We start from the raw sequence: 144,179 nt of genomic DNA on the forward strand, positions 1-144,179 counted from the left end.
TAATAAATAAATAAATCTCCAGCATTTAGGACAAAAAAACAAAAAACCCGTCAGTTTAACCAAACACCATGGTTTGCAATAAATGGGGTGGGGTGGGGTGAATCTGCCCTAAGCTACTCCATTTTAACTATCTCCTGTATTTGGCACACATTTTGTATTGGTTTATGAAATTTTATAAAGCTTTCTCATGGCTCTGGGTGGCGTACAATATGAAAGCCAATTTAAAACACTACAAAAGAACAGTGCCCAGGAGGAAAAAACCCTGAACACTCCTAAAAGCCGTTTGTGGCACAAAGGACCCACCATTCATTCTAGATGCAAACTGGATTGCAACTGTTACACATCAATATTTTACCTTTTTCTGAATAATTAACGTGAAGGCAGTGCCAGAAGCTCTGGGAACGGTCTAGCTAAAACATGATGGCTCACTTAGAAAAGCCAAGCTCCAGCTGGATACTGTACCCAGATATGCTGACCTGGGTTATTTACTTGGCTTTGGATTAGCGTGTTGTGCAAATTCAGCTGTGCTTTTTTTTGTGTGTGAACGATGAAAGCTTCACAATCTTGCCAGTTTTCTCATCCCAGATGAGAAAATGATGGCATTTGCAGCTGAGTTTTTTTCCCCTATCCACACAACCCTGAGATCGCTTTCCTAGTTTTCCATCCAATTAGATTACATGAGGAATTATACTTATGCACTCCAAATGTAAATTTACTATTTTACTTAGCTTATAAAAACAATGTAAAGCTAACTCCTACTATACTGACCTCCACGATCTAACAAAGTTGCAGATCCCTTAAAAACTAGATTTGGACATGAATCTTTTTTTGCTAAACAGCAGAGGGCAAAATCAAAAGGAGAATGCATAGTTTATAATAAATCTTGAAGAAACACAATGAAGAATAGACAATTGATTGCTAGGTACGTTCTAATGGAAAACAAAGGTTCTTTAGCATTTCCCATGGTCCTGGGCAACTTTCATAGCCTTCAAACATTTGGGGTCACATCCGTTATACTCTTAGCCTCCATGCTGGAAATTTCAGAGTGAAACCAATGGAAGAATTCCCTTTTTTTTCCTGTGAAAAAAAGAATACTGGGAAGTGAAGTAACATTTCATGTCAGGTAGTTCTCAACTTACAACAGTTCGATCAGTAACCAAAGTCACAAAGGCACTAAAGAAAGTGACTTATGGCCGTTTTTCATACTTCTGACTGTTGCAGCATCCCGATGGTCACGCGATCAAAATTTGGATGTTTGTCAAAGGGTTCATATTTATGACAGTTGCAGTACCCAGCGATTATGTGAATCCCCTTTTGTGACCTTCTAACAAGCAAAGTCCATGGGGAAGCCAGATCCACTTAATAACCGTATTACTAACTTAATAACTCTAGTGACTCACTTAAGAACTGTGGGTTAACAAATGTCTCACTTAGAAATTTGGGGCTCAATTGTGGTCGTAAGGTGAGGGCTACCTGACTTGTAGTATCCCCTGCCCTGGTAAGTTTTCAATCACCTGCATTTGCAAGGAACAGTTATGCAGAGAGCTGTCAATGGGCATAATCTCCATAACCGCACAGTATGGAGCTCTCCTCACTACCAATCTAGGAACAACAGTGATTATTTTAATCTTCGGCAAATGTGATTTGGGGCTAAGGTTGCAACTTCAGTACATGTAACTGAAAAAAAAAAACCATCTATCATTAGTATCAGGAGTAATTTATTTTGTCCATTACAATGTTAACATATTTATATATTACATAACATTTGGACCATTACAAAGATTGTACAAACAGTATTAACACTAGAAATTAGTGCAACCCCCCCCCCATGAATGCAGCTTCAATTGAACTAATAGAACCAAAAATATCGTCTCCGAAGCAGTTGATGATACAGTTAAACATCACGTGCAATTCAACATATATACATGATTTGATTAAAGAACACTGGGATAAATTAATATTTTTATTCAATTTACAAAAAAAGTTTTTCAAAAGATCAAAATCCTCCCCACATAAGTAGCTTGACAGGTTAGGCTGTTTCTTTTTTAAACTCATTAGATCCTAATAGTTGTAAGAGGTTCAGTTCCACAAGGGAGGAAAAAGCAAACACGGAGTAGGAAGACTGTCAGGTACATCGGCCCATCCATTTGCCTTCTGTAATTCTTGTTCTCGATGTATTAAAATACTAGGGCTTGTCCTCCATATGGGTAAAAATCTAGAAATGCTACATTAGATAAAACATACTGTGCATGTATAATATTTGGTCTCACATTAATTTCCAACAGGATTTCAGGGATTTGAAAATATTATCAAATTATGAATTTGGATGGATTGAAGGCTGCAATTTCTCTTCTCATTGCCTGAAAATGGAAAAGAGAATACATAGCTACAATCAAATAACACTTTAAATTAGCTGTGTAACTTCCTTCTATTGTTGAAGTATAGTTTTGAATTGTAGTTTGTGTTGCAGAGGTTTGGTGGGGCAAACAATCATTATCTTCTATTTCCCTTCAAGGACAGATTCCTTTCTTATCTCATGAAATTGCCAGCATTTGCATTTCAGGTGAAGTCAGAATTCTGAAGAATTTTGACCTAGCATGAATGAGCTTCACCACTTCAGGGTGGCTCTTTTGATAAGACACAATACTGGTTCTCTGGTTTGTTTGCCAGATACCAAGCCAATTGCTCAAGTTTCCAGCTCTTGTTTTCTTGGAAGAAACAAAACAAGACTGGACTGACACATTAAAAGAACAATTGAAAGTTCTGCTATTTATTCACCATCACGACTTAGCTATCAAAGCAATGTCATTTCCAAATTTTCAACATTTAAAAGAAAAAAAGTTAGGTATAAAGAAACGTTATTTTGGAGAAATCAACCAAGTTTCCCCAATTTGGAGGCAAATGCAAATTATGAGACAATTTTTGACCAATTAGCAGCTATAACTAAAACAAGGCGGAAAATTTTAATTCTAAACTTAAAACACACACTTTGTTTGAATGGCAGGTGCATGTGAGTGCAGGCTCCCACCACTTGTACAAGTGCGAGCACCCGCCGCAAGTGGAGCTGCCCAGTTCCAAATGGGCCACAGCCCAATAGTGGGCGGTGGCTCAGGAGCTGGTCTCCCCAGATATAAAGCAATCTCATTTAAAGGCATCAACTCTCAGTAACGATTTAAAACCAAAGATAGTTTGTAATAGCAAAGGCTTAACCAACATCCACATGGAGAACCGAACTGCTATGGAATAGTTCACTACACAAGGAAAAGAGCCCTGGTGGCACAGCAGACTAAAGCACTGTTATTAACATCAGCTGCCTGCAATTACTGCAAGTTCAAATCTCACCAGGCTCAAGGTTGACTCAGCCTTCCATCCTTTCTAAGGTAGGTAAAATGAGGACCCGGTTTGTGGGGGCAATAAGCTGACTTTGTATAAATATACAAAAGTATGAAGGCTATTGCTTAACGCATTGTAAGCCGCCCTGAGTGTCCGGAGAAGGGCGGCATGTGTGTGTGTCTGTGTGTGTGTGAATACAAGACAGCCAACAAGATGTTTATAGATTGTAAGCAGCACAATTGAAGCATGCTTCCTCCAAATGTAAAATGACAAACTTGGAATCACATGCCCCAATAAATGCGTATGTATAATTACTCTTTTGACTTTTTTTTTTCAAACGACAGACTAATGCACTAGTACAGTGATGGCTAACCTTTTTGTCGTTGTGTGCCGAAAGCGGGGGGAGTGCGGTGGGGGGTCACACACACACGTGTGCCCTCACCCATAATGCAATGCGCCCCTCACGCCCCACCCCCCTTGCACATGTGCACACATCTCCTGCATATGCCCCACCCCCTGCGGCAGAGATCTGAAAATCAGCTGGCCAACAGGAGGCGCATGCACATGTGCAGTGGAGCTGAGCTGGGCGACAGCTCGCATAGAGGGCTCCGTGTGCTACCTGTGGCACGAGTGCCATAGGTTTGCTATCATGGCACTAGTACAACGAGAGCTGCAATAAAACACAATACAAACTTCGATATCTACTATGAAAGAATACTACTAATATATAATCAGATGCAGACTTAAATTATCACTAGAATAACAATCATGCAAAATATTGTACCTCAATCAATTTGCTTTTGTCATAGTCTCCACGATGTCGGTAAATGCACTGACTGAGTAAGGCATAGAGTTTCTCCAACTCAAGTATCGTGTAGGCTCCACATTTGTCAACAACCACATTCAGTAATTTCTGGAGAAAACAGAGTACTATTATTTATTCCTTCAAATAAGACCAAGCATTTATTAAATCATTTTCTTCAAAAGGCTGGCTATGCTTCCATACATTCTGTATATACTCGCAGATAAGTAAGAATTTTCAGTAACAAAATACTATACAGCCCCCCCCCCCCAACAGGCTTATGAGCAAGTATGTAGAGCAGGGGTGTCAAACTCAAGGCCCAGGGCCCAGATCCGGCCTGCGGGGCCACCCTGGAAACAGCCACAGACTGGCCCGTGCCAGCAAAAATGGATCTCTGTTTTCACTGGCAGAGGGTTACAGGAGGTCATTGCAGCTGAAAACAGAGCTCAGGAGCCTATTTTCGCTGGCTGAGCACTTGGGCCACCACAGGCGCTCCCGACACGAGTGACATTGAGCTGGCCACGCCCACCCATCTCCCCGAGGTCAAACACAACCCTGATGCGGCCCTCAATGAAGTCGAGTTTGACATCCCTGATGTAGAGAAATACTTTTTAGAAGTACTTGTATATTTTGTATATTTTAGAGGATAAGTCTATTCGTGGATAAGCAGATCTTGAATTTTTAACCAAAACACCATAAAAAATGCATCACTCATGATAGGCCAACTGTCAAAATTAAAAACACATGAATATTTGAGGGTTGGCATATCTCAAACATAGGAGCAATTTCCTATATGCAATAAAAGGACATTTAAAAAATAAAATAGATTTCTTTTATGATCTTAGCAGTGAAGCTATTTGTAAACCTGAGTGTCTGTTCTCCTTTCCCAAAACTATTTAACATCTTAGTTTGTAACTTCCAAAATATTGTTTTGGTTTGAGTACCAACACATTTCAATCCACTGAGCTGGAAAGTGTTATTGTTTAGAAAATACACAGCATAATTTATACTCCATTTATGATTATTAGAAACTGTGACCTAATAGCAATGTTAATTATTTAGCAGATTTAACATTATAAATTATTCAGGAAAAAAGACCCACCCATCCCCATGCTCACAACAGAAGGCAAGACACTCTGCACTCAGGTGTAGACTATATTAAGATACACAAAAGTAAATAATGGAGAAGGAAGACTGCCAATTCAGTAACAGGTTCTCTGTAAAACATACATTCAGCTTGTCTTGATCCACAATGAGTGGTGGTGTTTGCTCTGACAGAATTTCCATGGCTTTCTCAACATCTATGAGATGCTGCTGCTCTACCTGTGAACGCCTTGCACGGGTCATACGAAGCATACATATATCTAGAATAATAAAAGGAAAAGTAAGATTTATTGCTGCTAGAAGACATAATGAATATACAGTAAATGAATAAGTCTTGTGATGCTTAGAAGAAATATCTAGTGGTAGAGTTTCTATAAAATAGTTTAGTCTACCTACAGTAGTATCCTATAATATCCCATTTGAAGCCTAGCAATATATAGGGTCACATCGAATAATTAATCGTTGAGATGATTCATCTTATCTTATTATGGGTGGAAAACACTGAAAGATCAGGGTTATATCTTGGCCTACAGACATTCTAGGGAACCACAAGTAGCCACTTGATGTCTGTGATATATATATACATTGAAAAATACAGTTTTAGAAAGGCAAAGTTGCAGACCACATGGATCAAGAAGCTTCTGGGATACATATTTTGATACCCTTTCTTAAAATCTTGGCATCGAAATCTGCCCACTATTATTGCCAAATTTCACTAAAAGAATTTGGAACTGTTCTACAGTCAACAAATGGGGATATTAGAGATTCCCAACCAAAAGTGCCCTTACTTTCCTAAGGCTTTCTTTTCAATGATTCAGATGTTGGTTTCTGTGTTTTCAGGGGAAGGTCTTCTACCTAAATGGGCCACATGTAGAGATTTTGGTCATCATATATGCAATAAAGTCTTCCCAAAGCAAAATATTTTGGAATACTATTTTTTTTTTATTTTTATGCTATTCTGTAACTACCCCATCAATAAAACATTAATTGTAGCAATATAATTCTAATCAAATAATCACAATTTCACTGAATAAAACTAATTAACCAATATTGTTGGACAGGCACTGCAAGGTGAATTTAAACTTAGCTGGCAGAATCACTAAAATGGAGAGAGCACTACAATGTTTAAGAGAATGTGAGGTAGAATTAAAGACTCTCCTTAAAGCAGGGATCCACAACCCCCAATCTATGGACTGGCACTGGTCCATGGCCTGTTGAGAACCAGGCCATGCAAGCAGCAGGCGAAGGCACAAAGCTTCATCTGTGCATGTGCGGAATCTAGATTGCACATGTGAAACCATCTCCCTACAGCCAGTCCATGGAGCCAGAAAGGTTAGGGACCCCTGCCGTAAAGTATATTTTGATACTTTCCACTCACCATTAGCATCCCTATCTAATGAATGTTCTGTTGCATCACCATTACATGCTTTTTTTTGTTCTGAAAGTTCAGCGTCTTTGTTGCTCTTGTCAAATTTACACTTAGCATCATTGTGAATGGTTGGCTCATTTTCTGCATCAGATATACTGATAAACTGCTCTGGAGGCCCAGGTTCAGAGTCATCCAGAGACGTCTGTGTTATTTCAACTTCAGTCTGCTCCATACTGGAGTTATTATTTTCCATACATTCTTCTCCATCACTCTCTGCTTCATCTGGCTCTTCTCCTGGGGCTTTGTTCTCCTTATTGAAATGCAAAATCTTTTTCCGCTTTGCTAGGTTGCCCAGGCACCATCGACTCTTCCTTCTTAGTCTTCTCTTTGATAAGGCTACATTAAAAAATACAAACAAATTGACTAGTTTTTCCTTCTCTTAAAATTAACAAATTCAGAACAAGTTTGGGGAGTATTAAGGGAAACCACCATGGTATTTATGTTACTAAAGATGAAAAAAAATCTGCATATGAATTTGCACGTAAAAAGATGATTTGCCTTCTCTGCTGTATTAGTTTAAAGAGTTTCAACATCTTCCTTGTCTGGGAAAAAACATATTGATATTGTTTAGATAACCATTCATATCTTTCAAAGACATATAGCAGTAGCATGCTTTATAGATGCTATTTCTAGGATCAGCATATGAATACAAAGACATTTTTAATTATTTTTTTTAAGAAGAGAATTTGGAAGAAGGGTAAAATAAGAAACAAACAGACAGACATTCTCTCTTCTTGAAAGTGCCTCAAGCTATGGTTTCTGCTTTCCTATTCATTTTTATGCATTTTTCAAATTAAATATGAAGAATTGTGCTTACAACACTATCAACACAATGTAATAGTGCAGAAAAAGAGAAAATCTGTTTAAATTCTTAAAATACAACTTTAAAAACTCTCAATCCCATTGCTTGAAATATTTTCTTGTCCCTCTCCAGAAAAGCTGAAAATCAGATATAGATTCCTTCTTTGTGTTTTAACAATGTTGGAGCCATTTTCCCCACACAAAAAGGCTACACATATTAGTGCAGATAAATTCTAATATAAGCACATTCCAACCAAAACACGTTCATTTCTGATACACGATTTCAGAACAAAATGGAATAACAAATGGAAAAATACGGACTGTTATGGGAATGTTTCCATTCCTGAATCTCAACTCCATCATCAAGGTGACCGCAACTAATTATTGTGAAAAGGCTATGCAATGTCATTGTTTTACAACTGCCAGAAAAATACTATGGGTTATGTTGTTTAGCTGCTGCAGCAGCTGCTTGCAAAACTCTTTTGCAGCTTGGAAGTCCCTTGGCCTTTCCTTGGCTGAATAACCAAGCATTGTGTCAGAATAAGTAATTGAAGAAACGCTGCTACTAGTGTCATGCAGCTGTCACTTTGAGGCCTAAGGAGAGCTACTCTTTTGCCATGAGGTCTTAGCAGGGGGTGAGATTAGGGTTGATTTATTCTCCCTGCCCCTTCCCCCCCACCCCCTGGAATATGATATCCAGCCAGAAGAAAACAGAGATTTTGACAACTTGGTAAGAAAATGAAAGAGACTCTAAGGAACTCTTTTACATTCTCTGAAAGAACCAGATACATTCCATGTATAGTAGTGGCCAAAATTGTGGAACCCTTTTGGGAAAAGTGTATTTTTGAGGTTTGACGGCTAATAACACCACTTTTTTTGGAGTTTCAAGATAATCATATTCCACTGCTGAAATGGCCCAGGAATAGCCCAGATCTTAACCCAATTGAAAATCTATGGAGCCGACTAAAGAAACTTGTCAGAAGTGACCCAGCAATAAAAATAAAAATAGAAGCAATCATTCAATTTTGGTTTCACATTATAACAGCTGTAGAACTAAAAGACTTGGTTTACTCCATGGGAAGATGTTTTAAGGCCGTAATTCATGCTAAAGGTTACCCAACTAAGGATTAACTGACAGGGTGATAATTTTTGTATATCTCATTTTTTCTACATGTTTCACTTTTCTTTTTACTGTAACTGCTATTCTAATAGCAAATCCTTCATAAAAGTTATTGCATTACATTCTTGATTAAATTATCTATTGAGATATAATTTTACTCCATAATAGCTCTATTGAGATATAATTACTCCAAAAAATAAAGTGGTGTTATTAGCTAGTTTTAGAAAATACTTTTCCCAAAAGGTTTCCACAATTTTGGCCACTACTGTATACCCTGCTCCTCAGCTTTTTAGTTGAAGGTCAGGTGTATACAGGTAGTCCTCGACTTACAACAGTTCATTTAGTGATCATTCAAAGCTACAACAGCACTGAAAAAAGTGACTCATCGTTTTTCCACACATACGACCATTGAAGCATTCCTATGGTCACGTGATCAAAATTCAGCTTCTTGGCAACTGACTCATATTTATGACGGTTGCAGTGTCCCATGGTCAGGTGATCCCCTTTTGCAACCTTCTGACAAGTAAAGTCAACAAAGAAGCCAGATTCATTTAACGATCATATAACTAACTTAACAACTGCAGTGATTCACTTAACTGTGGCAAGAAAGGTCGTAAAATGGGGCAAAACTCAATATCCCTCACTTAGCAACCGAAATTTTGGGCTCAATTGTGGTCATAAATCGAGGACTATCTGCACATTTACAAAGAATGTAAAGATTTGAGAGATGGGTTTTTTTTGGGAGGAAGCACAACCTACCAGCAACCAAATATTCATGCCGAATAAAATGCTTATTGGGAGACAGAACTTAAAAAGTTTTCTGCAGGGTCTAATGGTCAATTTCCTTTCTCAAATTATTCCCATAGCAAAACGATAGCATTTCAAGAAAGAAACCAGAAGAAAGCAATCCAGTAATCATTTTTGTTGTCGTTTATGTGACTAAATAGTAAAATGATTCCAGAGTGCCATCAGTGGGATATGAGTAGATGTGAGATATAAAAAGCTTTCATGCACCCTCTATCTATAGGCTAAGAAACCAGAGGAGGAACGATCCACTAAATTAATGATTAGTAGAAATAGACAGTAAGAGAAAATTCAAGCATGTCCATTCTTGGCTTACAATGCAAGACCAGATAAATTAGCACTTACCATTAGGAATGAAAGGAGAACTAGAATCCAGAGGCATTGGTGGGCATTTCATCTTATCACCACATTCAGAATCCAATTTCTTGTCCTGCAATGCGGTATTTTGCTTTGGCATGACATGGTAATAGGATGGAGCATATTTTGAAGAACTACAACCTTTAAAAGTAAAAATACATTGTAAGACTCCTTTACCCACTTTGTTGAATTATTCTAATATGTTGTGTACAACAAATACATGTGGGGAATGATGCCACATTCTAAAGACAGGGATTCTGGCAGAGAGGCATCTCATACCGTGGTGGCATAGTGGTAAGAATGCAGTACTGCAGGCTAATTCTGCCAACTGCCAGCAGTTCAGTTCTCACTGACTCAAGTTTGACTCTGCCTTTCATCTTTCCGAGGTCGGTAAAATGAGGACCCAGATTGTTGGGAGGCAATGTTGATTGTATAAACCGTTTAGAGAGGGCTATAAAGCAGCGTGAAGCGGTATATAAATCTAAGTGCTATTGCCATTGCTATTGATACTGTTTTTAAGTCTTCTAGCCTGAAATACTGTAAAATGTTTCTTATACCCAGAATATGCACATATATATATTCATTCTATTTTAGTTACAGTAATGCAATATATTATAAGTGTTAAAATCATATTGTAACTGTTTTTTTAAGTGTCAAATCAAATTGTGAGAAAACCCACCTCTCTTTTTGCGCGATTCCTGAATTTCTTCACAAAGTTGTTCAAAATTTTCATCCATTTCTTCCTTTATTATAGCATAGGCAGTATCTTTGAGAAAACAAGCTCTATGTCTAATCAAACGATCTAAAACAAATACACAAGAAAATACTTTGTCATGAAATTAATAGTTACGCAGAAAAGTCCGCGAATATTTCATAAATAGTATGAAGTTTAATACCTTTTCATAGTACAATTTCAGCTTTAAATTACAATACTCTTAATTCCTTCTTTTTTAACCTGATAGAGAACAAGTTGGGTACCACAGGCTTTTAAAACAATATCTGTTTATTTAACATCCTTGACTTACAAAGTTTGTTTAGTGACCTTTCAAATAGCATTGAAAAAGTGACTTCTGATTGTTTTTCCCAAGTACAATTGTTACAGCAATCTCCATGGTCACGTCATCAAAATTTGAATGCTTGGCAACTGGTTCATACTTATGACGGATCCAGTGTCTCAAGATCATGTGATCACTCTCTATGATCTTCTGACAAGCGAAGTCAATGGGGAAGCCAGATTCACTTTACAACTATGTTACTAATTTAACAACTGCAGTGATTCACATAACAACTGTGGCAGGAAAAGTAAACACTGGGGCAAAATCCACTTAACAACTGTCTCACTTAGCAACAGAAATTTTGGGTTTAATTGTGGTCGTTAGTCAAAGAGTACTTGTATCATAGTTTGCTTGTGTATAAATACTAAGGCTTACCTCCAGGATCTCTATCAGGATTGTACTCTAACGCATTGCTACAGATGAGGTCAATATCTTTTAAATAATCTTTGGCAGACAGATACAAGTGAAGATCAATTTTTGAAATAATGGTTGAAAGATCCATCGGCTGCTTGATAACTGTGACATAGTCTGGTACCTACAGGAGCATTATATTAAAAAAAGCCTGAATATATTATCTGCCTTCAGGAGTAAAATAAGTTTACATTTCTGTATGTTTTAAGAATGGTTGATACTGAAAATGTTGGCATTAATGCTTCTGAACTACCTTTAAAAGATAATTCAATTTTTTGGGTGGGGAAACCAAAAATCTTTTAGTCAACTGCACAGTTCTGGAAATGTAACCAATTACATATGACAACCTGGGAGAATAGGAGTCCACAGGCCAAATATAACTCCAGCTCCCATTTTAGAGCTTCCGGAGAAACTATGAAGCAATCAATTTTTTAAAATGTAAATTTTCCTGATTTTAGAATAAAAATAGAGATTTATCCAATCAGGTCAATTTTTCTTTTAGAGGAGAGAATCAAAAGGAATATCTTATACTATCCCTTGGTGAGCCTAGGTGGCTCAGTGGTTAGAGTGCTGTGCTACAGGCCACTTCTGTTGACTATCGGCTGCCTTGCTTACTATTGGCTACTATTTGGCAGTTCGAATCTCACCAGGCTCAAGGTTGACTCAGCCTTCTATCCTTCCGAGGTGGATAAAATGAAGACCCAGATTGTTGGGGGCAATATGCTGACTCTGTAAAACCGCTCAGAGAGGGCAGTATGGAGCAATAATAAGTCTATGTGCTATTGCTATTCCTCAAAAGCTGAAGGCATTTATTTCATTCAGAAGCCTGCCTCTCAAACTGGTTGAAAGGTTTGATTCTCCTATTCAATTGGAATCATTGTATCACTGGTTATGATCCCTACAGCTCCTAACCACAAGGAAGTTGCTCACCCATAACATAAGATATATAAAAATTGAATAAAAGAGAACAGAAGAAAATAGGACAAGAAGTGGGTAACTGTCCTGCTGGTCAGACCAAAGATCTTTGTCATTTTTAATGTCTGTCAAGCATATAATTTTTCAGAAAGAGTTTCATCAAGAACTGTACAGGTTGTTCTACTGAGACTTATTTGAGTTTTGAAAAGTTTTATTTATGTTTTGAAAGGAGATATACAAAGCATGTGCCAAAAACGCTTTCTTCTCCAATTCCCAAGACTAAACTCCTTTTGAGAAGAGAGAAATGAAAAACTTTCAACCTATGAACAAGAAGTTCTAAAAAGAGAAATAAGAGAGTAGACAGAAGGCAGAGGATATAAGCAGAAATGAAGAGCAAGGAATGCTAGCGAACGAAAGATGGGAAAATGCCAAGCAGGTTATGATCAAATAGAAAGCGACCGAGGGAGACAGAACACTTTTAATAATTCGAGATCTCTTGATGCCTTTAATGAAGATGGCACACATCCCAAAATTGCTTTCAAACTTTGATATTTTAAAAACATGTTTACCATTTACAGTATTCACCTTGATCAGTTCTGCCTGCATTCATTACTTTTTCTAACTGATACAGTTATAACCATATGATACAGTGATCCCCAACCCCTGGTCCGCAGCCCAGTGCCAGGCCACAGTCCATTCAGAACTGGGCAGCAGAAGTGGTGGATGGTTGAGCACAGGCAAAGCTGCATTTGTGAAAGTGGCATCACACACACACACACACACCATTCGCCACCACTGCTGGTCTGTCAAGCCAGAAAAGTCGGAGACCGCTGATCTAATAGCAACATTTGGGAAATTTCAAGCTTAATATAATCAACAATAGTCAATGATTGCACTGAGGGATGTACAGGAGAAGAAAACAAATTATTTTGAAACTTGTTACCTCATGAAAATCAACGGGTTTTGTAAAGGCTCTGAAGCGTTTATCAATGGCAAGTCTGTGTGTCACATTTCTTAAAAAAATTCTGAGTTCACGTAGAGTATCTTCTTCCTGCTCCTCAAGTTGCTTGACCTCCTGTTCTGTCAGCTGCCGTGGTTCAGGTGGGGGAGCTACTGGCAATACCTCTAATGCCTGCAAAACTTAAAAAGGAAAACAGATTCGTAAACGTGTAGCTGTTTACAAATCCACCTACAATAAGCTTTATCTGATGTATTTGAAGCACATCTACCTGCTTTCTTTTTTGACACCGGTGGTTTAATTGCTTGATGGAGAATTAAACTCTCAAAAAATTTTCTTATTTCTTCCAAACTAGGCAAATCAACATCAAAAACTTCTCCAAAACCATCAACAAATAATTCCTTTACCTAAAAAAGATGCATCAAAGAAAACAAATTAACAAAAGAAATGTATAAAACAAAAACTAAAGGGTAACTGAAATGACTGTATCTGTAGCCTCACAAAATTCTACAACTGTTGAATTACTATTGCTTCATGCAGAAAGTCTTAATGAAAACAGAGAACATTAAAAATACAATTATGGGAAACATTTAGACAACTTAGCAGTTTATTATAGATTTATCAATCTTTGCTGCAGCAATGCAACAATTTTTGATAAGCAAGCACCACTTAAGTATGAGGCAGGAATGTGTGTGTATACTTTTTTTTTAAAAAAAAAAAACCCATCCTCTTAAAAAACATTAAGGTGTGAATTAGGATGGATTTTTTTATTTCCCTATCCTAAACTTGACTGTGCTGCTAGATAAGGACAAAATCAGATACAATAAAATACAGTGGATTATCCAATGAACAAACTGCACATACCTCATCTGGCAGAGCTTCATGATGTGTATCTGATGTTGCAAGAAGAAAAATAGGAGCAAAAGATGGAATATTCTGTAATAGTGTAGTAAAGGTTGCTTGCAATGTGTGTCCAAGCGTTCCCCACCATATGTGAATATTTGGAATGTATATTATACTTGGCGCTGTTCTCTTAGCTTCACAGATCAACTAGAAAAAGAAGTCATTTTAATCACTTTTAAAAATGCAGTTGTCCACTTTACTAATTACCTAGTCATTTAACAGATTGTAATTTAAACTATACTTATATTCCCCTATAACAGGGGTCAGCAACCCGCGGCTCTGGAGCCGCATGTAGCTCTTTTACCCCTCTGCTGAGGCTCCGTTGCTGGTCAGCTCCACAATTGATAGGGCTTTTGGTTAGGACAGGTAGAGGAAAAAGGATGCCACACTAGGAGGAGACTCTATGGTGGGGGAACCAGACTTCCAGTCGGCTCCAGAATTGAACAGGGGCCTCCGGTTAGGACCTTTGTGGCTCTTTGAGTGTTTAAGGTTGCTTACCCCTGCCCTAGAATTCATGAGTCAATTATGATGGCTTCAGTTGATAAAATCAAGTTTTTAAATGCATGAAAGACTATGGAAAAATGTAAGAGAGCAGACCAGTTTAATTTTAAAAAGGCAACTGGGTCCAGAAATAGAGCTATGGGAATGAAGCATTTTAAAGAGACTTGGCTTCATAGTGAGTCAATTAAGCCTGCTTAGGAATTTACACTTACAATTTCCCAAGATTATGGTTTTACTCGTGATTAACATTAAAGATACCTTTCTCAAATCACTCTAGTTCTCACTTAGGCTTGACAAATCTGGTCCATATCCTGTTTTGGCATACTAAATTCAAGTTGCTGTTTTGTCTTGTTCTTGAAAAAAATAAACTTGAAGGATGGGAATGAATCTTTGTTTTGAACTATTCAGTGGAATATAGCCACAATTTTTGGAATTTAATGTTAGATAGTATAAAGACAGATAGTAACAGACTGGGCAAGTTACAACCAACAGACTTTGTCTGGATTTCAGTCAAAAATGACCCTGATGTGACAAAAGACTCTGGCATGGAAGAGACAAATTCTCCAACCTCCAGCCTCTGCCCTCTTAAGATTGCAGGCAGAATTACTAAGAAGTTGGCAGAGGCAAACAGTGTATGTTGGGAAATGAAAAAACTGACTCTGTTCTCCAATCCGTTCATATTGAAATCTTCAAGAAGAAGCAATTTCTACTTCCTGGAAATTTATCTTGGTAACTCCTGGAAGAGAGGTAGCATCAGTTTCCAAAGTTGATATTCTCCATAGAAATAGGGGAAATATTTATAGGTAGTCCTTGACTTACAAAGGCAATTGGAACCAAAACTACTTAAAAGAACTAAACAGTACAGGATAATGAAATACCTGTGCACATGTTTCTTCAGGGGTTTTGGAACTGACACCAAAGAGGATAGAAAGGTCTAGTGTATAAACAGGAAACTTTTCTAAAGCATGTATAACTGCTGGAGCCAAATGAGAGGCTTGTCCATATTCTGGCTTCCCACTAATTAAGAGTCTTGGTCGACAAGATGTTGGTTGGTGATAAGCATTTCTATTAAAAGAAAAAAAGAAAACAAGGAGCTCCAAACTGAACTCACATATTACCTTTTCAATCATGTAAGATCCAAGATCAGCTTGAAACTTCAAGTAATTATTTTTGCTTAACACGTTTTAGATATTCAAGTACTATTTTTAAATCAAAACAGTAAAAGGTATAATAAAGTATTTCATATATAGGTCCCATGTTTTCCCGAAAATAAGACCCTGTCTTATATTTTTTTGAACCCTGAAATAAGCGCTTGGCCTTATTGCCATGCACTCAAAAGCCCGATTGGGCTTATTATCACGGGATGTCTTATTTTGGGGAAAACAAGGTATATGTAGTGCTTCAACAACTAAGCAATAAAAAACTGGCAGAAACTGCAAGCATATATGACCTGTATAGTTTTAATAAATAATACCCATATGCACACAAAAAATTTGAAGCTAAATAGCTCCGTTTTTTCTCCCTAAAAATTAATCTGTGATAACATCACTAAATATTCTTTTCTCACTCTGCTTTTCAATGTTCTAATTCAGATTTTTATGTACAAGTTCATCCAAAAACTCTGCAAAATAATACCCTTCTTTTAAATTTTAATACTGATCAAGGAACAGAAGGCAACAAATAAATCCTATTCAGTAGGGAAGAAAATCCTACTGAAACATGCATGAAAATAGTAAATGTTAGGGTAGGATTTTTTTGTTTGTTTGTTTTTTTCGGGGGGCAAAGATTGCCATTGATCACGCACCTATTAAAATTAAGAAAACGTGTCCGCTTTTCAGAGCCTTTCTGAAAATGTCCAGTTTCAAATACTGTTGGTCCTTCTTCATCGCTGTATAGCAGATCAGGTTCTGACACATGATTAGCAAAATCTTTAAATGAAACAAAAAGAGGCAAAGGTTTTCATGTGAATATCGTATTTTATTTCTAAAGCTAAGATTTTTTTTCTCTCACTGGGTCACTGAATCTTATTTTTAAGGCCAATTTTAGATTTTTATTTAAACACAGGCAATTAAAGGGAATAAGTTGTCAAGAAGCCCGATGCCAACTTTCTAGTGAAAAAATGAGAAAAAAAAAAGCCTCAGGGTAGAATTATATGCTATTAAATTACAGGTCAAATGTATGTGTTTTGGTTACTTATCTTTGTTTGCTCTTACATTTTAAATAGCCTGGTTTATTTAAAAGAATATGCTATTTCACAAAATAAAATGTGCCTGTAATTTTGATGGAATTAGAATCACAACCTTTAATTAGTTCTCATGGTTTCTATGTAAAATAGCAGGATAACTAATGTTGGGAAGCAATTATTCATTAAGGGCCATATTAACTGCAGAGGCGTTTCATCATAGGCTAGTTCGTAACTCTTCTAGATTCCCCTGCTGTGTGCTGCATTATGGGAAAAAGGAACAACAGACAGAGCCATTTGTTTCACTGGCAAACCTATTTGGCCTAATCAATGTTATTGTGGTTTCTTGTATCAATTTTTTCCTTTTTCCTTCCTTTCTTGTATCCAATTTTTTCCATTGATAAAATACAGCAATATATTGGTGAAGGAATAACTGAATAATGGATCATGTTATTTTGTATTGTCCCTCTAGCTTGCCAGGAATTATCATCTCCATTCCTTATTCAATATCCTTGTCTTTTCAACTTGAATTGTTATTATCACATTGATCTCATTTTACTTCTTTGCAAGTCATATTTCTTTAAAATACTGTTTAAAGACTGTTCTATAGTTTGCATAGAACTACAGTATTTCTTCTAACCCTTTTTAGATATTTTAAAGGTTTCCCTGTCCAGTCATGACCGACTCAAGGGTGCTCATTTCTGATTCTCAGCCGAGGGAGCCTGTGTTGTCCAAGATGTTTCCATTATCATGTAGCCAACATGAAAATACAGAATGCAGTAACCTTCCTGCAGAAGTAGTACCTATTTATCTACTCACATTTGCATGCTTTTGAACTGCTAGGTTGGCAACAGCTGGAGCGAGCAATGGGAGCTCACCTGAGGCTCAACGGCACTCAGGTCTCGAACCTGGGCTGTCAGCTTTCCAGTTGACAAGCTCAGTGTCTTAACCGCAGAGTCATCACACACCTCCTTAAATATTTTATAATATTTTCTTTTTTATCCTAAATAATTGTGATTTTTTTGGTTTTATATGTTGGACAATGACTGTATAAAATTGATTAACTAATTGTACAATATACATTCCTATTATTAGATCAATATTGATAAGAAATGAGGAGGAGGAAGGAGTTTCAGCTAGCAAAGAGGGCATGATTACTCCTTTGTCAATCTATGCTTTCTTATGAAAGTAGGTATCCAGTATGGGTGACTGAGATGATAAAAAAAAATTCTGTGATAAGTACACCAGATAATTGAATTAAAATATCCAGATGAGTTTCATTGTTAGTTCTCAGCTAAAATTGATGCTACCTTATTTTATTTATTTACTTATTTCTATCCTGCTTTTATTATTTTTACAAATAATTCAAGGCAGAAAGCATATCCAACACACTTTTCTCAATTTTCCCCACAACAGTGATCTCTGATGTGGTTGGGCTGAGAGACAGCAGTTGGCTTTCATGGCTAAAGTGGGATTGGAACTCACGGTCTCCTACTTTCTCGCCTGGTGCCTTGACCACTAGACAAAAATGGCTCCATTGTCCAGCATCTTGAGTCTATTAGTAATTTGTCAATGGCTACCATTAAAACTTCTCCAATTGTGTGGCTTTCAAGTTGCTTGGAAAGCCACAAAGCTGTACTCTTATGGTAAAACATCTGGACTTGAATTAGGAAGGATATGTTAACATTTTAGCTTGTACAAAACCCATTCTATACCTCTATCCAAAACTGCAAGTAAATAAACTTTATTGAAACTTAAGTGTTTTTGTGAATTAATCTGGTTAACTAAAAGATCAATCTGCACAGATTCTTTTCTGCCCCTCTCTTCAAAGAGAAGAAAAGGCAAAGTCTTTCAGTATTAGTGTTTTATTAAAATGAAGGTGACTTAACTATCAGTCCTAAATTTAGATAAAATATTCTGTTTCAGAAAATAAGAAATTTAAATACCTGATTTATTCCCTCCTTTCTGTGCCAGTTCTGCATGTGGAAATACATTTTGTACAACTTCCAAAATTCTTTGCAGTACATTTTCAAGCAGTGGTTTTGAAATTGTAGAGAGCGCTTGGCCAGGTGATGTTACTGCCCGCTGAGAAGCAGGTATAGTCTTTTGCATAGCAACCACAAAATCCTTAGCAGTTATGTTGATAGAAGAGATATCTAACTGCAGCTTCACACTGCTGGTGTAAATCTGAGGATAACGTCGCCGCAAGGCACACAAGGCTGCCTCAGTACATATCGATTTAATATCAGCCCCACAGTACCCTATAAAGAAAAACATTTGTATTAAATATCTTTAAAACAAGCAATTTAAAACCATCTAATGATATATGTACCGTGTAAGAAATTGGAAAAGTTCTTTTCTCTCTGAAACAAAGAATCGACCATCACAAGACCTACAACTGAATATAGAAATGTTTTATCTTTTTTTTTTTTTTAAATCCACCTGGGCATTATGCTTTACAGAAGTTTCTAAAGTGGTGTTTCCCAACCCGGGCAACGTACAGGTGTAAAAAGTGAATTTAATTCTCCAATTCACATTATCAAAAGCTTTTTGTGCATCTAAAAATATCAAAGCCATCTTGTATGCATATCTATCATGCTACTTATTAGAATAAACACTGTCATGTAAAACAGCCAGATTGGTATGATCATTAAGGCATGAGGCTAGAAACCGAGACTCTTGAGTGTTCCTGAGGCACAAAGCCAGCTGGGAGCCTTTGGGCCAATCTCTCTTTCTTAAGACCTAGGAAAAAAAGGAAGAGCAAATCCCTTCTGAAAATCTTGCCAAGAAAACTGCAGGAACTAGTGCAGGCAGCTGTGATGAGCCAAGACTGACTAAAAAAAAAACCTGCATAAGATTAGTAAGTAACCCCCCTCCTTTTTTAAAGGTATAATGATAAAAAAGAAAAGAAAAAAGTATAGTTACACTGATTATATTATCCTGCAAGCCATCCTTGCTTCTACAATGCATTTTAAAAACTTCCTTCCAAGGAACTCATGAACTCCTCCAATTATTATCTTCTTGATCTTCATTCCTCCCTCATATCTTGCAATTCAATCCTAATTTATTCTTTTAAATAATGAAATTACTTCAAATATTTCTTTACACTAGTCACTTGCTATTTGTATTTAAGTTCATATTTAGTGTTCATTTCTTTATGATTCCCTTGTTTAACGATACACATTTTTTGTATCTGCCAAGCCATCAACATACAAGTCATTTTTATGGTTCCCTTAACATATCTACCTTCCATTTCACTATAAAATTGGATAGAAAGATGGTCTTATGGGCTTTAGCATACTTTAGTAAGCCTTCTACCACAATTAGATACAATTGTCAAATTGCACTGCTATTTATATATAATCATTTCATTTCATAGCCTTCATTTATATATAATTTACAATCCCTCAGTCAATCTTCTGCCAAGCACTGAAGAATAAAAGCAGGCCTACACTGCTTCCTGGCAGTCAATTAAAATGGGGGATATATATTATATGCAATATATTAGAAATTTTTCCTTGTATTCTGTTTAATACGTTTAGTTTACTAGGAAAAGTACACAGCATCCACCTTCATCTGTTGGAATCACCATTGGCTCTCCCTGTCCTCACCCTCTGCATGCCAGGGCTGCACTTTCACCCAGCACCTGGATCCCAGATCACCAGCAGAAGGAAGAAGATGGCAAAGGTCAGTTGAGGTGGGGGGTGTAGCAGTATTTGTGGCAAAATATAAGGTACCCAAAAGTGTAGAGCTGGGGGCCCAAATTTTAATCATGTGATTGGGGGCCAGTTGTCACTTTAAACAATCGCTGGACAAATGATCATAAATCAAGGGCTACCTGCATCCCTTGCCTAATGGTTTTGTCTGTTAAAAAAAAATACACTTCTACAAATCGTGGCAGAAATTATTCTGAGCTTTGTATGCACATGGCTAGCTTCCAGCTAATACTAGAAAAACTCTTTACAGCAAAAGCAGATAAAGAGTGGGAGCAATTGCTTATGCAGCAGTAGTCTTTCATTATTGGATTTAAGGAGAATCAACAGTTCTTACTGTTATATTTATAGCCCATCTTTATTCTGTACAACTCAAGACATACTGCTTTCCCCTCTTATTTTCCTGATAACCACCATCCTTCCAGTGAGGTGAGTTGGGCTAAGAAAAAAACTGACCCAAAGTTGGCTGGCTTTCATGCCTAGGGGGGAGGACCAGAATTTATGGTCTCCCAGTTTCTGATCCAGCACCTTAATCACTGCACAAAAATAGATGCTCAGAGATGATGCTAATCATTAACTTGTGCTTAACTCATATAATGAAGTACCTGCACACAAATTCTAAATAATTACAAAAATCAGGTCAAAGCAAAATATGTACAGCTATATTTCCAAGCAACTATACAAAACAATACTCTTTAGAAATGGATTGTGCAAAATATTTTGCATTCCTGTTCTTACCAACACATTTTTCAGCAACCTCCTGTAGAAACATTTCTGATGGTTTAGGGCTCCATTCGCGTGTGTGGATCTTAAGGATCTCCTTTCTTGCCTAAAAACATAAAGGTTTTTTTTTTTAAAAAAAGGTTTTAAGATTTCTTAATCTTAAAATATCAAATATTCCAGTTCCCATTCACGAATGCTCTATGCTTACATGAACACTAGTTTTTATGTAGATGAAAACTACTGAACTATTCATTATTATAATTCCTCAATATAATTGTAATTATATAACAAAATAACTTTGGAAAAAAGTAACAGACTGTAAGCTTTATGTGATTTTTATCTTCATGCAAGATAAAAACTCAAGTGGACAGAGATGTTTTCTAGAAAAATCTCTCAAACTAGGGAAATAAACAAAACAGCAGCTATGAGTAACATGGCTCCAATATTAGAATATTAAAATAGACTGAAAAATGGGACTTCCTGCATTATAAGCCCATTATGCAAATCAATATGACGTAATTTAGAATATGAAAAGATCATTGGACCATAATTTAAAATAATGGGAACAAAACAAAAATGATTAATTCTTTATACTTTTGTTTAACATAATAAATATAACATTGATAAGACCACTCTCTGCTTTAAGTGTAATTATATAGCTATATATAATTTTCAACTGTAGAAGATTGATATCTGTTGTTCAGAAGCGAAAGACAGAATTATTTTGGTCTTCCCAAAAGTATTTAGCAACCCACAGTGGTACACAGAGCTGGATGGAATTACAGTATGAACAAGATTGTTTCCTGTGATGTCCTATAGTTTTCCATTTCAGTCTAATTATTTTCTTCATAAGTTAGATTTTAATGGACTTATTTCTAACTGAAGAGTTGTTGGGAAATGCAAAGAAAGACAGCACAAAGTTAAGTACGCTACCACCTTAGGATGAAGCATTTCAGAAAACCATTCCACTAGTTACAATGGAATGTATTTCAATCTGATGCATTATGTGTTTTGATGAGTAGATTGATGGAGCAAATACAGGACAATGTTAACTCTTCTTCTAGGAGGCAGGGGGATCTCCTGGGGAGAAGATCCCTTTGAGCAGCCAATTTAAGAAAAATGTACAACGAATCTACAATCACAAAATTGGTGGCACACCAAAGAGAGCAGAACAGAATGCATACCAATAGCAATTATACCCCGCTCCATACTGCTTTACAGAAATTTCTGAGCGGTTTCAATGTCAGCATAAAAGTATACTTTCTTGATTTCTGATGATGGACCAAATGAAAAATAAAAGACAACATAGGAAATATATTTATTAGAAACATAGTGATATCTCACTCTGCACAACCCGAACTTGTTTGTCATAACAATTATAGACATCCAGTTCAATTCAAATGAATGCTGTACATTCCAGTCCCTAACTGAAAGACTGATTTAGACACAGCTGCTCTGTAGGCCTAATGTTTATTGCTCTATACAATGCTCCATCGTGGTAAGCCAAAGCTAATTATTCCTCTGTAGTAGAATTTCTTACCTCTTTATCTGGTAACGTAAATAGGAATTCTCTGTCAAAACGTCCTGGTCTTCTCAAAGCAGGGTCTATGGAATCCAATCTGTTTGTAGCACCGATCACCACAATCTCACCTCTATTATCTAAGCCATCCATCAATGCAAGCAACGTAGACACAATTGAGCTTAAAAACAAAATTTTAAAATGTTACCCGTTACATGGTAGAATCCACAGGTCTTATATATAATTATTACATATTAGACTCTAAAGGAATGACAATGTATTTTTGCAACATTTTATTACTTTTTTTAATATGTAATATGCATATTACTTGATCAAAAGTACTGTTGTTTATGTAAGCAAATAACTAAATACTATGTTTCCTTGCTTATTTAACAATTTTTGTCCTAATTTTCTCAAAATGGATACAAGGTCAGATTATACTCTACAATCTTTTGAATTTAACCCGTCATATTGAAGTTCAAAGAAATGTTGAAGAGCTAGAGTTTTTAATTACACAGCACATACCTGTGAATCTGATCTTGTCTACTGGACCGTACAGGAGCAAGGCCATCTATCTCATCAAAGAATATAATTGAAGGACGCATCTGAAAGGCCTAAAAAGAGACATTCAAATTAACTATGATTCAAATAATTGTGGGAAACACAAAACACAAAGAAAGCAAAATTACCTGATCAAACAGCAGACGAAGCTGTCGCTCAGATTCGCCCACCCATTTACTGAGACAATCAGCACCTTTTCTCATGAAAAATGCTATTCTTCTGTCTCCGTGGCTGCACTCATTAGCAAGTGCCCTGGCAACAAGAGTTTTTCCAGTCCCCGGTGGACCGTAAAAAAGGCAGCCCCTGGAAGAGTTCAAACTTGCAGTTAAAGTAATTATTTTAGCATACTCTACCTAATCACTTTAAGACTTTGGCAACCAGATTTTTAAGAAACACCTTCAAGCAGCACACAAAAGGTACAGGAGCTTATTACACTGATGTCCGAACATCGGTGCCTATGAATTTGGAGGTATGAGCATGCTAATTAATAATCATATCCTCAATGGTCAAAAATGCAGCATAACGAACAGTTAAAACCACATATAAAAAACCCCAACAATATAGGCACTCTATACAAATGACTTAAGAACAAATCAATATTAAATAGTGTAGAAATAATAAAAATAACGAGCTCAGCACTGGTGCTATCTGAGTATGTCTCCATTCAAAAATTTCCCAGAATGCTAGATTTTATATGTACATAATCGAGAGATCTCAGAATTTCTCCACTTGAAATTCCATGGGGAATCTGAAGATTCTAGTTAAGGACCTACAAATTTCCTGTAACAGATCCCCAAATTTTTAGGTTATAGATTAACGAGCCAGACACCAAAGGCAGGTGTCAGGTTTTGATGTCATCTCAAATAACTGGCAGCATCAGAATGCTGACATCAGGTTTTTGTCCATGATTATGGACTCAAATGCTGATGCAGAATTTTCTGTGAACTTCTTCTCATGAGTTCAGAATTAAGAGGTGGCAATGGTGCCTTTGGACATAAACCCTTTTCCAAAATTACAGAAATGATCATGAAAGATGAATAATGCAGAACAACAGGACTGTACATGCTACGAAGACCAAAGGTGGCAATTTTAATCATTTTTATCTTATATATCATTTCAATTTTCTGAAATGTTTGTATGTGTTATCCTTTCTTATTACTAACAAGCTTTCTGCATGAATAGGAAGTTATTCAAAAATATTAAAGTTGTTGTTGAAATAACACATAGGTTTTTGATATGCATCAATTATCTGATTTCAGGAGTTCTAGGAGAAGATGCAGACATGAGATAGAATGAAGTGAAACCAAAATTATCAATTGGCTGCAGCATTTAATGAATCTTTTGTGGCTCTTCAGAAGGAGGCAACATGAATGGATTTCCCTCTAGAGCAGGGGTGTCAAACTCAAGATCTGCAGGCCAGATGCGACCTGCGGGATGCTTAGATCCGGCTTGGAAATAGCAAAGGACCGGCCCATCCTTTCAACTAAAGCTATTCTGAACAGTTTTCTGACAAAGGCTGTGAACAAATGTGAAACCCATATATAGCATTTAAGATTGTTCCTTCGTTCAAATTTTTTTAATGGTTATTTTCTCCTATATTTGGTGCTTTCATATTGACTGCTATATTTATATTCTCTTGGCTCTAATAATTATTTCAATGTTTAACCTCTGTAAATAATTTGGTCTTTCTTAATTAGGAATTGTTTATATTTTGCATTATCTCTTGTGGAAGCCTGGCTATAATAATATATTAATTTGAAATTACAAAAATTTACACAAAAATAATTCAAGGACACTTTCAGGTTCCTTTTAAGATTTGGGTACTTCTTAATATAATATAGTATAAATTAATATAATATAAACTAAGAACACGTGTATTTTTTTGCAAATTACTATGACTATAGTAAACCTTGTCAATTTTAACTTGCAAGACAAATTGATCTAAACAGTGCATCAAAGTGATATTAGGAAGTGATCTTGTCTAAAGATCTTAAGAAACTATCTATCCCAAGAAAGTCCAAATTTTAAAAAACCTTCAACATCCAATAAAAGGAAATAATTTAAAGTACTACCTTGGAGGTTGAATCTTGAATCTCTCAAACACTTCTGGATAAAGTAGTGGGAAAACAACCATCTCCTTTAAAGCTGAAATATGATCAGAAAGTCCACCCACACAATCAAATCGCACCTAAAAAGGGTGACAGTTGGCAAATGAAAATAATAAAAATCATAGCCAAAGTAAAAGCTAAATATTACCTATGCTGTCCTCACAAGTATCTTTTAAGTTTATTATCAGTATATTAAAGAACAGCTCAATCTACATGGTGTCCAGGAGTCAACGATGACTTGATGCCACATAATTAATCAACCAAAAAAGTTACATTAATTTTAAAGGTAAAGTTATCTACATTCAATTTTTATGTCAGAACACAAGACATCAAATCCTTACTGAAGTGTCTATTTGCATTGGATCAACGTCAGCCAGGCTTGCTCCAATTTTCATTCGATCTCTGTGGATTCCCTTCAACTCATCTTTTTGAAAATTTAGCGGAAGGCACCTAATATGAGAATTAATAGTTGTTGAAAGTGCTGAAGTAGAAAGTACAATTTAATTTAGCCAAAGTTTAAAACCCTGAATAGAAAAATAGATGTAGCTTCATAGTTAATGTTAAATTTGAAACCTTGTTTTATATATCAGTGACTATATAATTCCAATGTGACATACAACTGTTAAATCCTGGTAACATTTAATTATGGAAAGCCAGAATTTACCATTTTCTCACTGACAACATTTTAGACAAAATCCTCCAATGTAATCTATGGAAAAAATACACTATCCACTTTGAATAAATACCTGCTCAGTGCTTTGTTGCGACTTCTTTTCCTACGTCTTTCAAAGCGTTCTTCATCATCAGATGATGACGAGGTTGTGGAATCACTGTTATGAATTGCATGCTTTCGCCTATTTAAAAAAAAAATAAGTATGAAAATGCATGTTGTGGAAATATTAATGTATTAGTAAATATATGCTGAATATGAGTGTAGGTATGAGTGGTTGAGCCGAGTAGAAAAAGGGTGGAAGAATAAGGAGGTGTAGTTAAAATCCAGATTGATTTCTTCCATGAATCTACATTGGCTGGATACATAGTTATGGTTTGCCACTCTGACAAACATAGACTAACAAGCAAAGCATAATTTTAATTTATACTAACAAGCTGATATTTGACTCTGCATAAGACAGTATATAAACCAAATCTCTCTTGAAAACATTATGAGGACATATATGTAGTTCTCACTTAGCAACCATTCCATTACAATGGAGCTGAATAAGGAGACAAAAGTTCTCAAAAATCTTGAAAAACGTACAAGATACTATCTTCCAGATTCACATGAAGCCAGTATCTTTCTTCCTTATTTATGTTGACTGGTATTTGTGCTTACAAATACAGGTAGTCCTCAATTTCCAACCATTTGAAAAAGTGACTTACAATCACGGCAGTGTCCCCATGGTCACGAGATCAGACAGTAAAGTTTATTCTATAATAAACTTTTGCTAAATTAATCATTGGAGGAACAAGCAGCATCTGAAGCATTGCTACTATTGTATCTCTTGCGCACACAAAAACATACCTATTTATCTTTTTACAGAAAGGGCTCCGTGGTCCTACAGGACTAAAAGGGAAACCTCGTCTTACTGGAGAGGCTGCATCATCATAAAATAATTTAGGCTTCTTCTGATGCCTGGGCTCTGTTAACAATATCAAACATTTTTTTTTAAAAAAAAGAGGTTCATATTCTTGCTTCTACAATAGAGAATCAGAAATCATATAGCAAATCATTTGTTTACAAAAAGCCAAACATGCCTAATTTTAACCTGTACAAAGTTCATTTGTTAACTTTCTGAAAGACAATTAGAAAATAAATCCCAGGCAATATTGGCTGAAAAGTTACATTATTGTGACTTGTACAACTGCATGAAATGTTAAGATGGCAACGCCCCCCCACCCCCACAAAAAAAAGCAGATTTACGGCACAAAGAAACTTTTCCAAGTAATATATTCACAACCACAAATAGAGGACATATGAACCGAATTTAAAAATAACTCAGAATGTTTTTTAAAACTTCCATCCAAGCAATACAAGCAACAATTAAATGGATTCTAGCAATCTGGCTAGTCTGTACAATTACAGAACAGAGCCAACAAAGAGCCAAATGAGTTAATTTCAGCAGCCATGATCAAGGTTATAAAAGCAAAACCGAAATTTTCTGGTTAAAGGCTTGAAGCATCTTCCTAATTAACATGGTTGCACGATATACAGTTCTGCATTTAATCAGGCCTACAAAAACAAAGCCCAGTAAATCTTTATGAAATCCACAGGTATGCTATGCTTTTGCGCTTGAAAATCTTCCATGAGAAAAAAAGCATACCACACAGGAACATAACATTACAAGCCACAAGCTCTAAACTTCCAAAAAACATTAAAACTGCAAAATTTATTAGAAAAATTGAAATCTTTTTTTCTTGTGACCAACACAGTATGTTCAGTCCTTAAGTATGTGCTTAACCAAGCACATCCTCCCCCATCCTCTTTAATTCCAAGCAGAGAAGGAATAGAATCTGTCACTGATTTATTAATGACTTTTTGAAGTTTCAATAAGAAAAAACATTTAAAAAAAAACTAATCATGGACCTTAAAACAACATGGAATAAAATGCCTTCAACTTAGAATGTTTATGAGGAATTCGGTTCAGTATCAACACACATCTAATAGATATTTTGATCTTGGAAATTTGAAAATTTATAATAAATAAACGAGACTTCCAGGAATGGTATAAAAGAAACCTACTTTCTGGTGGGGCTTGATAACGTACAACAGTTTTTCGCTGTCGGAGATCATAGCGCTTTTGGTTTTCTTCTCCATCTTCATCTTCATGGTCCCCAACTTCTTCTGAAGATTCTACTTAAAGAAAATAAATTGCTCTAACTTTAATAAAGGGTTCTGAACCCATAAGAAATTTCACAATTGTTTCATACAGCTTTATTACCTACTTCAGCTGGGAGCATACACATTTATCAGTTTTATTTTTTGCTAGAAAGAATTCAGCTTTCAATGTCCAAATCAAACCCGATCCAAGCTACCTCAAAGTTTTAATAATGATCTGAAGGAAACACAGATAATTTCAACCCTTGGAAGAAGGTAATGGCAAACCATTTCTGAAAATGTTGCCCCCCACCATTGAAAATACCATCCAAAAACTGCAGAGACCTGGTCCAGGCAGTTGCCAGGAGTCAAAACTAACCTGAAAATAGGTATAGACACATACGCAAAAGTGAAATATAGTAAAGAAGAGTTTTAGTGAATTCTGAGAGGACCACCAAGGATTAATCTGAAAATTCTGAATAATCAATTCATAAAACCACCTGTAATGACAGAACCAAGACCTATTCTATTTAGATGTTCCTACAGAAGCTAACCAAACACTTCTCAGAAGTTTCAATCAAAACATCTTTCATTCATTTACCCGTAAGTATATCCCTCACACTTTACCCACACTTCAAATTGTCATATGTAACAGTACAGTTCTAAAAAGTAAAAGCAGCACAATAACCTGCACTTCCATCCTGATTGTCAGAGGTTTCTTCATCAGTCCTTTGGATAGCTGGTTTCCCTCTGGAGTACATATCAAGGTTTCCCTGGAAATAGCATAAAATCTCATTCAAGTAATCTGTCATTACATGATACTTCGATGTCAATTTCAGTAGATACATTAAATGAAATCAGTACAATTATTGGACTGTGCAAATCTGTTGAAAAAGATGTTTCATAATGTACAGATGCACACCTTTATGAGCTGTATTTATCTCATACAACTGCTTTGGAAGCCACAATTGGTTGCTTGCACATGTGTTTGGCGTTTGGCCTGATCTAGTTTGAGGATGCAGAGAGACAGCTCAAAGCCGCTTCCAAACCCTTACAAACAGTACTTCTAGTTTAATGATGGGGGGGGGAGGGAGGGGGATCTCCTGCAGTTATAAAGTGCATCTTATAATTATTTAGAATTTGCTCAGGTTACATTGAAATTATCAAAGCAAAAGCAATAAAAAATATTGATACCTCCACAATAATGAATATACACTTACTCCTTTTCTACCATTGAACACCCCAAGGTCTTCCATCATTCGTCTACGGCGCATCTTCTTCATATCGTCCATTTTTTGCAGTACAGCTTCTGCAGTACTGACAAAGTATGCAACGTATAATTAAATAAAATATTAACGAAGAATCAGTTAAACAAAGAATGCCACAATATTGTATCTTCAGTTCATAGAAAGCTAGAACTATTAATAAATGCAGGTCCAATCCTGTGTATATCAACATACTGTTTGTTTCTTTGTATGTTGCCCATTCCAGAAAGTTTGCCCTTTTCCTTACTCTTGGAAATACTCTTATCAGAAAAAAACAAAACACCAAATACATAATTCCCTGCCATTTTGGAGTGAAAAAAAGAAAAACTAAAATTATAATGTAGGTGTATGTAATATTTTCCAAAAGAGGTATATTTGGAATTTTGAGAGTATGTGGTAGGTACGCTGAGAGAATGATTATCATGGCAGGTATGGTTCGTCATAAGCGCTCATTTACCAGAAAATAAATAATCTGGATCTGCAAAACTCAGGAACATTCTAAAGCCACATCCCAGACATCTCCAACTAATTCCCAGTCAGAGAAACTAGTTCAGAAAAGTGCCAAACTACTCCCAGAAAAACATAATCAGTGGGTAATGGGGGAATATTCCAGAGGTATCCAGAATATTCCATGCTCGAATTAGCAAAGCAGCTATTGGTGTTTGCTATGTAGCATTCCAATATCTTACTGATTTTTATTTTATTAGAAGCTTATTTAAGTTGGATGGTGTAAGGATCGACTACATCAAACAAAGTATCTTGTGGAAAAAAAAAATGTCCGTAGGCACCACACTACAGGTAGTCCTAGACTTACAACCATAATTGAGCCCCAAATTTGTTTCTAAGTGACAGTTAAGTGACATTTGCCCCATTTTATGACCTTTTTTGCCACAATTATAAAGTGAATCACTGCAGCTATTAAGTTAGTCACAGTTGGTGTGTGACTAACTTAATAGCTGGCTTCATCATTGCCTTTGCTTGTCAGGTCGCAAAAAAAGGATCACATGATCCCAGGATTCTGTAACCATCATAAATTTGAAGCAACTCTCAAGCATCTGAATTTTGGTCATATGACCATGGGGATATGCCACAATCGTCGGAAGCATGAAAAATGATAAGTCACTTTTTTTTCGATGTAACTGAAACAGTCAGTCACTAAATGAATGGTTAAGTTGAAGACTACCTGTATTTAGTTCTTAAAAGTGTCTGTTTAAGAAGCAAAGAACTTCCCCTGGAAGCAGAGCACTGCCCCTCCATATATAACCCCATTTAGTTTGTGGTCTTCCAAAATGCTTGCCACTTCCAATATATAAAAAAAGGAAGATAGATTAATCAACTGGAGCTTCCTATTTTTTATAGAAGGAATCAATTATGGAGGAAATAAAAAGATAAAAAACAACTTACTTTGTAATTAGTCTGTCAAACAGAACCGACTGGTTCATAGTACTGTAGCGACTTTGTCTAATTCTGCAACTGCGACGGACTTCAACATCGCCATTTTCTTCTGCAGCATGTTCTTCAGGCTTCCCATCTACTCCCTTTTTCAGGGATCTGGTTACAGGAACTACAGCTCCTAAAGGAAAATAAAGAATTTTCCTTTGCTGCACTCATCTTATTTCCTAAATCAAGGATCATCTCAATTAAATTTAAATTTACTTTCAATCTTTATGTTGAGTTCTTTTTAAAATTGTGTCTTCAAGGATACAGTTCCCCAGAATATCTGAATTGCCTGTAAATTTGACAAGCGTTCCCCACCCACATATCTCATCCATGTAATAAATTTAGTAGCTTTTCAGTTTAAGAGTAACTTTCTCAATGGAAACAAAAATACTTTATCACAATAATGAAGTAATTTTGTTTCTAAAAGAATACTTTTCTTTTCCAGTCTTTTTTTCTATTGCAGGCTTCTACTTAACCTTTCACAAAGCTGATTTATCCTGATTGCAAAAAAAATTTGTTGAATGGCATAGCACAAGGCATTAAAGGTTGCCGTGGTGGTGGGAAATCAGAAAACTTTAGGAACTTGATACTACATGAATGGAAGTACAGGTAGGAATAGACATACATACATTCCACCCTTACAATTTTTGAGTCTACTTTTCAGTTTCAGCTGCACATCTCCACATAAACTGTTTCCATACCACAACATTAATTATCCCTACCACTTTGGCCATTTGCTGTGAAGCTTCTCTGAAACATCTTATTTCCTTTTCAGAAACTCATTCACATAAGTACTTTTACTAATTAAATTAAAATGCATCCATTTGTATATGTATTTATTGAACCATGGAAAATAGTATCAAACTCATTAAACATTAACAAAGTGTTATTTTAAAAAACTCTTATTATCAAATAAAAATCAGAAGAGTGACATTATTTTAAATGTTTGCAAATATTTTCAATACTTGGCAAAAAAATTTGATATTGTGAACCTCTTTGATAGCGTGGAGGGACTCAGGGGTTCTTTGGCCACACTAAGAAACATTATTCTAAGGTATAAGCTTTGGTACAAGATGATGAAAATAATATATAGATATTTCAGAGGACAAATATATGAATAGCATGTAGATTGATAATTAACCAATGTACTGTTAAATTTATTAAGAACTCTGAAGCCACATTTTGGCACAAGTAAATCCCAAGAGGTTTTGGCTGATTTCCAGATTTCAGATGAAACGACATGCAGCTGAGCAAGGAGTAATAAGGTTGATAAATGTTGTCTCCCCTCTCCAGTACTAGGGGGCATATCCTTCCCTCTTTCAGCCATTGCTATCACACCATGTCTCCAATCTTTCTGGAGACTTCCTTTTCTCTCCCTTTTACCACCCAACTTCTGTCTGGAAAAAAAAATCAACCTTTATATTTCATACAAACTAAAATACTGGAAATCTGCATCCTCCCCGCCAAGTTTGAACATAGTTTGGCAGAAATAGAATATTTTGCATATTTCAAACCTCCAGCCACCAAGGCCACCTTTGTAAAAGCAAACCCAAGAATGTTTTGTAAAAACGATAATTCTCTGAACCAGAAATTTCAGTCAATGTATTTGAACCGCTGCAGCCTATCCACAACAACATGTGTATTTTACTTGATTTACCTTCTTCACCATCTTCATTCTTTCCATCCGCCTGCATCCTAGCCAGTTGTCTGCACAGAAGTAAAGGTATCAAGATTTTATCAGCTTGACATCCAATTTATAGCTTTCATTTGGGTCAGTATTGGAATAAGATTTAGTATCAGAAGAATCAAGGGGACTAAAATAAAATGGTTTGTGATGTTTCAGTTTCTATATACTTCCTTCAGTTTCTAAATACCTCCTTACTTATTATGATTATTCCATTTTTTATTTGCTTTATTATCTTGCCTCTACTATATATTTTCTTTTAATTCTGTTTTTTCAGAGTTTTTTCTGGTTTTGGGAATAGTTTTTGTTTATTCAAAAACAAAAAACACCTTACCGAAAATTGGTTATGTAGTTTTAGTTTTCACTGAAATACAGCTGTATTGCAGAACATGGACTTCCAATTTTTTTTTTTGGGGGGGGGGGGGATGTAGCAAAGGTGGTTTTTCAAAAGATACAATAAAATTAAAATGTTCTAACAGTATTGTAGAAGATAAAATATTAAGTATCATTTTAATTTGCTAGTCTTCCAAATACCCTTTTAAAACTTTTCTTAGTTACTATAAACACTTGTTGGAATGTACTTTTTTTTTTATTTCTGTAAGCTGTTCTTAGAAAATAAGTAGGTTTTTAATCAGAAAATTATTTCCAAGCCCTATAACACTGCTGTGCTCTAAAAGATCCAAGTACAACATAATTTTACCAAGTGATCTGTAAAAGAAAAAAAAATACCTTGTAAAGTGTTTCCTGTTAATCCCATTCTCACTCAGTGTTGACATTTTTTTGTCAAAGCTAGGGCTTGAATAATGCGGATTATTTTTCCTCATAGATCTTAAGGTGTGCTGCCTTGTGAAATGCCCACATTCTTTGTCTGAAGAGAACTCCTGAAGCAATACAATAAGGATAATTAAGAACGCAGTTAATTATGTTCTAACTCTGATGTGTAACAACTTTATTTGAAATATTTATGCACATTAATTCTGATTTAATACTTGTGTAAATTATTAAAACAAAGTAAAAATAGCAGAAGTGATCTCTCAAATAACTATGTCTTAAACTGCTTAAATTTTAAAAGACAAAACCAAAATTAGGTTGTACATATACATTCACAACTCCAACTAATATACCTCTGGTATTTCCGTAAGTATTCTTATACGATTATCCAAAAATTCATTAAACAAGGAGACAATTTATATTCCTGTTTTATGACCTGCTGAATATGGAGCCAGTCACTAAATTCCATTTATGTATCATTTACCACCACCACATACAGTTCTTATTGCATCAGAGCAGATGGCTCAGAAAAAGTAAAAATGATTCATTAAAAGCAAGTTCGGTAATCAATGTAGAACCTTCAATTCCATATTCTTGCAGAACATTTGGTAATCCTCTATCACATGTATGTAACACATTATCTGAGAATATGACAATTTATTTTATATTTGTAATTCACTTTTGTATTTCAACTATATTAATTATCCAATCATTCTGACACTACCTTTTGTTTCATAAACATACAGGTAATTCTAAAGTTATGACCATTCATTCAGCAACCATTCAAGTTAGAGAGCCATAGTTTCCAAAACCAAGCCCTCACACAATTTGGACCAGGGTGGGGTGGGTGAACAGCCTCTGGAAAAATGCCCGGCATAGCCAGCAGCTGCCTCATGAACGGCTGAGCTGGGCATACTTTGTCAGCAGAAGCAGGAAGATAACTAGGATCAGTTTGGTATCAGCTGTAGCTGTACCAGGGCCCATAGGTACACGGCAGCAAGGGCAGCAGAGTGGAAGGAGGCCAAAAGGTTAGATTTGGGGTGGGGGTGGGGGAGAGAGACAGGTAGGGAAGTTAAGGAGATCAGTGATGGCGAACCTATGGCATGCTTTATTCAGATTTAGTATCCATTATTTAGATATATCAGCAAACTATTCAGAAAATATCTATTAAAGTTGAATGAGCTCAAAAGATTTCTTTAGAGTATCTCTGTATACTATCTCTATGTACTTAAGAAACTGCTTAAGTTACTTTTTTAAAGATAAGGGAACTAGAAGCTTCTAGTTTGCATGAATGTGTAGAATATTGTCAACTGAAGAATTAAAATTTGGATTTAAATTTGATTGATAAAATTTCCCATCTCAAATGATATGTAGTTTCTGTTGCATTTAACAATTATACTTTTTCATAATTACAAACCATTTTTCACTCAAAGTAGTCCTTAAGTATAGCATGTTTTATAAAATATATTTCTGACTACAACCTTTTCTAGAGAATGATATAGTACTACACAATTTGTCTCTTAATATTTTTTATTCCTTCGTTACTCTTCTGTCCTGCTACTCAGAACAAGAATTTGTAGATTACTTAGTTTTCTGAAATAATCTCTTCCTAGAGGCAGATAGCAGACTGGGACATATATTTTAATAACTTTAGTAATAAAATACAAGTTGGAATATTCTCTACAATAGAAATGTGTATTAAAAAATTCAAAAATTAACATATGTTAATTGTATGAGCAGTATTTTTTAAAATTAGTTTCCCAATTATGTTGTGCTTAATTTTAAATGTACATTGCATATGCATTACTGTTTAAATCTGTTCATGAGCTTTTTCAAAATTTCACACATGCAAGACATTGTAAATTTCTAATTAACTTTATTTAACAGTCATACTGCAATATAGAAACATATTTTGGCACTCTAAAAACAATGTAACCTTGTAGTGCTAGGAAGTTTTACTTTTAGCAGGTACAAAATTGCAACCTAAAAAGTTGATTATAAAATTGTAGAGATCAGAAACCAACCTCTCTTCACCACAGATTAAAATATGAGTCTATTTTACTACTTCATGAATTGATGTGTACATTTATACATGAGAAAAAGTAGGTGGGTGAGTTCTTAAAAACTGTAAAATAAAGTGTGTTATTCCTATCGGATGTTTTATAAGCAAATGTATCGAATTCTATTATATGCCCATCACATATAACCCATCATATATAACCCATCACAATAAGATTAATTAGCTGAAATAATTGGCTGCTGTATTTTTTGGCTAACCAAATTTTGCTGGCTGCTGTTTACCAGTTCCTGATAAAAATGTTCATTTTTTTTTTTAATGATTATCACAAATTCCCTGATGGAACAATAAAGTTCTAAACAACAATTCAGAGTCCATAGTGGCAATATTCTTGTTAGGTATATAAACTGTGTGTACCCAATAAAACCCCAATTTGCATGACTAAAGGCTCTTTAGTGATTCATACAACCATGTAAATTGAAACAACTGCAGCTTAATTGCAGCTTGGAGGCACATTAACCACCACCCCTTTTCAAACTTACATTCTTGATGAAAAATTCTTCAAATAAGGCAGTTACAATCCTGTACTTCTGTAGCCTAACACAAATAATGGATCCCTTGTCTTTCTTTTTATATCCAGCACTTTGTTTAAAACAAAATTAAATCAAAAGGTTTCTAGCTGGAATCACCACTCCAGCTATTACGAAGTTGGAAGATTATGGGAGTGGATAGAATAGCTACAAAAAATAATGCCAGCAATAGAAAAGTTCGTAAAAGTTCTAACCAAACAATGCCAGCAAATCTGGAGAACACCACCATGGTTAACAAATTGGAAGGTCAATTATTAAAGAGTAAGAAAAATGACCTTGATGGAAATATTAAAAATGACCTATGCAAAGGGGACTGAACCACTTTTTTTAGCTGCAGAGAAAGGAGATAATATTCAGAACCAACTCAAGCAGATGCCTCCCTCATTCCAGACCTGTATACTGCATATAAGTCAAAAAGTCAAAAAGAGGGCTGTGAAAATATTTACAGACCCCTCACATCCTGCACATAAACTGTTTCAACTCCTACCCTCAAAACGACGCTATAGAGCACCGCACACCAGAACAACTAGACACAAGAACAGTTTTTCCCAAACGCCATCATTCTGCTAAACAAATAATTCCCTCAACACTGTCAAACTATTCACTAAGTCTGCATTACTATTATTAATCTTCTCATCGTTCCTATCACCCACCTCCTCCCATTTATGACTGTAACTTGTTGCTGTATCCTTACAATTTATATTGATAGTTTCCTAATATGATTTGATTGCTTATTTGTTCCCTATGACTATCATTAAGTGTTGTACCTTATGATTCTTGATGAACGTATCTTTTCTTTTATCTCCACTGAGAGCGTATGCACCAAGACAAATTCCTTGTGTGTCCAATCACAGTTGGCCAATAAAAAATTCTATTCTATTCTATTCATCCTAATATAAGTTTATCTCACAATCAGACCTCTGCAGGATTCTGTTATTACAGCCTACATCAATAAAGTAGTAGTCTTCCTATGGAGAGGATTTCCAGAACTGGTTTCACCTGGGAGAAGCTGACATCACTACACCTATCAGTATACCACCCCACACACCCCAAAAAGCCATAACGATTACAAATACAACATCCTTAATTCCACAAGGTAGCAAAATAATGCTTAGGACCACCCAAAGGCTGAGATGATGAAACTGGAAAGGAAGATGCCAGATGTCCAACCAGATGTTAGAAAAGGCATTATGGCAATGGAGAAAGCCAAAAGAACACCCAAAGGAAGTCACTGAGAGCTTTGCCGCCTCTACAAAGGCCTCCGATTGTACTGATCACGTTAAACTATGGAAAGAGCTCAGGAAAATGGAAGTTCATTCCAATTATCCTCATGGAAACCTCTCTACAGATCAGAAGATGGCGGACTAGATGACCTCCAAGATCCCTTCAAACTCTGTTGCTGTTAAACCGACTTGGCACCAGATTGGCCAAGAGTGAGACGAAGCTGTATTCTCTTTCTTTATATACTTATTTTTGTACCCAATAACTCCTCAACCGCAGGGTTGTCGTCGTGTCCCGTCCCCCCCCCCCACCAACCCTGGGTTCCGCCGGCCTGTATTTTGAACCCCGCGCTCATTCCTGTTGCGTTGTTCTCCCCTCCTTCTCTCCAAACTCACCGTGCGGGCTTTCCGATCGGCGGGTGGATCCCCGGTGGCCGGTCCGAGGGATCGATTTTCCACCGAGCGCTTCCTCCGAGACGAAGTCGGGGTTCTCAAAGTGAGAAACTCCGAGCTCGATTCCATCGTTTCGTAGAGAGACTGCGGGGATCTCGAAGAGGCTCCGCCACGAGGATCGGGTCGGCCAGAGCCGCCCGAACCGCTACGGAGCACCACCATCGCGCCCGCCTTCCCCTCAACTGCCTCTGAATTCTGGCGCCACAACCCCGAGCGCCATCTCGTCACCAACCGTCCCCGGATCCTTCCGCCGTTCCGTCCTTTTTTTTTTTCCCTGCGGGGTTAATTTTCATCCAAGCCGCCGCTCAGCGATCCGTCCCTATTCAGAGTCCTGGGACTGCCTTCTGCTGACGAGGTTACGCTCGGCGGGATGACTTCTATTTCGGTGGTACTTTCCCCCCCACACGTTAAATAGACCCACTGTCGCGGAAGGACACAGCGCGGGTCCTGCGCCTAAAAGTTTTTGGCGCGTGGCAACTTGGAGTGCGGCTTGTTTTCCTTTGCTCTGATTGGTCGCCCGCTGTGGCGCGCGGCGGTTTGCTGCTCCTGCCCGCGAGGCGCTCAAATAGAAAACGTTTAAAAGTTGCACGACTCTTTTGAGAAAGGCGCGTTTTCTATACAGCTCAAAAAAATAAAGAACACAAGCCGAAGACATCCGAGATCTGAATGAATGAAATAGCCTTATTAAATACTTTGTTCGTTACGTACAGTAGTTTATACTCTGCGCAAACAACTAAAGGGAACACAAAACCACTGTATGTAACGAACAAAGTATTTAATAAGGCTATTTCATTCAGATCTCGGATGTCTTCTGCTTGTGTTCCCTTTATTTTTTTGAGCAGTATATATCAACGCACCCAGCTCACTCTATGCTTGGAAACTCCTTGAAATTCACACGTATGCGTCCTCTAAGAATACCTATGAAGTTGCACTTGTATGTGATGTACTCCCAATGGCAAGACAAAAACAACGCCACTGTTCTGATGGAAACAATCCTATGCAAACCGGATTAAAGCTTGTAGTAAGCCACCCTCCAACCTAGATTTCAAAACCCTATGCACTGCAATCTCCTGCCCGCGGAGCTAATCGGAATATATCAATGACCATTCTGCGCTCTTTTTGCCATATAAAACAGAAAGGGATCAGCAACGATGCCTTTTTAAGCGCGGTTCTAAGCGCCTAAATGCTTTAAGCCGTTTTCCTCGGCACTCCCAAAATGGAAGAAAAAGAATCGCATTTCCCATATAATTTTGCTTCTGTTCGAATAGCAGAAGGGAGAGAATGCAAAGGAAAGGTGCCAAGACAGTTTACATCTGGGGGGAAAAAAACCGTTCTGGCTTTTTAAAAAAAATCTAGCTGCAAAAATAAAATCACTCTTAGTCCTTCTTTTGCCTTCTCTAAAGATACTCCTGTGGTGCTTTTCTGTGAGGAATCACTGACCATTTTAACCTATTCTTTTTAACAATTGCACCGAGATTATAATCAGATGGAGGATCAACTCTTTTATATAAGGAGGCCCCACTTCCCTATTAGCCTGTGAAGTCAAAATAATTTTGCTTCTTGGTAGTACAGCGGAACTGCACACTGCTGAATCGGACTAGGTGGCCCATGAGAGTTAATTTTCTGCTAAAGATAAACCAGCTCCTCTCCAAATATACAACAGCTTTATAGTTCCACCATTGGATCCCTTGGTCACTGGGATTACTACACCTCCTTACTGCTCCTATGGAGCCAAGTACAGCTTGCATCCAAGGGTCTCACAATGTATGGAATTGGGACTAACGCGGAATAGGCCCTGACATGTGTCCCTTTAAGCAAAGTGGCATCCTCTTAATTTTATTCCCTAACCAAGCAATCCTCCCACAGCAGTTAAAAATAATTGAAAAGGTTTTCTTACGGAAGAGACGTTGGTGGAGCCAGGAACGCTGATTCCCAAATGAACAGTTTTTCTTAATCCGATCAGAAAGCTGACTCTTCTCTACAACCCCAGGAAGAGCTTTATTCTCTTTCAGGCAACAGGCGGGACTTGGCTAATCACTTTACCATCCTGCCAGGAAAGGCTTCACCTGTTTGATTTCTACCTACCTGGCTGTTGTTAAAGACACAGAAGCAATGCCCTGCTTAAGTACTACTTAAAAGGAGGAATTACATGGCTTATTTACATGATGCACTAATAGTAACAGCAGCAAATATTTATTTGGGGTTGTAACCTGTTTCCCCTAAAATAAGACACCCCTTGATAATAAGACCAATCAGGCTTTTGAGCGCATGCGCTAAAATAAGCCCCCCCCCATATGTAAACACATGTACAGCCGGTCCCCGCCATTTCCTCTGGTTAGGGTTAGGGAGACAGAGCTGGAAATAAGGTAAAATGGCAAGACGAGCCCCATCTTGCTCCATGCGCCCCAAAATAATAAGATATCCCCGAAAATAACGCCAAGCACTTATTTTGGGGTTCAAAAAAATATAAGGGTTTTATTTTCGGGGAAACACAGTATTTTACACATTTATCTTTTTAGGTTCTCCTGAAAATAAAAAGCCCTTTTCCATTTTATTTTCCAAGGTGATAAGTTATCGAATATAACGAATTATTAAACTACCCGTATATCGTACAACTTGCAACAACTGTGGATGGCTAACAATCAAATTATAAAACTATAGAACATAGAGGTAAAAGCTGGCAAGCATGAAAAAGCAAGGGATCTCTCTCTCTTCTACCTTTCCCAGCTTTAGATCTGTTTCCAGAGAGCTGGATCTTGGCATAAAGTATCTATTCCAAGAAAGATAATTGGGGCCTGGTCATTTGTGCCTCCAGACTCTGGTTGAACTGTTCAACAATCCATTGGCTGTCCACAAAATGCTATTCAGAAGTATTTCTGAGACTTTATTCCTAGGCAAGTAAAATAAACGTCTCCGCCTTAGCATCCTTTATGTGTCTGAAGGACAACTCCCAGGCTTTTCAGTAGCCCAAAAACCATTGATTGCAAATTGTAGTTCCAATACACTTAGAAGGAAATGGATTTAGAGGTCTGATGTTTATGCTTATAACTTTAGCCAGGGACACATGACTAGAGAGACATGTTGAAACCAGACCCTCCTTTACTTAAAGTGCAATGAGCACTTCTAAACAATGTTGCAGAAAAATGGGAGGGGAGGGGATGGGGAAATCAGGCTCCATGGAATGAATGAGCTGGAAGATACCTTTGAGGTCTTCTAGTCCAGCCCCCTGCTCAAGCAGGAGATCGTATACTATTTCAAATAAATGACTGTCTACTCTAGACTCTTCTTAAAAACATCCAGTGATGGGAGCGCCCACGATTTCTGGAGGCAAGTTGTTCCACTGGTTAATTGTCCTCACTGCTAGGAAGTTTCTCCTTAATTCCAGGTGGCTTCTCTCTTTGATTAGTTTAACTGACAACTAACTCTAAAACTATAAAGCACTTTGTTAATTGGCGGCTTCTGCCTTCGCCTAAGAAAGTCTTTGCCCTTAAACAAAAAAACAAAGAAAGATTTGGCGTCGCCTTTAAGGGGCGAACTGGAGAGAATCTTAATTCTTAAACACACGGAGACTGGAGTTGCCACAATCTCGCTTAACCGCTTCCTCTCCTTTCGGCTCGGTCTCTAGCAGCCTTGCAATGCAGCCGCGTTTCCGGGGGAAGGCGTTCCTTGTAACACGTCCCCCCAGGACGTTCGGAACCGCACGCTTGGAGCGATGTTTCTTCAACTGCCCTCCGTTGCCAGAGACGAACGGCTTCTTGTTCAGGCTTTTTCCGGGAAATGAACCTCTTAATCCGTTCCCTTGGCCAGCCAACGTCGGGCTTCAATGGCGGAGGCGGCGGCTGCCCTGGCCGGCTATGACCCAGTCGTCTCTTCTCGCTCCGTTTGCGTCTATACGAGCTGCTATTGGTAAGAAAGGGTTATCCCTGTTATGAAACCCAGCGATCGCCGTTATAAGTAGCCGTTTTTGGGGGTTTTTTTTAGCTCTTTTTAGCTTTTTAAGTGTAAATTGGGTTTTAATTGGATTGTTTTAAATTGTGGGCCAAAGCTGTATAATTCTTTTAATTGATTTTAAATTTTGTATTGGTATGTTTTTTATCCTTGGCTGTGCACCGCCCTGAGTCCAATAGGAGAAGGGCGGTATATAAATTGAAATAATAATAATAATAATAATAATAATAATAATAATAATAATAATAATAATAATAATAATAATAATAAATTATTCCAGAAAATCTTAATAGGGCAGCCGATGCCAGTCTATCAAAAGTTCCTCCAGCTCTCAAAACAATCCGGAAGCATTTCTGGAAGAACATTTTGATTTATTAGGTGCTGATAAATAGGTAGATGCAGCGCCGGCTTAGCATAACACAACATATTACAATTAGTCATTGTAATATAAAACAAGGAGCCTATTTTATCAGATTGATCATGTTACGTCTTCAAAGTTAGCCTTCGCTTTTCCTCCATGTTTGAAGTCCTGTTAATTTTTCTTAATGGGAATTTCATTTTTGGTATCTCTGGTAAAAAGGTATGGGTATACATAATGTAGACGTACCCTGACAGAATTAAACCCTGATTCCAGGTAATTTATGACCATTTATACAATTATGTAGAAGAGAGAATGGATTGAATAAAAAGGGGGAATGCAAGATAACCTTGAAAAATTAAGTTTTTAGTACCAGAAAAGCACAGGAACTTGAAAATATGTGAGCTCATGTTTTTATTGCTCTATAGTGAAGAAAATATCTGGAAACTTTGTGAACATATCCGAAGCAAGAATCAATACCCTTTAGAAGAATTTTATGCTGTTTTCATTTCCAATGACAGAAAGATGGTAAGTTGGGATGTGGCACTAGAGCAAAACAAAAACAACTGCCTTAAATGTCAGGATTAAAAGCTGTTCTAGTCAGTTTGAGGCTTCAAATTCCCCTCATCCCATTGCTGACACTTCCAATAGCATTATAAGAGCCATTTTGGTCTAACCAGTTAACGCTAGATGGCTAGAAAGTCAGAGACCATGAGTTTCAGTCCCGTCTTAGCTGTGAAAGCCAGCTGAGTGACCTTGCACCAGTCACATACCCTCAGCCCATCTCACCTCACAGGGTTGTTGTGGAGAAAATAGGAGGAAGGTGTGCTGGATATGGTCATCACATTGAGTTATTTGTAAAAAAATAATAGACAGGATACAGGTGAATAAAAGAAATAAACTGCTTTGCTTATCAGCAGAATTGTGGTTGTAAGTAGACTACACATTATATATACCGTCCTATATATTTCTGTTTTATTAACTGCAACATATTCCCATAGTTTTAAAAGTGGATTGTGGCTGCAGAACAGGTAAACAACCTACAATCCTGATCCAAAGGTAGTCATACAGTTCAGGTATTCTGCTTAACTAGCAGTGCAGCATGTATGAACTCATTAACCTAGTCAGTACTGGGACTGGAGAGTCACAGTTTTAAGCCCAAACTATACCTGAATAATTTGAGTCAAATTACCTTTCCTGGTCTGTTGTACACACACTGGGAGATTCATTCACTCAGTTCTCCAAAGAAATGAGATGGTGTTGTAGAACAGCCAAAAATATAATTTACTTTAATGCAAAACTCGCTACAGAGGCCTGCCAGTAACATGACACAGTTCCCAAAAACACAAGTTTTGTAGGATGCTGCCAATTTAGCCGATAGGGAAGGGTCATTGATGTAACAAAGCTTGGCAGTACTGTTTTGCAACAATAGGTCATATGTTGAGCTATTGGTATTTCCCCAGGTGGAAGTTATTGACCTATCTAGTGTGCTTGTGTACTGCTAGAACCAGTAGCTCTACCTAGTTAATCATTCACTTAGCTAACTATGTAAATATAATCCAGTGTAGCAGAATAAATGGCTGGGGAAGGGCCAAGTCAAAATCTTTGAAAGGCAAAAGAGTGCCTTTGTTATTGTTACTGTGTTTTTTGGACAATGCAGTCTGTTCAAACAATGCATATTTTATAAAGTAGAAGGAGGCAGAGAGGAGTTGTAGAAGGAACATTAGGGAATTTAGTGTTGGATATTTAATTTAATCTAATTTAATATTTAAATTTATATACCGCCCTTCTCTCGAAGGACTCAGGGCGGTGAACAGCCAGAAGTAAAAAACATCAAATACAAAATATAAAAACAATTTTAAAATGAATTAAACAATTTGGCCTGACAATTAAAATCCCCCATTAAAAATCCAAATTAAAATACACAATTGGAGAGATTAGGCCAGCACGACTTGATGAAATAAAAAGGTTTTGAGGGCCCGACGGAAAGTACGTAAGTCTGGAATCGTCCGTATCTCCGGGGGGAGCTCGTTCCAGAGGGCAGGTGCTCCCACAGAGAAAGCTCTCCCCCTGGGGGCCACCAGTTGCCATTGTTTGGCCGACTGCACCCAGAGGAGCCCCTCTCTGTGGGAGCGTACTGGCCGGTGGGAGTCTCTCGGTGGCAGAACCCGGCCCTAAGCCATGGATATAAGAAAAGGATAGGCATTTATTTCACTGTCATGTTTTTGGAGGCAGGAAACTATTGAGCTTATGATGCCAGAAAAATAATTTGTATAGTAGATGTTACAGCCACAAAAAACACCCTTGGGTATTTACATGACGAATAGAATAGAATAGAATAGAATAGAATAGAATAGAATAGAATAGAATAGAATAGAATAGAATAGAATAGAATAGAATAGAATAGAATAGAATAGAATAGAATAGATCCTTTATTGGCCAAGTGTGATTGGACACACAAGGAATTTGTCTTGGTGAATACGCTCTCGGTGTACATAAAAGAAAAGATACATTCGTCAAGAATCATAAGGTACAACACTTAATGATAGTCATAGGGTACAAATAAGCAATCAAATCATATTAGGAAACAGTCAATATAAATCGTAAGGATACCAGCAACAAGGTTACAGTCGTACAGTCATAAGTGGGAGGAGATGGGTGATCGAAACGATGAGAAAATTAATAGTAATGCAGATTTAGTAACTAGTTTGACAGTGTTGAGGGAATTATTTGTTTAGCACAGTGATGGCGTTTGGGAAAAAAATGTTCTTGTGTCTTTGTCTTCAACTTTTGTTGAAAACGTATTAGCTATTATTGATGGGAGTCTTAGGCGTTAAATTACTTTAGCTATGTTCTTTGTAACCTGCAGGTACCACTTTGGAAGCAGCAGGCAGGATGTGAAGATCAGCCTGTGATCTGGGTGAACAAATCTACATTTTCTTTGCACTGTTTCCCACTGCCCCCACCATGCAATTGTTTTTAAATGTATCTTTATAAACCAGATCAGTGAAATGTGCTCAGTCCAACGTATCCCAATGTGATTTTAAAATGTTTCTTCAGCCAATATGGTGGTTAAGTTGGTGTATCTAAGAGTAGAGATACCAAGATCTAGTCTATACTCAACCATAGAAGTTCCCTGGATGACTGAGTCATTCTGGCTCAGCTAACCTATATTGGGGGGGAAATGGGAAGGAGCACTGTGCATGCTACCTTGAAGTCCTAAATGAAAGGCAGGAGATACATCTGGTGAACAACAATGTCCTCTGGATGAGTTGAATTTGAAGTCCCATCATTTTCAGCTGTTCTATTTGGGTGATCAGATTGCAGCTTAATGTGCTGAGTTATGAATGAGTTTTTAAAGTAGGAGGTCATTCCATAAACCAGCTGCATATATTAAACTAGGAATGTGTTTCTTGGTTTGTTTGCATTAGAACACCGCCAAAACCAAAAGGCTGCGAAACCTTGTTTTGATAATCTTGGTTAATTTTAAAATGATTAACTCTAGTTTATCGATTTGAATGAGACAGACCTTTTTGGTTTACTTGTTTTCCTGTGCAAATGGTCATATGAAATCTTAAATCTCATACATATTTTAGCTATATTTGACTGAGCTTAGATCCAGGGCTGCTTTGCCCCAGGACATTGACAAAATGCTCAAATAATGCATGCTAAACTCTTTAGAATGATCCATTCTATGATTCAACTGGCTAGCGTTCTTGTATGCCACAGCTAAGAAGGAACCCAATAAGTAAAACTGAATAAATTATATAACATATTGGTGAATTGGTTTTTACATGTAACCTTTTTCCAGTTTCCTTTGTAATCACCACAGGTTCTCATTTGCCATCTTTTCTTTTCAGGATTACCATGTTATTTTGTTACACGTGTCGAACGGAGACCAGAACTTTATCTATGATCTTGATACTGTCCTACCTTTCCCTTGCCCTTTTGGCACTTACATTGAAGAGGCTTTCAAATCGGACAGCATCATTAACCCTGAATTTCGAAGGTGGGGATATCAATCACAAACATTCCCAGCATAGCTTTAATAGCAGTAAAACTTGGGTGTGCCAAAGTTAGCCTGACATGTTACAGTTCATAATTTGAGGTTGTTATTGCATCAGCCTGGAGAAGTGGAAAATTCTCTATGACCATAAAAATAAATTTCAGGTGCAGAGTTCTATTAATGGAGTACATGTGAAGTAATAAAATCTTATTGCACTAATGCCAAGAATGCATCCGATGAAATGAAGAGCACAATTTTTTAAACCTTCATTTTACTTTAAGTCCAGAATAAAAAATGATGTGGTTTGTATCTATTTCAAAATAACTTGTCTTCTATAGCATTTATTTATCCTTGGTTGGAATCTTACAATCTGTAACCTAGAAGTAAGCTCCATTGTAGTTGGACTTATGAATTGTATCAAGACCATTGCTTACTTAATCAAACAGATAGTCCTTGACTTACACTGGCCGCTTAGCTACTGTTTGAAGCAGAGGTGAAATCCAGCAGGTTCTGACAGGTTCTGGAGAACCAGTAGCGGAAATTTTGAGTAGTTCGGAGAACCGGCAAATACCACCTCTGGCTGGTCCCAGAGCGGGGTGAGAATGGAGATTTTGCAATATCCTTCCCCCAGGAGTGGGGAGGGAATGGAGATTTTGTAGTATCCTTCCCCTGCCATGCCCACCAAGCCGCACCCACCAAGCCATGCCCATGTAGTAAAAGAATTTCAATTTCACCACTGGTTTGAAGTTAACCACAGGCTCACTAAAAGCTATTTACGACCTAGTTTCAAAGTTACAGTGGCTGCACCACCCTTGCAGTCATTCGCCATTATGACCAGCCTCAGGGATGCTGTAGTACTCACCTCCAGCAAGCAAGGAGAGATCAGGCCAGCTTGCAAGCTGATACAGGATCAGCTTTCTTACAGACCCAGCCTCACAGCAAACTCATTGCCAAACTTGTATAGGCATCCCAGAGTTCTCCCATCCCTGAGGCACCTGTGCTCCATTTAACGATCCTCATATTCATTGAATAGTTGTTATCAGGGAGAGCAGAGAGTGGGATCATTAAGCAAGATATTTTCAATTCACCATAATATGCAGGCACCCCGTAACTTGACTGCATTAGCCACCATGTACTAGGTATAAACTGTGGCTTGTGAGTATCGTATTTTTCGGAGTATAAGATGTACCTACCTTTTTTGGGGGAGGAGAAAAAAAAAAAAAAATCTGCCTCTGCCTCCCAGCAATTTGCCTCCTTGCAGTAAACAGCAAACAGCCTGTTTCAGTTTCAGTTTCATTTTCAGCACATCCTGATTAGCACAAGAAAAAAAAACCTGCCTCTACCTCCCAGCAATTTGCCTCCTTGCATCAAACAGCCCATTTCAGTTTCAGCTTCAGCACGTCCTGATTAGCACAAGCAGCTGATTGTCGATTGGATCGGCCTCCCCACGATCAGCTGTTTCAGGCTGCAGGGATTGCCATAGCCTATTGCCGCCTCCACACACCCCATTTTTGGTCTCCGCATCCTGTTCTCAGCCTCCGCACGCCCCCATTTTCCACCCGTTCCAGGGGGTGATCGGAATGGGTGGAAAACAGGACGCACGGAGGCCAAAAATGGGGCATGCAGAAGCCGAAAATGGGATGCGGAGGCCAGAAATGGGGTGTGGGGAGGTGGCAATAGGCAATGGCAATCCTTGCAGCCTGAAACAGCTGATGGTTGGGAGGACGATCCAACTGACAATCAGCTGCTTGTGCTAATCAGACTGTATTAAAACTGAAACTGAAACAGGCTGTTTGATGCAAGGAGGCAAATTGCTGGGACGCAGAGGCCAAAGGGTGGGGGCCGGTAGGTGGGCGGGGCTACATTTGGTGTATAAGACGCACCCAAATTTTCACCCTCTTTTGGAGGGGGGAAGTGCGTCTCATACTCCACGGTAGGTATAAACTGGCGTGTGGATTGACACAACTACTGGACCAACCAAAGCACTTTATAGCTTGGCATGGTTGGCAAATTTATCCAATGGGTTTCTTTCATATGTATAGAATTCCTTGTACTTTTGGCTTAAATTTACACTTACCTGTAAAATATTCCTATTTAACGTAAAATGTAAACCATTCGCAGTTTAATTAACACAACGTAAGTCTGATACTGAACAGCAATTTAATACTTGATTTAGCTGTAGTTGAAAACGATTGTGGGAGCTCAGCCTTCTGTTTTCTGAGATAGGCAACGCTGATCAATTATTGTAAATGTTTGTCTTCCTTAGGAAAGTCAGATTGGTTCGAGCTGATATGTATCTGAAGACTTTTGCTTCTGACAGATCGCACATGAAAGACGCCAGCGGGAAGTGGCTGAAATCTCCTCCCCTATACCCATGTATTGAAACTGCAGGTAAATCATAAATTTTAATGTTCCACACCCAAACAACACTAGATCTCCTGTTAATACTGAGTTTAAACATTGTAGTAAGCTGTGGTTTGTTTCTATCGAATAAGCCTTAATTGGTTGAGTTTGTACAATGTAAAGCAGTAAGTCTCCAAATTGAGCTTGATTCGTAGGGACTCATGATTATCTCCAAGACAGCAGCAAATGCTTTGTATCCAGAACAGTGTTTCTCAACCATGGCAACTTTAAGATGTGTGGACTTCAGCTCCCAGAATTCCCCAGCTAGCCCGAGAAACACTAATCAGAAGATTCCAAATTCAGAGTGTAGGTATTGCATTTTCTTAGTTTAATTAATCTCATTTTTGCAGTTTCAGCAACCCAGTCCTTTGCTCAGCTCCTTCCTTACTCTCTGCTAGAGTTTAGATATAGATCAGTCCTGAGCTATTTTCTTCCAAACTCGAAGCTTACCCCAATTCTGTCATGGTGGCTTAAAGGGCAACAAGAGTCTAGAACCATGATGGCGAACCTATGGCACACGTGCCAGAGGTGACACGCAGAGCCCTCTCTGCAAGCACGTGTCCTATCGGAGTCTAAATCTGAAGGGGAAGACGAACAGCTGACAGAGAGCGAGAGAGTGGCTCCATTGACTGTGGAAGAAACTGGGGAAGGGCAAAGTCAGGCTGGTCAGAGCAAGGGAGAGGTATTACAAGGGAAGGGGGGTTCAGATGAAGACCAAGGCCCACCTTCTCCTCATCCTAGGCAGCGCAGGAAAGAACGGAGAAGAGAGCAACGTGGATTGCGTAGCTTACGAGGGAGGAAAGGGCCCTGATTCCCTTCACAAGGCACACCTGGGGATGGAGTTTAAAGGAGAGGCAAATGGGAGGGGCGGTTGTTGGGAGCAAACACTGAGTTCATCAAACCAGTCGGGAGGATGCCAGGAACTCAAATAGTTTGATTTACTGTCATGCTACTTCACTTCTGGAACTCCTTATCTTGCTTGCCCTGCCGGATTAATTACCTTATCTTGCCTTATTGGATGTATAGTTGGAAGTTTTCTGCTTACAACATTTGGGACCTGAAGTATTATCAGCCTAAGGCTATTACAGGTTGGTGGAAGAACTGTCTCCAGGCCGGAGAGTTGAAAGGGACATTGGGGGCACAGTTGGTGATAATAAAGGGACTCATACCAGTTCTCTGGCTGTGTTGCCTTTGTGTCATGCCCCGAGTCATCACAGGCAGGTGCGCCATCACCAGCTGGTCTTCGCGTGCGCCGGAGCACCTGAAAAAGGCCTGAAAACGGCCAAAAAACAGGCATGCGTGCGCCAGCCAGCTGGTTTTCAGGTTTCCGGTGCTCTGCCGCCCACGAAGACCAGCTGGCTGGCGTGCACGCACATGCAAGAGACCCAAAGACCAGCTGGCTGGCACGCGCATATGCGCCGGCCAGCTGGTCTTCGGGTTTCTGGCGCATACACATGCATGCGCAGGCACGCGCATTCTGGTTCGGGCACTCAGTGCTGAAAAGTTTCGCAATCACTAGTCTAAAACATCTGGAGGACTGCATTCCTTCGTGGAGCAATGTTAGCTTTGCCATCTGGAAATGAGTCTTAGAAGAAGAAAATTGAAACTGAAAATAGCTGCATATCGTGAAAACTTAGCATCTTTTCTCTACTCTAAAGCAGAGATTGTTTTCTCTGCTCCAAAGAACTTAAATAACTTTCAATGCTTTTATCTTTTTTTTTTCTTTTTCTTTTAAGATTTCAAGATGAATCTGGATGACTTTATTAGTATGAATCCAGATACAGGCTGGGGTTTTGTGCGGAAACTCTCTGATTTTGTGCAAGAATTCGGCAGTCAGAACTATGAAGAAGAATAATGAAGAATTAAAGTACGAATATAGATTTGCCATGCTACTTGTAAATATACCGGGGTGAAAGTTGGAATAATGTTAATTGAACTTAGAAAATAAAACTTTACTTTTGAATATGTCTGACACAAAAGAGAGCCAGTTTGGTCTAGTGGCTAGAAACCAGGAAACGATAACTTTTAGTTCTGCCTTAGGCCTGAAAGCTGGTTGGGTGACTTTGGGCCAATCACCAGAAAACATAAGTTCTAGTCCCGCCTTAGCCATAAAAGCTGGTTGGCTAACTTTGAACCAGTCATTCTCTCTCAGCCCAAACCCACCTCATAGGGTTGTTGTGGGGAAAAGAGGAGGAAGGACTATTATATATCTTTACCACCCTAAAAAGTAATAAAAGCAGGATTAAAAATAAATAAATTCAACCTTACTCTAAGGTTACGTTCATTTTATATCACCTGTAATGTTTTCTAATCACAAAACCTATATATTATAATTTCATTTCATTTCTGTCTCACACAAAAGGGTTTCCAATCAGCATTAAAACTAATGTGTTTAATCAAAACTGTCAGTTTTATCATCTCAGCAAGTTCCATCCTCTTCACCATCCACTCTTCATTAAGGCTATTGTCAAATCTTCCCACTATTATGCATATAAAAGTTTTACTGCTGTTATCATACATAAGTTCCCAGAGTTTATTTTCCAACCTTTTCACAATCAGTCTTAAACATATCTGGTTTCAGTTGCATATCAATCTTTTCTAGATTAAGTATTTGATACCAAAATAGGTTTTTTTGACTGTCCACCAAGCATGATTAAAAAGTCCCCTCTTGTTGTTCACATTTCCATTAACTATTTCTCCTCTAAGCGTTGATAAAATGTTTCCCATATTGCATAATAACCAGTTTGTTCTTTCTCTTTAATTGCCAGTGTTAATCTATTCATTTCTGCACATTCTAGAATAGAATAGAATTTTTTATTGGCCAAGTGTGATTGGACACACAAGGAATTTGCCTTGGTGCATACGCTCTCGGTGTACATGAAAGAAAAGATATGTTTGTCAAGAATCATAAGGTACAACACTTAATGACAGTCATAGGGTACAAATAAGCAATCAAATCATATTAGGAAACAGTCAATATAAATCTTAAGGATACCAGCAACAAAGTTACAATCATACAGTCATAAGTGGAAGGAGATGGGTGTTAGGAACGCTGACAAGATTAATAGTAGTGCAGACTTAGTAAATAGTTTGACAGTGTTGAGGGAATTATTTGTTTAGCAGAGTGATGGCATTCGGAAAAAACTGTTCTTGTGTCTAGTTATTCTGGTGTGCAGTGCTCTATAGCGTCATTTTGAGGGTAGGAGTTGAAATAGTTTATGTGCAGGATGCGAGTGGTCTGTAAATATTTTTACAGCCCTCTTTTTGATTCGTGCAGTATACAGGTCCTCAATGGAAGGCAGGTTGGTAGTAATTGTTTTTTCTGCAGTTCTAATTATCCTCTGAAGTCTGTGTCTGTCTTGTTGGGTTGCAGAACCAAACCAGACAGTTATAGAGGTGCAGATGACAGACTCAATAATTCCTCTGTAGAACTTAATCAGCAGCTCTTTGGGCAGTTTGAGCTTTCTGAGTTGGCGCAGAAAGAACATTCTTTGTTGTGCTTTTTGATGACATTTTTGATGTTGGGTGTCTATTTTAGATCTTGCGAAATGGTAGAACCTAGAAATTTGAAGGTCTCTACTGTTGATACTGTGTTGTCTAGTATTGTAAGAGGTGGAAGGATAATATTTTCCTTCTCATATTCTCCTCTGTAGGAATCTCTTCACTTTTCCAGTTTTGTGCAAATACAATTCTAGTTACGGTTATTACATCAATAATCAAATATACATTTTCTTTACTATAAGTTTTTGGTAAAATCCCCAACAGAAATATTTCAGGTTTCAAGTCAATTTTGATGTTAAGAGATCCTGGAAACATGAGTTAAGACTAATACAGTGACCTATCACTAGATGTCAGTCTTTACTTCTAGTCTCTCAGTAAAACAAAGAAATTGTAAGAAATTGTTGGTTTCTTTGGAATCTTTTTTCTCTTCCAGTGGATAGTTTAATAAGAGTCATAATTATCAACAAACCTCCTTCAGAAGACTTAGTGACTTGTTTAGGTATTAGGCACCATCATATGATGTTACACAGGGTGTCGCCACAAAAACCAACATGGCTGACGTATCATAAGTCTTCAACAATTTCGCTCCCAAGAACTCATGGTATTTTGAGGTTCTTGCCTGACTCAAGTGAGAATTTAGGCATAAATGATTTGCATCTCATCAGATATGGGGGCATTTAGTACCCACTCATGTATACCATTGCCGTTCACTTTGACTCTTTCTGTCCTGATGAACATTATTTTAGTTGGCTCTTGGTTTAGAGCAGGGGGGTCAAATTCGATTTCATTGAGGGCCACATCAGGGTTATGTTTGACCTTGGGGTGGTCAGGGTGGGCGTGGCAAAGGTGGGCGTGGCCAGCTCGACCTCACTCATGTCGGGGGCGCCTGTGACCGAAGAGGCGATCGCGTGCGAAGCGCGCACACAAAGAGAACTAGTAGTAAAGTCGGTTAGAACCCACCACTGCCCTTATCATATGTTGGGTCTGGTTTTGCCTTGGGGTAGCAGCAACATGAACTGAAAATGGGAGTGATTAATATAGTCCTTCGCCATGGACATATCATTATGAGTCTACTTGGAGTTCTCCATTTTAGAGGGTGGACCTATTCCTTCAATCAGTTCCTGACTCTTATTTATTGTATTTATTTATTGGTTCAATTTATATGCCGCCCTTTTCCGGAGACTCAGGGCGGCTTACGCCCTGCGTTAAGCAATAGCCTTCATACTTTTGTATATACCTGCTTAGTAGGGCTTTCGCCCCCCCCCCACCCCAGCAGTGTTCTTTTTTATATAAAGTCAGCTTATTGCCCCCACAATCCAGGTTCTCATTTTACCTACCTCGAAAGGATGGAAGGCTGAGTCAACCTTGAGCCTGGTGAGATTTGAACTTGCAGTAATTGCAGGCAGCTGGTATTACTTAACAGTGTTTTAGTCTGCTACGCCACCAAGGCTCTTGACAGACCTAGTTGGGCTCCAGAAGGAGCCTGGAGTTATTCTTGAGGCCCTGATACATAATTTGACTCAGGCCTTGGTCATCACTTGGAATGAAAGAGTGATGATGGTTTGGGATCAGATTGTTTCTGTGTGGCTTCTCCCTGCTCTTGGATCCCAGAGTCCACTGGTTATCCAAGGAACTTCAAGAAATGTAACAGGAGAAGAGTTGACTAGTGCATTACGGAGAAAAGATAAATGATCAATATGAGTAAGAGCCTTTATTAAGCACTACCTTGTGACTATAATGCAGGCAAATCATCATTTCTCTGTTCTTTGTCTGATGATTGCCAGCCAATGGCCTTAATTTAACCCTAACTCTCTTGAGAAAAGGGGCTGGAAAAACACCCACAAGTCCACTGCAGGGAACATTTGAAGCATTTGAGAAATAAAATTGGTTGGATCTAATCCTTGTGTACTCTAGTTGCACCAGTCTGGTGGAATTGATTGAAGCACCGTCCCACTAAGATATTTGCGAGCAGTTTGAGCCACCGATCCCAAGTCTCAAGGACAGTTGATCTCAAGCTGAAAATAGAAATCAGCAACGTGATGTGGCTGACAAAATGCAATTTTACACTGCGTTGATAGAACAGCTTTCAGATCACGGAAAGTACTATTTCTGTTGTAATCTGCATTATTCAGATCTGCTTTAAGCCACATGTGTGCATTGCAGTTTAATGAAGATTCAGGAAAAATGGACAGTTGCAGAGAAGGGCAACAAAGATATCAGGGGACTGGAAAATCTTATGAGGAGAGACTGAGTGTGTTTATCTTGGGAAATGACAGTCAAAGGCATTATGACCAATCAAGTTCAGTTGTTTAACAATTCAGATTCTGGGCAATTTGTTCAGGGAGGAAATCCTAATGTAAGAACAAATCAACAACAGATCTAAAGACCAAGCAAGGCTGTGAGTTGTCTGATGGACTTTTACTTATTAAGAAAATATATATGATTGCCCAACTCACGGTGACTCCAGACAGTTTACAGAAGTAAAAGGCTCAAAGAGCCTGGATAGCTCTGCAGGCAAAGGCACTGTAATTTAACACCAGCTGTCTGCAATTAAAGTAAGTTTGAATCTCGCCAGGCTCAAGGTTGACTCAGCCTTCCATCCTTTCTAAGGTAGGTAAATTGAGGACCCAGTTTGTGGGGGCAATAAGCTGACTTTGTAGAAATATACAAAAATATGAAGGCTATTGCTTAACGCATTGTAAGCCGCCCTGAGTCTCTGGAGAAGGGCGGCATATAAATCAAATTAAAAAAAAAAAATACAAATCCCAATAATCCACTGCAACCCCCTGGTGACAACAGTCAAACAAACCACTTGATGGGCTCTGTATCACCCTGGGATCCCAGGCTCATTGACAAAACCATGTCTTCAGGGCCTTTGGAAAAAGTATCATGTTCCACAGTATTATTGTGTATTTATATTCCACACAGGGATGAAATGCTACCAGTTCCAGCCGGTTCGCCTGAACCGGTAGGAAGAAAAGGGGAAAAAAATTCTGACAATCAGCTGAGCGACGCTCGATCGTTGGAACTTTTTTTTTTTTAATTTTCTTAGCATTTTTTTACTACCGGTTCTCTGGAACTGTTAGTTAGGGGTGAAATGCTCCCGGTTCAGACCGGATTGGCCTATCCAGTAGCGATGGCTGTGGGTGGTTCGGAGAACCGATAGCAAAAATCCCTGCACACACACACCCCGCCCAGCTGAGCCATGCTATTATCAGAGGCTTTTTTTTTTTCACTTTTAAAAGCATTTTTTCCTGCAACCTCTTTGGACAAAAAAATGCTTTTAAAAGAAAAAAAAAAGCCTCTGATGATCGCGCAGCTCAGCTGGGATCGTCGGAGGCTTTTAAAAGCATTTTTTTTCTGCAACCTCTTAAGGTTGTAGAAAAAATGCTTTTAAAAGTAAAAAAAAAAAAAAAAAGTTGGCCACGCCCACCCAGTCACCACCACCAAGCCATGCCCACAGAACCGGTAGTAACCAATTTTACATTTCACCACTGCGGTAGTTAAAAATGCTTTAAAATGTAAAAAAGAAAAAAGTTCTGAAGAATGTGTCACTCAGCTGATCGTCGGAACTTTTTTTTTTTTTTTTTACTTTTTAGGCATTCTTTTACTACCGGTTCAGGCGAATAGGTAGTAAAAAATACTTTTAAAAAGTAAAAAAAAAAAGAGCGTCTGACAAGCACAGCTGTGCTGCACATCACTGGAGCCTTTTTTTTTTACTTTTTTAAAGCATTTTTTACTACCTATTTGCCCGAGCCGGTAGTAAAAAATGTTTTTAAAAAGGTTCCCATGTACGCCACAGCTGATCACGCCCCCCTGCGCTGTTCTGCTTACCTTCCCAAGCCTCCTTTTGGTGCTCACTGCACTTGCGCGCGCAGCTCACATTTGGTGCGCAGTGCGCATTTGGCGCACGGCGCGCATGCATGGCCAGCGAACAGGTAGGAAACTGGTTCAGATTTCATACTGGTTCCACGGGAAGGGAGCCACCATGCAGAAGACCTTCCTTGGTTGCACTAAATGGAATTCCTTAAGAGAGGCGACCTCTAAAATATCTGCAACTTCCTTGGTCTGGTGTAAATTCTTCTGTAGTGAACGCTTTAATCTGGATTCCTGTCCTGGACAGAGACGTAAATGTAGCTTAAGCAGCCCTTTTCAGTTCTACAGTATAAGGGAGGCATCTGTTGCGTTGCAAAATATATATTTTAACGTAGCAGTTTATTTGCTCTGATCTTGCCTGTTCCAGTCGCTTGGATTTATTTTTATTTTTGTAGCTTCTCTACAATTCCCAAATAAATCTCAGAAGCAAATCTGAGTTTGCTTTGTACTTGCTTTTCTTCTTGCCAATGTCTTATGACCAAACTCAGTAACGTGAAGTGTTTTGACATTAGCTGAATAATGAAACCTCTCAGGAAGAAAACCTAGTTCTGTAAATGCCTGATAGTTCAACCTTGAGCTACACACATTTTTAAAACTGCACTATAGTTATATATAACACTCTCTCTCTCTCTCTCTCTCTCTCTCTCTCTCTCTCTCTCTCTCTCTCTCTCTCTATATATATATATATATATATATATATATATATATATATATATATGTATATGTATATGTATATGTATATGTATATGTATATGTATATGTATATGTATATGTATATGTATATGCATATTCTTTCTAGCCAGGTTTTACCTACGTAAGCTAAGATGTTATACAGCCCTGGTTCTGTGAAATCTCATTCACAAGTTTCTGGGCTTTTTGTTTCTTGCTGACAGACAGCAACTCTGTGCTGCTCTTTGGGAGACTCAGATAGCTATTTCTGCCCTATAAGGCTTCATCAGTGAGCCACGCCCTCTTCTCAGGTATCCTTCCTGTAAAGGTACAATGTTTCTTTTTCTTTTTCGTAGGCTTTTATGTGCATATTCTTTCTAGCCAGGTTTTACCTATGTAAGCTAAGATGTACCTTTACAGGGAGGATAGCTGAGAAGAGGGTGTGGCTCACTGATGAAGCCTTATAAGGCAGAAATAGCTATCTGAGTCTCCCAAAGAGCAGCACAGAGTTGCTGTCTGTCAGCAAGAAACAAAAAGCCCAGAAACTTGTGAATGAGATTTCACAGAACTCGGTTCTGGGCTTTTTTCTTTTCTAACACCTAGCAAGCTCTCACTGCTAGGTGGGAGACCTAAATAGATCCATTTCTAGCTCGTTAGCTGTCATCAGTAGGCCACACCCATATCCTCCCTGTAAAGGCACAGTATCAATTTTCTTACTTCTTCGTAGGGTTTAAGTGTGTTTTTCTTCTAGCCAGGTTTTCCCTACCAGGTTTTCCCTACGTAGCCAAGGTTTTTTTTTTGTAACTCCAGCTCAGTAGAATCTCATCTACTCGGTTCTGGGCTTTTTTCTTTTCTAACACCTAGCAAGCTCTCACTAGAAGAAAAACACACATAAACCCTACGAAGAAGTAAGAAAATTGATACTGTGCCTTTACAGGGAGGATATAGCAGTGAGAGCTTGCTAGGTGTTAGAAAAGAAAAAAGCCCAGAACCGAGTAGATGAGATTCTACTGAGCTGGAGCTACAAAAAAAAAACCTTGGCTACGTAGGGAAAACCTGGCTAGGAAAAAAAAACAATATATATATATATATATATATATATATATTCCACCTTGTTTGCACAATTTAAGGCCATGTACAGAATGTGCCCAACTCCTGTATTCCGACAACAACAGCCCTGTGGTGTGAGTTGGGCTGGGAATGATTGGCTCAAGGTCACCCAGCCAACTTTCATGCCTAAGGTAGGACTAGAATTCTCAGTCTCCTGGTGATTGGCCCAAAGTCACACAGCCAGCTTTCATGGCAGGACTAGAGTGTGTTCTTCTGGTTTGTCGTCCAACTCTTTTAACTACTAGTCTAAACTGGCTGTCAAAAATGATTTATTCTAGAAAAAATGTTGTTTCCCTATTCCCCAAGAGGCTGAGTCAAAAATCGTGGTTTTCAAAGTATAAGGCTTGTGGTAAAATAAAAATTCTGGGCTGGTCATGTATGTTAAGGTTCTGCCTCAGGTTTGGGGATTTTAGATCAGAGATGGGCAACTATGACCTATGGATTTCAGCTGAATTATGGGAGTTGAAGTCCACAGGACATAAAATTTGCTATAGTTGCCCAATCCTGGTTCAGATTGTAGTTTTGGAAGTCTTAAGATGTTTTGAAGGGAGAAATGTGACCTTTTTGCAAGTGAAATAAAATAAAGATCAAGAAATTTATTGATTCAGCAAGAGTTTAGAATTCTGGCTCTCCAAGTTCAGAATTCTTTATTTACTTAATCAAGATAAAATCAGATACTGTTCAGACACAGAGAAACTATTTATTTCATTTCTGGGTAGATGGGAAGGATTCCATCAGAACAGGATTTTTGTACTACATCCAATGGGAAATTTGCAGCTGGATATTTTTAGCAGGATAGAAGTAAGCAGTCATTCTTAATCCATACTAAACAATCCATGCCCCATTCGTCACTGTATCAGAAATATTTCCTTATCTGAACCAAGAAACAGAATGACCAAGATATGTCGATAAAGACTCAGGCATCCCAGCCAAAGGTGTCTAAAGGTTGAATCATGACAACTGGACCAAACTTGGTTAACCTGAGATGTTTCGTTGCTCATCCAACGAAACTGACCGATGAAGGTGCTTGGATGAACAATGAAATGTCTCAGATTAACCAAGTTTGGTTCAGTTGCCATGATTCAACCTTTAGACAGGGTGACCAAGGCGGACAAAAAAGCAGTGGGTACCTCCAAATTCCTGCCAGCTTCCCCAATGAAATAAATTGAATAAATATAACAAAATTGATCTTCCAAGCTTGGACAACACACTCAAATTCCCAGGCAGATGTGCAAAGTCTTGGAAGTTGTATTCCATCATATCTAGAGGCCAAAAAACTGAGAAAACTGGTGTATACACTCGCAATAATTAATCTGCATCTTCATTTCTGAAAAGTATAGTGACATATTTGTGTGTTCCTATAAAAAATAGGGAGAGAAGGCTAATGAATGCCATCTTCTGACATTTTGTCAGCAGAAGAAGCTAAAGCAATAGAAATGCCAGTCTTTTATTTTATGAATATTTTATTCATAATTTCAGTGTCAAAAACAGTTTACAAAAAGGAAAGAAAATAATTGCTACTTGTAACCAAGCAGTTGTCGAATAGTTGAACATGCAAGAAAAAAAGAATGTGCAAAATTTATATAGAAAGATTTTCCGTAGCCTGCAAAAAGGCTGCACAAAAGGATTTTTAAAATTACATAATGAGGTTTGTTTTTTTAATCATTTATCACCCCGGTATGCCATTTCAATTTTAAAAACCCCTCTTAAACAAATATACAAATATAGGCAGGTATATATATATATATAATTAATGCTAATTAAAATCTAAAATTAAAAAGTGTGAAAATAAAAAAATAAGAGTAAAATGTTGATTTAATGGACCATTGTGGGGGGGGAGTGTGCCTATTCAGTTTGAATTTGCCTCATTTGCATAACTAAAATAGCATAATTTGCAGTAATTTATTTGACATATTCTCTACTAACTGGACAAAACGGGTATTAATCTGTTAAATGGGAGTGAAATCCAGTATTTGTGCATTGTACTCAAAGTATAAACTTAAACCAAGATCCATTAAATTATGAGCTCACTGTTACTCATTTTGGAACTGAATTCCTGGCATTATATACAGCAAAATTTATATTTGTCAAGACTGTGCGTGAGTCGAGGCTTTGTTCTAAGTTATTGTTGATTTTACCATGGTTTGTTAGCCAAGCCACAATTGGCTGATTTCATGTATCCTGATACACTATAATCTACAATTTACCCTTTCATGGCTGGATTCTTGAAATCAGGGTCACAGATTAATACAATAAACGATATAATAGCTTAGCTTGGTGTTTCTCAACCTTTACAACTTTAAGAAGTGCGGAGTTCAGAAATTCTGGAAGTCCATACCTATTAAAAGTTTCTGAGGTTCAAAAACATTGGCTTAGCCTAATGCCTGAAATTAGAAAGTAGGAGCAGAAAATAAGATCAGTATAGGACAGTGATGGCTAACCTTTTTGCCGTCACGTGCCAAAAGCGTGGGGAGCGTGGGGAGGGGTCACGCGCATGCGTGCCCACACCCATAATTCAATGTGCCACGCTCCCCCCACATGCACACGCGACCCCTCCGCGCTCCCGCCACTTTTGGCACACAATGGCCCCAGTAGGCCCATTTTTCGCCCTCCCCAAGCTCCAGAGGCTTTCTTGGAGCTGGGGAGGGCGAAAACTGCCTCCCCCCATCCCCGGAGGCTCTCTGGAGGCCGGAAACAGCCTGTTTCCCGACTTCCAGTGGGACCGGAAGGCCTGAAAAGCGAGACATTTGTTAAGTGAGTTTTGCCCTGTTTTACAACCTTGCACAGCTGTTAAGTGAACCACTGCGGTTGTTAAAGTTAGTTGAGTGAATCCAGCTTCCCCATTGTTTCTCAGAATGTTGCAAAAGGGGATCACATGACCCTGGGACACTGCAACCGTCATAAATATGAGTCGGTTGCCAAGTGTCTGAATTTTGATCACATGACTCTGGGGATGCTGCAATGGTCCTAAGTGAAAAACGGTCATTAGTCATTTTTTTTCCTTGCCGTTGTAACTTCAAACGATCATTAAACTGACTGTTGTAAATCGAGAACTACCTGTACTAAATTCAGCATTGTAAGATTAAACATTACAAGACTTCCAGATCCAAATATTTCTGGAATAAAGCTCGAATGCTAAAAAAAAAACATGTGCTTTTGGAGAAATTTGGGAAACAATGACCAAATCTGTGATTTTACTTGTGGCACATTTCCACGCAAGAGAACAATAAGAATATTGTAGCCATCATCTTCATGGTTAGTCTCACTAGTTCTAATGTGGCTCATTGATTTCTAGGCTTAGTTGCACTCGTTTTGTGTTATTTTGTAGCCTGCATGGGGATGGTTTGTAAATATCTCCAAAGTTTTGGATTATGGAAATTTGGGAGGGGGGGGAAGAATCTGGAATTACAACAGTTATTAGCCAGCAAGTGTTTGCAAAGATATAGAAGATACAGAATCTACTATAGTGCATAAGCATTTTATCTGACAAGCGTTTGAATTCGTTTCCATATTTTTTCCAGATTCTTCCTCCTTATCATCATCAAAATATTTTTAAGCCTCTTCTCACGGAAAAGATCCCAGAATGGTTCACGAGAATATAAAAAGTAATAATTACAAAATCAAAACACTCCATTCAAAAGATAATGCGTTGATGGAGTGTTAATAGATATCTAATTAAAAAAACAAATCAGTGCAGCTAATTTTTTTTTTCCTGCTGTCCTGGATACTTTTATGGAAAGGAAAAAGACAAATAACTAGCAGTGAAAAGGTTTGAAGCAAACAATTTAAAAATATTTTACATTTTGTACATTATAGCAGAATTTTAGACTGCCAAATCTTAAAACAGAAAGAACCATGGTAGGTGAAATAGATCGGACACTTCAAAGTCATAAAAACATCATATCAACAGCAGGGCAGTTTTTCTGCCAACAATTTAGCAAACAAGAGGAACTGTTTTCATAAACAATTTGTGTCAAACTGCAGAGCTGCTAAAATGAACCATCAACAGGTTGCTGAGAAAAACGTGTCAAATCTGTTCTCCCTTCTGTAGCGCATGAATAGAAGCCAAAGAAATATCAAAGAAATATCAAGATTTCGTAGATACTTTACTGCACTTCGAAGATTCCAGGCTTATTTCAAAAAAAGCAAGCAGGACACATATCTTGGTGTGTTTATTGTTGATTTGTAGGGAAGATTTTTCTGGAAAACCAGAGATTTTGCCAAATGGTTTCCAGGAACATATACCTCAGGATCCTAATCCAGACACAAGGTTATAAAACCAGACTATTCTGGAATATGGTTTTTATCCCTGAACTTGTGTGAACACGTCACAAAGTCCTAAATTCACTTAAAAGTTATAAAGTTAATATCCTATACAAGTGATGCAGATTATTATTATTATTATTATTAGCCTTCAAACAACATAGGTGCAACAATCAGCTTTTCTACAGTGTAACATTGACGTGTTTTGTCAAATCAAAAAATTAAAAATTCACCTCCAAGCCACCTTCGAAGTAGCAGTTTTCGAAAAACTGGGTAGATACAGGTAGTCCTCGACTTACGACCACAATTGAGCCCAAAATTCCTGTTGCTAAGTGAGATGTTTGTGTGGTGAATTGTGCTCCATTTTACGACCTTTCCACAGTTCCTAAGTGAATCGCAGCAGTTGTAACCCAGTTGTTGAGTGACTCGGCCTTCCCCATTAACTTTGCATGTCAGAAGGTCGCAAAAGTCAATCACGTGATCCCCAGGTCACTGCAACTGTCATTTATTTATTTATTAGTCCAATTTATATGCCGCCCTTCTCCATAGACTCAGGGCGGCTTACAATGCATTATAGCAATAGCCTGCATACTTTTTTGTATATACCTGCTTATTAGGGCTTTCGGCCCCCCCTAAGCGGTGTTGTTCTATACAAAGTTGGCTTATTGCCCCCACAATCCAGGTCCTCAATTTACCTACCTCGAATGGATGGAAGGCTGAGTCAACCTTGAGCCTGGTGAGATTCAAACTTGCACTAATTGCAGGCAGCTGGCAGCTAAGTGCTAGCTCTTAACAGCAGTTTAGTCCACTGCACCACCAAGGCTCTTAATACTCATCATAAATACGAGTCAATTGCCAAAGCATCCGAATGTGCATCATGTAACCATAGGGATGCTTGCAAGTGTAAAAAACGGTCCTAAGTGAACTGTTGTAAGTTGAGGACGACCTGTATAGGCAGTATAGGGCCAGAAGAATAACAGATTTGCAGCCGAGGCGAAGTAATTTTTTTTGAAAGTTGAGTGATAACAGTGAATAAAAATGGCTTCACACACATATATACACAAGCAGACTTTAAAATCCCACTTCCCACAAGCATCTGCAGGAACTTACTCTTCTTGTAAGAATAATAGGAGTTGTGTCCTGCCATAAGGTTTTTGCAAACCTCTACGAAAGGGTTGGGCCTTGTCTCATGAGATTGCAACATTGCTTTCATTATTTTGCACCCTTCCTGCAGATGCCACTTTCTGGTTCTTTTTTAATTCTCATTTGCATCCAATCTCCCAATCACAAAACCTTTTCCTTAACATTTGATACTCCTTTCTTTGCCCCAACGAGGCTTTCTTCCTGACAGAGCCTGCCTATTTAAACACATAAGTTTCCTATATTTACTTACAAGTAGTCCTTATTTAACGATCACAATTGGGATCGGCAACTCGGTGGTTAAGCGAGGCGGTCACTATAAGTGAAACTGTGACTGTTTACAACCACAGCGAAGAGCAGAATTTCCGTGGCTAAGCTGAGCAGTTGTTCAGTGAGCCACACTCACTTTTACAATTTTTTTTTTTTTTTGGCCGTGGTGGGTAAGCAAATTGTTGCAGTTCTTAAGTGAATCACGCAGTTGTTAAAACGAATCTGGCTTCCCCTATTGATTTTGCTTATTGGAAACTAGCTGGGATGGTTGCAAATGGAAATCACAGGACACCAGAGAGCCACAACCATCGTACATACATGCCAGTTGCCAGGCACAAAAATTTTGGTCTTGTGATCGGGAGGATATTGTGACAATTGTAAGCGCATCAAATGGTCGCTGTTGTACCTTTGTCATTAAACAGATGATTGTAAGTCAAGAACTACCTGTATTCCAGTCTGACTTCCTATATTCCTGACCACATCAGTGCAGTGGTGAAATCTAAAATTTGTTACTACCGGTTCTGTGGGCGTGGCTTGGTGGGGAGGGGGTGTAATGTGACGGTGGGTGTGGCCAATTTTTTTATTTTTATTTTTAAAACCATTTTTTCTACAACCTCTTCAGCGAAAAGCATTTGTTTACAACCTCTGAGGATCCCAGCTGAGCCGCGCAATCATCAGGTGTTTTTTTTTTTACTTTTAAAAGCATTTTTTCGGCCGGAGAGGTTGTAGAAAAAATGCTTTTAAAAGTAAAAAAAAGCCTCTGATGATTGTGCAGCTCAGCTGGGCATGGGGGGGGGAGGATTTTTGCTACCGGTTCTCCGAACCACCCGCCTCCATCGCTACCGGATCAGGTGATCCGGTCCGAACCGGGAGCATTTCACCCCTGCATCAGTGTCTCTTAAACCCTCAACCCTTGATGCAAACACCATGCCCATATGGGGATTTTTCCTATTAAATAGTGGGAATGCCTCAAAAGAGAAAGACTAAGGTAATGTCTTGGTAATTCAGACACTCTTTCTCAGCTATAATGAAATCTGAATTTGAGTAATGATAGAAATATCATTACTTGGATATGCAGCGTGCATGTACGGTATCTCTATTTTTTCTTAAAATCAGGTATGTCGTCTACACTCAGGATTCAAACTTCCTAGCTGACTCATCTTTTATCCGGACAAGGCTCTGGGTATAACCTGTGTGGCATCACCAATTTGAACATCAAATGATATGGAAACTGCCAAACTGATTCATGAGATCATAGGAACAGCCATTATGCCCTCTTAAGGATAAGGTTGTTATTCCTGGGTTGCAAAGTGGGCAGCGACCAGTAGATGTCAGCAAAGAGTTAGTTTAGAAATGGTGTCTCTTTGCTGACATTTAGTGGCTGCTCGTATTTTGCAGCCCAAATATTGCAATCTTCATTGAGAGATGATCTTCCACATTTAAATTGCACAAAGATTCTTGGGGTTTTTTGTTAGGATAATGAGTAAACATCTCTGCACTGCATGCAAATCTACTCAAGTAGTTTATCCAGCTGCCTAAGCCGCACTTACAACATAGCCAGCTTTCAATGGTATCCAAGATCGACCTAGGGAGGGAAATTTCCAAATTTCCCAGAACTCAGTTACATTTAAATACCACAAAAAAGACAGCCAGATAAATTAAAACTTAAGTGTTAACAAAAAGCAGCACCAGGAAAGCTACTATCAATAGGGTGGTTGTTGTTTTTTTTTTAAAAAAACACATCTTTTTAGATGATGTACAGATGCTTCATATCACACACTCGTTTATTTGGAAAGCTGTTTCAGAGGTAGAAACTGGGAAATTATTTTATCTGGATTCAGTTCATTTTTTTAAGAATAAAGGGATATATCCTTGTAAATCTCTTTTTAAAAAAAGTTTTTAGGTATAAATATCTTCTGCAAACGAATAGAAAAGCAAAGTTGGGAACAGTTCCAAGTTTTAACCTAACGGGTAGTGTGTCATTCCTCTGGCTTTGAAAATCCAGAAGACAATTCGAAATATTTGCAAGGTGACTCTTCTTTCCATTTCCTAAATTGATTGTCCCCGAAAGCTTGCACACCAATTCTCACCAAGCTTAATATTTACAAAAATCTTGCCTTTTTACATATGTCCAACTAGGAGGCTATATTCTCTCAAGAGTTCCAAGGCCACAAGATTATGGCTACTTCTGCCTCCGAAAAGTCCCTTATCCTCATTGATTCAGGAACAGTCAAGCTGTATTATTTACAAGCTATGATACAAACTGAGCCATTCTGCTCAGCCGTGTAAAGTGTCCCATCGGAACAGTACGATAGGGAGTGAAATTATTTAGGAATTCAGAATCTGAACAAGTTGATAAAGTCTTGTGGCGAAAGAGCAGTCAAGCAGCTTTCTGGATTGTTAGCCGTACAGGGGTGATCAGTGCCCTACAAAACAAGAACATCAAAATCCTTAAAAGTTGTATCCGGTAGTTCTATCAGCACCAGAAGGACAAATAGCACATTAAATGCTCATCAACTCATTCATCGATCATATTAAGATATGCAAAGTTGGTTTAAATTCACCTCCTTTTTATTTGATTTTTTTACCCTTTATTACTTTATAAGCAACTCAAGGCAGCGAATATACATACTCCTCCCTCCTATTTTCCCAACAACAACAACAACAACAACAACAACAACAACAACAACAATAATAATAATAATAATAATAATAATAATAATAATAATAATAATAATAATAATAACTTTATTGTCATTGTACGTGTATACACAGTATACCCATACAATGAAATTTACCTAACACCCAAAGACCAGGTCCAACACACATAACAATCCCCAAACACCCCCCCACCCACCACAAATTCCCCACCCCTAAACCACCCAAACATCCACACAACTGACCACATAATGCTGTCCAACAGCTCACTGATGGTGGCCCTTTAGTTCATTGTTGAGTGCAGTTATAGCTCTGGGAATCTTATATAACAATCCTGGGAGATGGATTGGGCTGAGAGTGAGTGACTGGCACAAAGTTCCCAGCCAGCTTTCATGCCTAAGGCAGGATTAGAACTCACAGTCTCCTGGTGATTGGCCCAAAGACATCCCACCTGGCTTTCTTGCCTAAGGCAGCACTAGAACTTACAGTCTCCTGGTTTCCCTTGTTAATGGAACATTTAGAATATGTATAGCCGAGATAAGAAACATAGTGCCTTCGCATACCAGAGCATTTATTAATCTACCCAACATTATATGAAATTTAAATCTTTTTTAAATGGCCTGAAAATCCACAAGATTGCTAAAATTAATGAATTACGTAGACAAAACAAAATCCCCGCCTCTACAGTGTATTTCAGTGGAACAAGACAAAATGGCCACCTACCTTCCATGAAAGGATATGGCAATGTCTACAAAGCTGCAAAGTATCTCCATATTGCTCTTTCCGTGGATAACATCTCACAAGCTTGAAGTACATCTTCTTCCAATCCAACTGCCCTTTATCTGACAATATTAGCCGCTTGCGTATCTAAAACAGATGAAGCCACAAAATTACAGATTTGCAAAAGTACACGGAGATATGGCTAATGGTATGGTCATTCTGCAAGAAGAGAACCCATGAAGAAGTATGTATGAGGGAATGTATGCTGCCTTAAAACAATAAGTGTGGATGTAACAAGTCTTAAAATTAAAAATGTCGGAACAGGATAGCAATAGAACTTAGATTTATATACTGCTTCATAGTGCTTTTACAGCCCTCTCTAAGCGGTTTACAGAGTCAGCATATTGCCCCCAATAATCTGGGTCCTCATTTTACCCCACCTCAGAAGGATGGAAGGCTGAGTCAACCTTGAACTGGTGAGATTTGAACTGCCGAACTGCAGCCAGCAGTCAGCTGAAGTAGCCTACAGTACTGCACTCTAACCACTGCGCCACCTCGGCTCCATAGGATGAGTAGAGGTCAAGAATTAAGACAAGAAATAATAACTGGAAGCATCTACAAGGTGTTCCTTCTCCAAGAATGATGTGGAATTAGAAAAAAGGTCCTTAATGAAGGGCATGAAGGAAATGAAACATTTAAGAATAAGCTGCATGCCATCATTGCTTGGTGGACAACAACATGCCCTCAAAAGAAGCCTCCGAGGCAAGTTAGTGTCCACGTGTGATAGGCCACCTTGGTTGAATAAGCTTCATGATTAATCAAGAATGGATGGTGGACTAAGGATGATTCCGATTCATTTTCTCTATATTTCTTTGGAGCTTCCACAATATTACTTTCCACTGCCGTTTACCTGTCGGTCTGTGAAGTGGTAGTGGCAAAGTTTTTTCCAGAGGAGTCGATCTTCACTGAGCACCTGAAGACTTGGTGTCACTTGCCCAAGACTGACGATGTCTCGCCCATCTGACAGCCGTTGCATGATGTCTAGTTGTAAACACAAGGGCAGGTCTGTGAAAGTGAACCCTTTGAAGTCAGGCTGGAGAAATAAAAGGGAGAAAAAGAGCATGGGTGACCACACGGAAAGATACCAAGGTTTCCATGCAACTTGTAAGAATATTCACCTACTGCAGTGATGGCTAAACTTTTTCTCAGTATGTGCCAAAAGCACACGCACCGGCACCCATAATGCAATGCACGCGCCCCTGCGTATGCGCGTACAACCGCCCCACGCTTCCCCTGTGCATGCACATACAACCCCCCGCCCCCGATTTTTGGCCTAAACTGCCTCCTGGGCCCCAAAATGGGCCATGGAAGCCTGTCGCATCCCAGTGCTCCACCCCCCCGTGCATGCGTACATGACCCCCCGTGCATGCATGACCCCCCCGTGCATGTGTGCGCATTTTCCGCATGCACCCCACCCCCGCACATCCCAAAAATCAGCTGGCTGGCGGGAGGTGCGCACAAGCGCGGTGGAGCTGAGCTGGCCAACGGCTCGCATGCCCGCAGAGGGCTCTGCGTGCCAGCTGTGGCACACATGCCATAGGTTCGCCATCACGGACCTATTGTATTAAAGTTGCCTTCAAGTTGGAGCTAACAAGCTCAGAGCAGATTCTTCAGGTAGTATTGAAAAGATTTGCCGTTATTTGTTCTTTCCAGAACATTTTCTTTTTTTCAATTCCCCACCTAGCCTATAGCCTTAGACTTCTTAAATGGTGCCCATTCAATAACTCTGATAACCAGGCTTAGCCTTCTACATTAACCAAGGCCAGGTACAAGTATTAGCTCACTTAACAACCCTAACCAGGTCTGGTATTTCCATTGCTAAGCAAAGTAGTCATTAGGTGAAACATCACACGACCTCACTGCTAAGCAACAACAGTTCTGGTAGTCTTGGTTGCAGTCGTTAAGTGAGGACAGTGACATCATTAGGTAAGGACTCACCCCTCTCTTGTGCTGCCACCTGGGAATGGGTAGGAGACAGAGTGCAGGGCAGCCGAAAGGGAAGAGATGGGGGGAAGATAGGCAAGACGGGGGAGTTAAAGTACATGCTACAGTTGTAAATGCGGGCAGGATGCCAAGGTCTGAATTTTCATCATGTGACTGCAGTAGAAGTTAAAGTAGCTGTAACTTCAATGGCCACTTCTAACTACCATTCTTTCAGTGTCCTTGTAACTTTGAATGAATGCCGAACAAATGATCATTAAGTGAACCAGTTCGGTGACGTCATATCGTCAACGCTACTGGCTCGGGAGAACCGGGCCAAACCGGGAGGAACCCACCACTGATCTGCAGGTAGATTTAACTCTGCTTATAGATTGTTGAATCTATACAGCTTTAGGAAGTAACCCAATAGCAGCTCTTCGATCAGCTAGTCCAAAAGTCAGTCCCTTTGCTCACCTTGGTGATCTGGATATTGTTCAGCTGCTGCTGCCAATAAAGAATCATCTCCATTCGGTAGACCCACATGTTTATGTTGCCAACCAGAACAGACTTGCCAACACTCTGGACCAAGGTGCAAAGTGACATGTACAAAGTCTGCAGCAATTCTTTTATCAGTCTGATATTCTGTTGATCCTCCAGAACTTTATGGGGGAAATGAGAGAAAAAGGGACTGTCAGATACAGGCGAAGAAGAAAGAAGCCAACAAACTAAAGAAAAGTCATTTTCTTCTGGAGGGCCACAGAGAAAGTTCAGTTTTCCTTCTCGCCCTTCGCTTCCAGGGCTATGCAAAGGAATGTTTCGGCGTTTCCATCAGGCGTGGGCTGCTGGGGGTTCGCAGGGGTTCAGGAGAACCTCTAATTAAGATTCTGTGCAGTTTGGAGAACCCCCAAATCCCACTCCGGGCTGGTCCTGCCCACCCTGCCCTGCCTTTCCCAGGAGTCCCCATGTGGCCCATTTTCAATGTAGGTAAGTGCAGGGCACGCACAGAGGCTTCAGGAGGGCGAAAAACGGGCCTACTGGAAGTTCGGGAAGGCCAGAAACGGGGCTGTTTCCGGCCTCTGGAGCCCGGGGAGGCCGTTTTCACCCTACCAGAGACTGCAGGAAAGCCTCCGGAGCCCGGGGAGGGCAAAAACGCGCCCCCCCACCTGCCATGGTGGCGCAGCGGACTAAAGACTAAAGTGCTGTTAATTAGCACTTAGCTGCCAGCTGTCTGCAATTACTGCGAGTTCCAATCTCACCAGGCTCAAGGTTGACTCAGCCTTCCATCCTTCCAAGGTAGGTAAAATGAGGACCCGGATTGTGGGGGCAATAAGCTGACTTTGTATAAAAAAGAACACGGCTTGGGGGGGCGGGGGCAAAAGCCCTACTAAGCAGGTATATACAAAAGTATGAAGGCTATTGCTTAACGCATTGTAAGCAGCCCTGAGTCTCCGGAGAAGCGCGGCATATAAATCGAACCAATAAATAAATAAATAAATGGTGCAGGAGGCCGACTAGGCCACGCCCACCCAATAACCAGGCACCACCCTTGCTAAATTTTTTGAAGCCCACCCCTGGTTTCCATCCTACGTAGCCTTTGGTCCTTGCACAACAATTTGAAACTGCCTTGCAATTATCCCACAGACTTAACAAGAATTAGAAATGTAGGGAATGCTATGAGCCACCCTGAAGTTGACCAGTGCGGCTGATCTTCACAAGACCTTAAACAAAGTTATTTTTTTTATTATTATTTGGGGCCTTTCTGCCTTGAGTGATAAACCGAATCTCCATTACCTCCTCCTATCTCAAAACCTGTCACCGCTCTGAAGTGTGAGACACATATATAACGGTTATCACTCTTGCAAAAGACAGGCTGCTATGACATTCACACAGGGTTGGGAGGAACAAGGCAAAGCGATTTGACTCATCCATGTCATTTTTCATCCTTCTCTAACTGGTGTCTTCCATTTGGATTACCACCAGTTATGCTGCTATATACAGTAGTGGCCAAAATTGTGGAAAATTTTTTTTGGAAAAAGTGTATTTTTGAGGTTTGATGGCTAATAACACCAATTTTTTTTTTGTTTTGTTTTGTTTTTTGAGTTTCAAGATAATCATATTCCACTGCTGGAATGGTCTGGGAATAGCCCAGACCTTAACCCAATTGAAACATCTATGGAGTCGACTAAAGAAAGTTGTTAGTCAGAAGCGACCCAGCAATAAAACCCAGTTAATGGAAGCAATCATTCAATCTTGGTTTCACATGATAACAGCTGCAGAACTAAAAGACTGGGTTCACTCCATGGGAAGACGCTGTAAGGCCGTAATTCATGCTAAAGGTTACCCAACTAAGGATTAACTGACATGATAATGTTTGTATATCTCGTTTTTTCTATGGTGATAATTTTTGTATATCTCATTTTTTTCTACGTGTTTCACTTTTCTACGTGTTGCACTTTATACTGCACCTGCTATTCTAATAGCAAATCCTTCATAAAAGTTATTGCATTACATTCTTGATTAAATTATCTTTCCATTGATATTTAATTGTATGGTACTACTCCAAAAAAAAAAATGATGTTATTAGCTAGTTTTAGAAAATACACTTTTCCCAAATGGTTTCCACAATTTCGGCCACTACTGTATAATAGAGGCCGGAAGGAGATTGGAGGACATCATATTGACAAGAATTATTATTACTGTATATTGCATTTTGTAGGATTTAGTTCCACCTCTCAATTTAGCAAGAACTGGTCCAAAATCAAAGACCTAAACCCAGCCAGATTATTTGCTAAATTAATGTACTAGAGATCAGCCTGTTTTTTGGAAAGTCAATATTCCACTTTTTCTATTTATATATACCCATACCTTTTTGCACAACTTTCTCCAAGATATTCATAAAGTTTTTCTGCGCAATCCCGCTCAGTGATGTCAGCTGAGACTTTGCAATCAGCTCCAACAACTGTGAATAAAAATAAGACATTCAACCTTTTGAGCACTTCTAATCTGGGTTTTCTTCTCATGTGACCCAGCAAAAATTGTTTTAGTTATTTGCTGCTCGACTTAACAAAAAAAAAAAAAAAGGATTGAAGCCAGACAGAATTATGGGAAAAGGCAGATGCAAGATTTAAAATAATTACGATCTATTGGCTTCTTCTGGTAGGTTTACTTAACCAAGCCGAGTCATTAAAACAGAGGACAAAGACAGACAGATGGTTGACATTTAATCTGTTTAGAAATATACATGAATCTACATGATGGCAGTGAGAGAGAGCCAAAAGTCCTCTCCTCCCTTCATGTTATAAAAAATGTGCATACGCTTTTCAGTTGTACTTTCAACGGTAGACATGGCAGCAAAGTGGTATCAATGACTGGTCAACTCCTGTTTGTCATTCTGCCCAATTCTTGAATGACAATGGAAGACACATGGGACGTTCTATTAATATCTTCCATAGGCACATGACTGATAATATAAACCCAGGGAGCTGGGAAAACAGTCACAGCTAATTGGCTAATCCACCCAATGCCGTCTAATCAATTTAATCTTTATGAATCACCAGGGACTTGACAAAAATAAAATCAAACGCTCACACTCACAACTGTGTGCTTTCGAAGCCCCACAGGAAATCACAGTCCTGACCAAGAATGCTTTTTCATATACATTTCTACCAGGGGTGAAATCCAATTTTTTCCCCTACAGGTTCTGTGGGCGTGGCTTGGAGGGCGTGGCAGGGGAAGGATATTGCAAAATCTCTATTACCACCCCTCCTGGGGGAAGGATACTGCAAAATCTCCATTCCCTTCCCTCCTGGGGGAAGGATATTGTATAATCTCCATTCCCACCCCACTCTGGGGCCAGCCAGAGGTGGTATTTGCCAGTTCTCCGAACTACTCATAATTTCCACTACCGGTTCTCCTGAACCTGTTAGAACCTGCTGGATTTCACCTTTGATTTCTACTCATTTATATCTAAACTGGGCACGGTCTAAGACAAGAGCACGCACAACTCAAGAACATGTTGAGTGCCATGCTCCAGGAAAGGTGGAAGAAAGCCCCATTTTTGGATGAAGGCAGAACATACATGTTAAAGGACAAAATAGCTGCCGTAGGTCTCTGTCTTGGATATGGTGGTTTAAATGCTCTGTAAGCTATTTTGAGCCATTTCAGGCAGAGAGAGTCATTTTACAAACACTCACTCACTGAAAGGCAAACTAGGAAATATCCTCTCCCTGAATCCAGGAGAAACCACATTATGACATCGTAATAACCCTGGAGTGCACTTTGTGACATCATCCCTAAATGATGAATACTGCAAGTTCGAATCTCACCAGGCTCCAAGTTGACTCAGTCTTCCATCCTTTCAAGGTAGGTAAAATGAGGACCCGGATTGTGGGGGCAATAAACTGACTTTGTATAAAAAAGAACACCGCTTGGGGGGGGGGGGCGAAAGCCCTACTAAGCAGGTATATACAAAAGTATGAAGGCTATTGCTTAACGCATTGTAAGCCACCCTGAGTCTCCGGAGAAGGGCGGCATATAAATCGAACCAATAAATAAATAAATAAATAAATAAATAAATAAATAAATAAATAAATGAATGAATAAATAAATAAATAAATAAATAAATAAATAAATAAATTGCATTCCTGCATCACAATATTTTTTTTTTATTATTATTTTTTAAATTTGATTTATATGCCGCCCTTCTCCAGAGACTCAGGGCGGCTTACAATGCGTTAAGCAATAGCCTTCGTTCTTTTGTATATTTTATACAAAGTCAGCTTATTGCCCCCACAAACTGGGTCCTCATTTCACCTACCTTAGAAAGGATGGAAGGCTGAGTCAACCTTGAGCCTTGGAGAGATTCGAACCAGCAGAAATTGCAGGCAGCTGTGTTAATGACAGGGTGCACTAAACCACTGTACTATCAAGGCTCTTCACGATATCTTAAAACCATGACATAAAATCATGAGAAGGATGTAAACTGCAGAATCTGGATGACCTCGTCATGCTACGTGTCATCATTTACCCCTATATGTCCTCCCTCCGTGGATAACCAACCGTTTCATGTATTTGCTTTCTAGTTATGTTTTTGGGTGGCCAAATAGAGCTTAATAGTTAGATTATCTATAGCAGTCATCCCCTCCACTCTTGCAGCCATCCTGAAGTTACCCTGTCTGACTATCATTCCAAAAAATGATCTACCACAAATTAGCATATTGAAAATGGAACAAAGCTTTGGATTTACACACCCTGCCATTCCATCTTGGCTGCATGAAGCAATTTGGAAGGGCTTGGTTTCAAGATGTATTAATTACAGCATGAGGTGCTTTTGAAACTAGGCAAGTGTGAGGCACAAAAAGATCAGGACCACACATGAAGTTCCAATTAAACTGATTTATTACTAAACGTGCTTATGCACAAGAATCTACTCAACTGAAAGATAAGGATCAACGGAATTAAAGACAGGTTGGACTTAGTCTGTTTGTGGCTATGTAGAGATTCTAGGCTGATTGCACATTTGACTCCACCTCCAGGTTCTGCCATTCCTTCTCCTACAGCAGGAGTTGGCAACCTTAAACACTCAAAGAGCCACAAAGGTCCTAACCGGAAGCCCCCATTCAATTCTGGAGCCGACCAGAAGTTCGGTTCCCCCATCATAGTCTCCTCCTAGCACGGCGTCCTTTTTCCTCTGCTGACCGGAAGTCTGGGTCCCCCACCATAGAGTCTCTTCCTAGTATGGCATCCTTTTTCCTCTACCTGTCCTAACCGAACGCCCTATCAATTGTGGAGCCGACCAGCAACAGGGAGCCGCAGCAGAGGGATGAAAGAGCCACATGCGGCTCCAGAGTCGTGGGTTGCTGACCCCTGTCCTATAGTAAAATTTGACAAAACATGTACCAATTGGTCCCTCCTCCTATGAATAGTTGCAGTGAACAATCGTGATTTCAACAGCTGCCACGAAATTTGAAAAGCAGGTTGTGGCCGATCCTCTAATGTTTATGCCCTTCCTTTTTTCTTCCTACCAAGCCTACTTAAAAACAAAAGTAGTAAATCAGGTTTTAAAAATAAAATAAAATGTGTAGCTCTTCTAATTGATTTGTCTGAAAATTTAAAATTCGGTATGATGTGCCAGAATATACCATGCTGATTCTCCAGGAAACGACTTCAATAAAGGACCACCACATTTTCTGCCTTTGGTTGGTTCTTGTGCAACGAGCAGTTAACTCAGGTTTATTTAAATTCAAGAAGAACGCCTTTTGCACACGGACATACATTTTATATGTCTAGCTTGAACATTTGCTAAATCGAATTTTGGAGGCGTTATGGATTTATTGCAGACTGTCAGCCAGGGTTTCTAGCAATAGGTTGGGTGGACCTCACAATGAATTCAATAAGCCATCATTAAACAAATCCTGGCTTAGAACAGTTACGGACTCATTCTGAGACAAAGGTGCCAGTCTGCCTCTTCTTTCAACCAGTTTATAATCGACATGCTAGGAATTATTTTATTTAGCTGGTTGGTGTACGATTCAGAGAGAAGTCACAAGAGCCCCTGGATTGTTTTTGACTGATAAATGAAAAGCAACTGAGTCTTTGTTTGGTGTTCCTGATCTAACAACATATAACTGGCTCCCGAACTATGACCAAAAGGCTGTATATCATCTCTTTGTTTGTCTGGAGTGAAGCACTTGACTTGACTGGTTCTGGCAACCTGCCAGCCACAACTTTCTCCTAGAAGTGAAAAGCTAAAGCAGTCGACAACAATGACTAAGCAGGATGACAGTTATGTGTAAACAGCTTTGACCTGCCAGCTGGCTTTCCTACAACATTCAATTCAGGGAGGGGGGGATGGAAACATGGGAGAGCATAACAAGAAGAGGCCAGAACTAAAATTGAGACTCAAGTCAAAGGGGGCAAACAGGTGCTGGTCGGATTTAGGACCAGGAACTATTCTGGAACAGAGACTTATTGGAGCAAATGATGGTATGTACTTCTGTGATTCAATAAACCGTATTACTAAACCCAGATGCTCTTGAGCTTTCAGCTATTAAACAGAAGTTATCAGTAGCTTTTGAAATGTCTTTTTTGTAAAAGGTTTAAATTAGCCTTCCCTAGCCTCCAAATTTGCCTTCCAATTTTATTGGGATTTTCCCCCCTCCAGAATTCCCATCCAGGGTGGAAGTTGTAATTCCCAACCAATCCAGGAGGTTAGACTGGATATTTTGTGTTCTTAAAAATAAAGCCTCCCACTAATTCTCTTGGGTTTTAAACTGATCACTGAAAATAGCCTTTTGTACTCCACAAGGCTTGCAATCAAGTCTTCACACATGCAAACAATTCCTTCAAGGCTACTTCTTGCCCGTCTTTCATGTCTAGCTTCACCCAACATGTTTGACTTGTTGAATGAATCAATGATTTAGATCCAGACAAAATATAGTACTGAACCACAAATTAAGCAACCAAGCAAACTTATTACGCTGTGTGAATGCAGCCCTAAAATGCAGCTGTAATTGACCTGCTAAAGCAAGCTGTGTGATCTCACCCAGGGACAAGTCCATCTCTACTGCCAGGGACAGTAGAGTTGTTATAAACGGCTATCCCAGGCAGAGGTGGGTTCCAGAGGTTCTGACCAGTTCTGGAGAACCAGTAGCAGAAAGTTTGAGTAGTTTGGAGAACCGGTAGTAAAAATTCTGACTGGCCCTGCCCCCATCTATTCTCTGCCTCCTGAGTCCCAGCTAATCGGGAGGAAATGGGGATTTTGCAGTAACCTTCCCCTGGATTGGGGAGGGAATGGAGATTTTACAGTATCCTTCCCCTGGAGTGGGGTGGGAATGGAGATTTTACAGTATCTTCCCATGCCATGCCCACCAAGCCACGCCCACCGAACCGGTAGTAAAAAAATTTTGAAACCCACCATTGATCCTAGGTCATAAAATAAATGGAAATTAGATGGATGGATGGATGGATGGATGGCTGGATGGATGGATGGATGATAGACTGAGAAAGACAGAGGGAAGGATGACACTTGTATCAGATCTGCATACACATTTTATAACTACCTCATCTTAAAAGCTATAGTTTACTTATTCTTTATCAGTGTATTTAATTTAATTTTACTCTAATCTGTGGCTCTCCTGAAGACAAAAACAACCACATCTGAATGAACTGCTTCAATTGAATAAACTAAGCTTTGACACTCACCCGAACAACATAGTTGAACCTTCTGGAATCCAGAATAGCATTAGAGAAATCCAGTCTATTGAAAGCTTCTCCCAGGGTGCAATAGCCATGGCGCTAAAGTAGAGAATGAATTACATGAGTGATTTCTTTCTATTCTGATTAGAACCAAAAAGGGTTGATGGTCTGGAATTAGATCTGTAGAACAACTGAGTATGGTTGATTTCAAGGCTGAGAGGTCACCAGGATCTCGGCTTTCATTAAAGCTAACACTAAGAGGGGTTTCCAAGGCAGCAATCATAGGGGAAGAATCTATCTTTCTACTGGAGATTTCTTGGCCTGGATCTGCTGGCCTTCATGGCGCATCCTTTCTTTGCGGGACTTAGAACTGTCATGCTGCAGAAATGATGCTTTCGTTTTATTTTATATTACATAGTCAAATGCCCATAAAAGGGATCATGAGGGAAAGTGGATGAGTCCAAATTAAGCAAATGGACAAGACCAAGATTTTCCATTTTCTTGGGCTCATGGGAGATCATTTTTAAAACGTGTTTGCTATACTTATGATATGTCTTTCCCGCCTCAGCACTAAAGGGAAATATACCATCAATTTTGAGCAATCATGATCTGGAGAGCTTTTAAGATCACCAAAGATTTATTCTTCCAAGCCCTTAGATGAAGTACGTCTGCTCTTTCTCAGTTCTAATTTGAATGAGTACATTCTGAAGCAATGTTTCTAAATTCTCAGCAACTTTAAGATGTGGGACTTCAACTCCCAGAATTCCCTAAGCTGTAGGAGAATTCTGGGAGTTGAAGTCCTCGCATCTTAAAGTTGCTAAAATGGGAAACATTGGTCTAAAACAGGGGTGTCAAATTGGTGGCCTGTAGGCCGGATGCATCACGCGCTGGCCATGCCCACCCCCTGGTTTAGACAAGGGGGGGAAGTCGCGATACGTCACGTGACGACAATGTGACATCACTAGTTTGACACCCCTGATCTAAAACAAGGATGTCCAACCTTGGCAACTTTAAGATCTGAGGATTTCAACTCCCAGAATTACTCAGCCAGCCAGTCAAAAACCAGCACTTTTAGTAAAATATACCCATATTACAACATTGTTAAAGTAATGGAGTCCATGTTATTAACTGCATTTGATGGAAACAATGACAGAAGAGATGGGAAATTTATTATTCAAGCAAAATTATTATTTGTTTAAAATAATGACAGGTACTCACTTCTTTGGTGCTTCCCTTGTGTACATAAATCCATTTTTCTTGGTGAAAATCTGTCCAAACAAAAAATACATTCTATTTAAACTCATACAGGCATTAATACTTTGTACTCAGAAATTATGCTAGCCCTTCGGCCCAGGGGTGAAATCCAGCAGGTTCTGACAGGTTCTGGAGAACCTGTAGCAGAAATTTTGAGCAGTTCGGAGAACTGGTAGTGAAAATTTTGAGTAGTTCGGAGAACCAGCAAATACCACCTCTGGCTGGCGCCAGAGTGGGGTGGGAATGGGGATTTTGCAATATCCTTCCCCCAGGAGTGGGGAGGGAATGGGGATTTTGCAGTATCCTTCCCCTGCAATGGGATGGGAATGGAGATTTTGTAGTATCCTTCCCCTGCAACGCCCACCAAGCCACGCCTACAGAACCAGTATTAAAAAAATTTCCCACTGCTTCAGTCCCATCTGGATTTTTACGAACACCATCCTTCCCTCTCCCCCCCCCCCAGCTATGGATACCCCTGTTTTTAAGAAACAAAAACAGGGGTATAAAAACTCCAGTTCAAACATTCAGGGTTGTAAAAAGTTGAGTTCAGTTCACTGGTGGGAAAGAGAGGGGACATCTCTGCCAAATACAAATGACGACAAGGTCAGTGCAAAGGCATTACACACAGAGCAAAGTTTCAAATCCAAGTCATCCATCTTCACATTGCAATGAATCCAAGTTCTCTGGTTAAGGTCAAAATCCGAGTGCAAAATCTCTCCAGAAACTTCTGGAAGAGTTGCAAAAAAAAAACACCATTTCATGGTGGGAGAAATATGTTCTTTTCTCAGTTCCCCCTCCAATTAAAGTTGTCTCTCGTTAATTTGATATTCTGATGTGTTTCTATAGGTCATGTCTGACTTACACTGAATCCTGGTCTTATTGTTCAGCTGGTCCTTCTTTCGTTTTTTTGCAGCCACATCGCAGTTCAGGTTGTGGAAGATGTTCTCCTTGTTGAATTCTTCTTTCCAGCAGTAACTGGAAATGACACAAGAAAAGGGGAAAAGATTTTGAATCTCTTACACATTTGTCTTCATTAAGACTCCTCTACCGTTTCCTAAAAAGGAGTTGGAGTAGAAACATAAAGAATTATGTTGACGTACAGTATGTCCCAAAACTGCACTGGATGGCAGCCTCTTCTAAAAGACCAGAGGGAATTATTTTTCCTAGAAATAGTTGCTAACCCACAGGAAGGTTAGTTGGGAACCATTAATTTTTTATTTTTTTTTAAATTTGATTTATATGCCGCCCTTCTCCGGAGACTCAGGGCGGCTTACAATGTGCTCAGCAATAGCCTTCATACTTTTGTATATTTATACAAAGTCAGCTTATTGCCCCCACAAACTGGGTCCTCAATTTACCTACCTTAGACAGGATGGAAGGCTGAGTCAACCTTGAGCCTGGTGAGATTTGAACTTACAGTAATTGCAGACAGCTGGTGTTAATCACAATGCTATCAGTCTGCTGAGCCACCAGGCCCTCCATAATTAATAATCATGGAGTCAGAAAACAGTGGTGGGTAGATGATGCCAGCCTTGCAGAATTGCCTCACTCTTCAAATGGACACCCCACAACTACAAACTTTCCTCAATGATGGCTTCTTTCCTCTAAAAAATTCATGTCCAAGGTAGCTGGGATCCCATTCTTCTGATTGTTCTTCTGTTCCAGATCTGTTCCAGATCAAACTATAGGTCTGGATCTACTCTATATTCAGTGTTCTTAGGCTGTGGTTTGGTGTAGTAATTTAAGGCACTAGACTAGAAACAGGAAGATAATCCCACCTTGGATATGAAGCCAACTGGGTAAGTTTGGGTCATTCATTCTCTCTGACTCCTATAAAGAATGCTACTGCCGACCACAACTGAAAATGTTATCAAGAAATCTGCAAGGACCTGTCCAGGCAAGACTGAATCAAAGGCATTCACAGCTAAGATCCTATTGAAATCAAAGGGCATTTTTAAATTATTATTTCAATTCCTTTATTGCATGCCAGCAGTTTTTAGTCTCTTCATCAATCTGATACCCTCTAGGGGTGTGTAGGCTGAAGGTAATAGGGCTTGAATTACAATACATCTGGAAAAAGCCAAATAAAGGTTGGTTCTAAGATTTATTTTAAAGAGTTGTTTACATATATGCTACATTAATCTGAAATGCATTTTACAGTTCGGTTTTATCTTTACAGTCCCACTTTATCATGCAAAGAAGATTAAGAAGGATTTGTTTAGATCATTCCTTCTTGTTTATGATCTCTGGTCTTTCAGGTTTTTCCTTAACACAACTTTTATCGGTTCTATCTTCCTTCCCTTAAGCAAAGGAGTTTCTTCCTCAACAATTATGTGTCCCTTCTCTTCCTCTTCCCTTTTCTTTCCTTGAAACTTTTCTTGTTTTTTGTTTTTTTTCAATTTCTCATCTAATCCTGGAATTTCCTACCGGTCTCCAAATACTAACCCTGATTTGCCTTTTTTTCCCCCCAGAGTCAGCCATGTTGTGGTAGGTGTTATCATCTGGTATGAGCCAGTATCACCCAGAATAGATATCACTGATTTGGTCGTCCCATGACCTGACTCAGTGACTGGTCTCCTGAAATAACAGTTCTGCATCTATTCATTACACTGAACCAAAAATTAACCCAGTGGGTTGAGTTTATACAAGACAATAAGCCATTAGTAACTAACCTTGGTTCAAACTACAAATGTAGACCCCAGGTCTAATTGACATAGTTAAATGTATTGTGTGAACAGAGTTAGTAATTGGCAGAACTGAAAGTTCATGTAAACCCCATAATCTTGTCTAGTTACACCATTCTTCTAACATCACCACAGTAGTGATCAAATCAGTGGTGAAATTCAGCTGGTTCTATCCGGATCACGTGACACAGTAGCGCCGGTAGCGGGAGCCTCCGCCCACCCGTGCATGCGTGGAGGAGGCACACACGCTCACATTTACGAACTGGTAGCAAAGGTAAGTGAATACCACCCCTGGATCAAATGCATGGGAGATACCCAACTACCAGGGGTGGGCTTCAAAAATTTCAGCAACCGGTTCTCTGCCTGCTTGCTGGGTGCGCATGGCCATGGTGGGCGTGGCCTAGTCGGCCTCCTGCACCACAATGGGGGGGGCATTTTCACCTTCCCCAGGCTCTGGAGGCTTTCCTTGAGCCTCTGGGAGGGCAAAAACTGCCTCCCCCGGGCTCCGGAGGCCCTCCAGAACTTCCAGGAGGCCCGTTTTCCCCCTTCTCCGAGCCTCCGTGAGCGCCCTGCACATCCAAAATGGGCCACGTGGAGACGCCTGGGAGGGGAGGTGCAGGATGGGAGGAGCAGGGCAGGTGGGGCCAGCCAGGGGTGGGATTTGGAGATTCTCCAAACCGGCCATAACGTTAGCTACAGGTTCTCCCGAACCCGGGCTAACCCGTAGCAGCCCACCCCTGCCAAGTACCCTTGTGGCCTATTGGGGGAGAGAGGAAAATCCTTATAGGGGACCCCAGAGAGGTTCCCCAACCTTTGTCTCAATATCACAGTGACATTATGGCAACCAGATCAAGGGCAGCCCATGCAATATATTCAAACTTATAAGAGATTCGACCATTTCTTTTGCAAGTAGGTAGAAATACAAAGTCCATGTACTCTGAGCCCTGGTTTATGCATCAACACCATTCTGTTGCAGTCAGGAAGGAAAAGAAAGTTAAAAGAATTATCTAGAGTTATAAATAAGTTGAACCATAAAGCAGTTCCTGAAAATGCCTCGCCTAGAGAAGGATGCTTCTTGATACAAGATCCAGCTGCCATTTTCTCAACCAAAAAAAACCCCCAAATGCTTTCTGTAATCATAACAGTCATTAAATAGCAGTTGCACCACAAGACTCATGACCTTTGGGTAATAACCTTGCCTTCCCACTAACCACTTCTTGCTCATTTGATGTCACAACTTCCTGCTTGTGTCACATCTAAGATATATTGCTGATACCTTCAGGCACAGTTACACTCATGGCTCATATATTTACTAATTGCAATTCAGACTTTTTCAAAGGTCTAAAAATACTCCGTTGCAAGCAGGAGATTGCAAGAAGGATGACTGGGGAAAGCAATGTGAAACTAAAGCTGTCTACACATCCAGGAAGAATGAAGATCCAGGAAATTACATTTGATTTAGACTTCTACTTTCAACTGCGCCTTTCTACTCAGAAGTACAGAGGCAAAGACAGAGGATCAGTCCAGTTTGTGCAAATCATGGGAGTACAAACTGATTACAGGCAGTCCTCGATTTACAACCACAAGAGAGCCCAAAATTCCCATTACTAAGCAAGACAGTTGTTAAGTGACTTTTGCCCCATTTTATGATCTTTCCTGCCACGGTTCTTAAGCGAATTATTGCACTTGCTTAAGTTAGCTTGCTTAACATGGTTTGTAAGTGAATCTGGCTTCCTCATTGACTTTGCTTGTCAGAAGGTCACAAAAGGTTATCGCATGGCCTCCAGGATGCTGCAAACCGTCATAAATGCATGCCAGTTGCCAAGCTTCTGAATTTGGGTCAGGTGACCAAGGGGATGCTGCAACCATCATAAATGTGGGGAAAAAAAGGTCATAAGTCACTTTTTTCCCCCCAATGCCACTGTAACTTCGAATGGTCACTAAACAAACAATTGTAAGCAGTAGTGAAATGTAAAATTTGTTACTACCAGTTCTGTGTGGGCTTGGTGGGGGGTGGGTAATATGACTGAGTGGGCATGGCCAACTTTTTTTTTTTCTTTTAAAACCATTTTTAAAAGCCTCTGACGATCCCGGCTGAGTTGCCTGATCGGCAGAGGCTTTCTTTTTTTTTTTTTAAAGCCTCTGATGATCTCAGCTGAACCACGCGATCATCAGAAGCTTTTTTTTTTTAACTTTTAAAAGCATTTTTTCGGCCAAAGAGGTTGTAGAAAAAATGCTTTCAAAAATTAAAAAAAAAGCCTCTGATGATTGCGCGGCTCAGCTGGGCAAGAGGGGGGCAGGGATTTTTGCTACCAGTTCTCCGAACCACCCACCGCCATCGCTACCGGATTGGCTGATCCGGTCCGAACCAAGAGCATTTCACCCTTGATTGTAAGTCAAGGACTATGTGAAACCTCTGGGATTGCAAAAATCATCACAAAATGCAGGATTGTGCACATCGAACACTCCTGGGGTGACTTTTACAGTATTTCAGGGCTAAATGAAATAAAACTATATTTTACGTCAGGCTAACTTTGCAAAAATTCTATTTATAATTGTTTAGCCTTCTGTAGCAAGTGTTTTTATTTAAACTGCAGCCCTGTTTTATCTCTCTAGTGACAAAGCTGTTATCATTGTTTTTTTTTTTAACTGCTTCCCTAAAAGAAAACAAATAGCTCACCCGTCGCTTGAGCTACACAAAGATATCATGTTCCTGCATACATCGGCAACAAGATCCTATTCACAATCATTCACAGGCATCTCTGTTGTTGAACCTCCTGGTCAATTTATGGATTTGTATTCAATCTCATTCTTGGTTGTCTAAAGCCAAGACCAAGAATAAGAAGTGGTTTGACGTGCACGGTACAGTAAACTTAGTCATTCGATGGTCTTCCCTTGTGTAGACGAACAGAACACATGACTCATGTTTATATTTAACAGATGGGAACTGAACATCATTCTTCTCAAATTCCCCAAAAGTCTTTAGGCCGTTGCTTCATGAAAGGAAAGGGGAAGAGAATGCAAGAAGAGAGATGTTTTCTAGAAAACTAAGCCTAGCTTCTTTTCAGCAACGATCCGAGGTGCCAAAGACAAAGCTTGGGACAGAAATATTAAATTAATTATTAAAGTTAATATTTGTGTTGATATATGAAACTTCAAAATCTGATTCAAAAACCCAGGAAAGATTCTTGCTCAGAGTTTCTGTATATTGACATAGCAATATAAATTCAAAATTGAATGTATTGCACAGGCATACAGTCCGGTAACACGGGCTTTTCTCATTTTCTCTTTGCATACTAACAACAAACTTCCTTCCAATTGCAAAAGGGGAAATGTGAAATGTGGTGCTTTAGCTTTAATTTCAGCAAGCAAATCTGTCTGAAACGAGGTGCCAATTTCCCAAGTTTTAGAGATGGGAGGCTTTTAGCTTTTGTCCCTCTACACCCGTGATGGCGAACCTATGGTATGTGTGCCACAGGTAGCACGCAGAGCCGTATCTGTGGGCACACAAGGATTGCCTTAGCTCAGCTCCAGCACGCATGCGCGTGCCGGCCACCTGATTTTCAGCCCTTTCTGGCCCACCAGAAGTCAGGAAAGGGGCTGTTCCCAGCCTCCAGAGGGCCTCCGGGGAGGTGGGGAAGGCAGTTTTCGCCCTCCCCAGGCCCCTAGGAAAGCCTCTGAAGCCTGGGGAGGGCAAGAAACAGGCCTACCAGGCCCACTGGGCCATCGCATGCCAAAAGCGGGGGAAGCACAGGGGGGTCACACACACATGTGTGGGAGGCGGGGCACATTGAATTATGGGTGTGGGCATGCACGCGCACAAACCCCCCATGCTCCTACTTTTGGCACACGACAGCAAAAAGTTTAGCCATCACTGCCCTACACCCCATAATCATCCTTCAGTCATATTTAATCTATTTAATTTATCGATTACAATATCTAAGTCTTCATAAGAAATGAGTTGCAACCACAATTGAAACCAAAATGTCCATTGCTAAGCAAGAAAGTGAGTTGCACCCCATTTTACGACCTTTTTACCACAATTGTTAAGCCAATTATTGCAATTATTAAGTGAATCATTCAGCTGTTAAGCAATTCTGGCTTTACTCATTGACTTGCTTGTTGGAAGTCAGCTGGGAAGGTCACAAGTGGTGGATCACATGACCCTAGGACAGTGGGACTGTGATAAATACATGTCAGTTGCCAGTGCCATGAATTTTCATCATGTGACCATGGGGATGCTGCAACAGTCATAAGTGTGAAAATCAGTCATAAGTCACCTTTTTCAGTGCCAACGTAACTGTGATTGGTCACTAAATGAATGGTTATAACTCAAGGACTACCTGCATATTATTATGCTCATTATAATCACTTAGAAGGTAAAGTGTGTATAAATAGCAGTGAATTCTTCAATAGTAATGATATCCCAAGGCAAGAATATTTGTCTCTCCCTGACCCACCACCAATATTCAATTGTCAAATTCATTTCTATGACCTTTATTCCACCCATGACTATCTTGATAATCCCCAATCAAATTTAATTGATTTCCAGTCCTCTGCCTCAGTTAACTGTTAAAGAAATGAACTATATCATCAAATCATGAAATATTCTTTCATGCTATTTCATGCATGAAGTATTTCATGCAAATATTTCATGCTATTGATGTGGAGGTGGGAGTGAATTTCTGTTGGCATTTTGTATACAGCCAATCCAAAAATCCATAATTTTCAGAAAGGACATCAACAAGTGCTTAGAGAATATACAATATCCAGGAATATTCTGATGTATCTACACAAATTTACTTGTCCATATAATACCTGATAGTAACTGATGATGCAGCAATGAAAAATCATGAACAGGAGCAGCTGTAACTTGAAATCAGGAAGAACAACACTGTCTAAATCAGTGTTTTCAACCTTCCGAATTTTTAAGATGTATGGATTTCAACTCCCAGAATTCCCCAGCTAGCCATGTTGGCTTGGGGATTCTGGAAGTTGAAGTCCACACTTTTTAAAGTTCCCAAGGTTGAGAAACACTGGTCTAGATATTATCTAAGAAGGCATCACACCTCCCCCCAGGAACCGACTTACTCCTTATTTTCAGCTGAAACTATATCTTTGTTTACTGGGCATGTTACCAGGACATATCACCTGCTCAGATGATTCAACAGTACTGTATTGCTCAACATCATGTGATGGGCTCTGGAACATCTTAAAAAGACCATTTAGATATGTCACTAGCACTGATGAATTTCAGAAACTCTAGGTGAAAGTCAGAAGCCATCATCACTGGGAAGGTGTTAATGAATACATTTACACAAGGACTCTAATCTTGCTGTTCATCTATTGTACTCTCACCAACTATTTTCTGAATTCCCTGAGCAAGCAAGTAATGAAAGACCACACTTAAAATACTGCATCCAGTTTTGGTCACCATGTTCTAAAAAAGATGTTGAGACTCTGGAAAGAGTGCAGAAAAGAGCAACAAAGATGATTAGGAGGCTAAAAGGTATGGAAAAACAGTTGCAGGAATTGGATGTGTCTAATCTAGTGAAAAGAAGGACTGGGGTGACATGATGGCAGTGTTCCAATATTAAGAGAAAAGAAGAGAAGAGAAGAGAAGAGAAGAGAAGAGAAGAGAAGAGAAGAGAAGAGAAGAGAAGAGAAGAGAAGAGAAGAGAAGAGAAGAAGCTATTTTCCAAAGCACCTGAAAGCAGGACAAAGAGCAATGGATGGAAACTAATCAAGGAGAGAAGCAACCTTGAACTAAGAAGATATTTCCTAACTGTGAGAACAATTAATCAGTGGAATAACATGCCTCCAGAAGTTGTGGGTGCTCCATCATTGGAGGCTTTTAAGAAGAGACTGGACAGCCATTTGTCCGGAATTGTATATGGTCTCCTGCTTGAGTAGGGGGTTGGACTAGTTGACCTCCAAGGTATCTTCCAACTCTGTTATTCTGTTATTCTGATAGGAACAACAAAGCTACTACTTATCTCTAGCCTACAAACAACTGGTCTACCACTGGATGGTATTTTCTGCAACTCTTTCTTTCCATGTTGTAATTGACTAGATTTTTGCAGACAGGCAACAACCCAATTCCTGTATATTGTCTTGCTTGACAATGATAAGTGTGCTCAAAATTGGAAAGAAAAAAAACCTTACTCAGGGCATCTTGCTCCAAAATCTCGAGCTGGAACATTTATAGACAGATGTTTTATGCTAGCTGCTGAAAATCCTCAGAATTCTGTCAACCCTCCGGAGCTTATTCAGATTAGGAAGAAAGGAAAATAGGCTGCCTTGACATATGATTGGATTAAAATCAACTAAGTTAGTGTGCCTGCTAGAAAAGACTCTGACACAGCCTGAATACGTAAGATAATTTCATATAGTATTTATTCCACAGTAGGATCGCTCATATAAACCAACACTAGCTGGGTTAATCACACAAAAGTGCTTTCCGTGAGATCAGATCAGTTATCCATTTTTTATTTTTATTATTTGCAATACTGGTTTAACCAGCAGAAGCAGCAAACTGAAGGGCATAATAAAAAGTGCAAACCAGGATGGATAAAAATTGATGATTTTTTAAAAAAAATAAAAAATCAGATTTTAAAAAAAATTTAAATCGGTTTTTTTTTTTTTTTATCAAATGTATTTTAATAAAATGCTTTTGGAGTAAAAATCTATCTAAAGATAGTTTTCTATTTAAGGTACATTGACAATTTAGTTTATTCAGCATGAAATGGAGTTTAGTTCTGTAGCATGAGGGTGTATATTCTGCAATATTGGGACTGATTGCTGCATTGGAAAACCCCTCTTAGTGTTACCTTTAATGAAAGCCGAAATCCTGATTAGCTCTCAGCCTTGAAATGAACCATATTCTGTTGTTCTACAGATCTAATTCCACACCGACTGTCGGTGAGTCAATAGCAGGTCAGAGGAGGAGCCGCTGCAGGACAGAGATGACAGTTGCTCTTTAAAAATTATTATTTAAATCAAGTTGATTTAAATCAGGCCTTTTTACTAGTGATTTAAATCATGATTTAAATTGATTTAAATCAGATCCACCCTGGTGCGAACTGGTAATCTCAGAATTGACCTTCTAATTATTATTTCAAACAGATGGACCAGCGATAATGCATAAATTTAAAATATCATCTAGGGCTGTATTGACCAAATGCTGATTTAAAAAATGAGAACTTTTATATGAGGGACTTTTATATTTTTTATATTTTTATATGAGGGACGCAGTGGCTCAGTGGCTAAGACACTGAGCTTATCGATCTAAAGGTCGGCAGTTCAGCGGTTCGAATCCCTAGTGCCATGTAACGGGGTGAGCTCCCATTCCTTGTCCCAGCTTCTGCCAACCTAGCAGTTTGAAAGCATGTAAAAAATGCAAGTAGAAAAATAGGGACCACTTTGGTGGGAAGGTAACAGCGTTCCGTGCGCCTTTGGTGTTTAGTCATGCCGGCCACATGACCACGGAGACGTCTTCAGACAGCGCTGGCTCTTCGGCTTTGAAACGGAGATGAGCACCGCCCCCTAGAGTCGGGAACAACTAGCACATATGTGCGAGGGGAACCTTTACCTTTATCTTACCAATAAATGTTCTCAGGGACTGTTATATTTAGCCACAAGCCCTAACCTCAAAAAAGTTGCAATTCATTTTGCTGTTTCGGTTTGAAAGCATTCTGCTTCTTCTGAAGTGGTGGCGGCAAAACAATGCAACGTTTATAAAATTACCATTCCCAAACAAAAATGTTTGGGGCTAATCCTTCAAAAGAACTTTGTCGATTCCACTCGGTAAACCCACACAAAGTCACTCCGTCTCATTTTTCATTTTGTTCTGAAGATCTCTGCATCAAAGCAAAACAAACAGGAAAAACTCTGGGGAAAGTAACTAGTCCTCTATGAAAGCTTTGTTTTCTTCTGGTTTTCATTTTATTGGACCGACGCAGATGCAAAATCTTTCTTTGCGATGCAACAGTCACCGCAGGTCACAAAGAATCCTGGAGCTAGATTGGTCAGTGCTTAATAATTTTATTGTCGTTATGCAGAGGAGTGTTTTAATTCCCAAACAGAGATTACTGTTTAACTGGCCAACGCTGGGTCATATGCCAAGCAAAACAAACCAGAATGACCTGCCATAATACCCAACAGAGACTTTTGTTAACTAAACATATTAAAGCAACAGAGCTCTCAAGAGTTTAAAAATAGATTCAGGCCATTTTGTTTAGTTCAACTTTTCAATAAGGGAGCCCTGAAACCACTTAACTGTCAGGATCAATTGCTTGTAACTAAACAGATAACACAACTAAGCAAAAATTCAACTATTGGGGACGTTCTGTTTCTTTTTTATATATATAGATGGATATTTCACCACAATAGCCACCCGCTGATTATGATGCAAAGCTAACCCGGAGTTTATTTAAACTGGCATTTTCCTGGAAAATAAGAACCAGGAGACGCATAAATGAAGCCTTGAAAAACTGACCACAATAAAGTTTCATTCGGCAGCCTGGTTTCTGCCTCTTGCAGACAACTTATTTATTGTGTAAAGAAGTCAACGTCATCACATTTAATGAACTTTGTTTCGAAGATGTAAGCTAAGTGTTTGGCAGTTCAGTTGTATGCCTGCTAACTCTGAAACAAACTGTACTGTGCTCAGAAGGATTTAGTGAAAAGCTAAGTGAGGATTTGGTCCAACATCTGTTTAAATCCAAAATACTTTGCCCAAACTGGACTACAAACCAGATTATTGGTATATTGTTATTATTATTATTCGCATGCGATAGCAATGTTTCTCAACTTCGGCCACTTCATGAGGTGTGGACTTCAACTCCCAGAATTCCCCAGCCAGTATGGCTGGCTGGAGAATTCTGGGAGTTGAAGTCCACACGTCTTAAAAGTGGCCAAGGTTGAGAAATAGTGTTCTACAACCTTTCCTAGCCTACAACTGCCCATGATTTATCGGCCTACAACCAGCATCATCCACAGCTAGATGAGATCTAGATGTGGAGGATGAGATCTGTAGTTCTGCTGACTCTGTCAGCCTTTTAAAGTAGACCAGACTAGGACACCGGAGTTACGCATGCTCATGCTACTTTTATTATAAAGTTACCATAGCAGAATCTTGCAGCTCTACAACTTCCTCCTCTCTCCCTTTATCTTCAAGAGAACTAGGGACGGTCATCTCTGAGACGTTTTCTCAACTTACATTTTTGCCCCAGTCTCAAATTTCTTTTATCTGACTGTTGTTTTGGTTGTGGCTCTTGTTTGTGGCGATTCTCAGTTATCTAGGTTGGGGTTATCCCAAAGGTGCTTTTTTAAAGGACAACTGGACTTTGTTTTCCCTTGAAGACGTTTTACTTCTCATCCAAGAAGCTTCTTCAGTTCTAGAGAAGTGAACTGAAGAGAACTGAAGAATCTTCTTGGATGAGAAGCAAAACATCTTCAAGGGAAAACAAAGTCCAGTTGACCTTTAAAAAAGCACCTTTTTCCTCCCAGATTATTTCTGTTGCCCACTGAATCTTTCAACTGTCTTACTAATGGAACCAACCAGTGCCTCATCTTTAAACCACATGCTGATAACTTTTCATTTTCCAGCCCAATCATCTTTTGGGAACTCAGTCTTTGGGAGATCCTCACCGGTTAAACATGATCCCTTTTAGGTAGTCTGGGACTACAGTTCCCACTACCTGCAACTGATTATGGGAGTTGTAGCTGAAGATGACGCCTCTCAAGCACGCTGGCAGACTGCCCTTCCACGAGGGAGAGAGTCATGTTTTTAAGGGGTGGAGCTCACTTATAACAACAAAGAGAACATTGCACATGTCTTCACAGCACACTGGTTTCCCAGGAACTCATGAGTGGAATGCCAAATTTACACTCCTTGCGATAGCACTGTCATGCAATAGAGATGGCTCAGTCCATGTTTTTCTTGCTGGTAATGGGTCTTAAACTTCAGACCCATCAATCAGGAGGATCAGACTTACATGGCACCACTCAATTTTAGAGAGGTGTTATAAGAGCAATGGAAGGGGACAGGAAGTGACAGGAAGGCGGACACATTTTAACTTCTTTTGCCCGATAGGCATTATCTGATATTTGACAGCACATTGTGGGCACCATGACTTTCAAGAATGACTTTCAATTGTAGCATGGCTAATTAAACAGCCACATGGTCAAGGGCATCTGAAGCTTGGAGAATACAGGAGAAACACTGGAATTGATGACCATGATTGAAGTCCATGAAAACTTAGAATTAGATGCATAATCTGATGTTTCCCAGTCTACAAAGGAATTTTAGAGACCTCCCTAAGCTTCAGATAGTCTGACCGCCCCGTTATTTCCTTTCTTACTTCATTACTGCTCTCATTCTCCAAATATTGACTTGTTCTCAAGCGGATACATAAGTAAAGCAGCAATACAAACTGAGTTAAAGGTTAGGAACATTACAGAATCATTGAATCTGGAGATTCAACTACTAGAAGCTCGCATCACCTTAAGCATTTTACATCATCTTATCACCCATCTCCTCCCACTTATGACTGTATGACTGTAACCTTGTTGCTGGTATCCTTAAGATTTATATTGACTGTTTCCCTATGACTATCATTAAGTGTTGTACCTTATGATTCTTGACGCATGTATCTTTTCTTTTATGTACTCCGAGAGCGTATGCACCAAGACAAATTCCTTGTGTGTCCAATCACACTTGGCCAATAAAGAATCCTATCCTGTCCTGTCCTGTCCTGTCCTATCCTATCTTATCCTATCTCCTATTGTGAACCAGCTGCAGAGAAGTTACAGTTCTCACAATTTCCAATCCATAAAAGAAACCTCTGGGCCCCGGGGGGGGGGGCGGAAGGGGATGGTGGTTGTTATTATAGCCCCCCAAATATCTTGCTAACCTATACCAGGTTAAGAGGAGGCCAGTTGGGACTGGCATCTTGAAGCCAAAGGTAAAATGTGATCAACTACGGTAGGGATGAAGCCCAACAAATGTTTTGTGCGGGGCACAGCAAAGCTGGTTGGTTCGCCCTTCCCCTGCTGGTTATTTCGCTAAATTCAGCTGGCAAGATCTCCTGCCCGCGATGACGCCACAAGCCAGGAACAAAAAAACAAAAGGCATAATAGCAGACCTGGGCGCAAACAGACGTGCGCTCGGGACAAAAGCATCCTGCATTGTTCCTGGTGGCACGGTTGCTATTTTTTTATTATTATTATTATTTTATTTTATTTTATTTTATTATTTTATTTTATTTTATTTTATTTTTGCAAATATATATTTTTTTTTGCAAAAGCACATATATATTTATATATATCTAAGCCTCCGATCCAAGATCCGCTTCAACCCCCTTGCTCAATGGCTCCTGCCCCAAGTGTCCCCCCCCTGCAACCTCCACGGCTCCCACTCCGAGGCTACCTACCTTAAAGCCTTTGGGGACCTTTCGCAACCTCCCCTCCTCCCCATGGCGCATCTCACCTGTTCCTCTCGTTGTCGCAGCCGCCGTGCTCCTTCCCGTCCAGGAACCTGGTCCAGCCATCCGCCGTCTTCACCCAGTTCTGGCCCGGCGATCGCCAGTCCTGCCCCAGAAAAGGCATTGCGGGCAACCGAAACAGTGGTGTGTTGGGGGGTTTATTTAACCCGCCGGTTAAATAAAATAAAATAAAATAAAAGGCGCAAGAGAGAGAGAGCCTTGGGCTGCCTCCAAAGCAGAAGGATGCTCGGTAGCCAAAAGGAAACCCGGAGATGCCTCCTGAGCTGGACGGCTTCGTGGTTTTAGGACGCCGCGCTTCCCCTCTACCCCCTTGACGACGATCAGGCCCCTCGGATCGCTTCTCTGCCCGGGCTCCGGCCGCGTCTGTATTTATCCGGGCCAGCTGGTGGCTCTTTGTTGCCGGAAGAAGCGCGCAAACTCCGCCCCGCGCCCAGGGAGGGGAGAGGAGAGGGAGGACACGTGTCTTTGTTTATGGCCGCTTCTCGGGAGCCGAGAGCGCAAGCCTGTCCGAGGGTGAGGAGGGGAGGGGGTGGCAAAGGGGGGGGGGAGGGATTGTTGCTTTGGCCACGGTTGCTTATTGCACAATCCTAGGAAATGGAAACTTGGCCTCGCTCAGCTGCCCAGTCTAGGTATTTTAAGACATTCCTCCCCCCCCCCAAAAGCAAAGTTTTGAAAAACAACAACAACAAACAAATAAACAAAGGGAGGTTACTCTAACACAGTAGTTCTCAACCTGTGGGTCACGACCCCTTTCGGGGTCAAATGACCCTTTCACAGGGGTCGCCTAACACCATCGGAAAACACATATTTTCAATGGTTTTGGGAATAATTTTATGGTTGGGGTCACCACAATCTGAGGAACTGTTATTAAAGGGTTGTGGCATTAGGAAGGTTGAGAACCACTACTTAACATGTAGTGCACCTATGGTCCTGGTATTATTATGGTTAGTAGAGCTCTGATCCACCCTGACTGCTTTTTAGAAGGCCAGATCCTGAAGATGAAACTCAAATACCCTTTCACAGGGGTCGCCTAAGACCATCGGAAAACACATATTTTCAATGGTTTTAGGAATAATTTTATGGTTGGGGTCACCACAACATGAGGAACTGTATTGAACGGTCGTGGCATTAGGAAGGTTGAGAACCACTGCTCTAACACGTAGTGCGCCTATGGTCCTGGTATTATTGTGGTTAGTAGAGCTCTGATCCACCCTGACTGCTCTTTAGAAGGCCAGATCCTGAAGATGAAACTCAAATACTTGGGCCACCTAATGAGAAGGAAGGAAGGACTCACTGGAGAAGAGCCTAATGCTGGGAACGATTGAGGGCAAAAGAAGAAGGGGACGATGGAGAACGAGGTGGCTGGATGGCGTCACTGAAGCAGTCGGCGTGAGCTTAAATGGACTCCAGAGGATGGTAGAGGAAAGGAAGGCCTGGAGGAATGTTGTCCATGGGGTCACGATGGGTTGGACATGACTTTGCAACTAACAACAACAACAAAAGTAGGAGTTGACCAATGGAGTTGACCAATGGAGATTCTTGGTCATTCAGGTGCTGTGGGAAGCCCCCCACCCCACCCCCAGAAGAATGAAATGTTTTGGGAAATATATATTTTTTAAAAAGATTATTATATTTCCCCAAAGGGAGAAATGGAGAAACGTGGTCTTAAAGACAGAAAGCAGCTTCCCAGTCTTTCTTACTAGCCCACAGCAGCTGCCAGCACTTAAGGAGATAAAAGAGCTTATTGAAGGAAGAAGCCAACTATCTAGATGGCTCTGTTCAGAAGCAAAGCAAACACTGCCAGGAGAAGCCCGTTCAAGACAGGATGCCCCTTTCAAGAGCCCCTAAGTAATTTGTTGCTGGTTTCTTCCAGCTTGTTGTCTGTTTTTCTCCCAGTTTCCCAGGCCACTTCGTAATTGAGAATTTCTTGGTGGTCTCCATCATCCAAATATTAACAGAATAACATGGTTGGAAAGGACCTTGGACAGTGGTGGGATTCAGCCAGTTCGCACCTATTCGGGAGAACCGGTTGTTAACTTTCTAAGCAGTTCGGAGAACTGGTTGTTGGAAGAAATATTATCCCCCCCCCACTTGGGGGCTAATCCTGTAAGGAAGGCAGGAAGGAAACATTCTGGTGTTGTTTCTAGCCTAATCTTGATCGCCTTGCTTACAGAAACTGCCTCTCCAGTTAACCCTTATTACATTGTAACAGCTAAGGCGAAGCGCCCATTAACGTAATGTTGAGTTGGCCACGCCCACACGGTCATATGACCACCAAGCCATGCCTATCCAGCTGGTCATTAGGGCAAAGAACCGGTTGTTAAATTATTTGAATCCCACCACTGATCTTGGAGGTCTTCTAGTCCAACCCCCTGCTGAAGCAGGAGACCTTATATCATTATGGACAAATAGCTGTCCAATCTGTTCTTAAAAACCTTCAGTGTTGGGAGCACCAACAACTTCTGGAGGCAAGTTCTTCCACTGATTAATTGTTCTAGCTGTCAGGAAATTTGGGAGTTATCTGGAGCTCTTCGTTTCTGCAAAAATAAGTATGGAAGATGCAGTTTTATAATACATAAATTTCCCAACTAATGTTCATCTGATGATGTTCCCAAAGGTCAGATAATATTTTACTTGAAATTCTCAATGTAGGAACTTGGGGTGCCTTTTAAGAGTGATTTTTTGGGGAGGGTATCAAAAACTAAAATGGATTTAATTTATCTTTATGTTTGTATTAAACTATGGATAATAAGATTTATTCCTTATATTTATTAATTTTCTCAACCTCGAGAACGTGAAAATATTTAGACTTCAGCTCCCAGAATTTCCCAACCAGCATGGCTGTTTGGGGAATTCTGGGTGCTTAAATTCACAGATCTTAAAATTCTGATTCAGAAGGACTAAAAGCAAGAATGAAACCTTTGGTGGTGGGCAGTGAGGAGGCCCCCTTTGGCATCAGATTGGGAGAATAATCTTTCTGCTTATTGTTAACTGTTTTGTCTACAAGGAAAACAGTGAAACTTTCATCACACTTTCAAGATTAGTAAAAGATTGTGCTTCCTGACTTCCTAACATACAGTCACTCTCATCCATGCCACAGTAGTTTCAAGATGTCACAAAAGTGTTCCTTGTTGCATCATCGCAGGGAAAAAAATAATTCCTCCCTCTGGGAAGAAAGTATTTGTTTAATGGACTTCTTTTATGTAGCAATAAATTGAATAAATGTGCATGGGTCACGAGTAGAGTTTCTTTTCCATAAAATTAGCACTATGCCAGAGTGCCTGTGCAAGGGAAGGAAGTTACATGTTTGAAAAGTGATGTCTGAGTTTGGACATTTAGATATGTTCCTGAGCTATCCGAGGCTTGTTTGTAGATAAGGTGTTCTCTGATTGAGCAACAAATGAAGGGGTGTGTTGATCCTCCCCTGTTATCATTGAGTGGGCAGAATCATTCACACACCATGACATTCTATCCTGTGTTACTACAGGAATACAGAATAACAGAGTTGGAAGGGACATGGGAGGTCATCTAGTCCAACCTTCCCCCTGCCCTGCCCAAGAAGGAGACCTTACCCCCGTGATGGTGAACCTATGGCACGCGTGCCACAGGTGGCACGCATAGCCATATCGGTGGGCACACGAGCTCAGCTCCGGCGTGCATGCGGATGCCGGCCAGCTGATTTTCAGGTCTTCTGGGCTCACCAGAAGTAAGGAAACAAGCTGTTTCCTGCCTCCAGAAGGCCTCGGGGGTGGTGGTGGGGAAGGCCCGTTTTTCTCTCTCCCTAGGCTCCGGAGCCTTTCTAAGAGTCTGGGGAGGGCAAAAACGGCCTTCTCCATCCCCCAGAGGCCCTCTGGAGGCTGGAAATGGCCCGTTTGCCAACTTCCAGTGGGACTGGAAGTTGGCAAAGGGGCTGTTTTCAGTCTCTGGAGGGCCTCCGGGGCATGGGGGTCGTTTTTGCCCTCCCCAGACTCCCAGAAAGGCTCTGGAGCCTGGGGAGAGAGAAAAATGGGCCCACCGGGCCATCGTGTGCAGGAGTGGGGTGGGCCATATGCGCGGAGGTGGGGCACATAGAATTATGGGTGTGGGCATGCCCGTGCATGACCCCTCCGCGCTCCCCCCCCCACTCCTGGCACACAATGGCAAAAAGGTTAGCCATCCAGTCTCTTCTTGAAAGCTTCCAGTGAAAAAGAACCCACAACTTCTGAAAGCAACTTCTGTTCCATTGGTTGATTGTTCTCATTGTCAGAATATTTCTCCTTATTTCTAGATTGAATATCTCTTTGATCAGTTTCCATCCATTATTCCTAGTCTGGCCTTCGGGTGCTTTGGAAAATAGGTTGACCCCTTCCTCTCTGTGGCAGCCCCTCAAATATTGGAAGACTGCTATCCTGTCTCCCTTGGTCGTTCTCTTCACTAGACTAGCCAGGCCCAGTTCAGGGGTGGGTTCTACTTACCTTTACTACCAGTTCACAAAGGGACTGCGTGCACAGTATGCGCCAAAAGGAGGCTTGGGAAGGTAAGTAGAACAGCGAGGGGGGGGATCAGCTGTACCGCGTGGTTTAGCTTTGCTAGAAAGCAGGATTTCCTGCTTTCTAGCAAAGCTAAACCGCGTGGCAAAGCTGATAGTTGGAAATACCAATTAGGAGGAACCAGTAGCTTTTTTTAACTACTGGTTCAACCAAACCGGTAGCTTCGCCTGAACTGGTAGCTTTTTTTTACCTACCAATTCACCCAAACTGGTAGCTTTTATCACTACCAGTTCACCCAATGGAGCGAATAGGTAGTATTTCACCCCTGGATACTGTCCATCACAGATAACTAAACTCAATATGATTTACATATAATTTCTCCTGGAATGAAAAATAATGAATTCAAATGTCCTTGGAGTTCTGGAGATAGTTGGCTGTCTCCCAACTTCACTTCCACTTTTGAATCATGGGCTAATGAATGGACACTTTACTTTTTATACTTAATTCTGGCTGATTAGAGAAGTCACCTACGTAGCTGTGAGTCACACATGGCCACATTTCTTTCACCATGGAATTCATATCTGGGGAAAATATCCAAGATTCTTGTGAGCAAATCTAACCTAAGGAGATGTAATGGTCATGATGTTGATCGATTAAAACCCAGCTTGAAGTCCATCTACTGTTGGTAATGAAAGCTCACCAGTTGGTTGTGGAAATAGTTAGAGGAAGGAGTGCTACATACAACATGCTGAACTTCTGGAGGATAAATGGAATACAAATCTTCCCAAGAAATAAAATAAAAATATATTTATAAAATATAAATAAGTATTTGTTGAGCTGTGTCCATGCAGGACTTCTTTGGTCTCCCCAACAACAACCCTGTCAGGTAGGCTAGAGAGAGAAGGGGGAGCCCCACCGACTCAGAGCTGATGATGGTTTTCCTGAGTAGCCATTTGTCCAGAATTTTATAGGGTCCTCTGTTTGAGCAGGGGGTTGGACTAGAAGACCTCCAAGGTCCCTTCCAACTCTGTTATTATTCTGTGCTTATTCTATTCTAAAATAAATGAAGTAGGGAGATGTTCCATTCAGAATGCTTGTAATTAATGAATCAATCAACATTCATAGATGAAAAACTCAATAATAATAATATACCTAAAACTGATAAAGTAAATAGGAGTTGATTAAAAATAGATGCAAGAGACGTAGAGGAGAAGGAAGAGGATGGTTAGACTTCATAAACCAAGGTAAGAAATGGAGTAATCTTGTTAGACCTGACATCTTCTGGATTACAGGTAATCGCTTAATAGGAAAAGCGCAATTTGTGATGGGATCAGAATGAGCTTCTGTTGATAATAGGGGAGATTAGCATATGTTCCAGAAATGGTTATGGGGACAGCTCAGAAAAACGTGCGGTTGATGCCATCTTTGTGCCTGAAGATATGCAGAAGTGTTCTGGGTCATGAGTGTTGATCAATCTCCCTTCCATTACTTTTTTTAAAATTAAATTTGTATACTGCCCTTCTCCTGCTGGACTCAGGGCGGTGCACAGCCAAAAATAAAAAACATTCCAATACAAAATTTAAAATTTTTAAAAGAATTACACAACTTCGGCCCAAAATTTAAAACATCCCAACTAAAACCCATAGACAATTAAAAATCTAACATCTCAAAAGGGGGAGGGGTTACGCCAGCCCTGCTTGGTGGAAAAGAAAAGTTTTTAGGGCACAGCGAAAAACCCAGAGATCCGGTATCATGCGTATCTCCGGGGGCAAATTGTTCCAGAGGGCAGGTGCTGCCACAGAGAAGGCCCACCCCCTGGGGGTCGCCAGCCAACACTGCCTGGCTGACGGCACCCTGAGGAGTCCCTCTCTGTAGGAGTGTACTGGCCAGTGGGAGGCTATTGGCGGCAGAAGGCGGTCCCGCAAATACCCAGGTCCTATGCCATGGAGCGCTTTAAAGGTGGTAACCAACACCTTGAAGCGCACCCGGAAGACCACCGGAAGCCAATGCAGCTCACGCAGAAGAGGCGTCACATGGGAGCACCCTCTCACTCCCATAATCCCCTTTTGGGGGTTGGGCATCAAGATCCTCCCAAAGGAAGTACCTTGTGTGTGGCTCTGAAGCTCAGCAGTAGTGCGGTAAAGTAAATACAGCCTGCGTGCCCTTTGCACAAATGGAGCAGCATGGCATGCGCACCAGTGGTGGGTTGCTCCCAGTTCTGTCCGGTTCTTCTGAACCGGTAGTAAAAGCGGCAGGAGGCTCCGCCCACCCGCCCAGACATCATAATGGACGATCTGCGCACGCACAGAAGCATGTGCTCCTGTTGCGAACCAGTAGTAAAGGTAAGTAGAACCCACCCCTGATTCGCACACTCCCTCCCCTTCCTCTCACCGGATCGGAAATGTTGGAAAACTCTGTCTTAGATATATATATATAAAAAACAGGGGCCATTTTGATTGCCCTGTTCTGACCACCATCTTGATTTCTTGAGCCATATCGTGCAGACACGTAACTAATATCCTACATTGTTTCTTATGTCATGTAGCATGGACAGTGCCCCAAATGTGCACTCTATGATACTGTTATGTTCCAACATCAACTGCTAAGCACAGAGAATCTGTGACAGATGCACAAGATTCTTGGCCAGCCAGCCAACTCATGTGGAAAGCATTTCTTGAAGGTAGACATCTTGACAATCACTGTCCAAGGATAAAGGATCATATCACACAACCTTCTGCTTCATCTAATTTCCCAGGGCTGCAGAGGAGGTTAGATGAGGTAAAGCTGATAGATAGTTTTGTACATGTAACAATAACACACAGTCATAACTTCTAAACTATCTCATTATGTTTACTGCTTTCCTGAAGAAATCTTTTAATGTTCCATTTCTTATGGTTCAATTTCAAACATGCACATAAAGATCTGTTTTTTACGCTTTGCTTATTTCAAAGTTTATGCAAGACACTTTTATTTCCACCATTTCTAATGAGTCAGGTAGGTAGCCATGATGTTGCTCTCAAAAAATAAGAGTTTGATCTTGAATGCGAAGGGCAGACTCTGGATTTTTGCCTGTTGTAGCTGAATCGCATTGCACATATACTTAATAGCAATAGCACTTAGATTTATATATTAGATTTATATACCGCTTCACAGTGCTTTTACAGCCCTCTCTAAGTGGTTTACAGAGTCAGCTTCTTACTGCCAACAATCTGGGTCCTCATTTTACCCACCTTGGAAGGATGGAAAGCTTAGTCAACCTTGAGCCTGGTGAGATTCTAACTGGCAAATTGCAGGCAGCCAGCAGCCAACAGTCAGCAGAAGTAGCCTGCAGTACTGCACTCTAACCACTGCACCGCCATGGCTCAGTTAAGGAACAATATCCTTGCAGCCCACGGGCCAGATGCGTCACGTGCTGCCCATGCCCCCCCCCCATTTTAGCAAAGGGGGAAAAATGTTGCGATACGTCACATGATGAGAATGTGTTGTCACGAGTTTGATACCCCTGTCCTAACAGCTATTTGAAAAATAGCTGTGGCACGTTTGATAATTTTATATAGAGTAATTACATAATTACTCTACATTACATAATTTATTAAATTAATTTATTAAACAACTCCTAGGAATCTAAACATCAGAATAAAATGTTGAGTGCATGCACATGGGAAGATATTAGTCAAAAAAACCGGAATGATGCAGGGAGTCAATAGCCATACTTGTTGGAGGATTCTGGGAGTTGAAGTCTACATATCTGCAGAATCTCAGTGCTAAAAAGACCAATTGTCTGCTTCAGAATTCAACTTCCTATCTTACTGCTTTGCATATATAGTTGGTCCTCCATTTACAACCACAATTGGGCCCGGAATTTTGATTGTAAGTCTGGATGGTTGTTAAGTGGGCCTGGCTTGATTTTATGACCGTTTTTATGATGGTTGCAAAACAAGTCACTGCAGTTGTTAAGCGAACCATGTGGTTGTTAAGCAAAGCATGAATGCAGCCTATCCAATGGGTGTTTGTTGGTATTCTGCCAGAAAATGGCAAGAAAACCCTCATAGCAAATTATGGTCATACTGCAACTGGTCATAAATACAAGCTGGTGGCCAAGCATATGAAATGCAGTCATATGGTGACGGGGGTGGGTGGGTGCAGCGTTTTGTGATAACTTTAGTCATCTGCTTGCACCCACAATCTTGATGTCTCCAACCATTTCCTGCAGATGTCCCTACTTATAATGTTTGCTGGGTTCACCTGATTTGCCATACAGATGCTTTATTTGGTCAGCATAATCCAGGCACAATGCTTTATCATTATGTGGTTCATGGTGTCCTGTGTTAAATAAACTCTTTCAGTTTGGGGTAATTAACACTCATGATCTACCCTAGCTATGTAAAACCAGCTTCTGTTGTGGCCCGTCAGCGGCCTGTGCAGCTAGTAGCTGATTCCGCCAGCGAGGAGGCAGCCTGTGCAGCTGGTACTCGAGTCAGACAATGAGGAGGCTGGAGAAGATGTGGTGCCAGAGGCAGGGATTCAGCCAGGGCCTTCAGAACCTCCAGAAGCTCCCTTAAGTGAAGAGGACAAAGAGGAGGAGCCTCTTCTCGATGCGCGGGCACGCAGAGCTGCCAAAAGGCAGGAGTGGCTCCTCAGGAGGAAGTCTCCTCGAGAGTAAGGCTTGGAGCTAATTGGCCACTCCCTTATCCTATTTAAGGAGGAACGCCGACTGAAGCAATTTGCAGGGAACAACTTCGTTCACATACCTTCGTGTCTTGTCTTGCTTATCTTATCAGCTTCCTGCAAATTGCATCTGGGCATTCTGCCAACCACAGTAAATTTTCAGTATTATTATTTGAATTCTTGGCAACTGTTAATGCAGTTAATTAACAGCCGTTGTTGTAAAAACCTGGTTTATTTAGTAAACTAAGGTTTGAACGGACTTTGTGTGTGCTGCGTTCTTTGGGGTCCATAGCTGGGGCAGAACAGCTTCTTACAGGTTTTATATATGTAAAAATGGGGTCTATTCCCTGGGATGCTTCCTTTTCTGAAAGCCAAGTTGCAAAATAAATAAATAAATGGTATGGCAACAAAAGATGAATGAATGCTTGAATATTCAGAGATCTTGAATATCAACTAGTGACAGACATATAAATTTAATAAACTAACAAGAAAGGCAAACAAGTCCTTGAATAATGCCGAAAGATTTACTTGTTGCTCCAATTATTATTTAGTAGAATAGAATAGAATTTTTTATTGGCCAAGTGTGATTGGACACACAAGGAATTTGTCTTGGTGCATACGCTCTCGGTGCACATAAAAGAAAAGATACATTCGTTAAGAATCATAAAGTACAACATTTAATGATAGTCATAAGGTACAAATAAGCAATCAAATCATACTAGGAAACAATCAGTATAAATCTTAAGGATATCAGCAACAAGGTTACAGTCATACAGTCATAAGTGGAGGAGATGGGTGATAGGAACGATGAGAAGATTAATAGTAATGCAGACTTAGTAAATAGTTTGACAGTGTTGAGGGAATTATTTGTTTAGCAGAGTTCAGAAAAAACTGTTCTTGTGTCTAGTTGTGTCTAGTGCTCTATAGCATCGTTTTGAGGGTAGGAGTTGAAACAGTTTATGTCCAGGATGCGAGGGGTCTATAAATATTTTCACAGCCCTCTTTTTGACTCGTGAAGTATACAGGTCCTCAATGGACGGCAGGTTGGTAGCAATTGTTTTTTCTGCAGTTCTAATTATCCTCTGAAGTCTGTGTCTGTCTTGTTGGCTTGCAGAACCAAACCAGACAGTTATAGAGGTGCAGATGACAGACTCAATAAATCTCAATAAAAAATTCTGAAATTATAAATTCAAGCTGATCATTCCTCAAGCCCCTTAAGAAAAGGCAAATTATTTACTGGATAAGGGCAAGACTGATGAGATTTGATTTATGTTGGCACAAGAGCCAATTTGGGCTAGTGGCGAAGGTGCATCAGGCTAGAAAACAGGAAACTCTTGAGTTCCAATTCTGCCTTAGCCATGAAAGTCTGCTGAGTGACCATGAGCCAGTCCCTCTCTCTCAGTCCAATTCACCTCACAGAGTGGATGTTGTGGGGAAAATAGGAGGAGGAAGGTGTGTTGGATATGTTCCCTGCCTTGAGTGATTTCTATAAATATATTTCTATAAATAATAAAGATAGTTAAATAAATAAATAATATCCTTTCAGCAGTGCACCTCCACATTGCCAAATAGAGCCTAAACCTCATATTGCTGTTCACATTTCTCTCAACGATGCTGTTGGTAGTTAAAAAGTGATCCAAACACTTGAGCCTGGTGGCGCAGTGGACTAATAGCCTGTTATTATCATCCAGCTGCCTGCAATTACTGCTAGTTCGAATCTCTCCAAGGCTCAAGGTTGACTCAGCCTTCCATCCTTTCTAAGGTAGGTAAATTGAGGACCCAGTTTGTGGGGGCAATAAGCTGACTTTGTATAAATATACAAAAGTATGAAGGCTATTGCTTAATGCATTGTAAGCCGCCCTGAGTCTCCGGAGAAGGGCGGCATATAAATCAAATTAAAAAAAAAAACAGAAATGCCCTTGCTTTGCAATTACACAGGAAGAAAAGATGGCTGCTTATATAAGACTGCTTGAGAGATAAACACCTTCTCTCTCCCCCACACCCCACCCTGGAGGTCTAGTTATCATAATTCAAGTCACACTGTCTCTCTCCCCCACCCTGACCCAGATTTGATTGATTTGCTGACTGGCAGAGTTACAGCAACAGCTGGCAGGCACACTGTACCCAAAGTGTTATGTTCTCCTCCAACCGAAATGCTCAAGGTTGTAAATATCAATCTCTGAATTGTGTCGTTTTATTTAGGGTTGGGAGCAGCAAGGTGCAATTAAATACCTGAGGAATGTTTGAAAGCTAACCAATTTTCAGTTTTTCAGATTATTAGCAAGAGAAGATGCTGTATTTTTGGAGAATAGAATAGAATAGAATAGAATAGAATAGAATAGAATAGAATAGAATAGAATAGAATAGAATAGAATAGAATAGAATAGAATAGAACAGAACAGAACAGAATAGAATTTCTTATTGGCCAAGTGTGATTGAACACACAAGGAATTTGTCTTGGTGCATACGCTCTCAGTGTACATGAAAGAAAAGATACATTCATCAAGAATCATAAGGTACATAAGGTACTTAATGATAGTCATAGGGTACAAATAAGCAATCAGGAAACAATATCAATATAAATCGTAAGGATACAAGCAACACAGTTACAGTCATACAGTCATAAGTGGAAGGAGATGGGTGATGGGAACGATGAGAAGATTAATAGTAGTGCAGACTTAGTGAATAGTTTGACAGTGTTGAGGGAATTATTTGTTTAGCAGAGTGATGGCGTTCGGGAAAACGACATGTCTACGGAGATTCTCAATCATCCAGGTCATGGGTGTCCCCAAGGTGCTTTTCTCCAAAAGACAACTGGACTTTCTTGTTTTGTTTTTTCCTTTGAAAACATTTTGCTTGTCCTCCAAGAAGCTTCTTCAGTTCTAACTCAGTAAGAACTTGGATGAGAAGTGAAATGTTTTCAAAGAGGGGGAAAAAAAAACCAAGAAAGTCCAGTTGCCTTTTGGAAAAAGCACCTGTGGAACAGAAGAAATAATGGTTTTTTAAAGAAGAGTCGTAAGGCAGCAGGATCCTGGGTGGGGGAGTTGAAGTGTCAAAAAATAAATAAATGGCAGCCACAATTATGTGGATGCGCCATCACTGAAGGTTTTTAACAAAAGATTGAACAGCCATTTCTCTGGAATCATAGGTTCTCCTACTTGAGCAGTTGGATTAGAAGACTTCCAAGGTCCCTTCCAACTCTGTTATTCTATATTCTGTAATATGTAATTATAATTCTGTAATAATGTAATTATCTAGGAGCCTGAGTGGCGTAGGAGGCTAATGCCTCCTACTAAGGCAGCATTTAACATCCAGCTGCCTGCAATTACTGCGAGTTCAATTCTCACCAGGCTCAAGGTCGACTCAGCCTTCCATCCTTTCTAAGGTGGGTAAAATGAGGACCCAGTTTGTGGGGGCAATAAGTTGACTTTGTATAACATATACAAAAGTATGAAGGCTATTGCTTAACGCATTGTAAGCCGCCCTGAGTCTCCGGAGAAGGGCGGCATATAAAAATAAATAAAAATAAAAATAAAAAAATAAAAATAAAAATAAATCTTTATCTGCCTTCCTACCAGGCATTTCTTTTTAACCCAGGCACCATGTTATGAAAGGCTGAATGATTTAGGTAGCTTAATTATTTGCTGCATAGTAAATAAATTTGTGTTTCCCCACCGCACCCGTCAGAAAGTTTATGAAGCTTCATCAAAAGGTGCTTGTTTTACGGTTAATCCGACATCCATAGGATAAAACCTTCAGGAGCTGCTGGAAAGAGAACAGAAATCAGAATCAAATGCAGAGGTGACGTGTAAAATCCACGTCAATGGAAAACAGACTCAGAAAGGACTTGGTTAAGCTCATCCATTGGCTTGGAATTTTACTGGTTCACTTCAGCTGTCGTTTGATAACACAAACCCCATCAGTATCACTTACTCACTGGTTTCAAGTGGTGTTTCCAGCAGCCCTTTGACTGACCTCATCACATGACCATTGCTCTCCCCTCCTGTTGCAAGTTACTGTGAAAAAATAGGCTTTTTGAGTGAGTCATCAGGTGATGAAGGTTTCAGGCGACTGGCTTATCATGTGACAATTAGCATAAAGGTGTTGTATGAGAGAAAGCCTGCTGTGGTGGTGGCATAGCATCCGGTCCTCCATGGATCAGGAAGGAAGGGTGGGAGAGAAGGAGGGTGGGAGAGAAGGAAGGAAGGAAGGAAGGAAGGAAGGAAGGAAGGAAGGAAGGAAGGAAGGAAGGAAGGAAGGAAATAATTTGCAGGCAGATATCTTCAGCTGAACATTTGGAGAAGAGAAGAGACTGGTTCAATGAATGGATGCTCGAGATAATTTGCAAACATGCAGCAAATAGATCATCCCAAAGGTGCTTTTTCAAAAGGGAGCTAGATTTTCTTGTTTTTCCTGGAAGATGTTTCGCTTCTCATCTAAAAAGCTTCTTCAGTTCTTGAAGAAGAAGCAAACTGAAATTGAAGAAGCTTCTTGGATGAGAAGCGAAATGCTTTCCAGGAAAAACAAGAAAGTCCAGTTGCCTTTTGAAAAAGCACCTTTGGGGCAACCATGACCTGGATGGCCGAGAATCTCCTTAGACATGCAGCAAATTTATTTATTTATTTTATTTTATTTCTATACCGCCCTTCTCCTGCGGGACTCAGGGCGGTGTACAGCCAAGATAAAACATAGCATATAAAATTTAAAAAACATTTTAAAAAACAATTAAATAATTTTGGCCCAAGTTTAAAACAAACCAATTAAAACCAAATTCAAATTAAAAATTGAGATAAAAATAATGTTCTTAAGTATCTCTTTCCTGTGGTGGACATGTGGAGCTGTTCAGGGCAGCTCAGTTACCACATCTGGGTTGCAAAACTCCTGAAGATCAATAGAGAGCAGCAAAGAGATATAAGCCCCATTTCTTTGCTGCTATCCGGATGTTTGTAGTTCTAAGAAATCCTCCAAACTCTCTAAACTTTGTTCATCTTCTTAGCATCGAAAGCAGGGGTGAAATCCAGCAGGTTCTGACAGGTTCTGGAGAACCGGTAGCGGAAATTTTAAGCAGTTCAGAGAACTGGTAGTGGAAAATTTGAGTAGTTCAGAGAACTGGCAAATACCGCCTCTGGCTGGCCCCAGAGTGGGGTGGGAATGGAGATTTTGCAGTATCCTTCCCCTGGAGTGGGCTGGGAATGGAGATTTTGCAGTATCCGTTTCCTGCCATGCCAACCAAGCCACCCCCACCAAGCCATACCATGGCCACCAAGCCACGCCCACAGAATCGGTAGTAAAAAAATTTGGAATTCACCACTGATCAAAAATGCTTGATTGCAAGGCCTACATGTTTGCATTAATTAGCTTGTTCATACAGCAAGGTCATCAAGGCATGATATAACCACAAGGCACTGATTTTGGCCTTAGAGAGACTAACAACCCCAAAGATACCCAGTGAGCTATCATGCAGAAAGGAGGGCTACAATCCAGATCTTTTCACTCCTTGTCCATCTCCTGATCCATTATGCCAGTCGACGTTCTCTTTGAGACACCTTTTCTTACCATAAAATAGTTAGACTAACTTGTTAGTCTGATAAAAACTCTCTTCAGCCTTTTACAGTTCCTGGAGCCAATATTGCAAAACAAGGTAATAGCTTTTTATTATATTCCTTATCAAGGTTTACCTTTCATAACATATAAAAAGACATTCTGTACACACTCTTAAATATCTTATATATTAAATATTTAATTATTAAATATTAAATATCTGCCTGTATCTGACACGGTGGCTTAGTGGGTAAGACGCTGAGCTTGTCGATTGAAAGGTCGGCAGTTCAGCGGTTCGAGTCCCAAGTGCCGCGTAACGGGGTGAGCTCTCGTTACTTGTCCCAGCTTCTGCCAACCTAGCAGTTCGAAAGCATGTAAAAAATTCAAGTAGAAAAATAGGGACCACCTTTGATGGGAAGGTAACAGCATTCCATGCCCCTTTGGCATTGAGTCATGCCAGCCACATGACCACGGAGACGTCTTTGGACAGTGCTGGCTCTTTGGCCTTGAAATGGAGATGAGCACCGCCTCCTAGTGTCGGGAACGACTAGCACATATGTGCGAGGGGAACCTTTACCTTTACCTTGCAATGTAAAATTTTCCTTCCTTCCTTCGTTCCTTCCTTCGCCTATTAACTGGGAGTGTGTGAGAAAACATGAAATACTCGTAATATTTGACAGTATATTTTACCTGATTAATTGTGCTCCTTGAAAAGAGCCATTGGATCACTTGCAATAAGGAAATGTTTTTGATCTTTATTATTCATTTACTCAATTTATATTTGACAGCAATCCAGAGGACTGAAGTACAGTTAAGACCAATTGACGAGAATATATGTAGCTTAAGGTTGAACTATGGAGTTTTAGACTTACCTGTTTATGAAATTACCTTTCCCAACTCTAGAAACACTGGTTTTTAATTTGGGAATGTGCCAAGAGACCTTAGGCCTCATAAAATCCTTCAGTGTGCAACTGATTAATGTCTTGTCAATTTCAGGCCTGTGGGAGAATACAATTAATCAATTAAGGTCAGAGCAGATCTTGTTAACTTTTTGTTATTAGAGAAGGGCTTGGAGGAAAGCTGCTAAGGAAGAGATATCTTAAGGACAGTCAAAATGCCGGACCTTATGTGAATTTAAAACTATTCTTGTCAGACAGAGCACATGAGGACAAAAAAGAGGGCCATGCCTTCTTGTGGGGTATCAATGGTAACTCTAAACTAGGGGTGTCCCAAAGATGCTTTTTCAAGAGGCAATGGGACTTTCTGGTTTTTTGAACGAGAAGCAAAATGTCTTCAAAGAAAAACCAGAAAGCTCAGTTGGCTCTTGAAAAAGCATCTTTGGAACAACCATGACCTGGATGACTGAGAATCTCCATAGACATCTAAACTAGGGGTGGGGCAACTATGGCCTCCTTACGACTTGTGAACTTCAACTCCCAGAATTCCTGAGCCAGCCATTCTGGGAGTTGAAGTCCACAGACTGTAAAAGGGACATAGTTGCTCACCCCTGCTCTAAACATTGCCTAATTTGGGTAAAAACATTGCTGGTAAGATCTCTCCAGAGATGAACTTCCTCCATTGTGTCTGAAAATTTGGACGTTCTGCAGGTGCACCATATTTTCCACTGATAACTGCAGATTGCCCAATAAGCTACAGGTGCAGTGGTGGGATTCAATTTTTTTTACTACTGGTTCTGTGGGAGTGGCTTGGTGGGCGTGGCATGGCATCGCTTGGTGGGCATGGCTCAGTGGGTGTGGCAGGGGAAGGATACCGTAAAATCTCCATTCCTTCCCCACTCCAGGGGAAGGATAGTGCAAAATCCCCATTTCCTCCCGATCAGCTGGGACTCGGGAGGCAGAGAATAGATGGGGGAGGGGCCAGTCAGAGGTGGTATTTACCGGTTCTCTGAACTACTCAAAATTTCCGCTACCAGTTCTCCAGAACTGGTCAGAACCTGCTGAAACCCACCTCTGTAGGTGGTCTTCAAACTACAACCGGTTGCTTAGAGACCTTTAGAAGTTACAATGGAACCTCCAAAAGGTGCTTATGACCCAATCTCAAAGTTATAATAGCTTCCCACATACAAACACTCTATTCACCAACCACATTTTGAGTGCTTGGCAATTGACTCATCTTTATGGTTGTTCGCAGCATCCCATGGGCACAGAATCATGATTTTATTTTTTTATTTTTTTTGCTGGTTTCCAGTGTTTACTTCGTTTCTAATAAAAAAAAAAAAACAGATAATAGATTTGCTTAATGACTGCGGTGTTTGCTTAATGACCATTGCAAAAAATATTTTAAAGTCAGCTCCGATCATCTGCTTAATGACTGCAATGATTTACAATTGTAATTCTGGGCTCAATTACAGCCGTAAGGTGAGGACCATCTGTATAGACTCTGAAAATGGCCACAAACATAATGTGCTCAACGGACATGTATATTTTCTGCATTTCCACATCTGTATATTTATAATTTTATGTGGAACATCCTGTTTCCCAGTTTTTGAGGAACAGCTTTTCTCAGGGGTGAAATGCTCCCGGTTCGGACCAGATCACGTGATCCGGTAGCGATGGAGGCGGGTGGTTCAGAGAACTGGTAGCAAAAATCCCTGCCCCCCCATGCCCAGCTGAGCCGCGCGATCACCAGAGGCTTTTTTTCTTTTAAATGGCTCTGACGATGCCAGCTGAGTTGCCTGATCGTCAGAGGGTTTTTAAAAACCCTCTGACGATCAGGCAACTCAGCTGGGATCGTCAGAGCCTTTTGAAAGCATTTTTTTACAACCTCTTCACCAAAGAGGTTGTAGAAAAAATGGTTTTAAAAGTAAAAAAAAAAAAAATTGGCCACGCCCACCCAGTCACATTAAAACCACCACCACCAAGCCACGCCCACAAAACCGATAGTAACAAATTTTAGATTTCACCACTGGCTTTCCTTGTATGATGTGCCCAGCAAACAGGAAAATTTAGGGTGTATTTGTGATCCCCATTAAAAAGATCAAAGATTCTTCTGGGGCAAAACATTAACCATCATTTGTAGATGCAGCAGTGGAATTTCTGAAGGGAGAAATACTAAGCTAGCGTTCAAAGCTCACTTCATTATTTTAAAGCTAACAATTTTTGCATTGCACAATTGTTTTATATTGTATAAACGTTCTTGGAATTTCCTGGAACTGCAGGTTTGGAGTTTATGTCGATGTTTAATTTAAAAAAAGAAAAACACCACTTAGCTCTGAAAGAATCAGATAACATGTTTACCATTTGCAATAGCTGTTATCACTTAGCGGTACGGCCAGCTGACGTTCCAAGATAAATACGCCTGAGAAATATTGACAAATCGGTATCCTAAAACTATCCTTTCTTTTAAAAGGATAAACCCAGAACCCAGATAATATCTTTCTATAAATATTAGGCTATAATTCTCAAGTGCCCTAAACAATAGCTTGATATAAGCAATGACATGGCAATGAAGATGATAAGATAGATAGATAGGCAGATGATAGTCAGACAGAAAGACATATGATATGATAGAGAGAGAGAGATTGATGATGGAGAGAAGGCAGAAATGATAGGTAGGTAGATTAGATAGATAGATAGATAGATAGATAGATAGATAGATAGATAGATAGATAGATAGATAGCAATAGCATTTAGACTTATATACTGCTTCCCATAGCAATAGTACTTATATACCGCTTCACAGTGCTTTTACAGTCCTCTCTAAGCGATTTACGGAGTCAGCCAATTGCCTCAACAATCTGGGTCCTCATTTAACCGAACTCGGAAGGATGGAAGGCTGAGTCAACCTTGAGCCTGGTGAGATTTGAACTGTCAAATTGCAGGCAGCCAGCAGGCAGCAGAAGTAGCCTGCAGTACTGCATTCGAACCACTGTGCCACTGCAGCTCAGATAGCTGATAGATAGATATACAGTAGATATAGAGATAGATAGATAGATAGATGATAGATAGATAGATAGATAGATAGATAGATAGATAGATAGATAGATAGATAGATAGATAGATGTAGGCAGGCGGGCAGGCAGGCAGGCAGGCAGATAGAGGCAGGTTGGCAGATAGGCAGAAAGGTATTAGAAATGCTTCTGATTATGTCTAAGGGCGGCTCAGGAAATGATTAACTACCCTGAATGCTTCTTTGAAAGAAAAATCAAGATCCAAATGTAAAGGAAAAACAAATCCCTGGCCTTTTTTTTTTTTGGCTATCTAATGCCACTGGATCTAGCATTAAAGCAACAGAATAATGTTTCTGCGGACCACCAAAATTTTCTTGCGGACCACCAGTGGTTCACAGACCACTGGTTGGTGACCACTGGCTTAAACTATGGAGTCTAACTTGTTGCTCAGTGCAGGAATGCAAATGACAGCATCTCTGCCAAGAAGCTATCCAGGAGTTTTCACAAATATTCAGTTATTTAATTTGAATCCATTATCCCAAGTCCTGCAACTTTGGGATACTAAAGAGAGCATCGTAACTTTTAGGTACTTGAAAAGTGTTAAACATAGTCCCTTCTCTCAATCTTTCTTAAGAATAGTTTAATAAAACTCTCCATCTATCGTTACCATTTTCTCCCTGCCTTTTTTCATTTTTCTGAATATTTCTTTATAATAGAGCTTCTAGAATCTAGACTCACAACTGTAGTCAAGGCGGCTCTGAACCATCATAAAAATGCAGCAACCAAACTTGTACTACTATTACTCTTCTCCTCCTCCTCTTCTTCTTCTCTTCCTCTTCTCCTCCTCCACCTCCTCCTCCTCTACTTCTCCACCTCCTCCTCTTCTCCTCCTCCCCCCCTCCTCCTCCTCCTCCTCCCCTCCTTCTTCTTCTTCTTCTTCTTCTTCTTCTTCTTCTTCTTCTTCTTCTTCTTCTTCTTCTTCTTCTTCTTCTTCTTCTTCTTCTTCTTCTTCCCCTCCTCCCCCTCCCTGTCCTCCCTCTCCCTTCCCCTTTCCCTTCCTCTTTCTCTTCCTCTCCTCCTTGTTACCTTGCTGAAATAAACCAAAGCAAATGTATACTATAAGTATGAATTTTCCATCGCAGAGTAATCTCCTCATCCAGACAGGTTCTAACACCTTTCTGCCCCAAAAACATTTTTTCTTCCTTGCCATCTGGGTGAGATTACTATCAACTTTGGATCCAATTGCTCATCGGGTCATGCAACAATAACGACATTGTTATAACTATGTTTAGAAGCATGGAGGCAAACCTGCCCAGGCAGAATTGCAAGTCTACACCTGAGGTTGAGGCACTACAACTTTGCAGATAGATGAAGTCATCTTATTCTTCACATTGCTCCGGTGAACAACAACTGCTGGGCCATAACACACGTCACTGTGGTCAGATAAAGGCAGTGGTGAAATTCAAATTTTTTACTACCAGTTCTGTGGGCGTGGCTCGGTGGGCATGGTGTGGCTTGGTGGGCGTAGCTTGGTGGCAGGGGAAGGATACTGCAAAATCCCCATTCCCTCCCAACTCCAGAGAAAGGATATTGCAAAATCTCAATTCCCACCCCACTCTGGGACCAGCCAGAGATGGTATTTGCCAGTTCTCCGAACTACTCAAAATTTCCGCTACTGGTTCTCCAGAACCTGTCAGAACCTGCTGGATTTCACCCCTGGATAAAGGGGAAGGTGAAAGCACCTTTTCAACCCACTCCAGAAAAAGTACCCTCATCTTTATATCGTAGGAGTGAGCAACACTATTGAGGCCGAAAACTGTCATAAGTCTTTGACGTGCTATGAACTTCAGAAGTCATATCAGATCAGGATGTAAAATTGGCTGAGAAAAAACATGGTATCATTTTGTTTTTCTTCTAATTAATTTAAAATGAAATGAAATGGATGTAGTTAGTTACCATTTTCTCTCATTTAATGATTTTTGCATTAAAAGTGGAAGTGGTAACTGCCCTACATGGAGGTAACCGTACACGGAGGGGCCTTGGAGACCCCAGGATTTCAAGGGGTTGCAATGTCTGCTTAAATAACAATGGTTGAGGCCACAAGAAGTGCAAGAACCAGAACTTTGTATCTCCCTTGTCACCCGAGCAGGGCCACCGAGAGGATTATTAAGTGCCGGAACAAGACTAATATGGGTCCCCTCACCTACACCTGTTTTCCCAGTTGCAATGAATGGCTGTGAAAGTTGGACCATAAGGAAGGCTGAGTGCCAAAGAATTGAGGCCTTTGAACTCTGGTGCTGGAGAAGACTCCTGCGAGTCCCTTGGACTGCAAGGCGATCAAACCGGTCAGTCCTAGAGGAGATCAACCCTGACTGCTCTTTAGAAGGCCAGATCCTGAAGATGAAACTCAAATATTTTGGCCACCTAATGAGAAGGAAGGACTCACTGGAGAAGAGCCTAATGTTGGAAAAGACTGAGGGCAAAAGAAGAAGGGGACGACAGAGAACGAGGTGGCTGGATGGAGTCACTGAAGCAGTCGGCGTGAGCTTAAACAGACTCCAGAGGATGGTAGAGGACAGGAAGGCCTGGAGGAACATTGTCCATGGGGTCGCGATGGGTCAGACACGACTTCGCAACTAACAACAACACCTACACATGGACACATAAATCAATAATGTCATAATTGTACATGTATTAATTACATTCAAACATACTTGCAAATATATTAAAAATAGGATAGGTTCTTTGGTAAAAGAAAATAAAAACTATAATACACATTTGTATATATATCGCTTGTTTTGCATTTAACACCAAATTGAAAAAGTGTTTGTTGCCCCTTTTTATTAATCTCATCACTTCTATTTTCCCTTGTGTTTTTGAACTCCAGATTTTTGAGATGACATTTCATAACCATTCATAAACTGAAACGAAATATAAAATATATTCATAAACGAAATGAAACTAAACTTGTAAACTTCAATAAATAAGCAATGAAATTAAAATTCAATAAGTTACATAAATAACTGTTCACCGGGTTTCAGATTAATAAAGGTTATGTCAAACAAGGCTGCAAGGCAGTTTTGCTATACACACAAAGTATAGAGTATGAAGTATATATCCAATATTGTTTTTCTTTTAAAAAAATTGGTAAATTTTCCCCTTCATGGGCCCCCTTTGAGCTCCATGGGCCCCGGAACAATGTACCAGCTGCACCCTCCCCTCTCCTCAGGCCTGCACCTGAGGTGGTAAAAGAGGAGGAGGAAGAAGAAAGGAGGAGGAGAAGGGGAAGGAGGAGGAGTAGGGAAAGGAGAAGGGGAAGGAGGAGAGGGGGAGGAGGAAGAGGGGAAGAAAGAGGGAAAAGGAGAGGGGGTGGAGGGGAAGAAGAGAGAGAGAAGGAGGAGGAGAAGGAGGAGGAGGGTGGAGAAGGAGAGGGAGGAGGAGGAGGAGATGAAGGAGCGTCTGTCTTCTGGCATACTATCTCCCCAGAGGTTACCAAAGTCCTGGTGCACTTTAATTCTGCCTTGAAGCTCTGGCTTTCTCTCCAGGTCCTGATTTAGGAGTTATGTGCCCTGGGGTGTCATCACTGTATATGTGTGTAGGACTATGTGTGCCTCGCTGGTTATTGCCATCTCACCTGTTTTATCATCTTATGTTCTAATCTATTCCTTCTAGGAAGATGTTGCTTTGAACACAAGCACACCGTCATGGGAGGTCAATGCACCTCAGTTTGGAGAATAATCCTGTTTTTAGTACATTGCAAAAGAGATTTTGTCCCCTTCAGAGGTGGGATTCTGCCAGTTCTGTCCAGTTCAGGCAAACCTGTAGCGGCGACTGTGGGAGGCTCCGCCCACTCACCCGGATGTAATACGCTCACATTTGCGAACCGGTAGGGAAGGTAAGTGAATCCCTCCTCTGGTTCCCTTATGCTGCCACCCTCCCCTTAAATGTAAGATGGGGAGCGTGGCAGCATGGTACTGTCTTCTGCAATTGGGGGTGCAGGGAAGAATAAGAATGGGTATGGAGTGATTATTGATTATCGTTGGAATCTGCTGTTGCTTCCTTTTGATTGCAGTTCTACCTGGCTATATATTTTCCCCTGGATACCATTACAAAAACAAAAAGACACTCTTGAGCTCCTGTTTATGAGCTGTCCTTAGGTATTAGTATTACTATAAGGGTACAAGGCTAGATACACACTATGACAACATAGCTGGATGAATGCCAAGGTTTGCAGAAGTACAGAAAACTAAACACAGTAACACGCACCTCCTACACAATAAGGATTACGGATGCCGTACATGCGTCAGCAGGCTCAGTGAATGTTGAGTGAGAAGAACAGAAAACAGAACCACAGAACAGCAAAGAAACTTGTCAGAGCCTCAGCTGCTTATATCAGGTTTTATCAACCTCACATCCTCACATTTTAAATCATTCCCCGAGTGAGGAGAATGGTCTCTGCTAAAATACTGCAGCCTGTGGCATTTCCTTTAAGCACTTAGATGCATTTTTAAAAAAGGAATCAGAATTGGCCAGTTAATTATCTCAAATTTTAACAGCCTTGAAGAACTAAAACTTTCAGCATCGCATATCACTTACCGTATTTTTTGGAATATAAGACACACCTTTTTCCCCCCTAAAAGGGGGTGAAAATTTAGGGGCGTCTTATACTCCGAATATAGCCCCGCTCACCCACTGGCCTCCACCCTTTGGCTTCTGCCTTGCAGCAGTTACCTCTTTGCAAGCAAACAGCAAGAAAAAACAGCTCCTTTCAGCTTCAGCACAGCCTAATTAGCACAAGTTGATTGGATCGGCCTCCCGACTCTCAGTTGATTTGCTCTCTGCTATTTTGTGCAGAGCTCTACTGCTTGCTGCAAAGAGGTAAATTGCTGGAGCAGATTTTTTTCCCCTTGTGCTAATCAAGATTTGCTGAAAATGAAAATGAAAGTAAAGCAAGCTCTTTGCTGTTTGCTGCAACGAGGCAAAATTGCGCAGAGGCAAAGGCAGATTTCTTTTTCTTCTTTTCCTCACCAAAAAAGGTAGGTGAGGTGGTGCAGTGGTTAGGGTGCAGTACTGCAGCTACTTCAGCTGACTGCTAGTTCAGCAGATCAGCAGATCAAATCTCACCGGCTCAAGGTTGACTCAGCCTTCCATCCTTCCAAGGTGGGTAAAATGAGGACCTAGATTGTTGGGGGCAATATGCTATTTAGTATACTGTCTTTGGTGTAAACCGCCCAGAGTCCTCGGAGAGTGGGTGGCATAGGATTATTATTATTATTATTATTATTATTATTATTATTATTAATAATAATAATAATAATAATAATAATAATAATAATAATAATAATAATAATAATAATAATAATAATTGCATCTTATACTCTGGTGTGTCTTATACTCTGAAAAATATGGTAATTTTTTTTCTTTTTCTTTTGGCACTCGTTGTTAGTTGCGAAGTCGTGTCCGACCCATCACAACCCCATGAATAACGTTCCTCCCAGCCTACCATCCTCCATTTAAAGTCACACCGACTGCTTTAGGGATTTCATCCAGCTACCTCTTTCTCTGTCGTCCTCTTCTTCTTTTGCCCTCAATCTTTCCGAGCATTAGGCTCTTCTCCAGGGAGTCCTTCCTTCTCATTAGGCGGCCAAAGTATTTGAGTTTCATCTTCAGGATCTGGCCTTCTAAAAAGCAGTCAGGGTTGATCTCCTCTAGGACTGACTGGTTTGATCGCCTTGCAGTCCAAGGGACTCGCAGGAGTCTTCTCCAGCACCACAGTTCAAAGGCTTCAATTCTTTGGCACTCAGCCTTCCTTATGGTTTTGGCACTCTACTTGTCGCTAAAGAAAACGTAAGTGGAACTAGTTGGTTAAATATCCCTGAGGCAACTGTACCCCCTGGGAATAATATAGAAAGTCCTTGATTTATGACCATAATTGAGCCCTAAATTTCTTTTGCTAAGCAAGAGAACAGTTGTAAAGTGAGCTTTGCCCTATTATATGACCTTAAGTGCTACAGTTGCTAAGTGAATCAGTGCAGTTGTTAAATTAGTAACCCGGTTATTAAGTGAATCTGGCTTCCCCATTGACTTTGCTTGGCAAAAGTTGATCACATGACCCCGGGATACTGCAACCATCATAAATACATGCATTGCCAAGTGTCTGAATTTTGATGATGTGACCATGGGGATGCTGCAGCGAACATAAGTGTGAAAAATAGTTATAAGTCATCCTATGACTATCATTAAGTGTTTTACCTTATGATTCTTTTTTTTCTTTTTTTTGGAATTTTTTTTATTTTTAAACAAACATACATCTAGCCGCTGTTAATACATTCACAATCAGATATCTCAATTCTTTATTATATATTTCAGGTATAATCCCCAATAAAAAAATCTCTGGTTTAAAATCTATGTGTTTTTTTGTCATTTTTTCCAACCATGTGTGGATTTTAGTCCAGTATCTTTTACCTCATGATTCTTGATGAACGTCTCTTTTCTTTTATGTACACTGAGGGCGTATGCACCAAGACAAATTCCTTGTGTGTCCAATCCCACTTGGCCAATAAAAAATTCTAATTCTAATTCTTTTTTCAGTGCCGTTGTAACTTTGAACTGTCACTAAATGAATTGTTGTAAGTCGAGGACTACCTGTATCTAGGAATCCTTAATTGATGTCAGTGAAGGGATGATAAAATGCCAAGATGGCAGTCATGATCACGCGATTGGCCCTCTACCCTTTTTTGATAGTTCTGTGAAGGGGGAAGAGATTATTTTAACCACTTTTCAAACTCATCATAAACTTCAATCATGCTGCAGTGGAAAGTACAGGTAATCCTCAATTTACAACCGGTAAATTATGACATAAGTTGTGAGAGCCTCTCCCAAAAGGGATATATGACTCAGCTATGAATTTGCAAACCCCCCAGGTCATGTGACTGCACTTTGGGTGTTCGGTAACCGCTGGATTTACAGCAGTTTGTAGAGCAATGGAGTCATGTGACTGATATGAGAAGCAATCTAGAACTAAGGAGAAATTTCCTTACAGTTAGAACAATTAATCTGTGGAACAACTTGCCTCCAGAAGTTGTGAACGCTCCAACATTGGAAGTTTTTAAGAAGAGATTGGACAATTTGTCTGAAATGGTATAGGATTTCTTGCCTGAGCAGGGGGTTGGACTAGAAGACCTCCAAGGTCCCTTCCAACTCTGTTATTCTATTCTATTCTATTCTATTCTATTCTATTCTATTCTATTCTATTCTATTCTATTCTATTCTATTCTATTCTATTCTATTCCATTCCATTCTATTCTATTCTATTCCTATTCTTGATGGTTTTGCTAGACACCGGCATTTACTTCTACAGCTCATATCAAACAATAGTTTTGTTTAATGACTGGGGTATTTGCTTAACAGCTTCTGGATTTGCTTTATGACTATTACAAAAAGACTGTAAAGATATTTCTGGTCATGTGATGACCCACTTTATGATCATCATCGTGGTGGTGCAATGGTTAAAAAGTAGCATTGCAGACTAACTCTGCCAACTGCCAGCAGTTCAATCCTAACCGGCTCAAGGCTGACTCAGCCTTTCATCATTCTGAGGTCAGTAAAATGAGGACCCATATTGTTGGGGATGATATGCTGACTCTGTACACTGCTTAGAGAGGGCTGTAGAGCACTATGAAGTAGTATATAAGTCCAAGTGCTACTATCACAATATACAACTGTAATCACCAAGTTATGGTTGTAAATTGAGGACTATGTATAATGCATATCAGCTCTCTTAAAAGTGGCTTAAATTTAGGAAGCGTTAGGGATCTTCTCATTTTGATAATTGGATGGCAGGAGTTTTGTCCGTGGAGCGAATGTAAAACATTCCACCCTTGTCAACTAATTGGTGTTGGTAAGTTCCGATTCTCAAAAGTGCTAGAAATGCTTTGGCATCTGCAAATATTTCCAGCCAGACTACATTCCTAAAATAGACATTCTTTGCTGCATTACTCACAAAAAGCTGCCAGGAATGTGACATCAAAGTAAGTTTATGAGGCTCTTCTTTAACCAGCCACAGCCTGCCGAGTTTGCAATCAAGCAAAAGAATGTTAGTTTAAAGATTTTTCTTTGCCCTTGCATTCTTGAACACGTTTACTCTTTGTTCCAAATATCACTATTGTTGAAATGTTGATTTTTTATTCTTTCAGTCCTATAAAAATAAAGATTGGCCCTAGACGCGAGGATCTGCAAGAATATTATTGCAGAATTTATTGCTGCATATTTAAATAATATGGCATGTTACACCATCATACTCATATCCATATAAATAGTAAAAACACACTGTTCCGTTTTGCAATGTTAATGATGTCTTATCTACTGTTGGAAATCCAGCTATCTGCTTTAACTTTGCTTTACTCAAGTTCTCTTGCGAGATACTGTAAGGATATTAACCAGGAGTGAAATCCAGCAGGTTCTGACAGGTTCTGGAGAACCAGTAGCAGAAATTTTGAGCAGTTCGGAGAACTGGCAAATGCCACCTCTGGCTGGCCCCAGAGTGGGGTGGAAATGGAGATTTTGCAATATCCTTCCACCAGGAGTGGAGAGGGAATGGAGATTTTGCAGTATCCTTCCCCCAGGAGTGGGGTGGGAATGGAGATTTTGCAGTATCCTTCCCCCGCCATGCCCATCAAGCCAGATCCATCAAGCCACAACAATACACAAGCAAATAATAGATACAAACTCAAGGTAAACCGCTCCAAACTCGATTGCAGAAAATATGACTTCAGTAACAGAGTGGTCAATGCCTGGAATGCACTACCTGACTCTGTAGTTTCTTCCCCAAACCCCCAAAACTTTAACCTTAAACTGTCTACTGTTGACCTCACCCCATTCCTAAGAGGTCTGTAAGGGGTGTGCATAAGTGCAGCAGCGTGCCTACCGTCCCTGTCCTAATATTCCTTTTTACTCTTACTCTTTTCATGTATTCAAATTATGTTTATACTTTTACCTGTTATCTTATATATGCTTGACAAATAAATAAATAAATAGGTCCGGTTTAGGACAGGGATGTCAAACTCAAGGCGTGTGGGCTGGATCTGGCCCATGGGGTGCTTAGATCTGGCCCACAGGGCCGGCCTGGAAACAGCATAGGACCAGCTCGCAGTCCCTCTGCCAGCGAAAACAGCTTGGGGGGAAGGAAGGAAGGAAGGAAGGAAGGAAGGAAGGAAGGAAGGAAGGAAGGAAGGAAGGAAGGAAGGAAGGAAGGAAGGAGATTATAATGTGAGTGAGTGAGGGTCTCAGGGAAGTCCTGCCTTAGCACTTGGCCACCACAGGTGGCCCCCCAACACAAGTCCCGTGTCATGCCCACCATGGCCACGCCCATGCCCAGTCCTCCAAGGTCAAACACAACCCTGATGCGGCTCTCGATGAAATCAAGTTTGACACCCTTGGTCTAGGACTTCTTTTTTTGTGTGATTTTTGCAGTCCATGGGATGCATAATAGTTGTCTCCAGCACCATAATTCGAAGGAGTCCCCCACTTCTCCTATCTGCCTTTTTCAGAGTCCAAGTTTCACAGCCCTAAGTAGCATTTGGACAAATTATTGCGTTGACTAATCTGCCAGCGACTTAATAGCCAGCCTGTCAACACCTCGATATACATCTAAAAAGCTACACACAACAGGCGTCATATAAATACCACACAGCACCTAGATAAGTTCCCTGAGGATGCAGTCCAGCAGGAGTCCAAAACCTTGGAAGATAAAACCTCTGGTCCTGGTGACTGACCCAGATTGGATCCTAATTTGCATTTGTTTGGGAGACTGATCTCTTTAGTCTTCCAGATGTTATTCATGCCAGGCATTGCAGTTCTTCCAAGTACTATACACTTTCCAGAGGTGGGTTTCAGCAGGTTCTGACCATTTCTGGAGAACCGGTAGTGGAAATTTTGAGTAGTTCGGAGAACCGGTAGTAAAAATTCTGACTGGCCCCGCCCCCATCTATTCTCTGCCTCCCGAGTCCCAGCTGATGGGGAGGAAATGGGGATTTTGCAGTAACCTTCCCCTGGAGTAGAGTGGGAATGGAGATTTTATAGTATCCTTCCCCTGCCACGCCCACCAAGCCACATCCACAGAACCGGTAGTAAAAAAATTTGAAACCCACCATTGACACTTTCAGATCTCAGTTAGCATGTTGGGTGATTTTAGAATCCAGGAAGTTGAATTTCTTTTATTATTTGGATGGTCTCGTTGTTGATCTGACTCTGACCTATGTATTCTCTGCAGTCCTCATTATCTTTGCTTTCTTGATGTTAAACTGCAATCCAAATTTGTCACTTTCATCTTTGACACTGTGGATTAGCCACTGTAGATCTTCCTTTTTTCTGGAAGCAATGTTGTATCATCTACATATCAGACAGAGGTTGTTGATATTAGTTTTCTTCCATGTTGACATTATTTTCACTCCCTAAATATTTGGGAAAAGATTCAAGCTTAACTACAATTGTCCCTGGGAACACAAAACCAAAATATCAACCCCTGTCTTTTTTCCTATGAAAGAAAGGAAAAAAGGAAGAGAGGGAAGGAGGAAGGAAGGAAGAAAAGTTTATTTCCACTCCACTGAAGAGGACAATCAAATAAACAGCTAGCATCCCTTCCCTGAATCAGATTTCTACTGTATTTTATTTTTGTGTAAACCTGGTGTATTGTGTAAACATGGAAAATGGAAAAAAAAACCCTTTCAAGAAGACTGGCAAAGCATTGAAATTACATAGGAAAAAGAAGAAACCATTGCAGCTGATCAAAATTGTTTGATAAAACTTGTTCAATGTGATGTAAAGCAGGGGTGAAAACTAGCAGGTTCTGACAGGTTCTGGAGAACCGGTAGCGGAAATTTTGAGTAGTTTGGAGAACTGGCAAATACCACCTCTGTCTGGCCCCAGAGTGGAGTGGGAATGGAGATTTTGCAATATCCTTCCCCTGGAGTGGGGTGGGAATGGAGATTTTGCAGTATCCTTCCCCTGCCATGCCCATCAAGCCACGCCATGCCCACCAAGCCACGGCCACAGAACCGGTAGTAAAAAAATTTGGATTTCACCACTGATGTAAAGCTCAGAAGGGCCTAACCTCAGCTAACATCCCACAAAATAAAAAGAATCTGAGCAGTTGGGCTTCAAGATCATGATGCTACCCTGCTGGGTGAAGGACCTGCTAGAAGAGCTTGGTAGTACAGTGGTTTAGAGCACCCTGTTATTAACACAGCTGCCTGCAATTACTGCAGGTTCGAATCTTACCAGGCTCAAGGTTGACTCAGCCTTTCTAAGGTAGGTGAAATGAGGACCCAGTTTGTGGGGGCAATAAGCTGACTTTGTATAAATATACGAAAGTATGAAGGCTATTGCTTAACGCATTGTAAGCCGCCCTGAGTCTCCGGAAAAGGGCGGCATATAAATCAAATTAAAAAAAAAAAAAAAAAGAGCTGAAGCCCAAGAGAAAAGGAGTGATCTGGAACTTCACATTGCCACAATCTCTGTGGAGTGGTGGCAGCCTTTCAAAACACTGCAGTAGGAAATAGTAGATTTGGCCTGGTTTTGGCATCGCTGCAGATGAGCCAAAAATAAATTGGCTGTGTTTTCTAACCATGACAACATTCTGGGATTAGAGAGCTCCAGGGCTGCTTCTAACTGAGAAAAATAATTCTCACCCACAGGTCCCTATACTGGTTTTGAAATTGGATATGGTGGGATAGGACGGATTCGTTATGTGGCGGTGGGAATAACGGCAGAAACAGAATTAAAAATAGTGGTTGAAGTTTAAGAAAAGTGCATTGTTTCTCCTGAGCCTGTTGAAGTTCTGTTGAGACCAACATTGTTTTTAATTTGCTTTTCCACTTACAGTTCCTGATGCAATCCATAAGATGCATATTTGTTCTAAGAAGGCTTGTGCTTCGTTGTAATATTGCTTAGTCCTAATAATAATGGATTTTGGACTTGATTCATTTTGAAAATGTAGTCTTCCAGAAATGATTGAAACATATAGTCCATCTCATACGTGTCCACCTTGGGATGGGCGTTAGAACAAGGGAGGGTAAGTGCCAGTCCAAGCCCCAGAAATGACACAATGAGATCCACTCAATTCCAGATCTTTAATTGCTTACACTAGTGGTGAAATCCAAATTTCTTTACTACCAGTTCGGTGGGCGTGGCTTGGTAGGCGTAGTGTGGCTTGGTGGACGTGGCAGGGAAGGATACTGCAAAATCTCCATTCCCACCCCACTCCAGGGGAAGGATACTGCAAAATCCCCATTCCCTCCCCACTCATGGGGGAAGGATATTGCAAAATCTCCATTCCCACCCCTCTCTGGAGCCAGCCAGAGGTGGTATTTGCCGCTTCTCCAGACTACTCAAAATTTCCGCTATCGATTCTCCGAACTGCTCAAAATTTCCGCTACCGGTTCTCCAGAACCTGTCAGAACCTGCTGGATTTCACCCCTGGTTTACACCTAATAGACAGAATCTTGCCAGATTAAAGTTATAACTTCTAATCTAACAGATATAACATGAAGAAAAAAAAAAGCGAATATACTTTTCACTGCCCCCCAATGATAGTGCTGCCCTCTCTTCAGAATTAATTATTTTATTTATTTATTACATTTATGTGTTGTCCATCTCATTTCAAAATGGCTACAGGTAGTCCTCGACTTACAGCAGTTCACGTAGTCACCATTTGAAGTTACAACGGCCCTGAAAAAGTGATTTTCAGGATGACCCTTTTTCACACAACTGTTGCAGCATCCCCATTGTCATAAGATCAAAATTCAGAAGCTGGGCAACTGACTCATATTTATGACGGTTGCAATGTCCCAGGGTCATGTGATCTCCTTTTGCAACCTCCTGACAAGCGAAGTCCATGGGGAAGCCAGATTCACTTAACAACTGTGTCCCTAACCTAACAACTGCTGTGATTCACTTAACAACTGTGGCAAGAAAGTTCGTAAGATGGGGCAAAACTCACTTAACAAATGTCCCACTTAGCAACATAAATTTGGGGCTCAATTGTGGTCGTCGGTTGAGAATTACCTGTAATGTGAACCATTCTATGGGAACGAGAAGAAGAAGCAGTTGTCTTGATCGCAATGGGTATGCAGCACTTTTCACTATAAGCCTGCCATCTGGGGTTCACAGAAGGAGAAGTTCCAAAAATATTCAGGGGACATAAGTTGCTGAACCTGTTAACCTAGGGGTTGTAAATATAGATTTCCTGGGAAGGAAAGGGAAAACAAAGGTTGTTTAGCAATGTACTAATTACAGTGGTGAGTTGCTAACGGTTTGACCCGGATCGGACGAAGCGGTAGCAGCGGCGGTAGAAGGCTCCGCCCATACGCCCGGACGTGTCTGTGCATGTGCAGAAGCTTCTGCACAAGCGAACTGGTAGCGACCGAAATTGAAACCGACTACTGACTAATTAATGTTGCAAAAGTCACTTCTCAACCGGTAGAAGCTTGGATATTTGAGATCCTTATTGCCCAAACCTACCACAGAATTTCACATTCCCCTTGACGATGTGGCAAGAACATGTGGACATGTGTTTTGCAAAAGAGCATCTGTAAACCTTGTGAATCGCTCAGGAAAGTAATGAGCTCCAGATCAAGAGAGTTCATCTTCTGTGAAACTGGAAATGAAGAACCAGGAGGAATCTCTCTTCCAGGAAATCTAACTCAATCCAGGGGGATGATGGTATCAATCACAGGAGGCCTAAATGAAGACCCAGCACATGTGGCTGGAGAAAATAACTTCTGACCAAGGCAACATATGTGAATGATGAAATTGCAAATAGATCGCAGCTGAGTGAACAGCTGAATTGTTAAGCTCATGGTAACCTCAAACTAGTATCACAACACAGCAGTATGTCTTACTGTGGTCTTGTCGTCCTCTGGTTGCTACTTCTATTTTGTCTCAAAGTGCATGTGAGAGAGAGAGAGAGAGAGAGAGAGAGAGAGAGAGAGAGAGAGAGAGAGAGAGAGAGAGAGAGAGAGAGAGAGAGACCTGTTGTGCTATCTGTTCAAAACACACACCAGGCAGAGTTTTGATTGCTGGAGACCGGTTCACAAATGTAATCTCACGCGTGTGCGTGCTCGCTTCGCTGGCACGCACCACCTTCCACGTATCCTCAGCCTTCTGTGCACGCTCTTTGCTGGCACATGTGCCTTCCGTGCATGCACACAGCCTCCAAAATGTGGCTAAATAGGACGGCATTACATCCGGGTGGGTAGGCAGGGCCTACCACAGTTTCGCCCAAACCGGACAGAACCGGCTGAATCCTACCACTGATCAAGATGCTCCTGGAGATTTCCATTGTTATATGCCTAGTTCCCACTGGATTTTTAAAAATATTTAAATTATTGGTATAATGGATACCAAAGATGCAAAGCAAAAAGAGTTTTGGATGGGGCAAGGGTACAAAGGCAGCATCCATCTGTCTACAGAATGTACACATAATGTGATCAACAAGGTGAAGAGAACAGCCATAACAGTATGACCAGAGTTCCACATACTTTTAAGGCATGCTACCACGCTATTGTGGTAGCCATTTTGGTGCGTGATGGCACAGTAGTTAGAATGCAGTATTGCAGGCTGACTCTGCCCACAGCCAGGAGTTCGATCCTGACCTGCTCAAGGTTGACTGCAGAGGTGGTATTCAGCAGGTTCTGACCAATTCTGAAGAACCGGCAGTGGAAATTTTGAGTAGTTTGGAGAACCGATAAATACCACCTCTGACTGGCCCTGCCCCCATCTATTCTCCGCCTCCGGAGTCCCAGCTGATCGGGATGAAATGGGGATTTTGCAGTAACCTTCCCCTGGAGTAGGGAGGGAATGGAGATTTTACAGTATCCTTCCCCTGCCATGCCCACCAAGCCACACCCACCAAGATACGCCACGCCCACCAAGTCACGCCCACAGAACCGATAGTAAAAAAAATTTGAATCCCACCACTGGTTGACTCAGCCTTTCATCTTTCCAAATTCGGTAAAATGAGGACCCATATTGTTGGGGGCAATAGGCTCACTCTAGAAACTGCTTAGACAGGGGTGTAAAACACTAGGAAGCAGTATATAAGGCTATTGCTATTGAGGTATTTGGTTTTTTTAACCATGGCCTCTAGACTCCCTTGCATATCTTGAACAACTTGCTTTCCCCCCTTATGCCTATGCAGTCTCTGCTTTATTGCACGGTCTTGAGAACTGAAGAAGCTTCTTGGATGAGAAGCGAAACATCTTCAAGGAAAAACAAAGACAGTCCAGTTGACGAAGCTTCTTGGATGAGAAGTCAAAGGGTCTCCAAGGAAAAACGGAGTCCAGTTGCCTTTTGAAAAAACACAACTGGGACAACCATGACCTGGATGATTGAGAGTCTCCATAGATATCTGCTTTAAAGGGTTACAAGGAGCAGGGGGTATTTGCACTTTGCAAAGCAAAGGAAATCCTTTGCTTTGGGAATCCTTTCCCAAAATCCTTTCCCTTTGGGAAATCCGCTCCAAGGTGTCAGCATTGCTTTTATTTCTAGGCAAGTCCCTTGTGGATCTATCAACTCTCTTAAATGATTAAAACAAAAAAGAAAAAAGAAACCTGAAGACCAGTGTTGAAACAGATAGGAAACATCCTTTCCATTTTTTTTTTTTAAAAGCAGAATTAGAAGGAAATGTCCTGTGTTGGTGATAAAGGAATTCCAGGTAACGTTTTGGGAAATTGTAGCCTTGTAACTACTACTTCTTGTTGCTATTAATTGCATGTACGTGTCTCCCAACAACTATTTTATAATGGGAAGCTGTCCTCAACAACAACAAAACCTTGCAGGAGGATACATAACATGGTGGCGCAGTGGTTAGAGTGCAGTACTGCAGGCTACTTCTGCTGCCTGCCGGCTGCCTGCAATTTGGCAAGTCGAATCTCACCAGGCTCAAGGTTGACTCAGCCTTCCATCCTTCCGAGGTGGGTAAAACGAGGACCCAGATTGTTGGGGGCAAAATGCTGACTCTGTAAACCGCTTAGAGAAGGATGGAAAGCATTGTAAAGCCAGTGATGGGATGCAGCTGGATCTGGCCAGTTCGGGCAAACTGATAGTTAAATTTCTGGCTGGTCCTGCCCCTTCCTGCCCTGCCCCTTCCAGGAGCCCCCCCACGGCCCATTTTCACTCCCAGGAGGATTCAGGGAGGCCTCTTAGATCCAAAACAGGGCACAGGGGGGGCACGTTTTTGCTCCTGGGGGGGGGGAGTAGGCCGAGTGCTGCCTTCATACTCCCTGGCCACACCCACCCTGGCCATGCCCACCTAGCCAGTCATTAGAGCAGACAACCGGTTGTTAAATTATTTGAATCCACTGTGTAAAGCGGTATATAAGTTTAAGTGCTATTGCTATTCAGCGACCGTCCAGAACTGGGGACCTCCGTAAATAAGCCTCCCAAATGAATGGATTTATTAGATAGCCCACCTTTCAGCAAACAAGGTGAGCAAATTTCTTGAAATGAATTGCCCTTAATATCTTAACGTGGAGAAAAACAACAACCCATATGCTTTTCCCTCAGTCTTTCTTTCTTTCTTTTTTGCAAGCTTCAGCTCTCCCTAAGCTGAACTTCATTGGCAGTCATCTGAATAAAGTCACGATGGTTCGTGAAATAAAATTTTAAAAAATTAAAATGTTTAAAAAGCAACAATAGCGGTACGTTCAGCTTCAAATGGATTGAACCCGAGCATACCGTACTTTTTTGATTAAAAACAAACAAACCCAAACTTAAGATTCCATCCGTTTAAATGTTTAAAGACAAATCAGCTAAATGTTGGAAATGCCATCAAATACCAGGATCTTATTATCATATGTGGTGGACATGCCCAGAAGCTAGAGACTATTGGAGCAGAATTAAGACATGGTTAGAAGAAATGATCCAACGACATATTGATTTAAAACCTGAGCTGTTCCTATTGGGTATACTACCGGAGAAAATTAGTAAAGAAAATATATACTTGATTATACATATAATAACTGCAGCGAGGATAGTATTTGCGCAAAGATGGAAAGCAGAGAAAATCCCTTTGGGAGGGGAAGTAATTAAAAAAATCTTAGATTGTGCAGAAATGAACAGATTAACTATGTGATTAAAGAGAGAGAGGATACGGACTATTATAAGATATGGGGGGAATTTTATGATTGATTAAAAAAGAGATATAGATAAAGATTGTGATAATTAAATAAGGATAATCTTATATTAAATGTATTTTAATTTGGGGAAAATATCGCAACAGAGAAATGGAAATTATCAAGGAGAAATGAAGATGGGAGGAGTAATAAAAAGAAGAAGTCACTGAAGAAACACCGAGAAGACACACGGAAGGATTGATGTTATTATGTGTTTGTTTGTTTTAAAAAAAATTTAAAAAAACTTTTATTAAAAAAAAAAAGATTTCATCCGTATTCCCTCCAAGGAAGTTCTCACATCTGGTTGGGCTTCCTGCAACCAGAAATAAGGGTGGTTAAAATAAGAGTTATCCTCACCCACCTGCCTGCAAAAATGTTGCCTTCCTCTATCTGAAAAGATAGGTGGATTTCATAAGTCCCATATTTGCATGCCAGAGGTCATACAGTTTCACTTCCTGTGTCTTTTGCTTATAGTGGTGTGAGAAGGCCTCCTGTCTGAAATCTTAGACAGTGGCTGTTATGTGGTATCCCGGTTGTGAGTTAGATCCCACATCCCGACCAACGGTGGGTTTCCAATATTCTTACCACCGGTTCGCCATGCACGTGCACGCTTGCTTCGCATGCATGCAATCCATCCGTGCATGCGCCCGGCACCCCGTGCATGTGCTTTGTTTGCACGCGTGCCTTCCGCACATACGCCTGGCCTCGAAAACGTGGCTAAATAGGATGGCATTATGTCCAGGCGAGTGGGTGGGCCCACCTGCAGTCGCCACTACCAGTTCACCCAAACGAACCGGCTGAATACCACCTCTGATCCCGACTGTGTATAAGGCAGCTTCCCAAATTCTTACCTTGAGAATAATATTTTTCTGAGGGAGAATGTGTGAGTGATCCTCTTAACCAGTGGTGAAATGTGAACCGATTTACTACCGGTTCGCTGGCTGCGCATGTGCAATGCGCACCACGCACCAAATGCGAAGTGCGTGCGTGCATTGCACGCCAAAAGGAGGCATGCGGCAAGTAGAACAGCGTGTGACGGTGGAGTGATCAGCTGTGGCGTGCAATGTTTTTTTTTACTTTTAAAAGCATTGCTTTTTAAAGTTTTTTAAAAAGCCTCTGACAATCGCGCTGCTGAGCTGGGATCGTCAGAGGCCTTTTTTTTATCTTTTAAAAGCATTTTTTCTACAACCTTTTCCTACAACCTACAATGCTTTTAAAAGTTAAAAAAAAAGAAGCCTCTGATGATAGCGCGGCTCAGCTGGGCGTGGGGGAGGCAGGGATTTTTGCTACTGGTTCTCCGAACCACCCGCCATCATCACTACCGGATCGGGCAATCCGGTCCGAACCGGGAGCATTTCACCCCTGCTCTTAACCTTATCAAAGTGCTGGTGAGGCCATCCAACTAGGGTAGACTCATAACCCATTGACCACTTCCCTCAAACAGTTTGACTATGTTGTTCAGGGAACCAGAATTCTATTACTGACATGGTGAAACTGTCTAACAAACAATTGAAGGTCACTAAATTCCACCTGGTGCACAAAATTCCACCCAGTTCTGTCTTATCATGCAAGGTATTGGTCAAGCTTTCCCCATAAGTAGCTAAAAGGCTTTGGGCTAGACTGATCCTCCCCAGGGACTGATATTTTCAAAAGAGAAGTTAGCTATCTTATTTTTGTGAGACACTACGGCTGACATAAACTGTTACGGAAATCCATCTCCAGCAGCTTGGAGGGTTATGTGAAATTTCAAAGTTCAGGACCTCTGAAAATCCAAAATAAGGATGAGTGGGAAAAATTGATTTTAAGATGTGCAAAATCCTTGCTTTCTGCTGCTTTCTTAGATGATTCAAATGGCAGACCAAGAATATAATAGGGATTCAACTTTTGAACAGAATGTATAATTGAGTTTTATAGCAACGGCACTTAGACTTATATACCGCTTCACAGTGCTTTACAGCCCTCTCTAAGCGGTTTACAGAGTCAGCGTTTTACCCCCAACAATCTGGGTCTCCATTTTACTGAACTCAGAAGGATGGCAGGGTGAGTCTATCTTGAGCTGGTCAGGATCGAACTCCTGGCTGTGGTCAGAATTAACCTGCAATAGTGCATTCTAACCCCTGTGCCACCAGGGCTTTTCAATCAGTGGTGGGTTTCAAATTTTTTTACTACCAGTTCTGTGGCTGTGGCTTGGTGGGCCTGACATGGCTTGGTGGGCGTGGCAGGGGAAGGATACTGTAAAATCTCCTTTCCCACCCCAATCCAAGCGAAGGTTACTGCAAAATCCCCATTTCCTCCTGATCAGTTGGGACTTGGGAAGCAGAGAATAGATGGGGGCGGGGCCAGTCAGACTTTTTACTACCGGTTCTCCGAACTACTCAAAATTTCCACTACCGGAACTGGTCAGAACCTGCTGAAACCCACCTCTGTTTTCAATACTGTAAATTTGTGTCTATGAACTATTTGCTCCTATCTGAAACACACTTTAGAAAGTACTTTGTGATTCCTAGTAGTAATCATCCTCTTGCTACAGCAAGGAAGTGAGAATTAAATAGGAACGTATGGGAATTATTCCTAAACTAAATAATAGTACCCTATATGAAACTTCTTGTTGGTAGTAAAAACGGTTAGTATTACTGTTAGTAGTAATACTGTTAATAGAAACGGTTAGTAGTAGAAACGGTTAGTATTACTGCTAACCGTTCTTTTTTCTGGCAGGCTTGGCAGAAGGCAGAAAACAAGCTTGGAATATTTTCTCACCAAGTCAGACAAGCATGTTTTGCAATGTGGCTTTGGATCATAGGATGCTGTGCCGACAATTTATTGTCTGCATTTAGGCATATACAAGAATTCTGTGCATGGGGATTCAGAAATAAGTCCAAACGAATTCAATGTGACTACTCTTTGGAAAGTTTAATATCGTTTCATTATTTCTCACTCAAGAGCACAATTGACTGATGATGTGACATCAAACCAGCATTAATACAGAGATTAATTGATCATGTTGATAGGCAGAACTTCAGGATGTACTGTCCGACAAAACATCCATCACCACTGCAACTGTATCCATGCCATTTGCTGTTGGCCAGTCTTTTTTTTTTTTTTTTTGTCTTTCCTTTTCTAGCATTATGGGCTTCTCAAGAGAGTCGGGTCTTATAATTTGTTCAAAATGTAATTTAAGTCTGGTCATATTACTTTGGCGGCAGGGTGGCTCAGCGGTTAGGATGCTGGGCTTGTTGGCTGGAAAGTCAGCAGCCCAGCTTCAAGACCTGAGTACCATGTGACAGGATGAGCTGCCATCCTTGCCCCAGCTCCTGCCAACCTAGCAGTTCGAAGGCATGCAAATGTGAGTAGATAAATAGGTACCACTTCGGTGGGAAGATAACAGCATTCTCCTCCGCATATATTCAAGCTGGCTACATGATTACAGAAGTATCTTCGGACAATGCTGACTCTCATCTAGGAAATGGAGATGAGCCCCTTAAAATTGGACACAAGGGAAACCTTTACCTTTACTTTACCATATTACTTTAAGTGAGATCTTGGAATTGATTTTTCTGTGATCCATTTTTTGTTCCCTTGGCTTTCCATGATATTCTCAGGAGTTTTCTCTGAGGATCAATACTCTTCTTATCCTGCTTCTTCAACATCCACTAAGAGCACAAACAACAGATATCTGATTCATTGGTGTGGCGGCATCTGCCATTGGTTTAACCGAGCAATAGGTAAAGATAAAGGTTCCCCTCGCACATATGTGCTAGTAGTTCCCGACTCTAGGGGGTGGTGCTCATCTCTGTTTCAAAGCCAAAGAGCCAGCACTGTCCAAAGACGTCTCCATGGTCATGTGGCCGGCATGACTCAACGCCAAAGGTGCACGGAATGCTGTTTTTCCTATTTGCATTTTTTACGTGCTTTCAAACTGCTTGGTTGGCAAAAGCTGGGGCAAATAATGGGAGCTCAGCCTGTTATGCGGCACTAGGGATTCGAACTGCTGAACTGCTGACCTTTTGGTCGACAAGCTCAGCATCTTAGCCACTGAGCCACTGCGTTCCTTCCTTTATATATATTTATTCTATAGTATTCTATATTTATTTGAGCAACAAATATGGCTTAATGCTGTTGTTCTTTCATGGCATGAATAATAGCTATCACATACCTCTTGCTGGCTCCCAAACCAAAATATGAGTTTCTTCCTGGGGAGTGAATAATCATAAATGTTTACACTATTTGGCGAAGGTGCTATCATGAGCACACTGCCAAATGTAAACATGTGTTAGCCAACTCATGGTGGATCGGTCATTGTTGAAGCTACAGGATTAGGAGAGGATGACAGTCTTCTTTTCTTAAAGGCTTTTCTTCTAGAACCGAGTTTCTTCTGCTGTCTCTGCTTGGGTAGGTTGCTTCTACAGCCCACACACCAAGAGTACTTTGGCTTTGGGGGCAACGCCGAGGACACAGACAACCGCTTGAAAAATGGCAAAGAGAGACAGGATGCTAAAGACAGCTGCTGTTGCTTTGTGCATCTCCTGTTGTGGTTCTCCAGAATTGTGCAAGAACAGCGTGTTCCAGACCCAAGGAAGGCACCTGGCACATTTTTCTTGGAGGAAGATAAGAAGAGTCCATTACAATTAATATGAAGATCAAGCATCAAAGCAAACATCTGAGCTGAATTGCCCCCAAATGTCAGGGCTATTTGGATGAAGGGGCTGATTCTCTACATATTGTGTCTTTCTTCTGCCCAGCCTATTCCAGGTCCAAAGAATTGGAAGAGCATCTGACGGCAAATATTTGATTAATACCCTGTTAATAAACAAAAATATGGGAAATGAGAACGTCTGGCCCCAGTGCAAATTCAGAGACAGTTGCTTCATTGCTTTTGCACAAAGGAAAGCAATAATCAAAACACCATAAATGTTTTTGTTCTTATAAGTTAAAGCACACCATTCATGTTTATGGCGATTCCCTGGACTGACATATAAGATACAGGGGTGGGCTGCTATGGGTTTGCACGGGTTAGGGAGAACCCATAGCTTATGTTACAGCCGGTTCGGAGAACCTTCAAATCCCACCCTGGCTGGTCCCTCCCACCCCGCCTCTCCCTTCCCAGGAGTCTCCACGCGGCCTGTTTTGGATGTGAAGTAAATGCAGGTCTCACGCGGAGGCTCGGGGAGGGAGAAAAATGGGCCTCCCAGAAGTTCTGGAGCTGTGATTGAAGAATTTTTCTGAAAAGCAACAAAACACCCAGGACATTGTAATGAAACAATAAATGTCATTTAATGAGAAAGGTGCATTTTTGTGGATTTACCTCAGCAGCGTTGGACCTGATTAAAACTTCCCTTCACCGTATATTACGACACTCCCATGTTACACCTCTCCTGCGCGACTTGCATTGGCTGTCAGTTGCCCTCCGGGTGAGATTCAAGGTGCTGGTGATTACCTATAAAGCCCTACATGGCCTAGGCCCGGGACATTTGGCGGACCATCTGCAGCCAGCAGCAGCTTCCCATCGCCCGGTGTGTTTCCACAGAGAGGGCCTACTCAGGGTGCCGTCGGCCAGACAGTGTCGGCTGGCGACCCCCAGGGAGAGAGCTTTCTCTGTGGGTGCACCCGCCCTTTGGAATCAACTCCCTCTGGAGCTCCGGGTGGCCTCCGACCGTCGCTCTTTCCGCCATGGGCTGAAAACTTGGTTATTTCACCTGGCCGCCTTGGACTGATGGGGGTTTTAATCTGGGTTTTATTGAATTTCTTAATTTTAATTTGGACTTCTGTTGTAATGGTCTGTTTGTTCTGTTTTAATCGTTGTGAGCCGCCCTGAGTCCTGTGGAGATAGGGCAGCATACAAGTCCCATTAAATAAATAAATAAATAAATAAATAAATAAATAAATAAATAAATAAATAAATAAATAAATAAATAAATAAATATTAAATGGAGCTAAAATGGAATTTCACTTATTTATTATGTTTGTTTTACATTCCCCCCACCCCCAAGGACCTTAAAGTGATGTATATCATGCCGCAGCAATCATTTTTATTCTCTTAACAGCTACTTTTTACAAGGTTAAGCTGCATCTGCTCAGTTAGGCTTTGCTATTGTAACCCGGGCCTTGACTGAAACCACGATACTGGCAGGGTGGGGTGGGAGATTCCTTAGCCATGTTCTGGCGCTGAATCAGAAGGTTGGAACCAACACTGTGTTAAGTCATCCTGTGGCTTGTCTTGCTTTAGTATTATCTGTTCTAGGAACTCAGTCCTTGTGGTTTGCAGAACATAGTTAATAGCTGAGCACATTGGAGCCAGTCATGGTTTATTCAGTGAGTTATGTACGTTAGGTTCTCTCCATTGCAATTTAAGGCAAAGAATAGAATAGAATAGAATAGAATAGAATAGAATAGAATAGAATAGAATAGAATAGAATAGAATAGAATAGAATAGAATAGAATAGAATTTTTTATTGGCCAAGTGTGATTGGACACACAAGGAATTTGTTTTGGTGCATACGCTCTCAATATACATAAAAGAAGAGATACGTTCATCAAGAATCATAAGGTACAACACTTAATGATAATCATAGGGTACAAATAAGCAATCAGGAAACAATATCATTATAAATCGTAATAATACCTGCAACAAAGTTACAGTCATACAGTCATAAGTGGAAGGAGATGGGTGATGGGAACAATGAGAAGATTAATAGTAGTGCAGACTTAGTAAATAGTTGGACAGTGTTGGAATTATTTGTTTAGCAGAGTAAACAAACAAACAAATAAACAAATATTTATGGGTTTGAAGATTAAGATAGATATGGACTAAATGAGGGCCTGAAGGAATTTATGTAATATCTAAGAAGGCGGATGGATTATAAAATTGTAACTTTCTGTTGAAAAGAAGATCAGAAATCATTATATTCCTTTATTTTCTTTTCATTGCACTTTTCCTCCTTTTCTTTCTTTCGATTTGTCTTTTATTGTATGGAAAAATTCTTAATAAATATAAATAAAGTCAATATTTTTCTGAGGAAAAAAAAAGTGCGGCATGTTGCGGAAAGAAATTCAACATGTCATAGCAGACACTGCCTTCTAAGGTTATTGAGTCTTCATAGCTTTCCCTATCACAGATGGCGATATAAAGTTTATCTTCATTTCTATTGCTTTTGCCATAACAATAGTTCAACAACTATATATCTTTACAGTATAGATGGTCCTTGACTTATAACCACAAAGTGAGCCCCGCATTTCCATAGCTAAACAAGACAGTTGTTAAGTGAGTTTTGCCCCCATTTTATGACCTTTCTTGACAGAGTTGCTAAGTGAATCACTGCAGTTGTTAAGTTAGTAACACGGTTGTTAAATCAATCTGGCTTCCACATGGACTTTGCTTGTCAGAAGGTCGCAAAAGGGAGATTACATGACCCTGGGACAATTGCAAACGTCATAAATATGAATCAGTTGCCCAGTCTGAATTTTGATCACATGATCACAGGGTGCTGCAGTAAGTGTGAAAACCATTCATAAGTCACCATTTTCATTGCTGTTGTAACTCGGGTCACTAAAGGAATGGTTGTAAGTGGAGGACTACTTGAATGCCAGCATATGCTGCCTATCTACTGCCTATCTGGAAAGCCAGAGATTGGGGTCATTCTTATTGTTGAAACCATGTAGTAGGGCTGTATTGCTATTATCCTTCTCATCTTTTCATTTCTCACCTTTTCTCATCTTGTCATGTTTCCTGCTACGTTCTCCTATTGGTACCTTATGATTTATCACTTGTTGTTTGTATCTCATGATTAATGATTGTAACTATGATTTATGATCTATGACATATCATTTGCTGTTTGTATGTCCACTGAGAGCATATGTACCGGAGACAAATTCCTTGTGTGTCCAATCACACTTGGCCAATAAAAAATTATGTTCTGTTCTGTTCTGTTCTGTTCTGTTCTGTTCTGTTCTGTTCCGTTATGCTCTGCCCTGCCCTGCCCTGCCCTGCCCTGCTCTACTCTATTCCACTCTATTCCACTCTACTCTACTCTACTCTACTCTACTCTACTCTACTCTACTCTACTTTACTCTACTCTCTTTTCTGCTCCATCCCATCCGATCAGTGGTGGGTTTTTACCGGTTCACCCCAGTTTGGCGCACCGGTAGTGGCAGTGGTGGGAGGCTCTGGCCACCCACCCAGAAGGTTCTGTACATGTGCAGAATGCCGCATGAGAGTGAAGAAAGCATGCGCAGAAGCGCACAGTCACAGTTCCAAACCAGTAGCGAAAATAAGTGGAACCCACTACTTGTTTTGCCCCAGCTCCGGATTCCCAAGGATTGTGACACACACCAATGGTCCTTATCAAAGTTATAACGTACCAAGAATAAATGAAGTCCGGCAAAGGTTGGCAACCAGCCCAGAAAACAAGATACGATAAGACACTCACTCTTCAAAAATGCTCTGTAATAATTACACACTGTTTCCAGCAAGAAATTACTAACTGCGTGCGACTTAAATAGGCTAAGGGAGTAGCCGATTATCCTCAAACCTTACTCTCAAGGAGACCTCCTCCTCCTGAGTAGCCACTCCTGCCTTTTGGCAGCCCTGCGTGCTCGAGCATTGAGGAGAGGCTCCTCCACTTCACTCTCTCCACTTGAAGGAGCCTCTGGAGGTTCTGAAGGCCCTGGCTGTGTCTCTGCCTCTGGCACCACATCCTCTTCAGCCTCCTCGCTGTCCAACGTCAGCACCGGCTGCGCAGGCTGGTGGCGCTACCCCACACCAGCCTCCTTGTCGTCGGGATCAGCCACGATCCACACAGGCCGCTGGCAGGCCACAACACTACTGCATCCCATCCCATCCATTCTATTCTATTCTATTCTATTCTATTCTATTCTATTCTATTCTATTCTATTCTATTCTATTCTATTCTATTCTATTCTATTCTATTCTTTTCTATTCTATTCTATTCTATTCTTTCAATGTTCCTTCCTTTGCTTCGCTTCTCAGACAATCACCAATTGCTGTCTTGATACATGATGGGCTGAAGACAAGCAAAGGTAAGCAGGGGCAGGGACCTTGTCCCTCCATAGGTCACAGGCACCTGCCACCCATCATTTAGACATTTCTGAGCATGTGTCTGTTCTGGAAGAGCGTTAAGCCTGGGTTCAAAAATAACTTGTCTGACAGACTGAAAGGGAGCAATAAATCACAAGGTCTTGACTCATATTGCAAGAATGGCAGCCAATCACCAACAGTGCACAGAAGTAGCAAACGGAGGAAGGAAACTTCTGGTCCCTATCCAAACTAATAAAAACTAGGAATAAAGTAACATGAAACTGCTTGTTAGCAAAAGCATTGGAAAATCAGTAATGTGTTCATTGGTAACAGGATCATAACACATAGCTGGCACAGCCAACCTTTAGAGCATTGCACACCAAAACAACTAGACACAAGGACAGTTTTTTCCCGGAACGCCATCACTCTGCTAAACAAATAATTCCCTCAACACTGTCAAACTATTCACTAAATCTGCATTACTATTAATCTTCTCATCGTTCCCATCACCCATCTCCTCCCACTTATGACTGCATGACTGTAACTTCGTTGCTTGTATCCTTACGATTTATATTGATTGTTTCCTAGTATGATTTGATTGCTTATTTGTACCCTATGACTATCATTGAGTGTTGTACCTTGTGCTTCTTGACGAATGTATCTTTTGTTTTTATGTACACTGAGAGCGTATGCACCAAAGACAAATTCCTTGTGTGTCCAATCCCACTTGGCCAATGAAGAATTCTATTCTTTAATTTCCAGGCTAAAGCACTGGTCTGTCAAAGAGAACACTAATCTCAATTTTTAAAAGACCAATGTAGTATTTTTTTCAAAGGAGAATTAAACCCATCTACTGCTCTATCATAAAAGCTCTAAACCAACACACTTATGTAAGAAGCCGGTATAAAGCTTGAGAAATCTTTTGGAATACTGCAAAGGCAGTATGCATGTAGGTGCCTCTGTAGATGCCAGATATAGGTAGTCCTCAACTTAGGACCACAAATGAGCCCCAAATTTCCATGGCTAAACCAGACGGTTGTTAAGTGAGTTCTGCCCCCATTTTACGACCTTTCTTATTTATTTATTTTATTATATTTCTATACCGCCCTTCTCCTGCGGGACTCAGGGCGGCCAGGATAAAACATAGCATATAAAATTTAAAAACATTTAAAAAAACAATTAAATAATTTTGGCCCGAATTTAAAACAACCCAATTAAAACCGAAATTCAATTAAAAAACTGAGAGGATGGGATCAAGCCAGCCCAGCTAGATGGAACAAGTGTGTCTTCAGGGCCCGACGAAAAGTCCAGAGGTCTGATATCATGCATATCTCAGGGGGCAGGTCATTCCAGAGGGCAGGTGCTGCCACAGAGAAGGCTCTCCCCCTGGGGGTCGCCAGCCGGCACTGCCTGGCCGACGGCACCCTGAGAAGGCCCTCTCTGTGCGAGCGAACCGGTTGGTTCTTGCCACAGTTGTTAAGGGAATCACTGCAGGTGTTAAGTTAGTAACACGGTGGCTGTGAATTTGGTTTCCCCATTGATTTTGCTTGTCAGAAGGTCGCGAAAGGGGATCATGTGACTCTTGGACACTGCAACCGTCATAAATACATGCCAGTTGCCAAGTATCTGAATTTTGATCACGTGGCTACGGGGATGCTGCAACGGTTGTAAGTGTGGAAAACGGTCACTTTTTTCAGTGCTGTTGAAACTTTGAATGGTCAGTAAACGAATGGTTATGTGGGAAGCCCCACCCCCACCCTAGAAGAATGAAATATTTTGGGAAATATTAAAAAGACAGGATAGAATATTTCCCCTAAATGAGAAATGGAAAAAAATCTTAAGGGGAGGCAGAAACCAGCCCCAGTTTCCCTGCCCCATGCAGAAGCTGAAGAGGCCAGCTTTTAGAAATGCAGATTTGGTAATCCATTCAGAAAGACTGGGCCAGACAGAAACTCCAGATAAGCAACAAAGAAAAGGTTGACAAGATTAGCTCAGAAAGCATCTAGGATTTGCATTTCCCCTTTTGCCTATAGAGCCAGCTGTGACCCCTACATGACCCCATAGGAAACTGACAACAGCCAATAGACTATTAAGTTTAAGTTTAAGTTTTATTAAATTTCTATACCGCCCTTCTCCCGAGGGACTCAGGGCGGTGTACAGCCATATTAAAACACATGAATTTATAAAATTTAAAACCAATTAAAATCAGATATATAAAATTTGGCCATCAATTTAAAACACACATACACCCATTTAAAATTAAAGGATCTGTTCTTGTACAGGAACAGGGAGTTTAAAGAAAGTATAAAAACCAGGGGTGAAATGTAAAATTTCTTACTACCGGTTCTGTGGGCGTGGCTTGGTGGTGGTGGTGTTAATGTGATGGGTGGGCGTGGCCAACTTTTTTTAAAAAAAACTTTTCAAAACATTTTTTCTAATGCTTTGAAAAGCCTCTGCCATCAGGTAACTCAGCTGGGATTGTCAGAGACTTTTCAAAGCATTTTTTTTACCACCTCTTCAGCCAAGAGGTTGCAGAAAAAAATGCTTTGAAAAGCCTCTGACAATCCCAGCTGAGCCGCGCGATCATCAGAGGCTTTTTTTTTTCACTTTTAAAAGCATTTTTTTGTCAGAAGAGGTTGTAGAAAAAATGCTTTTAAAAGTAAAAAAAAAAAAGCCTCTGATGATCGTGTGGCTCAGCTGGGCATGGTGGTGGGGGGGCAGGGATTTTTGCTACCGGTTCTCCGAACCACCCACTGCCATCGCTACCGGATCGGGCGATCTGATCCGAACCGGGAGCATTTCACCTCTGATAAAAACCCACCCACTCTAAACTCCATTTTGTCAGCTGCCCAGAATCATGTGGTTGGTGGTTCTGCTTCATCAATAAACCTTTTTTTCCCCAGTCAGCCTCCATGTTTCCAGTGTCTTTCTCCCAGTTTGGAACGGAACCAGATGCCTTTTCCTTCCAACCGTTATAAATCAAGGACTACCTCTATTCAGTCTCTCCTGTAACTCAAGAGTCGAATGCCATGGAAGGCCCTGTTCAGCAACTGGAAGGGAAAGCAATGTCTCCAACAGTTAAATTGGCTGGTTAAAAACTGGGCAGATGCCCATCACCGGATGGTGTCATCAACCACATCGTTATTGAATCATACCTAAGGCAACAATTATGCCTGGAAAAGAAGGAAGGAGGGGGAACTGCTAAGACAATGTGAAACTGTTCACGTGATGAAGGCTACGTCACGAAGATGCAATTAAAAATTGTTCCTGGGATGCGTTCCTGCCACGGTTCGAGGGATATGAGCTATTCTAAGTCACTGGTGAGAAACTAAAGTCAGGCTGTTTTCTCTGGGCCTAATCCTAGCGTCATGCCAGGCATTTGAAAAGATCTCAATCTCAACCACTGCCAGATGCTGGGAAGGGACGCCCTCCCTTCTGTGGTCAGTCATGCTTCCTAACCAAAACAAAAGAAAAACGTGGGGTTTTTCTAAAGTGATTTCTTTCTTTCTTTCTTTCTTTCTTTCTTTCTTTCTTTCTTTCTCTTTCTTTCTCTTTCTTTCTTTCTTTCTTTCTTCCTTCCTTCCGTCTTTCTTTCTTTCTTTTTTCTTTCTTTCTTTCTTCCTTCCTTCCTTCCTTCCTTCCTTCCTTCCTCCTTCCTTCCTTCCTTCCTTCCTTCCTTCTTTCTTTCTTCCTTCCGTCTTTCTTTCTTTCTTTTTCTTCCTTCCTTCCTTCCTTCTGTCTTTCTTTCTTTCTTTCTTTCTTTCTTCTTTCCCTCTTTCTTTCTTTCTTTCTTCCTTCCTTCCTTCCGTCTTTCTTCCTTCCTTCCTTCCTTCCTTCCTTCCTTCCGTCTTTCTTTCTTTCTTTCTTCTTTCCCTCTTTCTTTCTTTCTTTCTTTCTTCCTTCCTTCCTTCTGTCTTTCTTTCTTCCTTCCTTCCTTCCTTCCTTCCTTCCGTCTTTCTTTCTTTCTTTCTTTCTTTCTTTCTTTCTTTCTTTCTTTCTTTCCTTCTTTCTTTCTTTCTTTCTTCCTTCCGTCTTTCTTTCTTTCCTCCTTCCTTCCTTCCTTCCTTCCTTCTTTCTTTCTTTCTTTCTTTCTTCCTTCCTTCCTTCCTTCCTTCCTTCCTTCCTTCCTTCCTTCCTTCCCTCTTTCTTTCTTTCTTTCTTCCTTCCTTCTTTCTCTTTCTTTCTTTCTTTCTTCCTTCCTTCTTCCCTCCCTCCCTCCCTCCCTCCCTCTTTCTTTCTTTCTTTCTTTCTTTCTTTCTTTCTTTCTTTCTTTCTTTCTTTCTTTCTTTCTTTCTTTCTTTCTTTCTTTCTTTCTTTCTTTCTTTCTTTCTCAGAGCTCAGTTCTCCTTCTCTATTTTCCTCCCTAAGAAAAGTCCCTGCCTGGAAGGAGCACAGCAAAACTTTGTAATGTATGCCAAGGGTGATTGCTCAAAATAGAAAACCGAATGAGAAATTGGAGACTTGTTTGCTTGCTTCTGCTGGACTCCTCCGTGCCAAGGAATTATCTGCGTGAAAAAAACCCCAAAACAAAATATATCCCACTCCCCTCCCGCCCCCCATTTTCATTTTCCATTTAAATCGTTTTCAGACCGGGATGCTGGATAGTAGACTCACAGCTCTGATCCGCCGAGATCCTGGATTGATGTGCAATCTTAAACAAATTAGAGGATTGTGGGAAGCCCGCCCTTCTAGAAGAATGAAATATTTTGGGAAATATTTTTTAAAAAAAGGCAGAATATTATATTTGCCTAAAGGAGAAATGGAGAATCTAGTTTTTAGAAGCAGGAAGAAGCTCCCAAGTCTTTCTTAATAGCCCACAGCAAATGCCAACATTTAAGAGATAAAGAGCTTATTGAAAGAGGAAGGCAAGTATCTAGATAGCTCTATTCATAAGCAAAGCAAATACTGTAGGCAGAAATCCATTCAAGACCCCATTTCAGCATCATGTCCCAGCCAAAAGCATGACTCTTTTGTTATGGAGGGACAACAGAGAGATTGCAGAATTAAAACTAAGGTGAAATTTTCTGAGGATGACAACAATTAATCAGTGGAATGGCTTGCCTTCAGAAGTTGTGAATGCTCCATTCAGTGGAAGCTTTTAAGAAGAGCCCAGACAGCCATTTGCCCAGAATTGTACAGGTAGTCCTCGACTTACAACAGTTTGTTTAGTGACCGTTCACAGTTACAACGGCACTGAAAAAAGTGACTTATGACCACTTGTCACACTTAGTAGACTATTGTGGCCTCTCCATAGTCATGTGATCAAAATTGAGATGCTTTGGCAAGTGACTCATATTTATGACGGTTGTGGTGTCCTGGGGTTGTGTGGTTGTTGTTTGAGACCTTCTGACAAGCAAAGGCAATGGGGAAGCCAAATTCGCTTAGCATCCTTGTTACTAAATTAACAACTGAAGTGTGTCAGGGCTCCGACCGATGCCCTAATAAAAGCAGGAGCCTCAAGCCAGTTTTCAAGAAAATTCCAGTTATTTATTAGGAGCGCCATGCCGGCACGGACCTAGTGAAGCCAGCTCTGACCCCATTCAGTTCGCACCTTGCCTCTGATCCTGTTTCTCCCTCCCCACAAGATGTGTCATCAGTCACATTCTCCAATGAAGCAATTTCACGGGCCATAGAAGTCACTCCCTCCGGCTGTTACTGGTTTCTGCGGAGATGGCCTTGACTTTGGCCGGCTAGGATATGCGTCATTTTGACTGAGGTGCAAATTCCTCGATGCAGCTGCAAAGCTCGGTTACCCATCCCCCTATCTATGGCAACTCAGGAGCAGGTTAGGGAAGCTTCGGGAGTTGACACAGTGATTCACTTAATAAATGTTGCAAGAAAGATTGTAAAATGGGAAAAAACTCAACAAATGTTTCATTTAACAACAGAAATTTTGGGTTCAATTGTGGTTGTAAATTGAGGATTACCTGTATACATGCTCTATCAGATTGTTACAGTCCTAGCCATAACCCTAACAAATGTCCCACTTAGCAACAGAACTTTTAGGCTCAAATTCTAGTCATAAGTCGAGGACAACCTGTATAAGGTCTCCTGCTTGAACACGGGGTTGGACTAGAAGACCTCCAAGGTCTCTTCCAACCCTTTTAGTCTATGCCAGGGATGGCTAACCTTTTTGCCATTGAGTGCCAAAAGCAGGGGAGCGGGGGAGGGTCGCACGCATGTGTGCCCACACCCATAATTCTATGTGCCCCGCCCCCTGAGCATGTGCGTGAGACCCCCCCATGCTCCCCCCGCTTTTGGCACGCGGTGGCATGGTGGGCCACCGGATTTCTGATGGAACCAGAAGTCAGGAAACAAGCCGTTTCCGGCCTCCGGAGGGGTGGGGAAGGCAATTTTCGCCCTCCCCAGGCTCTTAGAAAGGCTCTGGAGCCTGGGGAAAGCGAAAAACAGGCCTTCTGGACCCACCAGAAGTCAGGAAACAGGCCGTTTTTGGCCTCTGGAGGGCCTTGGGGTGGGAGGGAAAGCCATTTTCACGCCAAGAGAATATACTGGCATTTTTTCCCCCAATCTTATTAGTAGAAGAAGATTCATGGAGGTTTCAGATTGCACGGGCAAAGTAGCCACAAACTTTGGAAAGAAACCCAAATCCTTGAGATTCTGCTTTCACCAGCAGAAGCAGCTGCTGCAACTGGATCTAGATTTTCAACTCAGACTCCTCCACGATAAGATTCTGGACAGTTTTCATTCCTGGTGGGATTTTATGGAAATAGCAATGTGTGAAATTATTTTTGCACTTTGAGCTAATTCTAGCTTGGTGTTTTGCAAATTCCACAGGTGAGATGAACTCAACCTCTCTCTTCTAATATTGAATGCAGAATTAATTTTTTTGGAAAAGATATGCTATCATTAAAGCTTCCCCAGTTTTGTAAAACAAATTAGTTGGGAGTTTTGTTATTTTTTGTCACTTTTGTTTTAGTCTAGGTTGCCAGTTTAGGGGTAGCAAACTTTAATCAACCAACATGCTAACTGAGATCTGAAAGTGTCAGTGGTGTGTTTCAAAATTTTTTACTACTGGTTCTGTGGGCATGGCTTGGTGGACGTGGCATGGCTTGGTGGATGTGGCTTGGTGAGCGTGTTAGGGGAAGGATACTGTAAAATCTCCATTACCACCCCACTCCAGGGGAAGGATACTGTAAAATCTCCATTACCACCCCAATCCAAGAGAAGTTTACTGCAAAATCCCCATTTCCTCCCGATCAGCAGGGACTCGGGAGGCAGAGAATAGATGGGGGCAGGACCAGTCAGAATTTTTACTACGGGTTCTCCGAACT

General features: G+C 40.4%; 3 protein-coding genes across 9 annotated transcripts; 1 reads left to right on the forward strand and 2 right to left on the reverse strand.

Annotated features, from left to right (window-relative positions):
* Positions 1-1,701: 1,701 nt before the first annotated feature.
* Positions 1,702-38,034, reverse strand: ATAD2 (ATPase family AAA domain containing 2). Of its 2 annotated transcripts, none has more exons than XM_034422254.3 (28): positions 37,498-38,034; positions 33,233-33,384; positions 32,477-32,526; positions 30,784-30,952; positions 29,335-29,431; positions 28,803-28,887; positions 28,040-28,150; positions 26,822-26,939; positions 26,046-26,153; positions 25,641-25,749; positions 25,264-25,379; positions 23,320-23,494; positions 23,156-23,244; positions 22,652-22,811; positions 21,127-21,217; positions 18,622-18,936; positions 16,298-16,421; positions 15,372-15,558; positions 13,954-14,139; positions 13,361-13,496; positions 13,075-13,271; positions 11,181-11,340; positions 10,430-10,552; positions 9,739-9,891; positions 6,618-7,004; positions 5,366-5,499; positions 4,118-4,246; positions 1,702-2,360 (listed from the first exon to the last, which is right to left on the reverse strand). In XM_034422254.3, exons 1-28 carry the CDS (start codon positions 37,714-37,716, stop codon positions 2,310-2,312), a joined length of 4,131 nt encoding a protein of 1,376 aa, XP_034278145.2. In that variant the 5' UTR covers positions 37,717-38,034; the 3' UTR covers positions 1,702-2,309. The 2 variants fall into 2 exon arrangements, with proteins under 2 accessions (XP_034278145.2, XP_034278144.2); XM_034422253.3 differs by having other exon boundaries at positions 28,040-28,153; positions 37,498-38,009.
* A 3,121-nt stretch (positions 38,035-41,155) lies between these two features.
* Positions 41,156-70,964, forward strand: NTAQ1 (N-terminal glutamine amidase 1). Of its 6 annotated transcripts, none has more exons than XM_060681851.2 (8): positions 41,200-41,460; positions 42,289-42,388; positions 44,730-44,780; positions 45,721-45,869; positions 48,133-48,257; positions 48,471-48,575; positions 50,006-50,136; positions 70,557-70,693. In XM_060681851.2, exons 1-7 carry the CDS (start codon positions 41,378-41,380, stop codon positions 50,122-50,124), a joined length of 732 nt encoding a protein of 243 aa, XP_060537834.1. In that variant the 5' UTR covers positions 41,200-41,377; the 3' UTR covers positions 50,125-50,136; positions 70,557-70,693. The 6 variants fall into 6 exon arrangements, with proteins under 6 accessions (XP_087747511.1, XP_060537834.1, XP_034278147.1 ...); XM_034422256.3 differs by lacking the exon at positions 70,557-70,693 and adding an exon at positions 60,947-63,538; XM_087891385.1 differs by lacking the exons at positions 48,471-48,575; positions 70,557-70,693 and adding an exon at positions 60,947-63,538 and having other exon boundaries at positions 41,156-41,460.
* Positions 64,843-92,634, reverse strand: FBXO32 (F-box protein 32). Its single transcript, XM_034422258.3, has 9 exons — positions 92,082-92,634; positions 78,769-78,881; positions 77,871-77,920; positions 76,659-76,751; positions 71,322-71,415; positions 68,931-69,115; positions 67,387-67,569; positions 66,480-66,623; positions 64,843-65,524 (listed from the first exon to the last, which is right to left on the reverse strand). Exons 1-9 carry the CDS (start codon positions 92,198-92,200, stop codon positions 65,435-65,437), a joined length of 1,071 nt encoding a protein of 356 aa, XP_034278149.1. The 5' UTR covers positions 92,201-92,634; the 3' UTR covers positions 64,843-65,434.
* Positions 92,635-144,179: the final 51,545 nt, after the last annotated feature.

The sequence above is a fragment of the Pantherophis guttatus genome, chromosome 3, assembly GCF_059756535.1.
Source record: "Pantherophis guttatus breed Tessera chromosome 3, ASM5975653v1, whole genome shotgun sequence".
NCBI classification, from domain to species: Eukaryota; Metazoa; Chordata; class Lepidosauria; order Squamata; family Colubridae; genus Pantherophis; species Pantherophis guttatus.

What these genes read in the sequence shown, in the direction of transcription:
- NTAQ1 (XM_060681851.2), top strand. Translation starts at nt 41,378, where the DNA reads ATGGCGGAGGCGGCGGCTGCCCTGGCCGGCTATGACCCAGTCGTCTCT. An exon ending in GTCTATACGAGCTGCTATTG is followed by an intron (nt 41,461 to 42,288) that starts GTAAGAAAGGGT and finishes ATTGCTCTATAG; the next exon opens with TGAAGAAAATATCTGGAAAC. An exon ending in CCCATGTATTGAAACTGCAG is followed by an intron (nt 48,258 to 48,470) that starts GTAAATCATAAA and finishes CTTTGTATCCAG; the next exon opens with AACAGTGTTTCTCAACCATG.
- FBXO32 (XM_034422258.3), bottom strand. Translation starts at nt 92,200, where the DNA reads ATGCCTTTTCTGGGGCAGGACTGGCGATCGCCGGGCCAGAACTGGGTG. An exon ending in ACCACTTCACAGACCGACAG is followed by an intron (nt 66,624 to 67,386) that starts GTAAACGGCAGT and finishes CATCTGTTTTAG; the next exon opens with ATACGCAAGCGGCTAATATT. An exon ending in GCCATATCCTTTCATGGAAG is followed by an intron (nt 65,525 to 66,479) that starts GTAGGTGGCCAT and finishes CTTGTTTTGTAG; the next exon opens with GGCACTGATCACCCCTGTAC.
- ATAD2 (XM_034422253.3), bottom strand. Translation starts at nt 37,716, where the DNA reads ATGGTGGTGCTCCGTAGCGGTTCGGGCGGCTCTGGCCGACCCGATCCT. An exon ending in TTCAAGATTCAACCTCCAAG is followed by an intron (nt 23,495 to 25,263) that starts GTAGTACTTTAA and finishes GAACTCTTCCAG; the next exon opens with GGGCTGCCTTTTTTACGGTC. An exon ending in TGGATCAAGACAAGCTGAAT is followed by an intron (nt 4,247 to 5,365) that starts GTATGTTTTACA and finishes TGTTTTCTCCAG; the next exon opens with AAATTACTGAATGTGGTTGT.